The 127,500-nt window shown below is 43.3% G+C and overlaps 10 protein-coding genes across 12 annotated transcripts in view; 3 read left to right on the top strand and 7 right to left on the bottom strand.

Annotated features, from left to right (window-relative positions):
- acta2 (actin alpha 2, smooth muscle) overlaps positions 1 to 6,668 on the bottom strand; it is an 8,129-nt gene extending 1,461 nt beyond the window's left edge. The window contains exons 1-8 of the mRNA XM_070926550.1: positions 6,604 to 6,668; positions 2,928 to 3,107; positions 1,589 to 1,717; positions 1,367 to 1,477; positions 1,133 to 1,217; positions 767 to 928; positions 491 to 682; positions 211 to 392 (exon numbers count right to left, since the gene is read on the bottom strand). Of these exons, the coding sequence (XP_070782651.1) occupies positions 211 to 392; positions 491 to 682; positions 767 to 928; positions 1,133 to 1,217; positions 1,367 to 1,477; positions 1,589 to 1,717; positions 2,928 to 3,056 (990 nt within the window). The 5' untranslated portion in view covers positions 3,057 to 3,107; positions 6,604 to 6,668. The remainder of the gene's footprint in view (positions 1 to 210; positions 393 to 490; positions 683 to 766; positions 929 to 1,132; positions 1,218 to 1,366; positions 1,478 to 1,588; positions 1,718 to 2,927; positions 3,108 to 6,603) is intronic.
- Positions 6,669 to 20,815: 14,147 nt separating this feature from the next.
- On the bottom strand, positions 20,816 to 22,891 carry ch25h (cholesterol 25-hydroxylase). The gene is made up of 2 exons (XM_070926766.1): positions 22,443 to 22,891; positions 20,816 to 22,172 (listed from the first exon to the last, which is right to left on the bottom strand). Exons 1-2 carry the CDS (start codon positions 22,863 to 22,865, stop codon positions 21,837 to 21,839), a joined length of 759 nt encoding a protein of 252 aa, XP_070782867.1. The 5' UTR covers positions 22,866 to 22,891; the 3' UTR covers positions 20,816 to 21,836.
- Positions 22,892 to 23,742: 851 nt separating this feature from the next.
- Positions 23,743 to 30,617, top strand: LOC139303063 (interferon-induced protein with tetratricopeptide repeats 5-like). Its single transcript, XM_070926765.1, has 10 exons — positions 23,743 to 23,857; positions 24,259 to 24,453; positions 25,423 to 25,612; positions 25,764 to 25,955; positions 26,392 to 26,619; positions 28,150 to 28,276; positions 28,375 to 28,498; positions 28,599 to 28,740; positions 29,281 to 29,328; positions 30,094 to 30,617. The coding sequence occupies exons 1-10, from the start codon at positions 23,853 to 23,855 to the stop codon at positions 30,289 to 30,291; spliced, it is 1,449 nt and encodes a 482-aa protein (XP_070782866.1). The 5' UTR covers positions 23,743 to 23,852; the 3' UTR covers positions 30,292 to 30,617.
- Positions 30,618 to 31,176: 559 nt separating this feature from the next.
- On the bottom strand, positions 31,177 to 42,552 carry noc3l (NOC3-like DNA replication regulator). Its single transcript, XM_070926883.1, has 21 exons — positions 42,459 to 42,552; positions 41,447 to 41,651; positions 40,799 to 40,925; positions 40,446 to 40,600; positions 40,290 to 40,361; positions 36,497 to 36,627; positions 36,195 to 36,356; positions 35,000 to 35,093; positions 34,730 to 34,905; positions 34,381 to 34,509; positions 34,148 to 34,279; positions 33,826 to 33,906; positions 33,620 to 33,720; positions 33,457 to 33,529; positions 33,284 to 33,347; positions 33,085 to 33,156; positions 32,650 to 32,831; positions 32,329 to 32,457; positions 32,143 to 32,240; positions 31,539 to 31,623; positions 31,177 to 31,360 (listed from the first exon to the last, which is right to left on the bottom strand). Exons 1-21 carry the CDS (start codon positions 42,465 to 42,467, stop codon positions 31,205 to 31,207), a joined length of 2,433 nt encoding a protein of 810 aa, XP_070782984.1. The 5' UTR covers positions 42,468 to 42,552; the 3' UTR covers positions 31,177 to 31,204.
- Positions 42,553 to 42,851: 299 nt separating this feature from the next.
- Positions 42,852 to 51,674, bottom strand: LOC139303161 (TBC1 domain family member 12-like). Its single transcript, XM_070926884.1, has 16 exons — positions 51,514 to 51,674; positions 50,919 to 51,046; positions 50,296 to 50,762; positions 49,759 to 49,861; positions 48,158 to 48,285; positions 47,992 to 48,074; positions 47,768 to 47,885; positions 47,292 to 47,398; positions 47,121 to 47,189; positions 46,961 to 47,043; positions 46,780 to 46,851; positions 46,274 to 46,402; positions 44,970 to 45,079; positions 44,336 to 44,493; positions 43,472 to 43,575; positions 42,852 to 43,383 (listed from the first exon to the last, which is right to left on the bottom strand). The coding sequence occupies exons 2-16, from the start codon at positions 51,015 to 51,017 to the stop codon at positions 43,348 to 43,350; spliced, it is 1,866 nt and encodes a 621-aa protein (XP_070782985.1). The 5' UTR covers positions 51,018 to 51,046; positions 51,514 to 51,674; the 3' UTR covers positions 42,852 to 43,347.
- Positions 51,675 to 52,090: 416 nt separating this feature from the next.
- On the bottom strand, positions 52,091 to 55,212 carry LOC139303162 (zinc finger protein ZFP2). The gene is made up of 5 exons (XM_070926885.1): positions 55,030 to 55,212; positions 54,382 to 54,541; positions 54,228 to 54,286; positions 54,042 to 54,138; positions 52,091 to 53,856 (listed from the first exon to the last, which is right to left on the bottom strand). Exons 1-5 carry the CDS (start codon positions 55,210 to 55,212, stop codon positions 52,859 to 52,861), a joined length of 1,497 nt encoding a protein of 498 aa, XP_070782986.1. The 3' UTR covers positions 52,091 to 52,858.
- Positions 55,213 to 56,269: 1,057 nt separating this feature from the next.
- Positions 56,270 to 60,285, top strand: LOC139303163 (dnaJ homolog subfamily C member 9-like). The gene is made up of 7 exons (XM_070926887.1): positions 56,270 to 56,333; positions 56,981 to 57,161; positions 57,557 to 57,697; positions 58,101 to 58,271; positions 58,356 to 58,439; positions 58,589 to 58,672; positions 59,871 to 60,285. Exons 2-7 carry the CDS (start codon positions 56,988 to 56,990, stop codon positions 59,979 to 59,981), a joined length of 765 nt encoding a protein of 254 aa, XP_070782988.1. The 5' UTR covers positions 56,270 to 56,333; positions 56,981 to 56,987; the 3' UTR covers positions 59,982 to 60,285.
- Positions 60,286 to 60,662: 377 nt separating this feature from the next.
- Positions 60,663 to 63,845, bottom strand: nudt13 (nudix (nucleoside diphosphate linked moiety X)-type motif 13). Of its 3 annotated transcripts, none has more exons than XM_070927269.1 (5): positions 63,787 to 63,845; positions 63,144 to 63,315; positions 62,065 to 62,176; positions 61,790 to 61,944; positions 60,663 to 61,557 (listed from the first exon to the last, which is right to left on the bottom strand). In XM_070927269.1, exons 3-5 carry the CDS (start codon positions 62,174 to 62,176, stop codon positions 61,363 to 61,365), a joined length of 462 nt encoding a protein of 153 aa, XP_070783370.1. In that variant the 5' UTR covers positions 63,144 to 63,315; positions 63,787 to 63,845; the 3' UTR covers positions 60,663 to 61,362. The 3 variants fall into 3 exon arrangements, with proteins under 3 accessions (XP_070783370.1, XP_070783371.1, XP_070783372.1); XM_070927270.1 differs by lacking the exon at positions 63,787 to 63,845 and adding an exon at positions 63,635 to 63,685; XM_070927271.1 differs by lacking the exon at positions 63,787 to 63,845 and adding an exon at positions 63,635 to 63,661 and having other exon boundaries at positions 63,144 to 63,269.
- A 3,159-nt stretch (positions 63,846 to 67,004) lies between these two features.
- On the top strand, positions 67,005 to 72,451 carry rpp30 (ribonuclease P/MRP 30 subunit). The gene is made up of 12 exons (XM_070927148.1): positions 67,005 to 67,128; positions 67,673 to 67,731; positions 67,936 to 67,992; positions 68,066 to 68,131; positions 68,553 to 68,624; positions 68,932 to 69,021; positions 69,132 to 69,248; positions 70,073 to 70,102; positions 70,204 to 70,241; positions 71,212 to 71,291; positions 71,881 to 71,970; positions 72,121 to 72,451. Exons 1-12 carry the CDS (start codon positions 67,047 to 67,049, stop codon positions 72,165 to 72,167), a joined length of 828 nt encoding a protein of 275 aa, XP_070783249.1. The 5' UTR covers positions 67,005 to 67,046; the 3' UTR covers positions 72,168 to 72,451.
- On the bottom strand, positions 72,385 to 75,005 carry LOC139303363 (uncharacterized). The gene is made up of 4 exons (XM_070927150.1): positions 74,885 to 75,005; positions 73,877 to 73,972; positions 73,631 to 73,693; positions 72,385 to 73,542 (listed from the first exon to the last, which is right to left on the bottom strand). Exons 1-4 carry the CDS (start codon positions 74,951 to 74,953, stop codon positions 73,513 to 73,515), a joined length of 258 nt encoding a protein of 85 aa, XP_070783251.1. The 5' UTR covers positions 74,954 to 75,005; the 3' UTR covers positions 72,385 to 73,512.
- Between the last annotated feature and the right edge of the window lie 52,495 nt (positions 75,006 to 127,500).

Raw genomic sequence — 127,500 nt, 5'->3', positions numbered from 1 at the left:
GTCTTAATTTGTTCATGAATGGCTTTTCAAATTAAGATGCTTTAATTATGTCACTATGTTAGCATGTTATGTTAGCATTCGTGCTAAAGCACAGAAAGGAGATGTTGGACAAAGGAAGATTTGACCTGTTGGTGGCGCTAGAGGAGTCAAGAGGATCATAATCATTTCTGAACCAAAGCAGACATTTCATCATTGTTTGTGGGGTCTGACCTTGATCTTCATGGTGCTGGGGGCCAGAGCCGTGATCTCCTTCTGCATGCGGTCCGCGATGCCCGGGTACATGGTGGTTCCTCCAGACAGCACGTTGTTGGCGTAAAGGTCCTTACGGATGTCAATGTCACACTTCATGATGCTGTTGTAGGTCGTCTCGTGGATACCAGCTGACTCCATACCTGCAGGACAGAGGAGGAGGTAAGACAGACAAGCAGGTGGACAGACAGACAGGTGGACAGAAAGGGGTACAGACAGACAGACAGACGGGTGGACTGACCAATGAAGGAGGGCTGGAACAGCGTCTCAGGGCAGCGGAACCTCTCGTTGCCGATGGTGATGACCTGACCGTCGGGGAGCTCGTAGCTCTTCTCCAGGGAGGAGGAGGTGGCCGCCGTCCCCATCTCGTTCTCAAAGTCCAGAGCAACGTAACACAACTTCTCCTTGATGTCTCGGACGATCTCTCTCTCCGCTGCAGAGACACACAGACAAGTTCAGACGCACTTCATGTTACCTCATGACATAAACGCGTGACGATGGCGTGACGATGGCGTACCGGTGGTGACGAAGCTGTAGCCGCGCTCGGTCAGGATCTTCATGAGGTAGTCGGTGAGGTCGCGACCCGCCAGGTCCAACCTCATGATGGCGTGAGGCAGAGCGTAACCTTCGTAGATCGGCACGTTGTGGGTGACACCGTCACCAGAGTCCAGGACGATTCCTGGACAGACAGGCAGACAGGCAGACATGCAGGCAGAGAGACAGACAAGTCAGTGTTTTTCTAATAGGAGGACGAAGTTCACCACATCCACTGAGGGTCAGTGTTTACTGTGACGGGACACAATGACGATGACAAACTGAGTGTTGGATGATAACGAACTGAACAGAGTGAAGAAGAGGAGGTGGAGGAGGAGTGTGGTCCAACCTGTGGTGCGTCCGGAGGCGTACAGCGACAGGACGGCCTGGATGGCCACGTACATGGCAGGAACATTAAAGGTCTCAAACATGATCTGCACACAAACATTCAGATTAGTTTGATCATGAAAACGCTGAACACTCTGATCTTTATTTTAAATTGAAGTGGAGATCTTTCCAAAGACACCAAATGATGCAGCAGTCATGAGTGTAGTATTGCAGTATTGCTGTATTGCAGTAGTACCTGTGTCATCTTCTCCCTGTTGGCTTTGGGGTTGAGGGGAGCTTCAGTCAGCAGGGTGGGATGTTCCTCTGGAGCCACTCGCAGCTCGTTGTAGAACGAGTGATGCCAGATCTGACCAATCACAGAGCAGATGATAATCACAATCAATAATCAGAATGATTAATGATAATCATAATAATAATAACATGAGGGTGAACAGGTGTTTCTGTGTGCGCGCGAGACCTTCTCCATGTCGTCCCAGTTGGTGATGATTCCATGTTCGATGGGATATTTCAGGGTCAGGATTCCTCTTTTACTCTGAGCCTCATCCCCAACATAGCTGTCCTTCTGCCCCATACCCACCATCACTCCCTGAGACAGGCAGACAGACAGGCAGAGACAGACAGAGAGACAGACAGGTCAGTGTTTGTCATAACGACGAGTGATTCAAACACAAATCACTAACTTGATGGATCACCTCCTATAATACCTCCTGCACTGAACTACAGCTGATCTCAGCTGATCTCTGGTGATCTCAGGTGATCCCAGGTGATCTCAGCTGATCTCAGGTGATCCCAGCTGATCTCAGGTGATCCCAGGTGATCCCAGCTGATCTCAGGTGATCCCAGGTGATCACAGCTGATCTCAGGTGATCCCAGGTGATCTCAGCTGATCTCAGCTGATCTCAGGTGATCACTCTGCCAGTTCACAGCAGACAGACCTCCATTACTGACAATGTGAGTTTCCTTTCCGACCTTTATTGTTTGAATCATCATTATGTTTCTACCTCATTCATTAATAGCTTGATTTGCTGTATTGATTCTTGATTTATACATTATTTTCTTGATTTTACTGCAGAGAACAATGAGTGGAATGGAGGCAATAGATGGACGACTGAATTGTATTTCCCTGTCAAGAACGTTTGTTTAAGGCTCTTAATATTCCTACAGCTGCACGAGTCGTATGAAAGATGTTTATCAGACAGTCATTAATCTACAGTAATTCATTTACTCTTCAGTTAGGAGTTTCTCTGCCTCTCTGCTGTGTTGGTTCACACATCATTTAGTCTAATTGTGTGTTGTTCCCAAGATGTTAGAGACTTTGATAATCAGTTAATTGATCAATCAAAATCTCTGGTGTCTGAAACGTCTCAGATTTGTTGTTTTTCTGTTTTAATCAGTAAACTGAATATTGATGGTCAGACAAAACAAGACGTTAACTTGGACATTTTACAGGCTGAACGATCCATCGATGAAGGAAATACTAAATAATAATAATAAATAATCACCAGGTGCAGCTCTTAATTGATAGTTCAGCTCGTTAGTCTCTGTTCAGGTCTGATTATTGAAGCGCACTTTATTTGAGCTCTTGGACCCGTGAAGACCTGTACTCTGACCAGCGGCAGTCCTCAAACAGGTCCTCATCCAGCAAGGGGGGTGGCCTGTCCACATGTATAAAGACTTTCAAATGAACCAATCATGGCTTCTTCTCCAGGAGCTGTTTTTCTGTACAGATTGTATCATTAGCAGTTTTAGCATTAGCATTAGCCCGTCCCTGTGTGTGTGGACCAATCAGCTGTCACCTGGTGCCTGGGCCGGCCCACGATGGAGGGGAAGACGGCTCTGGGGGCATCGTCTCCGGCGAATCCGGCCTTACACAGACCAGATCCATTATCACAGACCAGAGCGGTGCTCTCCTCATCATCACACATGACTGCAGGGGGCGCTGTGGACGAGCAACAACACTACGACACCAAGTCACGCTGTGAGAGAGAGAGAGAGAGGAGGATGTGATTATTGGTTATTGATGAAGACAAACACACTAAGACATTCTCCAGCTGTTTTAGAGGTTTAACTGGTTGACTGACGAGCCTGCAGCCTGTGAGGAGGGCTCACACAACACGCTGCTTCAGTTTCATCCAAAAGGTTGTGGCGTCCACATACTTTTGGCCATGTAGTATGAACCACATGTAGCATGAACCACAGTAAACATGAAACTGACTGCATGATAAAAAGCACAGCTCAGAGGAGTCGTGAGGTTTTATCAGACGATGAAAAACAGAATAGAACAACATCTGAAACTACAACACCCACAATGCAACACGTGGAGATATGAGGTTTCTCCAGCCAGTCGACAAACAGAAAGATGAAAACACGTAACATTAAAGTGATCCTCCAAATCACCAAAGATGGAGTTGTGAGGTTTTCACGTGAGAGCAGTGACATCATCCCGTCCTCCCTGTCCTCCCACTCTTCCCACTCCTCCCCCTCCTCCCCCCACAATGCACCACTACTGTCCTTTACTGAATGAACAACAAAGCACTCTGGGAAAACTTCCTAATTAGGGCATAAAGCAGAGTCCTGACTGTGTTTGGTATGCTCTCTCTACCTCCCTCTCTCTCTCTCTGTTCACGCTACCTTGCTCGCTGTCTCCCTGCCTGTCTCCCTCCCTGCCTGTCTCCCTCCCTGTCTGTCTCCCTGCCTGTCTCCCTGCCTGCCTGTCTCCCTGCCTGTCTCCCTGTCTGTCTCTGCCTGCTCCCTCCCTCCCTCTCCCTGCCATTCTGTCTCCCTCTCTCTCCCTGGCTGCCTGTCTGTCTCCCTCTCCCTGCCTGTCTCCCTGCCTGTCTGTCTCCCTCCCTCTCTCTCCCTGCCTGTCTGTCTCCCTCTCTCTCCCTGACTGTCTCCCTGCCTATCTGTCTCCCTCTCTCTCCCTGCCTGTCTCCCTCCCTCCCTCTCCCTCCCTCTCCCTCCCTGTCTCCCTACCTGTCTGTCTCCCTCTCTCTCCCTGGCTGCCTGTCTGTCTCCCTCTCCCTGCCTGTCTCCCTGAATGTCTGTCTCCCTCCCTCTCTCTCCCTGCCTGTCTGTCTCCCTCTCTCTCCCTGACTGTCTCCCTGCCTATCTGTCTCCCTCTCTCTCCCTGCCTGTCTCCCTCCCTCCCTCTCCCTCCCTCTCCCTGCCTGTCTCCCTACCTGTCTGTCTCCCTCACAGTGAGACAGACAGGAGTCTCGACCATATTTAGTCATCGACTTTGGAATTCAAATATTTTTCAGATTTCTCTGCCAGCAGGAGCCTGACAGGAGACGCTGGGTTCACTTTGCCCTCAGTTCTGTCATCTTAGAATCAATAAATCCACTGGTTCCTCCTGAAGATGTAAATCTTTAAAAGCGACTCAGAATAGTTTCATGTTTAAACGGGACCTGTCAGCAGGTAGACCAGGTCCAGCCCGGCTCAGGAGCTGGAGCTACTGTGACTGTAACGGATTTTAAAGTGTAAGAGTATGTTTTTCTTCTTGTCATCAGATCTCATGTTCAGACTCAAACCATCAACCTGTCAGTCCGTCCCTCAGTCCCGTCTTTCTTCCTGTCTGTAGCTCTCAGCTCTCAGCCCATTGGTTCCTACTGAAGACGTCAGTCTTTAAAAACTCCTCACAAATATATAGTTTCATGTTTAAAAGGCTCAGTCATTCCCTCAAACAGCTGCTCGCTGTAGTTTTTATCAAACTAACTGGAGGAAATAGTGCATTTGTTGGGGACTATTTTCAGCGGCAGATGAATCCACATGTGGTGCTGTAGTGAGTGTTTGGGGCAGCAGGACGGTGTGTGTGTTCATGGTGATAATGATAATAATAATAATAGAAGAAGAAGAAGAAGAAGAAGAAGAAGATATATCAGGCTGTGAGTCTGTTTTTAGGAGTGATGAAGTCACAGCTCAGGTAGATTTAAAGATTTGATCTGTAAATGTTTAATGTGTCTTTAGTTTGAAAAATCAAACTGGTTGTTGACGATATTATTTAGGATAAAAAAAGATAAAAACGTAATTATCTTCACATTAAAATGTTGGTTTTATATGTTTTGATACCAGCAGCTATTGATCAGGTTGATCAGGAACACAGGCTTACAGACTGAGATCAATACGTCACAACAGTCCTAATGAGTTTGCTCCCTCTCAACCACTGATGAAGACCATGAGATGTGCTTGAGCGCCACGAAAACTGAGATTCTCTTCATCTCGAGATAATTGAAAGCAAACGGTTCAAACGGCTTCCGTAGTCTCGTTTGAAAGTACAACATTTAGCTTCTGTGTTTAATGTCAGCTGTACAGAGGAACGTTCCAGTGCTGAATGTCGTCTTAAAACATGATAAACGTGTTCAGGCAGCTCTGGTGTTGGTTCACCTGCCAGTCTCCACTCAGGGCAGAAAAGTAAAAAAAAATGGCAACGAAAGCTCCAACTCAGCACCAAGAGGTCAAACACACCTCAACACCTGCAAGATTCAACCAAAATTCACTCATCAGAACAAAAACAGAGCCTAAAACATCAGCAGCTCATGTGGAGACGAAGTTCCTCATTAAATGTCTGAAGCAGAAACAAACTGTAACTCTGCACAATGAGAGGAAAACTTCAACACTAAAAACACCAAAAAAAGTGTAGTCTGGTGTGATTCTGTTTGGTTCTAGCAGCAGGTGCAACATAAAGGAGCGAGAACAAAACACTCAACCAGAAGAAGAGGAGGCGAAGGAGCAGAGGAGATGATGGAGAAGGAGACGAAAGGAGAAACACACATGAAGAAGAGGTGAAGAGGAGGAGGTGAGACAGGCAATCTCCCCTAGTTGAACTGAGGGAGGAGCAGAGAGGAGGAGAAAACAACTGTGTTTTAGTGACACTGGGAGGAGAGGAGGTGAAACGGGAGCAGCAGAAAAGAAGGAAGGTGAGGAGGTGAGGGGGGAGGATGATGGAGGTGAAAAAAGTATGTTAGTTTTTCCACAGTTAAACTGAGAGAGAGGAGCAGAGAAGGGAAGGGGTTAGACTGTGAAAGATGTAAGAGAGCTGAGATGGAAAAAGAGGAGGTGAAGAGAAATAAAAGAGTGGATAAGACAACCAAAGAGGAGACAGAAGAAGAAGTGTTGCAGGAGTCATAGAGAGGAAGAAAAGGAGAACTTCTACCAAACGTTAAGAGGAGAAGGCGAGAGAGGGAAGGAGGTGCAAGAGGAGATCAGACAGTTTAGGAGCAGACAAGACATGGTGCACGTTTTACATGGAGCAGAAAAAAGGAGGTGAGGAGAAGAAAGGAGGAATAAAGAAGATGATGGAGGAGGAAAAAGGGAGATCTTTTGCAATGACAGGAAAGAGAAAAGGAGGTGAAAACTAAAAAGAGGAGGTGAAATGGTTTAGGAGCAGATAAGACAATGTTTTTAAGAGGACAGGAGCAGAGAGGAGAAATGGAGAAGCAGGAGGCGATGGAGGAGGTGAGGAGGTCTTACCGTGGCAGTGCAGGGCCTGCTGGGACGTGATGGGGGGCAGGACAGAAGTGAGAGTCTGAACTGCTGCGACTGAGTTTATCAACCCTCCACCTCCTCCATCCATCCCTCCATCCATCCCTCCATCCCAAACATGGCCCCGGCCTCCTCCCTCTCTCCTCCCTCCTTCCTCTCTCCCTCTCTCCTCCCTCCATCTCCATCAATCCCTCCTCCCTCTCTCCTTTGCTTGATTCCTTATAGGGCAGGCCCCAAGGGAAGCAGCCAATCAGACGACTCGCGGCGCCACCAGACTTTCTCCCATCATTCACTGCATTCCTCAGAGAGAGACAGAGACAGGCAGAGAGAGAGAGAGAGAGACAGGCAGACAGAGAGACAGACAGAAAGTGAGAGAGACAGACACAGAGAGAGACAGGCAGACAGAGAGACAGACAGAAAGTGAGAGACAGAGAGAGAGAGAGACAGAGAGAGAGAGACAGACAGAGAGAGAGAGTGAGAGAGAGAGACAGACAGAGAGAGACAGAGAGAGAGACAAGCAGACAGAGAGACAGAAATACAGAGAGACAGAGAGAGAGACAGGCAGACAGACAGAGAGACAGAGAGAGGGAGAGACAGAGAGAGAGAGAGACAGACAGACACAGAGAGAGAGAGACAGATAGAGAGACAGACAGGCAGTGTGTCTTGTTCTGATTAAAGGTCAGACAGTTTACTGACAGTCTCACACCTCATCCTGTCTTCATGTTGCTGTCTGACACTCAGCTAACCGTTAGCTAACGGCTAATCAGCTCGTCAGTGGTTAGCTGGTTTAGTTGACAGCAGAGTTGAAACCTGAATGAACTGGAACATATTCAGGAGGTTTGAAGAGTTTTGTTCAAAGAGTTTGTAAAACAGTTAAAAAACCCTTAAAATGTACAAATGAACACGAACAGCAACTCTGAATTAGCATCCGACTGATAAATGACTTTCATGTTTCAGTTAGCACTCCTTACAGGCAGAAAGGTTCACCTGTTACAATGCTGAAACATAACTATGTTGTTTTGCACATGAGACTTGTGTGGGAGTCAATAAACTGAAGCTACCACAACATTGACGTGCTATAAACACGTAATGTAACGCTACCTTTGCTAGCTGTTGGCTACACTGGCTAGCAGTGCTGACACGTGGGTTGTGATGGTGACTTCACCTACTGACCTACGTCAGTTTAACATCAGTATATTTGCGTTAGGGCTTTGACAGGAAGTAATTATCATATGTATTATTTTTTCTGTTGGATCATATTGTTTCTAAATCTTCCATATGGCCCAGTACTGATCCAGGTTTTGGGATCCACTGCTGTGAGTGAATGAGTGACTGATGAAGTCCAGTTGTGTTGACTGTCAGCAGCAGCCAGTCTGACTGTGTTGATACGAGCCTGTGAGACTGACCTCCACTTCAACCCTCTTCAACCAGGTGACACTTCACTGCATGTTTCAACTGCCAACTGAGTACAGCTAGCAGCTCTGCCAATGGTGAACTCACAGAAATGCTAGTCAGTCACAAAATCTCTGAGCTTCTTTCTGTTTTCTCTGTGCTGTTCTGTTTAGTTCTCAGGATCATTCACCACTTCATTCAACAGAGTAACTGAAGAGTCATGAATGTGAAACTAATCATACTATGTTAATACTAATATTACTTTAATATTACTACATCACTTTTGTCAATGGTAACGTCACTTTTTAAATTTTTTTAACATGGTTACTTTTTTCTTTCTTCTTTCCATAATGAAGCCATCATGACTGACATGTTGTGGCCACATCCTGGACTGTTTGTAAAGGGGGTCCCCGTCTGTAGTCCAGTTCTTCTGACCATGTTCAGGAGGCTTCAGGTGAACTTCACCTGTCACCACAGGAGTGTTTTATGTTCTGGTTGCTGGACGTTGAATCAGTGCAGCTGTCTCAGACACATGTTTGAATCCTCTGGTGTCGACTGGGTTTCCATTCTCAGCTGTGCCCCCCCATGTCCATCACACTGACTGATTTACACTTGAAGACATATCCTGTTACAAACATTTCTGAACTGTCTTCAGCTGGTTAAACGGATCCAGCTTCTGTCTACCCTCAGTGAAGCAGCCAATGAGAGGCCTGATACTGACTGAGGTTGGTAACATCTCTGCTGACTGAAGCTAATGCTAAACTAGCTGCGCTGTCCTTGGTGGGCTGACAGCTGTGATGTAGCGTGGCACTAGTACATCATGTAGCAGGATAGTTAGCCTTGGTGCAGTTACTCTTTAATGAGCAGTTTAACATCCTGTTTTATCGTGACCCCCCTTCACCACAAACACTCACCCCAGAATGAACTGTTAGCAGATAATTTACTAACTCAAAGAAAGTTGAGTTAGTGTAAAGTTACTGTGAAGTTTTCTTGTAAACAAAGTTATGCTTGATGTTTAGTGTTTCTCAATTGTGTGAATCCTTGAGGCCTAAAATGTTTAATATATTTTCTTCCTCATAAAAAATATTTTAAAACCTGCATTTTATACCTCCATGTTTGCTAGTTTGCAGTTTTTTTATTCACTGCTTTTGTTCACACATGGCAACCAACCAGAGTGAAGCCAGCGACAGGAAGTGCGTCGCTGCGTCCTCGTGTCATATTTTATAGGATCATCATACGGTTTTAAGTAACATGTATTTATGTATTGGAGTAAAAACTACAGTATTTCCCTCTGAAATGCAATGAAGTAAAAGTTTAAAATGGAAACACTAAAGTAGAGTAAAAGTACCTCCAAATTGTACTGAAGTTCTGTCTTAAAAAAAAAAACCCATTTGACTTTATGGGATGAAGATGAGTTTTGGTTCTTGATAATTAAAGCTGCAAAATTTCAGCCGAACAAGTGAAAACAACATCTGACATCTGATCAGATTATAAAGTCCACATAAATATGTCCATTTCTGTTATTATTTACGAGCTTTAACATCTGCCCTTCCTCACTGTCTCCCTCACCTCCTCATATGGCAGCGTAGCATGTTCATTCACACACACACACACACACACTAAAACACACATATACACTTAAGCAAAGTGTCCCTTAAACAGTGACATCATCGGTTTACATGATGTATACCACAATCCCCTTCTGAAGAGGGATCCCAGACCATCCTGAACACACACACACACACACACACACACGTTAGGACGGCAGGAGATGGTAAAGCTTTAACATCCAGCGCTGCTCTCGACCTGCTGGACCAGAGTCCAGACAAAGTGTAGGAAAAGTTTATCAGTCAATTCAACAATTTGACGGAATACATCAATAACTGACAGTCTGCAGCTGAGCTAGCATGCTAACATGCTAACATTTAGCAGGTATAATGTGAACCATCTTAGTTTAGCGTGTTAGCATGCTAACATTAGCTAGTTCGCAGTAAACACAGAGTCCAGCTGAGGCTGATGAACGTCCTCAGTTCTGCAGGTATTTGGTCACAAACCAAAGTATTGGACACATGAACATGTTGACCTGATGATGGCGCTGATGAAGAGTCAGGATCACCAGAGTTATTACAGTTCATCCTGAGGGGACCATGAAGGTCTGAACCACATGTACAACTGTCTTGTTTCCTTCCTTGTTTTACATTTCAATAGTTCTCTTCTAAAATCATTTTCAGTCTGGATGTAACTTTATTGTTGGCTGTGTGAGTTCAAACATTATTCACACCCTCATACTCCTCATATTATAAACCAATTCATTGATCAAATAACCCTTTAAATGAGATGATGAAGAGGAAACACGAGTGATTGAAAATAAAATAATTAAAACAAAGTATTTGATTTTAACCACCTGACAAGACAAAGAATGCAGATGGTTTTCAAAGTCAAACATTTGGGTGCTTTAGATTCACCACATGTTCAGTCGTGACTGAACTTCACTAACACATGATTACAGATGTTATTCGCTTCTTTACTTCTGAACGTGAATATCTGCAGTGAATTTGATCGAAATCTGCACTGCTGCAGCGGCTCACTGTTTTTCATTTGCTAGTTTCCTGTCACACACTCTGCAGTCAGTGTGTGTGTGTGTGTGTGTGCGTGTGTGTGTGTGTAACATTACAGAGCAGACTGAGGAGGGGGCAGCAGTCTATCTCCTTAAAAAGACAAACACAGCAGGGTGGAGGGACGAGGCCGCTCTAAATGAGGCTGTGAAGAAGAAGAAGAGGAGGAGGAAGAAGAAGAATGTTTGTTTCTGAATGTTTTGGATGTCAGGAGGCTGTTTGTCTCCTCGTGTGAAGGACGACTGGTTCTTTACTGAGTCAGGAGACCTGAGACTGAAGCAGGACCACAGAGGACTGAATCTAAATGTGACACATCACTGCATCCACACATCTGGATCACCAACCTGGCTCAGCAGGAAACTACCACTAAAGTACTTTGGCAGGTACCACAGTACTTCTGCTGGTACCACAGTAGTACCAGTAGTACCAGTGGTACCAGTAGTACATGTCATGTCCCATGGTACCTGTACTTTGATAAAATTTTCTTAACAATAACAATCTTCACTACTAATAACTTTTCATTTATGACCTGCTAGATATCCATCCAATCATCCCACAGCCAGGTCATCAGTTGATTGGTCAATTGATCAGGTGTTCTGACCCCTCAAACTGAGCGTCAGACAACAACCAATCAGATTGTAAAATGAGGGCGATTGATGTGTGACTGATGACATGTGATCAAACTCTGTTGAATCATCAGAGCAAACGATGATAGAAATATCTGGTTCTTTGACGAGAAGTCAAAGCAACAAGAAGCCTGTGGACATGAAGAGTGAAGACGACAACTGCGACTCCCAGGGTGCATTTCACCAACAAACAGCCAATCACAGAGCTTGAAATTAACAGTGAGCTGAAGCTAAAAATGACACTTTGTAGAAACCCGATAAAACGTTCAGTAGTTTTATTGAGCGGCTTCTTCTCCACAGGAACGTTTGCCGAGGCTCATGGGTATCGTAGTGTTTAGAGCTCACTGTATGAGGGAGGAATGTGTCAGGATGGAGATCTCTACATGATGACTGTTGTATGTTGCAGTTATCCAGCAGACTCCACTCAGGTTCTCCTTAAAAGGAAACTTTACTACGAGGAAAACAAAACTTCCTGCCGCTGAAACACGCCCACTTTACTGCTCGTCTGGGACAGAAACTTCCAGAGGAACTGGAAGAAGAGAGCGAACGAGATCCAGCAGCAAGAGTAGAGGAAGAACAGATTACATAGAACATAAAATACAAAGCAACAGGCAGCAGTGAGATCTGTCTGTGTCTGTATCACTAACTCCAAAAAAGGAAGCCGCTCAGTAAATAAGAGGAGACTCTGCCTCCTCCTCCTCCTCCTCCTCCTCTTCGTCTCATGTAAGGAGAGGAAACATGGTGGGTGTGGTCAGCTTGCGTTTCTGTAGAAAGTGTGTGACTCCTCATACAGACTGTGTACAGTAGTATTTCTCTGAGTGGTGTCCTTCACCATGTCCTTGTTTAGTTGTACAGAGTTCATGTCCTCCTCCGCTCCTCCTACACACTCCTAGCTTCATACCACACTTCAGCTTCGCCCATCAAGCATTCATCTGTGCATATTGACCTCCACTACAAACACACACCGGCTGTCTGTCAGCTCCAGCTGCATTGTTTCATTCATTTCATATCAAACTGTCAGTAAACCACATGTGTACGTCTCATATCTGTGTATCATCGGTTCTCCCTCCGGCTCTCCGTCCACTCAGAGCTCAGCTCCGTCAGGACGGCTTCTTATTGGTCAGCGGAGAGAATCCACAGGTCAACGTTCACCAAAGCTGAACTCGAAACAGTTACAGGTACACAGTACGCAGGTTTACTGATTGCAGTGTGCTGTTAACGTTAGTTAGCTAACGTTGGTTAGCCACATACAGCTGCCTCTGCTTCCCCCCGCATCCAGTCTTTGTGCTAAGCTAGGCTAAACACACGTCCTCACCAGCATTTCCTGTGTTTTGTTCATTTTATACACTTTAGTTTTATTATAAAATAATATTATTATAATTCATGGCATTTTATGTCTTACAGTCACAGCAGCAGGACCGACTCCACCTGCTTCACCTCCATTCATTCACACTCATACAACACACACACACACACACACACACACACACACACTCGGACTGGACTTTGACCGAAAATGGGAAAACAGCTGGACTCCTTACAGGGACGTCTGAAACTGTTTCTGATTGGTCAACTAACATCAACACACAGCGAGCTGCTCACAACCAGCTCAGGAATGTGTGTGTGTGTGTGTGTGTGTGTGTGTGTGTTCTGCCTTTTTTCTGTTTATGGCAACAGGAGACCAGCGGTGGAAGAAGTACTCAAATCTTTTTCTTCAGTCAAATAGTAATACTACAGTGTAGAAGTACAGTTGCAAGTAAAAGTACCTTAGTAGAAGAAAAGTATTAGCATCAAAATATACTTAAAGTACCAGAAGTAAAACTACTCACTCTGCAGAATAATATGTATTGTATTATTGTATTATAATTATTGATGCATTCATGTGTTCATCATTTTAATGTTGCAGCTGCTGAAGATGGAGCTACTTTAACTACTCTATATACTGTACAGTACAAGTACAGTACTTGAGTAAATGTACTTACTTTCCAGCATTGCCTGAAACTGAGAACCAATCACAGCCTGTCAGGTTGAAGCTGCAGCACTGGACCGGCCACACTGGGCGAGAGAGCATTGATCTGTGTGGGTGAGAGAGCTCGTAGCTTTTATGTGTTAGCTTGTTAGCTTGTTAGCTTACGATAGCTGTTAGCTCATAGACAGCTGTTAGCTAAAGCTAGCTAAACTTTTACTGTTGTAACTAAAGCTAAAGGTCAGACCTTCTCCTTCTGGTGTTTTTGTCAGTTAGCAAACATCTTCAGGTCCATCAGCACCTCCTTCTGGACTGGAGGAGGACCGACCCTGATTTACATGGAGCCCAGACTGTAATCACATTCATGACCTAACAGAGACGCAGGTATGTGACTGAGTGTAAATGAAAAAGTCTTTAATACGGATTCTGATATGAGACTCTTAGACGTCCGTCACTCGTCCGCCTCTTTTCCGTCAGATTCTCTTTCATTAAATCTATCACTAGTTTTATACGTTCTTCTTAATGAAGTATAATCTCCACGTGCAGCCGTTCAAACCAACTCTGCTGCTGTTTCACGAGTTGTGAACTTATTAACTATAAAGGAAGACGTCCAGTTTGACATTGAGCTGGTGTCACTGTGGACAGACAGAGCAGCCTGCAGCTGATGAATCAGTCCATAACAACAGTGTCCTGTTAGACTCTTTCTGTCCAGTAAATGTTCAAGACAGTTTGTCCTCTGAGCTGCTTCTGAGGACAGACTCAATGTGATGCTTCGAGACAGCAACACTGGACACGTCTTGTGTCTCTGGGCTGATAAACCATCAGATCACAAACTAACATACAGTTAATGTTGACATGTATGAACATACAGTATATTTTGATAATTTGAAAATGATGTACTTATATGTATTTGTTTTGTACATACTGTATATAATACTGTGCAGTACCAGTTCAAATGGACCGCAGATATTGCAGTTTTTAGCTATTGTTTTGGGTAAAATAATCAAATTTAAAAGACATAAACTGAAGTCATCACAACTTTTCTCTCTGTTGTACAGTTTGTTGTCCAGCCTGAAAACTAACTCTCAACTTCAGTGCTTCTGTAGTTACTGCTCTCTGCCTATAGAGGGCAGTATAAGACAATACAATATAAATGACATTAACGTATCACATGGGATGAAGAGGAAAAATGTTTGACAATGAAATGATTTTATTATCTAAGATATGTTTCTAGAAAGCTGCAGTTTTACATTAAAAAGTTAAAAGTTTTGTGATTTTGTGTTTTGTGTTTTTCTTCAGCAGCTTGATGGATGAATGTCATTAATGAATACATCTGAATATGTGACGTGTTTCTCTGTTTGTCTTCAGGTTCAAACTTCAGCTGAACACTTTCTCACCTGACAGATGAAACCTGCAGAATCACCTGAACTTCTGCTGCCACCTGTTGGTTGATTGTTGTATATCCACCAGTCATTCAACTTTGTTTCGTCTGACACGGATCTGACAGCTGTTTCCTGTCGCTGTCTTCTTCTCCTCCTTCAGCAGACTCTGATTTTATATCTGAACACGTTATGAATGAGAAATGATTCTGGACCTCCAGTCAGGAGTTTCCCAGAAAACGTCTTGACCAGCCGGTCGAACTCTGCAGGAAGTGGGACAACAAAAAGGTCTCACAGAGGGCATTACATCATCACTCTCCACACACACACACACATTTGTACTTCTGATCTTGAGAGGACCGTCAGTGACACAATCCATTCCCTAACTTCAACATTAACTTCTCATTTTAATCTTTTGAAATTAGGACTGGACATCGCTCTCGTAAGAATATTCCCACTTTTCAGGAATGTCCTCACTTTCTGAATCATTCTCACTTCTCGAGTCTAAAATTGAAGTTGGTCCTCACAAAGACGGACATACTTTAAGAGCACACACACACACTGGACACAAACACTGGAGTTTCCCGCTCTGATTTCCCAGAAGACATCACTTCACTGCTTTGTTTCAGACACGCAGAGACAGACAGCCTGTGTTGAAGATTAAGCGTATGAGGGAGAAGATCAGCATCATAAACATGATCGTGGCCCCCCAGTTTAACTACAATACTATGATGATCCCAGTCAAAATACTCCATGGATTAAATTGAGTAATTTATGAGCCCATAAGGACTGTTCCATTTATCTTTTGAAAAGCAACATATTGGGATGCAGCCTGGATATTAAACATAAACTTATCTCAAACTGCTTGTAATATTACAAACGGTGATGACTGGACCAGAATTCATACAATGTTCAAACGTAATGTTAAAAGATACTCAACCCTGCAGTCTGTATGAGAAGCATCCCTGTTGGTGATATCTTTGAGGATAATCAATAATAATAATAATAATTCAATAATCCATTTGAGTGATTTAACCTGGTATGAAAAGACATTTGTGGAGGTACTTACAGATAAGAAGTTATATTATGTCTCAGTCTTATAATGTGGCTGATACATAAAACTATCTGGAATCACCACAGGGACACCACAAATCTTTAGTTTTATAAAACCGCTATCTCCTTCTTGAGTCTGGAGAAGTGAAAATGTTCTGTGGAGGGACCTCGGAGAAACACCTACACTGTATGAGGGGATGTAGTTTGGTCAGACCACTTTGGATCCAGGTATTGGAGATGTTAAGTTGGATTGGTTCAGTTATTTTAAGACACTGGAAGAAAACAAAGGCTCCAGAAGTGAAAGAATGGATTAGTGCTGATGGTGGAAACAGCATCTTACCAATGTATGAGAAGAACAAGTGGCGATCAGGAGGACGGGGTGCCTCCCTGAGACCAGTACATTAAAATGGAGGACAGGTCTAAATAGATGTCTGTCTCCTCTGACTGTGATCCTGTAGGATCACTCAAGATATGTTAGTTTTCCTTCTCTTGTTTTGTTTTTTTCCTTCTGGATCTATTCATTTATTTTTTCTGGAATCATGTTCGGGAGAAACGTGCCATGTGTTCCAGTCAACAGTTATATAAGTATGTCATGTAGAAATCCTTTCACGCACTGGCGCTGCTCCAGCTGCTGATGCTGACGTTTTTTCTCGTCATCTGATGATATTCATCTACGTTTGACGAGGAATTCACTAAGAACATGTGCAACTCGGCGTGTCACAACAGGCCTGAGTGTGTGTGAGTGAACTCTTCATGACTGAGGTGGCTGTCTTGCTGCAGAGTGAATGTGGGTCAGATCAGACAGGTGGTGCTGCATGATGGATGTGTTTCTATTCATCCTTCTGAGCATCACTGACCAGACCGGAGCACCTGTAGATGGGTCCCGTTTCTTTGTGCGATGTGGAAACATCTGGAAACACCTGTCTGCCTCCAAATGTCAGCCTGTGAGAGACATTGCTGATGCTCACCAGATGAAACTTCAGTCTTCAGCCACTTCACCTTTTCAGTTTGGCTGTTCCTCAGTCAGGTTCACTCCCTCTACACAGCTGTTTCTGTGTCAGTTCATGATTTTGATTGTTGCCCATTAGCACCTGGTATAAGTGTTTAATCATGCACTGGGCTGTACACCGACATGATCATTGAGTTTTTTATCTGGAAATGTTACTTTCCTCCTTTAACAGAATATAAATATCTCACTGGAATATTTAACGATCTGCAAAAGGAATGTTTCGAAATCTGAAATATGACATTTCCTATTGACTCACTGATGCAGAAGATATAAAATAGTCAATGTCTAAGATAAATAAAAGAACATCTAAACTTTTGCACAGTTCTGTATACAGTGTATATATATGTATATACAGTATATATATAGGATGGTGGTTTAGGAGGTGGTTTGTGGTTTAATTACCACCTCAGGTGAAGGTTCTTTTTTTCCACTCTGACATAACAAGCAACGTCAAACCCTCATCATCATCATCATCGTGGTTCTGCCTCGACATGTGATCCACGTCACTGACTCACTCTGTGTGAGAGTTGAAATATTTGTGAAGGGAAATGCTCCAGATTTTAGAGCAGCTCCATGTTAAAACAGCACAGAGTCTGTGTAGGTGGAGGCGTGTTTCTACAGGTCCAGGAGCTTCTTCAACCACATGCAGTTAAAGTATGAGCAGTAAAAGTACACCAGCATTATCAGCTTCGTGCAGTAAAAGTACTGGTTCTGCAGTAAAATGTCTCCTGTTACAGACAGATTGTTAACCCTTTCACACATAGTGGTCACTACAGTGGACAGCTATTCAAAAGCTGTTTTCTTGTATATGCATGGGTTTTAATGGTGTAGTTTCACATCAACCACCACAGTGGACGCTAGTGCGTCATCCCATACACTGCCACCCACTGGCCAGCCGTTGTAAGCGCAACACAAATGTCTCAAAACCAAGATGGCCAACGGAAGGCCGAAACACTGAGCAGCTCAGGAATAACTTGCCAATCCTTCTATAGTAGGAGACCCTTGCAGGTAAATAAAATTTGGTAACATCAAGTAACAACTAAGGAGTAATACAATTGTTAAAATTTCCATTTTATTCATTGGTGTGTTAAATACATATTTCTTCAGTTGAAAACTCAAACGCATGCTGTCCATGCATGTGAAGAACTTTGTGTGAAATGAACATTTGAAAAAAATTAAGTTAAAATTTGTTTTTCATGCCTAAAGAGAAATAAAAACACTTCGTCAAAATCCTGACTGAGGCTGTCATAATTCATGCATGAAAGGGTTAATATTGATGCATCAATGTTAGAGCAGCATTTCACTGTTGTGGCTGCTCGAGGTGGAGCTAGTTTAAATACTTTATAAACAGTGAGCTAGTTTAAATACTTTATATACAGTTAGCTAGTTTAAATACTTTATATACAGTTAGCTAGTTTAAATACTTTATATAAAGTGAGCTAGTTTAAATACTTTATAAACAGTGAGCTAGTTTAAATACTTTATATACAGTTAGCTAGTTTAACTACTTTATATACAGTTAGCTAGTTTAAATACTTTATATACAGTGAGCTAGTTTAAATACTTTATAAACAGTGAGCTAGTTTAAATACTTTATAAACAGTGAGCTAGTTTAAATACTTTATATACAGTTAGCTAGTTTAACTACTTTATATACAGTGAGCTAGTTTAAATACTTTATATACAGTTAGCTAGTTTTAACTACTTTATATACAGTTAGCTATTTTAAATACTTTATATACAGTTATCTAGTTTTAACTACTTTATATACAGTTAGCTCGTTTAAATACTTTATATACAGTTAACATTGAAGAGACTCAGAAAGTTTTATTCTTGTTTGCTGCTCTGATACATGCAAATAAGTGGTGTAATATCCTATTAGATATTCTATTAATATATATATGCAAATTATGGGCTAAAACAATTTTTACACATTTAGCCTCATTTAACAGATTATTGATCCTGATCAATGATGTACTAGTGACTGTTAATATACCATCTCTAGACCTTCACACCTCTGCTGCTCTCTGATGTTATAAGAAATGTGATAGCTAACTTGGATTTAGTTTCACTTCTGATCAGAGGCCAGATTTAGCCTCAGGAATTCCATGTGATTGGAAACCAGTGAAAACAAAAACAGGACTCATGTCAATGAAAACGTCTGCCTGAGTGAAAAATGTATTAATTTGCAGGAAGAAAATGAGAGGAAGTAAACAACAAAAACAGAGTTCAGATAAAATATCTAATCAGCTGAGAGTGTTTTTCCAGCTTCACTGAGCCACTAAAGGTTCACCACTCATGACGAAAGTTAGGGTTTCTAGTGTTTTAATAGTTTGCAGTAAATACACTTTCAGTGATGTGTCCACACAGCAAACATCTACCCCTCAACTCTGTAATTAAGTTTTATTTGCTTAAAAGATAAAGAATCTGTTTCTAGAGCAAATCGATCAACTTGAACACAAATCAGATTTTTATTTCAGTTCATTAATATTTGTTCTCACAAACAAAACAGAAATCATCTGTCACATCCTAAATTACATTAAAGTGACATCTAAAAGCAACTACAATAATGTGATAATGTGAGTGATGATGCAGCCAATCACGAGAACCCGTCGACTCACTCGTGGACTCACCTGGACTCACCTGGACTCTCAGAAACTCAAAATAATTACAGAGCAACAACAGACTTTCAACTTTATATTCATTTATTTACATGAGCAGGAATAAAGCTAATTTGTTTGTAAGTAGTTTACTTGCCTGCAGGTCCAGTTTAAACATCAAATACGATTTAGGTCTTCAGTAAATCAGTTGGCCGTGAGCTGAGAGCCTCACACAGGAAGTCAGACAGGACTGAGAGGCGGACTGACATGGTTTGAGCCTGAACATGAGATCTGATTACATAAAAGAATATATAGAATAACAGCAGACTGTTCCTTCTTGTTTCTTATTATTTTAGGTTTTTAAAACAAATAAAAAAACATATTTGGGTTCGAGTTCATCTTTTTGCACTGATGTTAAAATAATCCAAATCACAGTTCATCATCAGACGCTGCTGCTGATGAACTTTATTACAGTGAAGTGACCTTGTCTGCAGCCTGATGCAATTCCTTCCTGAGGATGTCTCCTCTCAGGGAGCTCATTATTGTCTCGCCTTGTTCCAGTGTATTGTTTTCTTTTACAAAGGGACTTCTCCTTATCTAGTCCAAACAGACTAAACCTGTGGTTTTCCTTCACTCACTCTGAGGAGGCAGCCCCTGCAGGTCTCTCCATCCATGATGAGTCATTTAGACGAGTGTCTCTCTGGAATCAAAGTTTGTAAATGTCAAGATCCCAAAAATTCCCAAATGTGACTCAGAGTTCTTGTGAAGTAAACTTACACAACTATAACATCTGTCATCGTGCAGCTTCTCACTGACTCACCCGAAGCGGCGCACTGTGCTCAGGGCTCAGAGGCGTCTCCCTGCCCCTCGTGGGCTTTTTTTTCAAGCATCAAGTGACATGAATTGCTTTAAAAATCCCACTCATGTAAAAGAGTGTTTAGTGTCAGAAGCTTCATGAATAGGAGTGGTTTTAGTTTAAGTTTAACATTCAGGGCGGCAGGAGAGGTTAAAAACATTAAAGTGAGATTAAAGAACAATGACTGTGTGTTTGTGCAGCAGAATGAGTCATTCCTCCTTTAGAGTCCAGCTCTGTATCAGTGGGAGAGGCTGTTGATTATAGGCAACAAGGATGTTCTTTGGTTCAGCTGAAACTATTTATCTTTCTCCCTGAAGTTTAAATATTCACTGACCTTTTAAGTGTCACTGTGATGAAGACATCAGTCTGATTAAAGTCATTTCATCTCTGCAGCATGGACATGCACATGTCTGTCACAGACAAGTTCAGTCAGCTGCATCAAGGAATGAACTATTTAGAACGAATGGTTCAACTGTTAGATTTCACAGGAAAAGGCTACAACAAACACACATATCCGTCCATCATGGATGGATGGACAGATGGAGATTTATTTTTCTGCTGCTCTCTTGTCTTTCCTTGTCTGACTTGTTCTAAATACGTTTTAAGGTATTCAGGTGTTACCTGCCAGAACAGGTGGAGGAAAATCAGAAACAGCAGAACTGACATTTGTGTGAAACTGGAACTAAATGAGAAACAAGAAAACATTTTGCTTTTGTTCACAAGGTTTATTCTCAGTGATACGTTTCATACAAAAACTGTCACTTCACAAAAATACTGTCTCATTTCATCGTTCACATTTTCATTTACCTCCAAAAGCTTTCTGTGCACGTTTCATTCCAACAGAAACATTCAGCTTAATAATGTTCACTCTTTCTCTTCTTCATCAACTTCTTCAGTTCTAAACGTCCACACTTCAGTCTTGTCACTTTCTTTGATCCAGCTTAACTAAATCAGTTTCTCAACCTCAGAGTCAAATATCATCATCTTTTCAGACACAACAAAATTTACATAAATATTGAAACCTTTAATCGTAACTGAAGCTTATCCAGAGGTAATAAAAACCGTGACGGTTAACATTATGAATCATTCCATATGAATGAGATAATCTTTAATCCTTAATGCAACATAGCGGCACATGAACATCAAATTAATGTCCAAAATAACACTGCAAAGAAAATCTTTGTGTGTCTGTTGTTGAATCCTAAAATCCTATTTGAAGTGTTATTCTCTTGATCGTACTTCAGTGATCTGTCTCATTCTAAAAACCTACTTGTTAGAATAAAATGAGGAAAGACTTTTTGCAGTGACCAGATTGAAGTCATACAGGCCTCAGAAATCATTCGGTCCTGGTTAATAAATACATGAATAAATTAATAGTTTAAATACATATAGTGTCAGTCTTTTAATGTAAAAGAGCACAGCAGCTGATAATCCACAGAAGTCTGTTAATCTTCTGGACCAGTTCAGGGCCCTTTCTTTCAGTTCAGAAACCTTCAGGTGACTTCATGTACTTTAATTTCAGAAACCTCTTGATCGATTAAAGCCTTTACATGAGCTCATTAACTTCTTTGTCTGTTCAGGATCCTCTTGATTAGTTCAGAAACCAAATCTCTGAAGGAGTTTTTAATCTTGTCCACCAGTTTGGAAACCTCTCGTTCAGGTCAGAAACGTATTGATATGTTCTGAAACCAAACTTCTTATGTAAGTTCAGAAAGTCTCCACAGTTCAGTCTTGCTTTGTGCACAGCGTCCCAGCCAGCCGGTCCCAGTGGGTGAAGTAGGGGGCGAAGTTGTACTTGGACTTGAGATGGTGGAGGTCGTGGTGGCGGGCCCCGCCGTACAGCCCCAGCGGCACCAGGCGGTGGGTGGCCCAGGGCAGGTCGTATCCGCAGTGATCCTCCACCGACAGCCAGATGTTCACCACGAAGAAGGCCAGCTTGGTGAGCGGGTGGCAGCCCAGCAGGAGGGGGCTGGCGGCAGTGAAGAAGCCCAGGCTGAGAGTCTCCCAGGCTCCGGAGTACTCAGCGGTGAGGGCTGAGGTGGAGGTGTAGGTGTGGTGCACCTGGAGGAGAGGAAGAAGAAGAGAAATTTGTTTTAGGATTTTTCCTGAAAGAAATGTCAGAAAATCAGGACAGAAAAAACGTAGAAACAAGAATTAAAATGGTTGGAATTGTGGACGAATTGTTGATCTATTATATTTTAGTTTGTGTTCTTATTTTATTCTGATTTTTATCAATGATGAAGTGATGTTTATGGTCCAGAGATACAGTCTACAAACAGGGTTTCCATCTGTCACAGGTGATTTATAAAAAGTCAGAGTTCAGGTACAAACCTTGTGGAAGTTGCGATAGAGCCAGGGCACTTTGTGGTGCAGCAGGTGCCAGGTGAAGCTCTGGAAGTCGAAGAGCAGCAGGCAGACCAGCACCTGGGCCAGCAGGTAAGGCAGGGACGGGGCCTCCTTTGGCAGGTGGACGGGCCTCTGGTACCAGTGCATCACAGTCAGCGGGAAGATGAAGACCACGTGGTTGTAGAGCATCAGAGCCAGGCAGCTCCGCACTGTGGTCCAGCTGACGGAGCTCTGAGGCTGCAGCTTGTACCTGCGCACCAGGGCCCACCTGGAGGACAGCACGTCCAGCAGCAGGAAGGGAAGGCAGAAGGACAGGTAGACGGACAAGGAGAAGATAACGGGGAAGAAAGGTGAGTGCAGGAGGGAAGAGTGTCCAACGAGGAGGGTCCAGAGTGGCTGCAGCAACATTCTGCCATTGGATTTATAAAGTCCTGTATCTGTGTCTGAGATCAACTGTTTCAGGGCACAGGTGCTTTTGTATGAGCTCAGCCCCGCCCCCACACAGTGTTGACTCCTCCCTCATAAGGGCGTTTTCAGCTGTTTAAGGAGACATTTCCCATGTTATTTTACACAATGATCAGACACTCTTCTTCTGTGGTGAAGTGCTGCCCCCTACTGCATGCCACAACCGGACTTTCTGCACTACCTCACTGCACCCTCACACTTTGAATATATATCATATATATATTAAGCCTACACAGTCATCACATAACATACATACATACATATTGATATTATATATCATACTATTCTGCGTATGTATGCTTGTGTCTGTATTATCTGCCACCCCCCTCCCTACTACTTGTGCATCTATTTATTTATTTTTAGACTTTGCTGGTTAATGTACGTTTCTATTTCTTGTGTATTCTGTGTTTTGGCTGCTATGACACTTTGGGGATTAATAAAGTTATCTATCTATCTATCTTACAGACTGGCCTCTGTCTAAAGTTAGATATTTACATCTTATACAATGATATTGATTTATTATCCTATCTCATGTAATGAGTGTAAGTGTAAGTGGAAAAATCTCATGACTGTCTTTCATTTTCATTGTTAAAGCACTCTGAATACTCTGGAAAATATGAAAAAGTCTGTTTCACTTCCACCTGACAACTGTTCATCTGAGACTCTGAGAGTCATTATTTGCTCATAAACGACTGAAAAGGTGTTATTTTTCTTTATTTATATTTGTTCCTCTTTAATAAATCCCTCCTCTTTACATGCTTTCAGAAGGGACATTGAAGGCATCATCAGACTGTTTCAGTTTCGTTTCTCTGAGTTTCTGATCTGACGGAGCAGCCAGATCAATAACAGTTACTGAACTCTTTAACATCATCTTCATCATCTTCGGGACTTTTTCCTCTCAGATCAGTGACGAGGAGGGTGTATGTCACTATGACGTAAGTTTGCTTCACTTTAAAGAACTAAACAATCTGTCAGATGGTAACTTTTTATTGGATCTCCCTCTATGTTGTTAATAAGTAGTATATACTCTGCACACACACATATATATAAACGTAAACACAGTGTAATGTGGCTGTGAACAGACATGTTTATGTCTTAATAACTGTAACTCCTCCTATGAAGCACTTTTAATTAGTTGAATTAGTCTCAATACCCGCGCACACCAGACCAGGCGCGTGCAAGTGCTCAACACCAAGCACCAACATCCGGGTCTGATGGTGAAGCCCGACTATACTAGCAGCATGTAGCATGCAGTTTGTCAGAAACACCTCGCATACTGTGTCCCACAATGCAAAGCGCTGGCGGGGGCTTACCATTAACGTTACCTTGCATGTAGGTGTGTCGTCTCTGGTGAGTCCAGCAGCACTCTTCACTCCAGGCTGCTGCAGCTGCAGAGTCGCTTCACCTGGGATCTGAAGAAAGAAGACGTTGACCTGGAGAACCTCAGCACTCGACTACACGACCACATCGACCTTCAGCTGGGACAGCGGGGTGCAGTGGCTTACACCTACAGCTTCTTGGCTTATGTCAGGTACAGCGGTGTCCACACTCACCTGGCTGAGAGGCTCACAGTGAAAGATTATGCATATGTTGGTGCAGTATCTCTTTTAGTGTGTAGACATAAAAAATGTTGCCGGTCGCTGACTGATTGCCATCAACTAGTTTATTGCCTGTAAAACGAAACCCAGGGATTACGGTTTGTGTCACAACAGAAGCCCTGAAACGTTGCCTAAAAACCAGACCAAAGCCCCTTAACATTTTTACACTTTTTGAATCATGGTGTCTTGTTCGAGTGGTACTTTGTCAGGCTGTTATCACCAGTTCTGCAGTAACTCACAGCTGATTCATCCCCCGTCAGTCTGTACCTCTCTTTCTGATTGGTGGATTGATTTTAAGCTCTTTTTGGCAGCTGGGACTTCTCTCTCCTTTTTAACACATGCATAGACACAGACAAAGTGGTTTTCCGAGTTTTGTGGGGATTTTACTGCTTTTTTCCAACAATCTATTACAATTGAAGTGAAAACCAGAAGTTTCCAGCTTTGTATTTAACTTCTTTAGGTAATGCAGTTCGGTTTCTAATTCTGACTATGTATTATTTCACATTTCTGCATTATCAATATACAGTAGACACATTGAAAAGCTTGCAGTCTGTAGTAAAATGTCCTGTCACTTCAGATCAGATCTGTCATTATGGACTCAGGTCCCCAATCCTGAGTTCTGTGCCCCAAACTGATCTGAGTATTATAAACCTCTTGATGTCTGATAAAACTTCAAACTCATGCATCTGTTTCTCAAATTGGTCTTCATGGATTGTATTTCATTGTTTCAGCGTAGCACCTGAAGCAACACGCCCCCCCTTCAGTTGTTGTAACACAGGGCTGTGTTCGGTCTAAACACCTGCAGCTGCAAAATGTTCTGAAACACAATAAAATATACTTATATATGAAACAGAGCAAACAAAGTTTATTTAAACAGCTCACGACAATCAGTCTGTCCTCAGGTATCTTCAGGGTCGACCAGAGGAGGCGGTGGCACTTCTCAACCAATCAGAGGAGACGACCAAAGAGTGTTATGGTGAGGAGAGTGAGCGGCGGCTCATCGTGACGTACGGAGACCTGGCCTGGCTGAAATACCACACCGGAGACATCACACAGTCGCAGAGTTACTGCCAGAAGGTCGACAACATACTGGTATGAATACACACTGCTTCAGAACAGAGTTAAAATGTTGTTAAAGCTTTATGAGGAACTGTGTTACTCTCACATGATCAGTCACTAATCATGTTAAACAGATGTTTTTTTATTCATTTCTTTCTCCACCTGCTCTTGCTTCTCTTTACAGTTGAAGTATCCTACTGATTCATCCACAGTTCTCCACCCAGAGGTATATGGAGAAAAAGCTTGGACCTACCTTAAGTCTTTGAAATCTTACTACCCCAAAGCCATTGACTGTTTCCGTAAAGCGCTAGAGCTGCAGCCTGATGACAGCGAGTGGAACGCCGGCTGCGCTATTGCCCTCTACCGCACAGAACCGGTCAGTTTTCTAATAAACACGATGAAAGTAAATGAAAGTAAATGAAAGTAAATCCATGTGGCTCAACTGGCACATTTTGTTGTCAGTGATTTGATTTATTCAATGTCAATGGGTTTCAGGTTCTCTTTGACTGGGAAGGTGAGAGAGGTTTTCTAGCTAGGAACAGTATTGTTCAGATTTTAAAGGTACTACTACTCTTATTGATACTCTTATCGACCTGGTACTTTAACAGTACTTAAATATACAGTGGGGTCCAAAAGTCTGAGACCACATTGACAAACATTTTCACGTAAACCTGGATATAATTAAAGTTTGAGGATTCAGAAACATTTACAAACACAAGAAGTTATGACATGTAAAATGATGAAGAAATATCCCATCCCTATTTCTAGCCCAGGAATTTAAAACAGTAAACTAACTGGAGTCTCATTTGCAGTGGGATTTAGAAACATCCCAGAAAGATGAGGAGACACCGGCCATTAAACAGCTTCGCCGAGCCCTGGAGATCAACCCTGATGATGGCGTTCTGCTGTCGATGCTGGCTCTGAAGCTGGCCGATTACCGGAAGCACCAAGAGGCTGAAGGCCTAGTAGAGAGAGCACTGAAGATCGGTCCTGACAACCCTCATGTCACGCGGTACATAGCCAAATATCTTCGCATGCAGGTAGGTCTGAATTACTCTGTTTAGATGAAGAAAATCAGAATCAGAATCAGAATCATAAACTGTTTATTGCCAAGTAACATACATTACAAGGAATTTGCTGTGGTCTGAAGGTGCTATTGTTTTGATAACAAATAAGTAGAATATAAAAGGTAAAAATAAGATAAGATAAATAACAACAGTGCAGTGACCAGAATAAAGTAAAGTGTCCAGTAGGGGGTGGGTGCGTTAATGTAACGCAGGGGGGACAGGGGTGATGTACGTTAATATAACGTATAACTAGTGTTTGTGTCCAGGGGGGGGGGGGTCAATGTAAGTTTGTCAGGTTGACTGCAGAGGGGAAGAAACTGCTTTTGTGGCGGGAGGTTTTGGTCCTGATGGACCGCAGCCTCCTGCCAGAGGGGAGGGGGTCGAACAGAGGTCTTGGACGCAATGGTAACACGCTAAACAGAGTAGTCAAGAAGCTGAAGAGCTGGTTGAAAGCTCCACGACCAGGATGGATCGCTTCCCCTTAATTGACAGTTGGCCAAAGTTTCTTTTCCAGCGCCCAGGGACAAACAAGCCTGAAAGGCCTCCTTCCTCATGCTGATGGCTTCCCTGGCAATTGGTAGTCAGCAGCAACTCTTGCCACCACTAGAGGCATCAAGAGCTTTCTGGCTACAACTCAGGGCGGTTGCCTCAGCAATGTTGGCTGTCAACATGGCCCACTTTGATCCCATGTCCCCAACCTCTGCATCCCTGGATGAGTTGGGAGTTAAATGTCTTCTGGACAGGGGCCTTGGCAGACGTGCCAGACTTATGTTTAGGTTTTTTGGGTCTATCCTTCTATAAATGAAGTTGGATCAAATGGCCTCCCCATCCCAAGACCTGATGATAAGATTACAGCAAAATAGATCATTGAGCTTTGGCCTAAGGTACCAACTACACTTTTTTATGGACAGACCATAAATAGTGCAGATGTCCACAAGCAAAGCACCACTATGGTTCAATTCTGCAGGCCATTCCTCACACTTTTCACCTCCTGGTTTCTCTGTCTTCATCATTGTGAGCGTCTGCCAACTAAAATATGGAGTCTCAGTTGGAGCCACCCGCAGGACCGGACCAGGGACTCCAAGAAGGCTGCACACCTCATAACGTCTGTAACATCTCAAAGAAGGCGGCGAAGACATCCTGAAGTGACCCTGATGTTCTCAAGAACAAACTCCAACACAGCAGTGCTCAGCGGGTTTCTGGTGAATTTCCATCATCCACATAGTGACTCTTGTTATGGGCAGCTCTGTAAAGGATATAGTTCTGCCTCTAAGAGTTTGTTTCCAGAGCTGGTGCTGTGCATAAAGGTGAGCTCACCTACATCCAGTTGGTAATGCACAACCTCAAGCACTCTGCCTTTGCCCCCCTGTGCGACTATATAACATATTCATACTTTGGGTGACCCCACATGGAGGTTGCCTAATGTTGAGGTTGCCACCTAAGTATGCTTCTTCTTTTGTTTCTGACCTGTAAATAACTTGAATGTATGTGTCCATGTTCCAGGGGGAGGATGAGCAGTCTATTGGTCTGCTGAAGCGAGCACTGGAGAGGACCAAGCAGTCGGCTTTCATCCACCACCAGCTGGCTCTGTGCTATAAGAAAAAGATGACCGCTAAACTCAACTACCAAAGTACACACACACACACACACACGTAGGTCTAAAGGTGCTTTGATCTCCTGTAATATGTACAACTCTAAGCTAAACTATGTTCTCCTGCACTACACTAGAGGTGACGCACTGGAGGCGTCTGTGTATTCAACATCTGGAAGAAGCTGTCAAGATAAAGACTTCATTTTTCCTTGCAATTGCTGATCTGGCACTGCTGTATGGAGAGGAAAAGGATTTAAGCAGGTACTTTGTTTGTTTACACAGCTACAGTGACATCCTGTTCTTGGACTTATCTTCATAGTTTGAATGAATTCATCATCATCATTATCTCTTTGTCTCTCAGGGCTGAGGAGTTGTTCCAACAGGGATTGCAGAATTTATCAGAGATGGAGAAAGGTATTTGTCAGGTTTTCCATCTGCGCTATGCTCAGTTTCACCACTATCACACCAAAAAGGAGGCTGAAGCGATTGTTCACTACACCGAGGTGGGTTTATGTCTGCATGTGTGTGTCTAATGCACAAAATAATTGACATTATAAAGAATAAGTTGACCTACACAGATCTAAATTATCAGAACTACGAAACAAAATGATCGATACAATTTTATTCAAATAAAGACATTAAATAAAAGGGAAAAACAGACTTTACAAAGGATTAATAACACAAAGTTGCCTCTATGCGACTGCACCGAACAGCAGTTTTGAGTAGCTGGCCTTCTGGGTGGTGTCCTGGAAAAGGTGCTATCTAGGGACTGTATAGTTGTGCTGGGGGACGGGCATCTGATCAGGATGCCTCCTGAGGGCCTTCCTATGGATGTTTTCCAGGCACGTCCAACTGGTAGGAGATCCTGAGGTAGACCCAGAACATGCTAGAAGGATTACATGCCTCATCTGGCCTGGGAACGCCTCGGGATACCCCTGGGGGAGCTGGAAAGCGTTGCTGGGGAGAGGGATGTCTGGACTGCCCTGCTGCACTGGAATTATCCCTCTGCCGTACTGATCTGTCCTGTTTTATTCACTCCACAGGGCCTACATTTAACACCGAAGAAATGGGAGTGGAAACAATGTGCTAAGGTGAGCATCAGGTTATACAGAACTGCTGATGCTGTTGTACATAACAAAGATTATGTATTGAACCTTAGAGAGCACTCTTTGTGGCTGTTTTGGCTCTCCCATTCACCACTGAAGGGCAGCACAGTAAATCAAGACCAACATGTTCAGCCAATCAGAATGCAGAGTCGCTCAGCGACAAGCTGCCGCTTCATTAGAGCAACACTATGCAACTATTTTACTTTTTAAAATAACAGCTTCAAAGTAATTTAGATGGTACACTGCCTTATCATGGGGAGAATGACCTCTTTCATTCCCATTGATGTCCTGATTGGTTGATCAGCTGTCCTCCATTTTTATTGATTAGCTGAGTTTACTGATCGGTCAATAGGGTTGCAATAGGTCAAGCTGATAGTGAATGTTAGGAGCGCCCTCTGCTTCAAACCCTGTGTTGTGATTATAGACTGTGTAGTTTGGATTCAAACCGGTCATTAGAGTTTGAATATTAAATTTTTTACACACACATATATATACATATATATATATATATGTATACATGTATATATATATATATATACACGTGTATATATATATACATACATATATATGTATGTATATATATGTATATATACATGTGTATGTATGTATATATATATATACATGTGTATGTATATATATATATATATATACATACGTATATATACATATATGTATATATATATAACCCCAACACCAGGCAGGTGTCACCTAATGTCACCTCAGATGTTGTTCCTCCTTCTTTGACTGTAGAAATTGAAGCAGATTGCAGAGCGACGTCTCTCAGTCAACGAGAACGACGGCCAGGCTAATGGTCTGTTGGGTCTGGTGGCCGTGGCTGAGGGAGACGAGAAGAAAGCTGTGGAGTTTTATGAGAAAGCTCTGGACTGTGATGAAAACAACGGCGAGTACCTGTCTGCTCTCTGTGAGCTTCGCATGAAGCTGCACTGATGAAATACAGAGAATTCAGCTTTTCTAAATATAAATAGTTGATCAGGATGCTGAATGAAATCTTTTAATGTTTTAAAGATTTCAGTAGATTTTCAAAAGGTTTCCACTTCTTCTGGGCAGTTTCAGAGACTGTTTTTTTTTCTTCTATCTGTTCTTGTTGTGTAAACTACAGCCCTGAAGAAGTTACACTCCCTGAATATTGTAAATGGAGAGAATAATTCTACCTTGTACCTGTATGTGGGCGTGGTCTGCTGCACACCTGTGCATCTTGTGTGTAAGAGACTTGCTGTTAAAATGTATAAATAAAATGTAAAGCTCTACAGGCAGGTTGTTTTGGTGGTGTGCAACCTTTTCCTACTTCTGAACTGATTCATATTTTCACATGGTTAACATTACACATATTGGTATAACATAGTTATAACACAGCCCCTCACACGGACAGGTTAATGATTATTCTTTATTTAAATACTTAACTTTCCCCTTAACCTCATATTTGAAGCTGCTTTAGTGTTGAGAAATGAGATCGACACCACTCTCGAGAATGTTTATCTCCCAAAAACATTTAAAAAAAACGTCTATTCCTTTAGATAATCCAAAGAAGAACCAACACTGTGTACGAAAACTTTAAATACTTTAAAACTAACAGGATTCTGTTCCAAGACAAAAGCGTTTATTCAACAGGAAGAAGCTTTCATGAAGCTTCTGAAATATCAAAACATTTGTGATATTCACTTCGTACATAATGATCGCTGTTCTTCACACCTCCAGCCGACATTTTACGCTTTTATTTTGAAAGGCAAACTGGTCATTAAGTTATCAAAACTTCATCAGTGATTTTATTTATTTACATTTTTATATAATCAATAATTCAGATGGCAAGTCACATCAGAGGGATCCATGTTTTTAATATTTGTTAGAAAAGATTTTTATTTTCAGACCGCACGAACCTCTGTGTGTGTGTGTGTGTTGTATTGAAGTCCAGCTCCGTGTCCTCAGTGGCCGTCAGGACACTCTCGGCTCGTCTCTGCAGTTCGGCGTCCAGCAGCGTCGCTCCGACGACAAAACGATCCTGAGACACAACCACATCAAAAAGACAGGAAACTTTATTGACATCTTGTGGATGTAAAAAGATCAGGTTAATCAATATTCAATGAGTCACATTGATTAAGGTTAAAGATCCACTGCTCTCTTCTTCTTCAGGTGAATTCTCTGCTGAGAACGTATGAAGGAGTGCTTGATTTCTGTACCTTCTTCTTGGACCCGGGTGGAGCTACAGGGGGGTTAAAGGTCATGCCTTTGACACTGTAGACATTAAACAGCTCCCCCGGAGACCTGGACAGGAAGTCAACAAAGAAACACACAATTTTCATGTCAAATTAATTTCCTTAAAACTGGTTTTGGGGGAACAGAAGTCACAGATCAAATTAAACCACTTCACACTTCAGGGTGCTCATTTAAAGGACCCTTACACGGTTTTTGAATGTTTTCGCTCAGAACTTAATGTAGCACTGCACGATTAATTGAATTGCAATTAAAATCTGGATTCAGACAATTCTGCTATTAACAAGGAGATCAAAGCAAACGCTCATAATCATGTGTTTGTCACGTGTTTAACCCACGTGACAGGAAGAGAGGCAGGACGATGATTCCTGACAACTAAAAGAAAAGCTCAACATCCTGAATGTTTTCTGTTTACAACGCTTCTGTCCCAAAGCACCAGAGGCTCCGCTGAGCTGCAGTGTTTCCCCAGAAACAGATCCATCGTTACTGAGTGACACGAGCTCAGGATGTGGTCACACTTTCTGTTGCTCCTTTAAGGCGACGACACCTGCAGACGGTCAGAGTTCGTACCTGCGGCTCAGCTCCACACCCAGCGAGGCCGATCCTTCACTGGGAGCTCCCTGACTCAGGTGGACCGCTAACCGCCGCACGACCGGGTGGTAATGTCTCTGTGAACATACACCACTCTGAGTTTACTTGTGTGTGTATATGTACCTGCGGTGTGTGTATATGGACCTGCGGTGTGTGTATTTGTACCTGCAGTGTGTGTAGCTCCCACAGTGCTGTGTTTTGGGCGTTGCAGTGTTCAGGTTCGTCCAGCTCTGGCAGGTAGAAGCCGCTGCCCTGAACCTCGTTATCCAACAGGAGGTCACACTTAGGGAAGGCCTGACACACACACACACACACAGAATAAATAACATAGTATTTAGACAGGTACAGGTTTAGCTGTAGTACAGTACAGTCCATAGATGAACCACATGAGACTTGAACCAGCTGTGGTCTGACTCTGATTCCTGTACATGGACTCAGGAGAGGTAGGTGTTCCTGCTTCCCAGGAAGTTATCCACACACACTCACGTGCACAGCGGCTCTGTTGGCGGCGAGGATTCCCACGCTGGCGTTGGGCAGCACGTGCAGACTGAGCGTGCTCAGTCGTTTGACGAACGCCATTGCCCTCTGCAGGGTGACCTGTTTCTTGCGGCGGGTCAGCATGGCGTCCAGGCATCGCAGCACGATGTTGATGTCATCATTGGGCGCCCCTGAGACGGACAGCAGCAGTGGAGTGTATATAAGTATACAGTGGAGTGTGTATAAATATACAATGGAGTGTGTATGAGTATAAAGTGGAGTGTGTATGAGTATACAGTGGCGTGTGTATGAGTATACAGTGGAGTGTGTATAATATACAATGGAGTGTGTGTAAGTACACAGTGGAGTGTGTATAAATATACAGTGGAGTGTGTATAAGTATACAGTGGAGTGTGTGTAAGTACACAGTGGAGTGTCTCTCACCTGCGTGGAGCCTCAGCAGCATCTTGTAGAGCTGAGAGTAAAAGTTGAGTGGGTCGATATTCAGAACGTCACCTGATACAAAAACATGAAGAAACTTTATTGATTCTGGTCAGTTTGACAGAACCTGAATCCATCAATCACATGTACACACACACACACACACACACACACACACACACACACACACACACACACAAACCTTGTCCTGACAGGATGGTGAACACGGTCTGGATGCAGTGGAGACTCTCCCGATTGGTCAGATCCTGCAGAGTTCACATCACGGCAATTAATCATCAATACATCAATCGGTCAGTTTGTGACACTGGATGAGCAGTGGCTCGTTAAGGGGGCAGGGTCGAAGTCAATACTCACTCCTGATTGGATGAGGTTCTGCAGCACATTGAGCAGGTCGTCAAAGAACTCCAGGTTGATCAGGTGAGCAAAACTGGCAGGAAGTGACATCATAGTCAGTACTACAGTACTACGACAGTACTCTGTATGTGTATGTGTGTGTGTGTGTGTGTGTGTGTCGTACTTGGCCAGTCCCTCCAGTACAGCAGGTAGCAGACCAGACTTCTGAGCTTTCTTCAAGATCCTGAAGTAGATGAGGAAGACGATGTTCAGAGTCTCTGTGTGCTGAGGAGGACGAAGATGATGAAGAGGAGGAGGAAGAGAAGAAAGAGGAGTTTAGTTTCTTGTTCTCATTTTTCATATTTAAATGTCTCTCTGCTTCCAACTCACCAGTTTGATCTTCTTCTCTTTGCTCTCTGAGGCTTCGGCCTCCAGCAGCTCTTTCTCCAACTTCTCCTCCGCCTTCTTCCACTGCGCGCGCACACACACACACACACACACACACACACACACATTACTTCCAGGTGCACAGGTGGCCTCTCTTTCTCTCTCTGTTCCTTCATGTGTCTCTGGTGTCAGGTGGAACCTGGACTGAGTCTGAGGGGTCTGGTTGATCTGGATTGAACCTCATTTAAAATGTAAATGATTAAATGTTTCTGTAAAGACACTGAAATCTGCCAGACAGAGTTTGTGAAGCAGCAGAGCTTCTGACCTTCCTCTGCATCCTGGACAGGTTCTTCTTCTTCTCTTTGTTGTTCATGAACTTCTTCTTTGGTGCCGTGTCCTCTATGTCCTTTTTCATCTCCACCTCCTTTATCCTCAGACTCAGCAGGGTCCTGAGCACCTGAAGGGGGGGTTCAGAGAACATTACATCAGTCTGTGGGGGTTCAGGTCAGCTGTTTGGTGGGTGTTCAAGATGTGGTGTCTGTGCGTTTGATTTGTTACCTCTGGCCTGATGTTGTAGTTGAGGTTCTTGACGAGGCCGGAGATGACACGCACGGTGGCCAACGAAGTCTCGCCCTCTTTGTCCTGATGGAAGAGCTTCCTGAACGCATCACAACACATACCTGACACCTGTAACACACACAGACACCTGAACGCATCACAACACATACCTGACACCTGTAACACACACAGACACCTGGACACATCACAACACACAGACACCTGGACACATCACAACACACAGACACCTGAATGCATCACAACACGGACAGACACCTGAATGCATCACAACACGGACAGACACCTGAACGCATCACAGACAGACACAGACATACACACAGTGTCTCACCTTCTTGTCGGGGTCGTTCATCAGAGGGACGAGGATGACGATGATGTTGTTGTGGAAGTTGAAGTGAGCAAGAGCGAGCAGCAGCTCACACAGGCAGCGCACAGCGACTTCAGCCAGGCCCAGGTACGAGTGAAAACCCACCGCCTGGCTGCGCTTCTTCTTCTTCTGCTTCCAGTCTGCAGGTGGAGGGCAGACGCACTGAGGTGGTACCTGGATCTTCTGTGTTGACGTGTTGTATGTACGTATGTGTGTGTTGCTGTGGTTGTGTACCTTTGATGGTCTGCTCCAGGTCCTCCAAGTAGAACTTGTACTGACTGACCAAACCCTCTTCAAAGTCTCTGAGCTGCTGAGTGTCCTTCTTCACCTGCACAAGGAACCAACCAATCACACGTCACAGGTCAGCTTTACAAACACTTCCCGGGATTTTATATTTCACCCTCTGTCCTCAGACCCTCGAGTGTTCAAGACCCAAGTCAAGTCCCGGGTCCAACAAGTCTCAAGTCAAGTCCCAGGTCCAACAAGTCTCAAGTTAAGTCCCGAGTCCAACTAGTCCCAGGTCCAACAAGTCCCAAGTAAAGTCCCAGGCCCAACAAGTCTCAAGTCAAGTCCCGAGTCCAACCAATCCCAAGTCAAGTCCTGAGTCCAACCAATCGCAAGTCAAGTCCCGAGTCCAACTAGTCCCAAGTCAAGTCCCGAGTCCAACTAGTCCCAAGTCAAGTCCCGAGTCCAACTAGTCCCAAGTCAAGCCCCAGATACAACAAATCCCAAGTCAAGCCCCAGGTCCAACAAGTCTCAGGTCAAGTCCCGAGTCCAACCAAAAACAAGTCAAGCCCCAGGTCCAACAAGTCTCAAGTCAATTCCAGAGTCCAACCAGTCCTGAGTCCAGCTAGTCCAAAGTAAAGTCCTGAGTCCAACTAGTCCCAAGTAAAGTCCCAGGTCCAACTAGTCCCAAGTCAAGTCCCAGGTCAAACAAGTTCCAAGTAAAGTCCCGTGTCCAACCAATCCCATGTCAAGTCCCGAGTCCAACAATTCTCAAGTCAAGTCCCGAGTCCAACTAGTCCCAAGTCCCAGGTCCAACTAGTCCCAAGTCCAACAAGTCCCAAGTCCCAGGTCCAACAAGTCCCAAGTCAAGTCCCAGGTCCAACCAATCCCAAGTCAAGTCCCAGGTCCAACACATCCCAAGTCAAGTCCCAGGTCCAAAGATAATCGAATGATGAATGTAAAACATGTCGTCATATGAAAAACTCATGTATTTTGGACTTCAGCTAAAAACTTTGGGAGTTCATTTTTGATGTTGTCAGATCTAAATTGTAAATTCATCTTCACATCTTCCACTGAAGAGTCTGATCTGATCTCTTTATTTCTGTATTTATATGTATATATTGATATGTAGTTTTGCCATTGCTACATAAACACACACATACCAAGCATAAGGAGCCTGAACACACACACATATGCTGGTTACCTTGGTGGCCTTCTCTGCGGGGGTCAGAGGTCGTATCCTGTAGGTGGGGGTGACGTCTTTAAAGATCTCCATCAGAGAAACCATCACCAGCTTCCTGACCGTCACAGCCACACAGGGGTCAGACTCCATCAGCATGCCACGCAGCTCCTTGACCCGCTTCATCTGGTCTCACACACACACACACACACACACACACACACACACACACACACACACGTTGAACAACAGCTGAGAAAGTGCTCCTTTAGATAAAGGTTGTTTTGTTCTGTGTGTCTGATCCCAGATCAGCAGTCCAGTCTTACATTACTGTAGGGGTCTGACATGATGGCTGATCCCAGGCTGGCGATGCGCAGTTTCATCTCGTTTATCTTGTGAACTCTGAGCTGCTCTCTCTGCTCTGCTGTCAGCGCTGCAGAGCTCTCTGGCTCCCCCTCTGCACAGGAGGACACATGACAGGCTCAGGGTTACACACACAGTATTTAAACATAAGTTTACTACTCAATCTACATTGAGTAGATTCTTGATTATCGTCCTGTCTCCTGTAAAGTTATCCTTTTTGGTTCATTTTGAACAATTAAGATGGCTGCCTCGGTCTGTTGGAGCGCAGTGTTTTGCCTTGTTTTGTCTGTAAACAGTGTTTTCTGTTTTGGTTTACGGAGCTCTTTCACCAGAGAAGAGCTCATGAACATCAGGGGAACAACTCCAGTGGATTTGTTTCCCGAATTTCTTGCACCCTCAGCTGTTTATTGGGACATTCTGGTCAAAGGTGCTCTCACCTTTGTAGCTCTACGTCGACGTAGAGGGAAACGTGCCGGTGCGCTTGTGCGTCTTCGCCCACGAGGACAACGGACACCGCTACCCGGAATATTTCTCTCTAATGTGCGCTCACTGGGGAATAAGATGGACGCACTCCAGCTGCTGATGAGGAGAAACAAGGACTTTTATTCATCTGCTGTTTTGTGCTTCACGGAGACATGGCTGGGGGAAAGAACTCCCGACGCGACGCTGCAGCTGGACGGATTCCAGCTTCTCCGAGCGGACCGCGACGCGCACCTCTCCGGCAAAACAAAGGGTGGAGGTATTTGTTTCTACATCAACAGCAGCTGGTGTAACGACGTGACAGTGATCCGACTGCATTGCTCTCCTTCCCTGGAAACTTTTTTCAAAAACTGTAAACCTTACTACTCCCCCCGTGAGTTCGCTTCATTCATTCTGGTCGGTGTTTACATTCCACCGGAGGCCAACGTGCAGGACGCACAGCGCGCACTCGCCGACCAGATACTGGAAACGGAGCGGACCAACCCGGACTCCTTAGTTATTGTCCTCAGTGACTTTAACAAAGGTAATCTCAGTCATGAACTCCCCAAATACAAACAGTTTATTAAATGCCCCACCAGGGAGGGGAACACTCTGGATCACTGTTACACCACAGTCAGTAAAGCTTTTCACGCCGTCACCCGCGCTGCACTGGGACACTCTGACCACGACATGGTCCACCTGATTCCTGCATACAGGCAGAAATTAAAACTTTCTAAGCCTGTTGCGAGAACATCGAAGAAGTGGACCAGTGAAGCTGCAGAGGACCTGAAGGCGTGTTTGGACTGTACTGACTGGGATGTTTTCAGGACTGCTACCAACAGTCTGGATGAGTACACAGAGGCTGTGACTTCATATATCAGCTTCTGTGAGGACTGCTGTGTACCAACTCGGACCAGGGTGAGTTACAACAACGACAAACCCTGGTTCACAGCAAGACTGCGACAGCTGAGGTTGGAAAAGGAAGGGGTGTTTAAGAGTGGCAACAGAGCAGAGTTTAAGGAAGCCAAGTACAAGTTTAGCAAGGCGGTGAGGGAAGCTAAACGACTGTACTCAGAGAGACTACAAGACCAGTTCTCCTCCAACGACTCTGCTTCTGTGTGGAGGGGGCTCAGGCAGATCACCAACTACAAGCCAAGAGCCCCCAACTCTGCTAACGACCGACGCCTCGCCAACAGCCTCAACGACCAGCCTCTACTGTCACTTTGAAAGACAATGGGACAGTCCTGACACCATCCCCCACACCATCATCCACCAGCTCCAGCCCAACAGCCCCAACCCCCTCATCACACCTGACGCTGAACTCTCACACCTCTTACCACCACAGATGCCCCCCACAGTGCCCCCCCACTCCTCCAGCATCGACACCTCTGTCTGTCCTTGAAAGAGATGTGAACAGGCTCTTCAAGAGACAAAACCCCCGGAAAGCTGCTGGACCAGACTCCATCTCCCCATCCTGCCTGAAGCGCTGCGCCGATCAGCTGTCTCCGGTGTTCACGGACATCTTCAACACCTCACTGGAGACATGCCACGTGCCAGCCTGCTTCAAGGCCTCCACCATCATCCCCGTCCCCAAAAAAACAGGGCCCACAGGATTAAATGACTACAGACCCGTCGCCCTGACCTCTGTGGTCATGAAATCATTTGAACGCCTGGTCCTGTCCCACCTCAAATCCATCACCGACCCTCTGCTGGACCCCCTGCAGTTCGCCTACAGAGCCAACAGGTCTGTAGACGACGCCGTCAACCTGGCTCTACACTTCATCCTCCAGCACCTGGACTCCGCAGGATCCTATGCCAGGATCCTGTTTGTGGACTTCAGCTCTGCCTTCAACACGATCGTCCCGGCTCTTCTTCAGGACAAGCTCTCCCAGCTCAACGTGCCTGACCCCACCTGCAGGTGGATCACAGATTTCCTGTCTGACAGGAAGCAGCACGTGAAGCTGGGGAAACACGTCTCAGACTCGTGGACGATCAGCACCGGCTCCCCTCAAGGCTGCGTTCTTTCTCCTCTACTCTTCTCCCTGTACACAAACAGCTGCACCTCCAGTCACCAGTCTGTCAAGCTCCTGAAGTTCGCGGACGACACCACCCTCATCGGACTCATCTCTGGAGAGGATGAGTCTGCCTACAGGTGGGAGATTGACCATCTGGTGACCTGGTGCAACAACAACAACCTGGAGCTTAACGCTTCAAAGACAGTGGAGATGGTTGTAGACTTCAGGAAGAGCGCAGCCCCCCTCGCCCCCATCACCCTGTGTGACTCTCCAGTGGACACTGTGGAGTCCTTTCGTTTCCTGGGCTCCATCATCAGCCAGGACCTCCGGTGGGAGCTGAACATCAGCTCCCTCATCAAGAAAGCCCAACAGAGGATGTACTTCCTGAGGCAGCTGAGGAAGTTTAACCTGCCACAAACAATGCTGGTTCACTTCTACACCGCCATCATAGAGTCCATCCTCACCTCCTCCATCACCGTCTGGTACGCTGCTGCCTCCACCAAGGACAGACGCAGACTGCAGCGTATCATCCGCTCTGCAGAGAGGGTGATCGGCTGCAACCTTCCATCTCTTCAGGACCTGTACTCCTCCAGGACCCTGAGGAGAGCAGGGAAGATCGCTGCCGACCTCTCCCACCCCGGACACTATCTGTTTGACCCCCTTCCCCTCTGGCAGGAGGCTGCGGTCCATCAGGACCAAAACCTCCCGCCACAAAAGCAGTTTCTTCCCCTCAACCTGACGAACACGGCCAAAGACTTGCACTGACCCCCCCCCCCCAACACAAACACAAGCTATACGTTAACGTACACCGCCCCTGTCCCCCCTACGTTACATTAACGCACGCACCCCCTACTGGACACTTTATTTTGGTCACTGCACTGTTAGTTATTTATCTTATCTTATTCTTTTACCTTTATATTTTTACATGTTTGTTGTCAGCACCATCAGACCATGACAAATTCCTTGTAATGTATGTTACTTGGCAATAAACAGTTTCTGAGTCTGATTCTGAAGACTTTCTCTGCTTCCATGTTTGTTTAGCAGCTTTCAAACATTAAATCATTTTTAAAAGTAGAACTGATGAACAGAGAAGACATCTGGACTAAATTTAGATTCAAAGTTTTGCAGTTCATGATTTTGTTTCTGACATTTGATGACTTTATTTTCAACAGCTGTATATAATACAAAATGATTTCCTTCACAAACACCAGTGTTGTAAACAGTGATGGAGCCTTTATCTGTTCATCTGTAAAGTAGTTTCAGGGTCAAAGGTCATTCATACCGTATTCAAACTCCTCCGGCTTGTCAGCAGCATCCTCGTCCACATCTTCCTCCTCTGGCTGCTTTTTGAGGACTACAAACAAACAGCAGAAGTGACGTTAAATCTACCGACAGATACCCGATCAGATCGCTCAGGGATCAATAGTGCGGCTCGTACCTCTCTCGACGCTCTGAGGGATAACTCCTGTCTTGTCTTTGATTGGCAGCAGGTGGATGACCTCCTTCTCCTCCGTCCTCGCCATCTTCCTGGGAACCTTCTCGTAGCTTCGAACCACCTCTGAGCTCCGCTTCTTACCGCTGTGCACCGGCCCGCTGTGACACCCCGCCGCACGAAACAAACACACCTCCGTCAATGTGTGTGTGTGTGTGTGTGTGTGTGTGCTTCTTTTCTACATCTACACTGAATATATCAAAACTTTTCCACAATAACAACAGTGACGACAAACTTCCTGTGTGTGTGTGTGTGTGTGTGTGTGTGTGTGTGTGTGTGTGTGTGTGTGTTGGCGTTACCATGACGACAGGTCTCTGGTGATGAAGGACGCCTGTCGAGCCATCGCGGTCATCTGCTGCAAATCTTCATCCTCCATCATGTCTGTCGGTAGACTCTCCAGAAACTCCTCCTCATCCTCCTCTTCCTCTGTCAGAGACATTCATCCAACCATCAGGACAGAGCAGTGCATTATGGGAGACGAAGTCCGCTTAATTCATTCCTCATTCATTCAAGTCTGTGTTTCAGGACGTGATGTGACGGATGAATTCATTAATTATATTACATTTATATTACAATATTTGAAATCTTGGTGTGATGTGAAGCTGCAGCTGGCAATTATTTTCATTACTGGACAATCTGCACGTTATTCTTCATATTACGTTTCATCTAAAACTGAGCGATGCACTCAAACATCTCCAAATATTCAGTTTACTGAGATTTAAAATGAAAAAATCAAATAAAAATCAAAATAGCTGATTTATCAATCAATTAATCGCCTAATCAATGCAGCTCTACTTCGCAGTGTAATAAACCAGTGCAGTTGATGATGGTCTCAATATGTACATTTTTTTTAAATGTGTGCTTGATCATCAAAGATCATCTTCATGAATCAGTGCTCACTGTTTGACAGTCTGACAGACCCCCCGCCCCCCCCCACCCCCCCTCACCGGGTCTCTTCCTATACGTCTCCAGTGGGCGGGGTGTCCGGATGGCGGCGTCCTTTACCGCCTGTCTCAGCTTCTTCTGCTCTTTACGCTGCTTCTTGGCGACGTTCTGCTGCTTCTGCTGACGGTTCTTCAGTTTGTTTTCCAGCTTCACGCCACTCGTCTTCAACAGGCGGCGGAACGTCGGACGACGCTTCTTCGACCGTGGCTGGAGGAAAGGAAGGAAGGAAAGCAAGGGGGGAAGGGAGGAAAGGAAGGGAGGAAAGCAAGGGGGGAAGGGAGGAAAGGAAGGGGGGAAAGGAAGGGGGGAAGGGAGGAAAGGAAGGGGGGAAGGAAGAGAGGAAAGGAAGGGGGAAGGAAGGAAGGAAGGAAGGAAGGAAAGGAAAGGAAAGGAGGAAGGGAGGAAAGGAAGGGGGGAAGGAAGGAAGGAAAGGAAGGGGGGAAAGCAAGGGGGGAAGGGAGGAAAGGAAGGGGGGAAAGGAAGGGGGGAAAGGAAGAGAGGAAAGGAAGGGGGAAGGAAGGGAGGAAAGGAAGGGGGAAGGAAGGAAGGAAAGGAAGGGGGGGAGGGAGGAAGGAAGATAAAGAACATGAGAATAAAAGTCTTGACTACAAATTAATACTGAAGGAGGAGCAACGTTAACAAGGTTTCTTATAAAACAAAGATTTAAAGTTAAATCTGACATTGTGTGTGTTTTGTCTAACTTTTGCCCAGAAACACTTGATCTCTTATTTTGAAGTTTTAAGGACACAAACAACAATAAAATATGTTTTAACATCAACCTTCGTCACTTTAAATTCGCAGATTTCTCTATGGAGTCTGAGATAACAGAGAGAACTGTAAGATGTTCACTCCGCAGTGGTAATTTCTCTTTCTTTGAGAGTGCTCTGGTGTGAACTTATCGCAGCACAAAGTAAACAGGGAAACTTTAATTTCTCTATGGAGTCTGGTGCAGGACAGTAAGAAATAGCAGTCGCTGCTCGTGTTCAGAGCGGTTTCATTAAACAGTGAACTCACCGGACCCATGGCGGCAGAAACTCTTCGTCTCACTCCGCAGGTTCAACCCGAGCTTCTATCAACCCTCCTCGGTGTGTGAGTGTTAACGTGTTTCGGTATGTTTTGGTGGAAAAGCAGCAGTTTGTTGCCACACGCGTGTTGATCAGAGAACCGGGTTCAAATCGATAACCCGGAAACACTGAACCAAACTCCTCCTCTGCAGAACAGCGACACCAGTGGCGGGAGGTCAAGCTACACAAAATAGTCTGAACAACACCGTTTTTATTATGAAGTCATAATTTAATGAATATTATACGAGAAATTGATTAAAAAGAGGAGATACAGAGCAGAAACTAATTCAAAGACTCACATGTCAATATTAAAACAGTCAAAGAACGACAACTAAAATAAATAAAGATACCACTTTATTTAATCGTGTCCTAGAAAGATTTCAAGCTTTCAAACACTGAGTTTTAACCTTTTGAAGCTTTTTCTTCAGTCCGACATGATGTTCTTCTCATATAAATGATACAGTCGACACATAAATAAACGTATTCATCAGTCATGGACAAACTCAGAAACAGACACATCAAAATCATTTTGCTCTGCCTTCAATTTACACTTAAAACAGAACATCCTGATGATAACTGAATCTTATTTTACATTTATATCTATATTTAGTGTTCGTGTCTTGTTGTGTTTTGTCTCCCAGAGCTGAACTCAGTTCATCTTCAAATGTTTTATTACAGAAACTCAGACAGAAAATAAATAAATAAATAAAAACTGAAATCTGACATCTGATTTTTGTCCTTTAGTGTTTTGAGTGGTGAAGTACTGTGAAGCCCAGAATATAAAGCAGAGATCAGAAGCTTCAATAACACATTTTAAACAAATACAAACAGACTCTGGATCAGATGCTGCTCCTCTCTGACTCTGAAGACAAAACCTGAGACAGAAAAACACAAATTAACTGCAGTTGTTATTATTTTCATTTTTAGCAACAGAGTGATCAGTCTGTGTGTCAGGTGACTCACCTGACTCCACTTCTTGTTCCCACTCAGCATGGGTGTGGCCGAGATACAGGAGAACAGCCTATCAGAGAGCAGCTCTTCATCAGGGAGGCGGGACAGGAACTGAGCTGCAGGAGGACAAAACAAAGCAGAAGAGAATAATAATAAGTCACCTGACACGAGTCCAAGTCAATCTCAAAGTCACCTGAGAAGTTTGAGTCTTAAGTCAGCCACTACTTGAGATGAGTCCAGATCGAGTCTCAAGTTACTCCATGCAAGTCCTAATCAAAACTCAAGCTACTTGAGTCTGGTCTAAATTGAGTTTCAAGTCATTCCAGGTCCATACTGAGTCTCATATCACTCAAGGTGGGTCCAAGTCAAGTCACTTAAGCAAACTCCAAATCCTTGAGACAAGTCCAAATCAAACATCAAGTTGCTCCAGACGAGTCCAAGTCGAGTCTTAAGTCTTAAGTTTTTTCTCAGGGCACTTGAGGTGAGTTTAAGTCGAGTCTCAAATTACTTGACACAAGTCCAAATTCAAAACTCAAATCCCTCAAGAAAATTCCATGTTGAGTTTCAAGTCACCTGTCAAGTCTAATGTCACTCAAGACAAGAGCAAGTGAAGTCTCACATCTCTTGATTTGAGTCCAGGTCACTCAAAACAAGTCATAGTTGAATGTCCAAGTGCACATCATTCTAGACAAGTCAAAGTCAAGACCCAGGTCACTCAAGTCAAGTTTCAAGTCACCCGAGATGAGTCCAAGTCAAGTAACAAGTAAAAAGTATTTTTGAGTCGAGCCAGTTGCAGGTATTTCGTGTTTCTGAAAGCCGATTGGCCACTGTGTGAGTGAGGTCACTAAGGTATCAGCAGGTGAGGTGATCGCTCACCGATGCTGATGAGGTCCATGTGCATCAGAACGTCCTGGTAGAGCTTCAGGATCCCCAGAGCTGTCCTGAACAGGAACTCCTCTCCGTCCCGAAAGAAAACGTCCCAAACTCTACTAGCCACGTCCAGAGGGAGGGGCTTTGTGTAGAGAGACAGGATCCTGAAGGGGGGTGGGGGGTTAGAACATGTTGTATGTTGTTTATTGAACAGGTGTAGAAATAAAAATGTAAAAATGAGACACTGTGGGTTCAGCAGCAGTTAGCATTATGGATCTGTGATGATAACTTAAATGATCATTAATTAACACTTAATAAAATAAACATACCAAACACCTTATTTCATATTAAGATATGGTTAAAAAATTGGTAAAAATTAAGATGAAATTAAGATGCTTTAAAAGTATAAATTAATGGATGACTGTCATGCTTTTGGTACCTCTTAAAGAAAACCCATTAAAACACCTCAAATTACCATTAATACTACCTTAAATACATTATTATTAATATACGAATTACTGGGCAGCTTCAGTTCCCCACTGCTTCCAGTCTTTGTGCTAAACTAGGTTAGCAGGTTCCCCCTGGGCTCCACTGGACTCTGTTGGACTTTATATGTGGCTGATGTAATGTAGTGACTCACCAGTCCATGAGGTAGAGGTCAGGGGTCAGACCTGAAGACTGGAAGTGAAGGAAGAGAAGAGGAAGAGTCTCCTCAAAAAACACCTGGAAGGCCCCGAAATACCTGAGCATCTACAGACAGACAGACAGACAGGCAAACAGGCAGAGAGGCAGAGAGACAGGCAGAGAGACAGACAGACAGACAGGCAGAGAGACAGACAGGCAGACAGACAGACAGACAGACAGACAGACAGACAGACAGACAGACAGAGACACAGACAGACAGGCAGACAGGCAGACAGAGAGACAGACAGCGAGACTGCATTTTTACTGTGTGCAAAGTGAGGACATTTCTGCATTGTGAGGACATTTTGGCCGGTCCTCACTACTTCAAAGGACCGTTTGAAGGTTCAGACTTGGTTTTAAGACATTTAGTTGTGGTGGTTTAGGTTAGGGTTAGGGGCTAGGGAATGCATTATGTCAATGTGGGTCCTCACAAGTACAGAAGGACAAACATGTGTGTGTGTGTGAGTGTGGTGTGTGTGTGTGTGTGTGGTGTGTGTGTGGATGTGTGTGTGTGGGGTGTGTGTGGTGTGTGTGTGTGTGTGTGTGTGTGTGTGTGTGTGTGGGGTGTGTGTGGTGTGTGTGTGTGTGTGTGTGTGTGTGTGTGTGTGGTGTGTGTGTGGATGTGTGTGTGTGTGTGTGTGTGGTGTGTGTGTGGATGTGTGTGTGTGCGTGTGTGGTGTGCGTGTGGTGTGTGTGGTGTATGTGTGGATGTGTGTGTGCGTGTGTGTGTGTGTGTGTGTGTGTGGTGTGTGTGTGCGTGTGTGTGTGCGTGTGTGGTGGATGTGTGTGTGTGTGTGTGTGTGTGGTGTGTGTGTGTGTGCGTGTGTGGGTGGGTGTGTGTGTGTGTGTGTGTGTGTGGTGTGTGTGTGTGGATGTGTGTGTGTGTGTGCGTGTGTGGTGTGTGTGTGTGCGTGTGTGGGTGGGTGTGTGTGTGTGTGTGTGTGTGGTGTGTGTGTGCGTGTGTGGATGTGTGTGTGTGTGTGTGTGCGTGTGTGGATGTGTGTGTGTGCGTGTGTGTGTGGTGGATGTGTGTGTGTGTGTGTGTGTGTGTGTGTGTGTGTGTGTGGTGTGTGTGTGCGTGTGTGGTGGATGTGTGTGTGTGCGTGTGTGGTGGATGTGTGTGTGTGTGTGTGTGTGTGTGGTGTGTGTGTGTGTGTGTGTGTGTGTGTGTGTGTGTGTGTGTGTGTGTGTGTGTGTGTGGTGTGTGTGTGCGTGTGTGGTGGATGTGTGTGTGTGTGTGTGTGTGTGGTGTGTGTGTACCAGCTGGTGCTCCACTCTGTAAAAAGCCAGCTGACAGGGTCTGTTGATCAGGTTGGAGAAGCTGATGAAGGCTTCCACATCGTCCATATTCAGGATCAACATGGCTGCGATGGAGGACATACCCTGCACCTGAGCGAGAGACATCCAGAGAGAGTGAGACATCCAGAGAGAGTCCAAGTCGAGTCTCAAGTCGGACTTGGACTTGTCTTACGAGAGACAAAGACACATCCATGCCTATTCTCAAGTCACAAATACAGGGCCAAGTCTCAAGTTCAAATGACTACAAGTTGAGTCTCAAGTCACTTCAGAACATGTCTAAACAAGTTCTGGTCAAGTCAGTCTAGACAAGTCCAAGTGGAGTCTCAAGTAACATGAGATGAGTCCAAATCTCAAATCACACCAAAGGCATGTCCAGGTCATGTCTCAAGTCAATGTCAAGTCACAGTGAGATAAGCCAAGAGTTGAGTCTAAAGTTCCAAGTCTTTTTGTGTGAGTGTGAGACTCACATATCCCACATCAGGCCTGTAGCAGGTGTAAGCTCCCAGAATGCTTTGCAGCAGGTCGTGGTAGGGACCACCCTACAAAATAAAAGTCTGAATTCACTTACTGTCTCTGCAGGTTAAGAGACGTATTCTTTAATATGCAGGTCATGATTTTTCTATTTGATTCTATTGTCTTCTGTCCCACCTTCTGGAAGACGCAGAGTGAGGGGAAGGTTCTGGAGATGTCCCGTGTGATGATCTCCAGACTGTCAGCCAGCGACGCTCCGTCTGCAGGTAAACATCTCCAGGTGAGTCATCCAGATCTGTCAGAACTTTGAATTTTGAGTATGTCTGTTTGTTCTAACCATCAGTCTCTGTCCCACTGAGGTTCCTCCACTTCTCCCTCTCTCTGGACAAGAAGATCTCATAAAGCTCTGAGGAAGAGGAGGAAACATCACTTTTTTCTCAATAATACAAATCTCATTAGAGAATCACGTCAATAAAAACAGAGAACATGTTCTGCATGTTGTTCATACCGGCAGTGATGTTGAGCTCGTTGCCGACAGCGAGGCTCCAGACTCGTCCTCGGACGCTGGGGGGTAAACCCCCCCACCACAGGTCCCGAACACGACGGCTCGACCTCCTGAAACACCACAGACACGCTCTGACATCATCAGTGAAACACCGACATCATCACAGAAACAAAGACAGCGCCTACGGTGCGTGATTGAGCTCCACCAGCTACATGTTACCTACAGGCTGGCCAGTAAAACTTCTCTGTGGTGGCAAACTGCTACTTTACACCTAATGTCAAACCTCGTGCAGTCGTCACTGTAGCGACATACACGTGTATTAACTTTATCATCACATGCTGCTGTCACATTCTAACAGACGCAGTGTGCAAATGAAAAGTGACAAAACCAGAGTATAACATGCTGATTAATCTCTCACAGCTGTGGTATAACACACACACACACACACACACACACACACACACACACAGTGGTCGTACATGGTGTCCCAGTGAGGCAGGATGTGCTGGTTCCAGACCAGCGAGGCGTTGGAGATCACCTCCTCCTGCCGGAACCTTTCCTTCATCTGCTGCTGCCTCCTCTGAGCCTCCTTCAGCTCTGACAGACAAACAGGAGGCATCATGGAGGGTTTACTGTGTGTGTCTATATACGCTCCGTTAAACTCCCCCCGTGTGGGAGGTGCAGCAGGTTAAAACAAACTGACCTCTCCTCTTGGCTCCAGCCACCATCTGCTCATACTGCTGTCTGTGTCTCTGGGTCTCCTCTGCCGACTTGGCTGGAAGGTTCCTGCACGCAAACAAACTGTCAGGACACAAAATGGCCGCCAGAGGCAGGAAGTGATTAGACAGAGAAACAGGAAGTAGTCGTACGGCGGACGGTCCTCCAGGATCAGCGCTGTGGTTGACAGCGGCTCAAACTCCATCTTCCTCCTGCTCTGCTGCCCCACGGCATGATGGGTAGGAGAGCTGCGGGCTGCGACCTGCCGCGCCTCGAATTCCTGCAATGACATCACAAGACACGCCTCAGTCGCCAAGAGAACAAGAGACAGACGGAGAGATGGATGTGAGTGATGGAGGACAGACAGGATGAGTGTTGGTCCAAACATTCAGACTCCAAACTGGACAAAGACCTGAACATAAAACCAGAACCTGGTCTCCTCTTTAGTTCTGCCTCCAGTTAAAGGTCTTCACTGGTCCAGCAACAGACCCAAACCTGACGTACGGAAATTTAAAGGAAAGTTTTTAACAAAGAAGGACCCGATCGAAGATGGACACAGGGACAGTCCGACCAGACTCAGACTTTGGCTGTGGCTTAGATCAAACAGTCAGACCTCAGATAGAAATGAAATTCACCTGTTGCACAAATCTGTTTGGTTCTGGACTTTAAGTTAAATTAAGTTACAGGACATTTTACCGCTAAAAATCACTGAAGAAGGAAACAATACAGATCAACAGGAAGGGTTCTAAAATGTGTAGCTGAGCTGCTGTGGACTCTTAATGTGGCGGGGCTGAGTCAGCTGTTCTGCCTCTACAGTGTGTTTTACATTCAGTCTGATCACTGAACATAAACACAGACAGACGTGAAGCAAAGACACATCTGATCCCGAGGCTTTAACTCCAGTGTCTACTGATGAAGACTGCAGGTTCAGATGGATGATGATGATGAAGATGGGCAGTAAAGAGTTTGTACCGCAGAGTCCTGGAGGTCTGGAGAAGACAGAGAGCTCAGACTGATCTCAGCGCTCTGCTGGAGGGAAACAAGGCAGCGTTATGTCAGCGATCACTGATCTGAGATCAGACACACAACGCATCCCAGTATAACACTCGGACTGGCTGTTCATCAAACATCAGGAGAAACGTGATCAAAGCTCCTCATCAGGTCTCATGCAACCCTGATCTCTATCAGATTCTTTAGATCCTTGTAGAGCTCTGCTGGTTCAGGCATCTGCCCACATTAGATCTACTGCAGTGGCAGGTCTGAGGTCTGATCAGGTTCTGCTGGTGGATCATTGCTCCGGTCTGAGCCTTTGAGGTCATGGACTCTCCAGGACTTCAGATCTGTGAACACCTTTAAAACCACAGCTTGAGACCTCGTTCAGACCTTCAGCTCCTTTTTTGTCTCTTCTGAATGTTCCTGTTTGTGTTTCCACCGAATCTGGAATCTCTAGATCCGACCGATGAGACTGATGGAGGATTTAAAGATGTTGCAGCGTTTGAAACAGTAAAGAAAGAACAGAGTTTTGTTTCTGCATTAGAACGTAACCGACATCAAACAAAAAAAAATCCTCCGCTCAAGTTCACTTCCTGAGTTCCTCAAAAGGTTCCTGGTCTTCTGGGGAAGTTCCTGCGGCCCCATTTGTTTAATTTAATTTGTTATTTTTATATTCTGTGTACATTTTTGTCTTGAGACTGTTTTTGTCTTTTAATATGTTTTAATTTGACTTTCCATACACACAAAGCTCCTTCAGTACCTGCTGGATGATCCGAGCCTGTTTGGAGGGACTCTGTTTGGGAGGAACTTTACCAAACAGCTTCCAACCAGCAACACTGTGACTGACGGACCGCTGCTTCCTGCTGCACACACACACACACACACACACACACACACACACAGATATGTTCAGTTGATACGTCGGATGCTTGGACCTGGCTATACTTGCAGGTCCAGTTTCAATCTATTTTATTTCATTTATAAAACGGAAAACTTCTCAACAACCATTGAGAAGTTTACCGTCACAATTTGTGATAGAGTGTAATTGTTGAATCTAAACTGCGTGTCCTCACTTTTTATTCAAAGTATTCAAGCCGTAATGACTTTCAGTAGTCTTTCACATTTGGGCTTCAATAAACAAAATAATATTAAATGTGCTAATAATTGTTACGTTATCTGATTCTGTACAACAAAAACACTGACTGATATTTATTTTTCTCTTCATTGTCGTTATCAGTGCCGGCCTAGTATTGCTCTAGTATTGATTCAGTATTGATCAGCCTCGAGTCTGATTTACCTGTTGAAGTACTCTGCGATGCCCGGCCTCCTGGACTGCAGCTCAGGCTCTGAACCCCCGTCGTCCTGCACCAGCTGACCCGGAGCGCTCTGCCTGCGACCGCACTCGAATGTGTTCCTGGAGCGAGCGGCGGCGGCGGGGCTCGTTTCGCCCAGCGGCAGATCTGTGATGAAGGCGTCATCATCAGAGCCGAGCTCCGGTAGGTCAGAGGTCACATCCCCCTCCTGTGTGTCTGAGTCAGAGTCTGAGGGGGGGGTGACAGGGTTTATGACTTTCTGAGAGGCCTTCGAAGAGGTGGGCTCGTCCAGGAGGTGGTCGGTGCCTCCAGTAGCCCCACCCCCACTGCGACCATCACCATCCAGTCCATGACAGTGGTTAACCATTGACCCCTCAGTGCAGAATGCTATGCTGTCTGCTTGGGTGACATCATCTCTCAGACTGAGCCCCACCCCCTGAACATCGCCTGCCTCTCTGACGTCAGAGCAGCATCTGATTAGTCCTCGCGGGCCGTAATCTGACCTGGAGCCGAGAGTACATGTGGCGAGATCCACACGCTGCGCCGGAGCGCCAGCCGCCACCTCCTCGCCGTCTCCTGAACATGTGACGTGCTGAGGACCCTGGACAATGACATCAGCAGAGGAGGAGGGGCGATGACGATGACACGTCGAGGACTCGTTGTCTAAAGTCACCGGTGAAGAGGATGTGTCATCGCTTCTTTCCATTGCACTCCAACATCCACAACAGTGTGACGCTGCGCAGAATAATAACAAATGCACATATTTCAAGTTTTACTTTGCAGATCTCGTTGTCATTAAAATGTATTAATGTTTAATGGAAAGCTGATTAGGTTATAATTAATCTGTTGTACATATAGTTTTATCACCAGCTGGCGGTTTAAAGCATCGAGCGCAGAGAAAAGTAGACGATTAGTGACCTTATCGGCTTTCCATACTTATATAAGGTAAACCTGCTCTTTCTGTTCACTCAGCAGAGCTCAGGTGATTATTTTGAAGAGACAGTGGGCCTACTGGTTTCCACCTGTTAACGTCCAGTGGCGGTGACATTTCATTAGAAAGGTAATCTCGTGGTTTCAGGCCTTTGGTCATTTTATTTTGAAGGAAAACCCTGCTGGCTTCCGGTCTTGTTATATTACAGGTTTTATTTTGAAGGTAAACTCCGCTGATTTCCGGCCTTGTTGGTAACTTGTCTGTAACTCACCTCTCTGGATCTCCTAGCAGCGCTGCTCGGCAGAAACGAACCCGGCTGCGGCGTCTCCTCCTCGGTGAACGGACAGCGGAGTCCTCCGGGACATCATATCGGGACAGCGAGCCCTCAGGCCGGCAGAGTGACGATCGGTCCGGCCGATCTCATCCTCGGCGGCGACAGGTGAGGTCGGGGCGGAGAGGCGCCATGTTGAGTGGTCCGGTGACGTAGAGAGGGCTACGTCAGCCTGACGTCAGATGGATTAGACTTTAAAAGGGTCAATTAATTTTAACTCAAATACTGAATAATTGATTCAACTTTTAATTTAATCTTAATTTCTATTTAACTATTTTTTATTAATAAGCAAATGCTTTAATGGTATTTTTGTACATAAACCTTGTCATATATTGTAATGTAAATATATGTAAAATAACTGTCTTCTGTAAAATGAATTTTGCCTTGAAACACATTTATGATGTCATTATGTTAGACAAGTTTTGGAGGGTTAGAAGAGTCATGTGATCATATATTCAGTCTAACTGTTGAACTGTTCCTTTAAGGCTCAGTAACAGCAGCTGGATGGACGCTGACAGATGTGCTCCGAGATTTTATTTCCCAAACAAATGAAAAATATCATAACAAGACAGACAATTTAAGCAACATAACTAACATAATTTAAATGAATGGTTTCAACCAATCAGACCACAGTATGTCCGTGGGCGGGGCTTGTATCCAGTGGCATCACTTGTTCCACATTCAGTGGTTGAGACATTAGAAGAAACCAGTCAGGAGGTCACAGACTGAAACCTCAACAACTTCAGGAGAGAAGTCAGGTACGACTCCCAGAGAGCTTTGCTGTAAGAATCATCCAATCAGAGAGCTTCAGACTCTGTTGCCGGGTGGCTGAAGTTCCAGGTTTATCTTTGTGAAACTCACTGGAGAAATTCAGACATTTCAAATCAATTAAAATATGATGCAATTCTGATGTCACAGCTCTGGATGGAGTCATCTCCATGGCAACGGCCATTGAGGCTCATGGGGACTGTAGTGTTTTAACTGACAGAACAAAACCAGTGACTGTGGCTGTGAGTTCGGTATCAATCAGGAAACTGTTCAAAGGAAATTTTATCTCATGAGGAAATACGACCTGAACTAGAGGCTCCGCCCACATGTCTTAGCTTTGATTGGTGAAACAGGACAACTTCCTGTCGAACACCCACCACCTTTAACAATTCAAAAAATAAAATAAATTCTATCATGAAAACATTCATCTCTCCAAGTGTTCCACACTCCATTGAAGAGACCGTACATTTTATTCCGTTTGTCAAATCAAACATGATTCCCGTCCGCGTGCATACATTCATGCGTAGCCGCACTTGTGCAGCTTCAGGTTGCGTTGGTCCGAGTATCTCTTCCCACACTTGTCACAGATGTACTGCTTCCCGCCAGCGTGGACATGCCTCTTGTGCGTCCTCAGGTGGCTGCCCTGGCTGAAGGTCTTGCCACAGATGTCACAGGTGTACGGTTTCTCTCCGGTGTGGACACGCAGGTGCAGCTTCAGGCTGTTGGCGTTGTTGAATTTCTTGTCGCAGGAGCTGCAGGCGAATGGCCGCTCTTTAGAGTGCGTGCGGCCGTGTGAGATCAGGCTGCTCTGCTGGCTGAACGTCTTGCCGCACTCCTGGCAGCTGAACGGACGCTCGCCGGTGTGGATTCTCCGGTGGATCTTCAGGTTCACCGACTGGCGGAAGCTTTTCCCGCAGAGGTCGCAACTAAACGGCCGCACGCCGCTGTGGATCCTCTGGTGGTTCTTGAGGTTGACGGCGTGGCGGAAGGTTTTGGGGCACTGCTCACATTTGAGGGGTTTCTGTCCGGTGTGGATGAGCTCGTGTGTTTTGAGCGTGACGGCGCGGGTGAAGCCTTTCCCACACACGCCACAGATGAAGATCTTCTTGCCGGTGTGGGTGTGCGCATGGCGCTGCAGGTTCTGCAGCAGGTTGAAGCGGCGACCACAAACCTCGCAGCCGTACGGCTTCTCTCCGGTGTGGATGATGGAGTGCGTCTTGAGCTGCGTCTGCGTGGAGAAACACTTGCCGCACTGCGGACACTCGTATGGCCGCTCGCCGGTGTGCGTTCTCATGTGGCTTTGCAGACTCCGCCTCTGACGGAAAGCTCGGCCGCAGACGCTGCAGGAGAATGGCTTCTCGCCCGTGTGGATGCGGTAATGAGACTTCAGGTTGCTCTGAGACGTGAAGGATTTACCGCACGCCGTACACATGAAGTATTTCCATGTGACGACACAAACTTTCTGCTGCTGCTGGAGGTCAGAGGTCACCGGCTGAACAGCTTCAACTCGAGCTCCTGGAAGAAAAAAAACATGAAATCTGTCTTGGATTCACACCAGAGAGAGGGGAAGGAAACCAGTTTATAGCCCAATGTTAATGTGAAAGAGATGTAGGAAGTGGTCGATTAACAGCAAACAGAGGCTGTGATCTGAGCGGGGGCAAATATTGATCTGATGGGACAGGTATTGATCAGATACTCACTCTCAGCGATGGCTCCCAGGTCAATGTTGCCATGTTCATCTTTAACTGTCACCGCCAAGACAAACGGATTTTCATTTCCCTCCTCCTCTGATTTGGTCTGCAGCGACACAACATACAGACATCGCAGTCAGGTCAGTGAACGCATCACTGATGAACAGGTGAGGCGGCAGGTGGGGAGGGTCTTACCTGAGTGGGTCTGTGTGTGTCGGAGCTCTCAAGTGGGACTCCGTACGAGTGTTCGACCTCTGTGACGGACAAATCACGTTAGTATGACATCATCACACGGTAGTTTTCCTGATTGGTGCATTTGATTGGCGGGGGGTGGAGCCTGCATACGTACCAACGCGTGAGTTGTTGAGGACGTTGAGGATGCTGGTCTGCGGTCTCTTGCCACCCCTCCAGGACTCCAGCTCCACCAGCAGTTTGGCTTCATCCACAATGTTCAGGATCTTCCCCAGAGCCTCGTTCCCCAGAGTCTCCATTATGGAGGCAAACAGCACCTGAGGGGTCAAAGGTCAGACAACACAAGGAGGACCTCAACAGACAAGAAGTTATATTATATAGGACCCCCCCCCCCACACACACACACACTGTGCTGAGTCATCTCTCGGGCTGTTGATCTTTAATCTGAACAGATTAGAAACCTGAGACCTGCTGATGGGTTGTTATTAATATTGTTATTAATGTTTCTCTCTCATTATGACAATTATGTTTTGATATTGCTTCTTCTATTATATGACACTCAGATAAATATTTTCATTCCAACTGTGATCACCTTGGTTTTTATTTTTTTTGAATGTTGTATAATTTGCCTTGCTGTGTATTTAAATTTGCTGACTTCAGAGGAAAAACGAAATTATACATTTTAAACTAACTTTATTTAAACTTAATTAGTTAAATGTAATCATAATTGACAAGAACCATAAAAAATAAATACTTTTCTAATATTATCTCCCAGGGACCCAGGTCCAGCTGCCCCCCTCCTCACCATCTTCTCCCGGCTGTTGGCCTGCGGTTTGGCCGCAGGAGGCGGCTCCTCTCCGCCGCTCCCGGTCCGGACCATGAAGGCCGAGCTGTCTTCCACCAGCTTCTTCAGCTCCGCCACCGCAGCGTGGACCAGAGACTCCATGACGGTGGCCAGCTGAGTGTGCAGGGCCACGGAGGAGCTCATCCTGCCCGCTTACAGCCGCCGCTACTCCCGCTGGAACGGGGATAACTGCGGTCGACGGCTAGTGCTAACTAGCTAGGCTTCCCGCGCAGTGGGAAGCATTAGCTGGGCTCTTTGTTCTAGTTTGTTTTTAGGAGATAACATGAATAAAACCAACTCTTTAGAGGAAAAGAACTGTGCCTTCAACTAGCTAACTACAAACTAGTGGCAACAGAAGCTGGAGGAAGTGTTTCCTATTTCTGTTCCGGGTCCAACAGGATACAGTTTCCGCTTTAAGGGCTCTTGAATGCATCTCAGTACGTTTCACAGATGTAAAGAAAAACTACTCTTTCTTATAAATGTGTTTGTATTATTGGCCTCACATAATATTCAGATTCTCTGGTATCACACTTTAAAAGTAAAAAAAAAAAACGTTACAGTACCGGCCTTTAAAACCTATAATCATAATTATATACATGTGTACATGCATCAACACAGTGTAGTGTAAAAATAATTTTACATCCATTCAAAGTGTCAAATTCATAGATGAAAGATGAACAATACACTAAAAACATGTTAAATGTTTTTATGAAAATAGTTGTAAATATTGTACATAGTTTTCTCCTACAGTATATGCTCATAGCCTGTGCCTGATTTCTTTATTGTTATTAACTTTCTATTTATATCAATTATTTTGTACTGTTGTGTTGCTTAAAAAGTAGCGCTTATATTCCAGACAGAAATCAAAATATATATAAGACGATTGATAACTGTAAACCTAAATAAAGCACAGACACAATATGTGATGAGAAAAACATTTGACGAATAATTTAGGAACGAAACTCAAAAACGGTGGATGGAGGTGCGTTCAAGATCAAAACTAATGCAGTGACATAATTTGGTTACTCGGTTATAAAATATTACAAATGTATATACTTCACACTTACACCCAGTGACTTGTTGTTTCACTGTGTCCATATACAAGAAAGATTATAACACGATTATATAAATATATTTTCGCAGAATGATGTCGCGATAATATGACGCACCTACAGCGCCAAATTTAGGAGAGTGACTGCGACTGATCAGAAAACAGCGGCAGCGACATCTTTGAGACACAGAAACGTAATAAATACTGATCTCAGGTGAGAAACAGCTGTTATTTTACCAGAGAGAAGGAATCGGCAGGTTTCAGACAAATAGCGGAGCGGTCAGCCCGGCGAGGTGGCGACAGCAGCCTGGAGGAGCCGATAACTTACGAGCTGCGGTTTGTCTGCGAGAAAAACTCCGCTTAGAAATCAGTCAATTCACTATTTCCGCGTTTAAAAATGGAAATAGAAAAGTGTTACAGCATGATTTAATAACTGAGAGTAATCTTGAAGGTCCTACAGCTAATTCGGCATGCAGACATCATGCCAATAAAGCCTATTGAATTGACTCTTTTACAAGCTCACCAAAATTTCTGGAATTATTTCACCTTTTATTCTTCAATAAAATACGTCTTAACGGACGATAGCAAAGAACATGAAGCACCTTTTGTTATCTTCTTTATAGTATTAATGTTTTATCAGCATTTTGTTTAATCATCATTTAGAAAAAACACATAAACCGAGTGAGCAGAGAAACAGAAACACCTTGCAATGCAAACAGTCCTGTGATGAAGCTGACAGTTCAGTGTCAGTGAACGCAGCGTTAGCCAGTAGGTCAGCTGACATGCTGGACTGTTGTGGTTGGTGACCTGGTTGATTGCTAGGTCTTTGCCTGTCTTTGACAGTGTTGTGTGTTGTTTCAGAGTGACTATGGGTCTGTTGGAGGACTGTCAGAAGCTGTTTGGATCCTCAGATCTGTATGAAGTTCTGGGTGTAGGGCGTTCGTCCTCGGAGGCCGAGGTCCGGAGAGGTTACTACAAAAACTCTCTGAAGGTTCATCCGGACAGAGCGCCCGACGACCAGCAGGCCACGACCCGGTTCCAGGTCAGACCCAGTCCGTGTTTATCTGTTTATTAAAGTACTCTGGTCTTTGTTTTAAAACATTTCTACGTTAAAAGACAGCAGCACTATATAAATGAGATTTTGTGTTTTTTAGAAAAATGATGCAAATGTGTTTGTGTTGATTTGATATATTTTGAAGGTTAAAGTCTTATTTTTAATATCTCTGACAAACTAAGGCTGCTGCGTTATAAATGAGATAAGGAGCTCATATTGTGGCTCACGCCAAACAGGAAGCATTATATATATATATATATATATATATATATATATATGTGTGTGTGTATATAAATAAGTGTAGTGTTTCCCATCTCTCCCACACCACCTGAATGCAGCATGGTGGCAGGTGTGTGTACTTCAAGGTCTTGTGTTCTTTTCAGACTCTGGGGAAAGTGTATGCTGTGCTGAGTGACGCAGAGCAGCGAGCCGCATACGATGAGCAGGGTGTCGTCGACGAAGAGTCGGAGTCTCTGAAACAAGAACGGGACTGGGACGAATACTGGAGGCTGCTGTTTCCTAAAGTAACAAACACAGCTATTTTGTCTCTTTTCTGTTTCCTTTAGTCATCCTTCCTTTCTATTTTTTCCCCTCCATCATTCTTCGATGCTTCTTTCTTTCTAGTACAAATACACCAGAACAATACTACACAAAACACAAAGATTCAGTCCAACACGACACATGAACATGCAGAGATACAAAATAAAACAAACTTTAAACAGCAGCTTTATTTAGCAGGATTGTTTTATTGTTAAACACAACTTTACTTTCTCTTTCAGTGTATTGATCCAGATGGTGTTCTCACACAAGTTGTTCGATCATGTGACTCTTCCACAAATAAAACACAGTAAAGTCTCAGATGTATAGACAGTCAGTCTGAATGAGACTTGTTTTACAGCGTGTCAGTGAACGCCTCTCTGTGCTCAGATCAGCCTGCAGGACATCCTGGACTTTGAGAAGACTTATAAAGGTTCAGAGGAGGAGCGCCTCGACCTGCTGCGTCTCTACGGCGACTGCAGCGGAGACATGAACCGCATCATGGACGCCGCCATGTGTGCCGGGCCGGACGACGAGCCGCGAATCAGACTCATTCTGCAGGTGACGACTGACAGGAAGCAGGTCAGGAGCTTAGTTTTTCAAAGTAAAAACTCTGTCTGATCTTTGACGTGGACCTTCCTGCAGGCGGCCATCGACGGCGGTAACCTGCCGGCTCTGCAAGCGTTTACCCACGAGAGCGACCGGAAGAAGGCGGCACGCAAACGCAAAGTGAGCAGATCAATCATATCAGAAATCAATCAATCATGTGTTTATTCATTGAGTCACGTCTTCATTAAAGGACTCTGAGAATGACATGATGTCACGCTGTTTAAAGTACCGTTGTGACAACATCATCAGCTGTGTGTGTGTGTGTTCAGGCTGATACTGAGCGTGCACAGTCTGAGCAGCTGAAGAAGGAGCTCGGCATGGACAACGACAGCAGTCTGTCGGCCATCATCAAGGTCAGAAACTACAAAAACAAGTTTACTTTAAATTATTAGTAAAAACAAAAGTATAATGCTTTAAACATACTTAAAACTACTTACATATGCAATTTAAAATGAAAACTTACTTTATGTAATTTTTCAATACATTTGCATAACATTTAGACATTTAAAAAAAAAAACCTACATAAAATCACTTACTTAAAATTTTAAAAAATTAAAGATTTAGAAATATTTAGTATTTATTAAATAAAATTTCCTGGAAGGAACTTTAAATGTATTCATTTTATTTAAAGTCAGTGATGCAAAGTGTGCTACTACTTTAAAATGTTCCTCACTTCCTGTTTTCGTGTTGCTGCGTGTTGTGTTACTGTTGTTGCTGCGCGTTGTCTTTGTTGCTGCGTGTTGTTGTTGCTGCGTTTTGTGTGTTATTGTTGTTGCTGTGTGTTGCTGTGTGTTGTTGCTGTGTGATGTGTTACTGTTGCTGCTGCGTGTTGTGTTACTGTTGCTGCTTGTTGTTGCTGCGTGTTGTGTTGCTGTGTGTTGTGTTACTGTTGTTGTTGCGTGTTGTTGCTGCGTGTTGTGTTACTGTTGTTACGTATTGTTGTGTGTTGTTGTTGCGTGTTGTTGCTGCGTGTTGTCTTTGTTGCTGCTTGTTGTTGCTGCGTGTTGTGTTGCTGTGTGTTGTGTTACTGTTGTTGTTGCGTGTTGTTGCTGCGTGTTGTGTTACTGTTGTTACGTATTGTTGTGTGTTGTTGTTGCGTGTTGTTGCTGCGTGTTGTCTTTGTTGCTGCGTGTTGTTGCTGTGTGTTGTTGCTGCGTGTTGTGTTACTGTTGTTGCGTATTGTTGCGTGTTGTTACTGTTGCTGCGTGTCGTTGCTGTTGTTGCTGTGTGTTGTCGTTGCTGCGTGTTGTGTCACTGTTGTTGCTGCGTGTTGTCGTTGCGTATTGTTGTGTTGTTGCTGGGTGTTGTTGTTGCGTATTGTTGTGTGTTGTGTTGTTGCTGCATGTTGTGTGCTGTTGCGTGTTGTGGGTGCTGCGTGTTGTTGCGTATTGTATGTTGTGTTGTTGCTGCGTGTTGTCGTTGTTGCGTATTGTTGTGTTGTTGTTGCTGCGTGTTGTTTTACTGTTGTTGCTGCATGTTGTGGTTGTTGTGTGTTGTTGTTGCGTTGTTGCTGCCTGTTGTGTGTTGTTATTGTTTTTGTCGTTATCTCAGAGGAGGACGGCGACTCGTGAAGCCGACTTCAGCTCTCTGATCAGCAGAATGGAGGAAAAATACTGCAACAACAAACCTGCAGCTGTGAAGAAAACAAAGACAAAGAAGTGAAGAAAAGTCGTCCTGATGATTTCCAGCAGGCTGATCTTTAAAACACAGATTTTAATTCCTTCTTCTTCTTCTGTGGTGGCTGGAAACAAACCAAACAAGTTTTTTGTACTTCCTGTTTGTTGTTGGAGTCTGAAGCTGCTCTGATGTTTATCAGGTTGACAGATCTCAGTTCAGAAGACTCAACCATAAATTAGTGTTGTAATTATTTAATAACTTCATGTTGTTGTTGTGTTCTGGTCTCTGTGAAAGTGTTTGGATGTCATGTTTAATATTTCTGTAACTTGTCAATAAATGTTAAAATGTCTCAGCTGATTTTGTTTTTCTGGGAAAGTTTTAAAACTGCGTGGAAGTTAATGACTGGCTTCATCTCCATGGCAACGCCAGCCGAGGCTCATGGGTATTGTAGGAAATAATAAAACTGGTGTTCAGAACATGAACCTGTCGGCTGGTCTCATCATCCAGGAGAGTTGCTGCGTTCAGTAACGAACTCTTCCTGAACCAGCAGCTCCTCATGCTTCAAGACTATGAAACTACAGACTAAGACTTAAACCTGGTGACTACAGTAAAATCTCTTCAGAGAATCAGTGGAATTAAAACATCTTCCAGTTTTCAGTTTTATACAAGTTTAATAGAAACACCATCAGCTGACACGACAGTCAATAAAACGTAAAATAACAGCAGTCAGTCGGAGGTAGTTCTGGTGTACAAATGTTAACATGCTAATTACAGTTGGAGTATGAATAGTAAAGTTGCTGTTGAGGTTTAAAGGTCATTCTTGATGATGGAAACGTGTTGATGAAACAATCTCAAGATCCATGTAGTCGCTGTTCAAATTTAAAGAAAGCAGAATCAGCAGTTAGCAGCTCCTGTCTGCAGTGTCCTCATGGATGGACAGACAACCATCACTGATCACTGTGAGACTGGAGGAAACTTAAAAACAGGAGGATTCTCAGGCAGGTTCTGCAGCGTCGGACATCATGATATCCTCTGGAAGTCACACTGAATGATTCAACATGTGTTCTCTGAGAAGGAGAAAGAAACTGCAGCCATCTGTCTAAGTGTTTTAAAAGACCTTAATCAGCTCCATCATCTGAGAGTCCCTGCTGCAGCTCCACCTGCTGACCGTGCTGGTCCTCACATCGGCAGCCAAACTACAGTAACTAACTCCACCTGCAGGCACCTGTCACTGTCACCTCACATGATTTACAGTGATTCTTTGTGTCTGTATGAGTATTTCCTCCAGAGACTCACAGCTGGTTATAATGAAGTCCTTCTAGGTCTCAGGACGTCACATGACCTTCAGTCCTGCCTCGGTCCCTCTGGATGATTTGTGGATGTTAAGAACGTGTTAATGTCCTCAAGTGTGTTCGGAGTTTGGACGTTACTCTCCCTCCTCGCTGCATCGCTGGCGGTCCGTCCACTCAGTGATAAGGCGGTTGGCGATGGCGTGTTTTGGAGGAAGCCAGAGGACGGGGGGATCACCTCTCCTGGGGGGAGTCTTCACCTGCAGGGCAGAGGTGATTTCCTCCAGACTGAACCAGCGAGCGTCCTCCAGCTCTGTGTGGTCAACGTTTAACTGGACAACAAACAGCACAGCAGGTCACATGACACACCACTGAATACAGGTAGTTGTACCTGTTAGGAGTACCTCTGGGCTCAATGCGAGGTCCTCCACAGTTTGTCTGGTGGATCACAGGATTTCTATTAAAATATTTGGTTGGCTTGCAAGGAAACCCTTGTCCATTAATTTCAAAAGGTCAAAACTAAAACCTGTAAAACACCTTACTTTGAAAAGTGTCAGAGCTCACCTGAGTGTGGGCGGGGCTAACAGAGGCATGGCAGCCCAGCATGAAGGAGCTGTGAGGAAAAGGCCAGTGCTGTGAGGAGCTGTAGGAGATACTGAGGACCTCCAAACCGACCTCCTCCGCCACCTCTCTGCTCAGAGTCTCCTCCAGAGTCTCACCTGCAACAAGAGACAGACAGGACAGAGAGCGAGACAGACAGACAGACAGACAGACTGTAAACAGACTGCTTAAATAGGAATATAGACATGAAACCAAGATTGTAGACAGGTTGGACTGACCCATGTCACAGAAACCGGCCAGGGCGCTGTACATCCCCCATGGGAAGGATGACTGTCGTCCTAACAAACATCGTTTCCCATCAGATACCAGGACTATCACCACCGGAGACATCTGGAGAAAGACCAGGAGACACCAGTCAGTTTGGGACTGGTTAGGTTCTGGTATAGATCTGGTTTGGAGCTAGTTTTGAACTGATACGGGTTCCTAAGGATAAGGATGTGTTTTGGAACTAGTTTGGAGCTGAAATGGATTTTATTTGGATCTGGTTTGAGGCTGGTTTAGAACAGAGTTTGATCTGGTTTGATGTTGTTTGAATCTGGCTTGAAACTGGTTTGGAACTAGTTTGGAGCTGATTTAGATTTTGTTTTGATCTGATTTGGAACTCATTTGATCTGGTTTTGATGTAGTTTTGATCCAGTTTGGAACTGGAACCAAGATGGTGCAGTGGATGGCAGTCTCCAGATTGCGCTCTCTGGTACTTTTTGTTTTCTGTGCCAGCTCAGGAAGTTCAACCTGCCTCAGCTGCTGATCCAGTTCTACTCTGCAATCATTCACTTCCATCCTGGTTTGGATCTGCCACCAAACAGGACAGGAACAGACTACAACAGACAGTCAGGACTAGTCACACAATCACTGGTGCCAACTTGCCCTCCATTCAGGACTTATACATCTCCAGTCAGTAAACGGACAGGAAACATCACTGCAGATCCATGACACAAGTGTTCTGTGTCACACTGCGAGCAACGAAACACTGGAGTCAAATTCCTTTTTTTGTTCACATACTTGGCCAATAAAGCTGATTCTGATTCGAGGTGGTTTTAAATCAGGTTTGAAGCTAGTTTAGAGCTGGATCTGGTTCATCTGGTAGTTTGGAGTGAGTTTGGGTCTGGTTTGGATTTGGCTTAGATATAGCTTGGGGCTGATTTAGAGCTGGTTCAGATGTAGTTTGGAGCTAATTTGGAGCTGGAGTCTGGAGTTTAGATCTGGTTTAGCTCTGGGTTCGAGATGGATAAGATGGTTTGGATCTGGTTTAGGTCTGGCTTATATCTGGCTCAGATCTGGTTTAGACCTGTGTTACCTTGGGGTAGTAGATGGTGCCGCTGCTGCTGCAGACTCTCTGACTTCCTGCCTGGTTGCGGTGTGTCGGCTGGCCCGTGGCGCTGCAGAAGCCGCTGGTTTGATGCCAGCGCAGCAGAGCCTGACCCTGCAGGACACAACGGGGCTCAGGATCTTAAGTGTCATGAAGTGACCTTTAGGGGTAAAATATCTTTGTTGGTTAGTGTAGTACACACAGTACAGTTGTAGTTACACACCCTGGCCACTAGAGGGGCCTCTGATGCCGTCAGAAGAAAGAAAGCTTTCCTCAGATCGATAAAATTTCCTTCACACACTTCCTCTACTTCTGCCTGATCCAGCTCTCCTACAGCACCAGAACACAAACCAGAACATCAGAACATCTAGAACCCACAGTCAGTGTAGACTGGTGCATTCAGGGACTTACTCCACAGTATGAAGTTCACAGCGTTTTTCAATGTAACAATCAGTATTCTGGATTTAATGTGTTCTTACCAATGTCCAGACAGAACTGAGCCTGGTTCTGTTCAGAGCACCCAATCAGAACCGACTCCTTCAGAAGGGTTCTGTCTGCACTGAGTCTCTCTAGGATCGACTGCACGTCTGAAACATACAATGCACAAAACAAAAGATGTGGAGTTTTCTACCTGTGGCTTTTGGTTCTCTACTTGTGGCTCTGTAGCTGTGATTCTCCACGAGATTTTCATTCTGTGGGTGTCAGATGTTCTTCACCTGTGGTTCTTCACCTGAGGTTCTTCACCTGAGGTTCTCTGATCTGTACCTGTGGTTCTGAGGTTCTGTACCTGAGCAGATCAGTGCTGCTGGTCTGAAAGTTCTCTGCTCGGTGCGTTGCAGCAGAGGAGACAGGCGGTGGAACAGAAAAATGCGACCGCTTTGCAGCGCTGCAGCACACGCTTCATCATCCTCCTTCAGCCTGTTCACGTACCTGAGAGGATGGATCAATCAATCAATCAATCAATCAATCAATCAATCAATCAATCAATCAATCCTCTTGGAGTTACTGAACCTCATCCTGGAGACAAAGCCTGAGCAGCAGCGGATGGGCGGACATTTTGCGGCAGAGAGGAGGATCTTCAGAGGTCTCAACATGGCCGTCACTCTGAACCAGTTTGAGTCAGTCTGAACTGGACTGGACTGGCTCTGGTTAACAAATATCAGGAAACAGAAAAATTGACTTCTTATTTGGATTTTGCATGAACACATCTCGCAGTCAGAGAAAACTTCAAAAACTGCTGGGGGAACGGGGGATAATGGTAGAGTTTTTGAAAGGGACCTCTTCTTGGCTAAGTGAGGGGTTATAGATGACCGTGAAGACTGGGGCCCGTTGGTCTGAGCAGTGGCTTAGTAAGACTGGGGTTAGATGGTTTGGGCCTGCTGCTTTGTCTTAAGCAGTCTTATTATCTCAACAAATCCTGGTCAGACTGACAAGAATATTTCTGTGGATATTCCTGCTCTCCAGAGGCTGAACCCTCTACATTTTAAAGACTCCATGATCTTTCCTGTAGCGCCACCATCAGGACAAACTGTACATTTAGATCCACTACTGGTCAGACTCTAAGAAAAGATAAATAGTCAGGATGTTGTTTGTTCCAACGTCTTCAGATTGTAGGAATTTGTTTTCTTCTTAGTGACTACATGAGGAAATTAATTCCAGTTTTTACAGATTTCTTTCTTGAATAATCACACAACCAGGCCCTAAACAGGACTGCCATAAACAGACAGATTTCATCAGAAAGATAACGTAAACAGCAAAGAAAGTAGCTGTTTTGAGCCTCAGGACATCAGTTCAACACCTCCAGAACATTTTCATAATACAGAATCCCCTTTAAAAATTACACACTTCAGATTCTTTTTGTTTTCCATTGTAATATGCACCAATAACAATATATTTTAGATAAACAGCTGAATCTCCAGGTTTCACTGATAATTTCGGCGCACAGTAAATCAAACAAGCTGCTTTTATTTCAACATAAATACAATATATATGCTCTTGCAGTTCATTGAATCTTCCTCCACCAGAGTTACTGGCGAAATAAACGTTTGACATTCGCTTCGTTTGAACCCGAGCTTTCTGCTGGATCCGATGTACTCTGACATTTCAGCAAACAGTCCGGATTCCCAATACCGTTCAATTACTGCTCTAGGTCTTACCGAAAAGAATGGGTTCATAAAGTTGACAGAATTTGAATGGAGTTTGGTTTGAAATGATCCGCCAAACAAGACCGAAAGAAGGGTACAGAGGGCAGAGCTACCGGTTCCCATAGGACGCGTTTTAATAAATAACTGTTACTTTATGTACTGCGTGTTTGTGTTTGTCAGATACCTGCAGCTGCTTTTCTACTTCACACGGAGCCTCTGTGACCTTTCCTTCTTCTTCTTCTTCTTCTTCTTCTTCTTCTTCTTCTTCTACTTCTTCTTCTTCGCTGTTATTTTGCAGCGGATGTATTTCTGCCCCCTGCAGGAGACAACAGAAACAAGTGAATCAGAATCAGAATCAGAATCAGAAACTGTTTATTGCCAAGTAACATACATTACAAGGAATTTGCTGTGGTCTGAAGGTGCTATTGTTTTGATAACAAATAAGTAGAACATAAAAGCTAAAATAAGAATAAGAATAAAAATAAAAATAAAAAAAATAAGATAAGATAAATAACAACAGTGCAGTGACCAGAATAAAGTAAAGTGTCCAGATAAAGTGTCCAGTAGGGGGTGGGTGCGTTAATGTAACGCAGTGGGGACAGGGGTGATGTACGTTAATATAACGTATAGCTTGTGTTTGTGTTCTGGGGGGGGGGGTCAGTGAGAGTTTGTCAGGTTGACTGCAGAGGGGAAGAAACTGTTTTTGTGGCGGGAGGTTTTGGTCCTGATGGACCGCAGCCTCCTGCCAGAGGGGAGGGGGTCGAACAGATGGTGTCCGGGGTGGGAGGGGTCGGCAGCGATCTTCCCTGCTCTCCTCAGGGTCCTGGAGGAGTACAGGTCCTGAAGAGATGGAAGGTTGCAGCCGATCACCCTCTCTGCAGAGCGGATGATACGCTGCAGTCTGCGTCTGTCCTTGGTGGAGGCAGCAGCGTACCAGACGGTGATGGAGGAGGTGAGGATGGACTCTATGATGGCAGTGTAGAAGTGAACCAGCATTTTTTGTGGCAGGTTAAACTTCCTCAGCTGCCTCAGGAAGTACATCCTCTGTTGGGCTTTCTTGATGAGGGAGCTGATGTTCAGCTCCCACCGGAGGTCCTGGCTGATGATGGAGCCCAGGAAACGGAAGGACTCCACAGTGTCCACTGCAGAGTCACACAGGGTGATGGGGGCGGGTGGGGCTGCGCTCTTCCTGAAGTCAACAACCATCTCCACTGTCTTTGAAGCGTTAAGCTCCAGGTTGTTGCTGTTGCACCAGGTCACCAGATGGTCAATCTCCCACCTGTAGGCAGAAGAGGCTGAAGAAGAGAAACATAAAATGTAAAGAATGAAAGACTTGCCAGTTTTATTGTCTTGTCATTCAGATATTTTCATAATAATCTGCTTTATAATCAGTGAAATGTTTGTTGGTATTAATTAATGGAGAAACAAATATTTGAACGGCTCTTAATCTCTAAAAATAATTTCCATTCAGAAATGGGTTGTTTTATATATCTAAGGATAGAAAGAAATCTCGAGTTGTCACACTGGAGCTTCAGAAACAAGAAGAGGATTTCAAATGTAACAAGTTGTTTGTTATTCAAACAGTTACAGCGGAGTCAGAAAAGAATCGTTTTCTTTAAAAGACAGATTATGCAGGTGTACACTTCCAAACTGCCATCAGTTGTTTACAAGGAAGGACTACAGTTCCCAGCAGGCCGTTCGGATCCACACATGTGGCAGAGAGCTGTGGGCAGCAGGCAGCAGCATCATGTCTGTCTTTATGGATTTAAACCTGAGCTATACGACAGATAAGAGCCGACTGCAGAGTCTGATAGAGACAGCAGCTCACCGTGAGTCTCTCAGTCCTGGTTTCACTTTAAAAACACGAGTTTAACGGCGGAAGTTCAGTGAGGCTACTGCTGAACGGGATGCTAACTCAGCTAGCATCGGGGCTAAGCTGTTTTATGGATGTGGTGGTGTGTTTGTGTTCAGTTAATTCTTTAACCAGCTGATCAAACATCAGGTAGATCAGTGTGTCACTTATTCCATCATTGAATACAGTTCAAGGGCTCAGAAAACTAGCAATAAACATTGTACCAGACTCCGTTTAAAAATGTGTTGTTTTATAGTTTTCCTGCTTATTGGTGACAGGACAGACTGTCTAAAAGACATCTTAACACGTTTTATGTGAATAAAACTTGATTGATTAACACATAGATCATTTAATAATTTATATTTCAGTTATAAAGGTCCATGTATATGTTTTTCATAAAAGAGACAACAAACAGCAGTTTGATTAAATAAACAACCAGACCAGCAATAATCTTAAACTGAGTAAAAGCAGTATAGTGATCAGTGATTGAATTGAAAGATGATTTTCTTTTTCTCCTGCAGTCGGTTTCTCCACAGTCGCCATCAACTACGTGTTTGAACCAACGTCCAAAAAGAAACAGGTGAGTGTCCTCACCTGCTGCGCTGCGTTCAGGAGCACCGTCACATGCAGGAAAACACAAACACCAGCACGGCTTGTTTAATGAAATGAAACAAATGTAAATGGATGTTTGATCCGACAGCAGAGCTGCAACTCTTTGATAATCGATTAGTTTGCCATCAGCAGCGCTTTTATTTTGCAACTCTCTTTTATTTCGTGTTTGCAGGAGATTCCCACCCCGACGCCGATCAATGAGCTGATCGATCAGCTTCCTGTCGTACAGGTATGATGAAGACAAAGCTGATGATGACTATTGGTCTTGTCGTCGTGTTAACACGTGTCGCTGTCTCTGTCAGGGTCGGTCCCGTCCAATCAGAGTGCTGAACAGACTGACCGTCGTGATGTCAGACTCCAGTCACTTCGTGAGTGTTGATGCATGTTAATGTTGTTCAGCTGCTTTCAGTGTGTCGGACTCAAAGACCGAACGCACACTGACCGGAAATCCACTTCACTGTAACCTGCTGAGAGAATGTATTGATCCCATCAATAGATCAATAAACCGTCAGGTGATGTCAGTCAGTAAAGTTGACCTTCAGAATAAAAGCACTGTGGGGTTAGGTAGATCTAACGATTATTTTCATTATCCATGAATCTGCAGATTATTCTTCACATTAATACACACACACACACACACACACAGACACACACACAGGTGTGTACAAGTATGAAATATATAGGAATATTGTTATGTCATACAAAGTACATGATGTAAAAGAGATTCATTTTCTGTTGATTGTGTGTGTGTGTGTGTGTGTGTGTGTGTGTGTGTGTGTGTGTGTTCAGAGGCCGAACACTCCAGAGTTTCATAGTTTCGACCTGCTGGCCGTCCAGCCGTCGTCAGAGAAGCTCTTCCATGTGAGATTCACTGACACTCTGTTCACAACAAACACACATTAAACTGTAAACAGTAAAGAGAGTCCACTGTAATCGTTTTATTCCAATATAAAACCACTATGTAATGAGTACTTTTACTGCTTATACTTTAAGCACATAATACTTCTGTACTTTTACTCACTGTACTTTGACTTGTAATATTATTTGATAAATACTACTTAAAGTAAATAATACTTCTTACACAAGAGTACACGTTAATACATTGTGTGTGTGTGTGTGTGTGTGTGTGTGTGTGTGTGTGTGTGTGTGTGTGTGTGTGTGCGCGCAGTCAGCCTGTATGGTGTATGATGTTGACATCATCTGTGTCTCAGTGACGGAGAAGCTTCCCTTCTTCTTCAAGAGAGCGCCGGTCAACGGGGTGAGGGTTATTATTATTATTATTATTATTATTAGTAGTAGTAGTAGTAGTAGTAATATTTCTCTCTTTGGGCATCATGCAAGAACGTGTGTGTGTGTGTGTGTGTGCAGGCTATAGACAGAGGTCTGGTTTTCGAGGTCTCGTACTCTGCAGCCATCAGAGACGCCACCATGAGGCGCTACACCATCGCTAATGCTGTGTCCCTGATGGAGAGCTGCAAAGGAAAGGTCCAGTTGTAGGCTGTTTGAATTGACTCGTAGCTGCTTACTCGCTAGCTTTACTCTAGCTAGCTTTACTCTAGCTAGCACAACACAAGTCTGCTGTGAAGAGGACAAGAAGACGCCGTAGTGACGTCACATAAACAGTAACTATCATGCTGTGACCGGATCTTATTTACACACTATTATAGCATTATTATGTTTTCATTATATTATTGTATTATAGCAGAATTTACTTGGAGGTCCATATTGTAGAAAGTGAGATCTCATGTCCTCTTTGATTTAGGCTGCAGGGAGCAGGCCAATCAGAAGACAGTGGGCTTTTAGGGAGGCGGGCCTTGAGACAGGAGCTCAGATGGCTTGTGTCAGACAGAGGGTGAACTGAGGGGCTGCATGAAGGGCCACAATAAGATGAAGAAGGACAATCTAGAGCTGAACGGAACACAATATGGGACCTTTTAAAGTCCTCATGTTGCAGTAAAATGTTCCTGTCAGTGTTTCCATTCTTTCTGATGTTTCTGGATTCATATTTCTGCTGCATTAATGTGTGTCTGTGTCATTTTCCTGCTGTAGATGTTTCAGGTTGAGCTCATTTGAAGTACTTTATATACTGTTGGGTACTTTCATCAACAGCGATGCATCATATTCATTAAGATCATCATATGTTTGCACTATTTGAGAATGTACGGTTTGTTCTTTTAGAGAAAATCGATTATTTATATCGTCAAGATATCACGATGTCATTTAGATGCCATATCACACAGCCCTATGTCAGAGGAGGCGGAGCCTGAAACACCTGCAGTGTGCCTCACCTGTGACTGTTCTTCTTTCAGAACGTGATCCTATCCAGTGCAGCTGAGCAGGTCTGTGATCAGTTTCCTCCATCAGTCGATCGATCAGTTATCAGTAGTGATGTGCAGCACTGTCGGATCTATAATGATCAATAATGTCCGTGTGTCCTCAGCCTCTGGAGCTCAGAGGTCCGTACGACATCACCAACCTGTATCCTTCCTGCTCTAACGAGACCCCGACCCCGGCCCTGCTACACAGAAGCCAGACCCCCAGACTGAGAGAGACCTCGTTTGTAGTCGTTTGATTGACCTTTTAAAGAAAAGCTGTCTGTTAAGCTGTAGTCCGGGGCACCCGTCGGGCCCCTGGACCCGTGTCTGGTCGGGTATATATAAGTGTGTGTGTGTGTGTGTATATATATATATATGTGTGTGTGTATGTATGTATGTATGTATATATATATATACACAGTGCTTAACAAATTTATTAGACCACCACCCAGTGTAAGGTGTTTGCCACCGCTGCCCTAAATTAACAGTATTGCTGATTACCAAAATATTTGATGTTTCTGTAATGTTTAATCCACTAGTATGTGCAAGCCAAGCTCTTTAATCAAAATTATATCTTTAAAGCTAAAGTATAATTATTGTTGTTATCCATGAATTCTCAAATTTACTGTTTTACAAAAAAGCAGAACAAAATAGTAAAGCACATTATTATTTTTTGATTGAGATGCCAAATTACAGTTATTTACTTGCATTCCTGAACAGAAACATTTGTTTTGTGGTTTTGTGGTTATCAGGGTCAAAGGAGGTCATACAAAGATTTTTGGTTAATATATGTGAATAAGGACTATTTAGTTGTTCCAGTTTGTTATTTGCCTAATAAATGACAATACAATTTTTAGTTTGAAACAAGTTTTCGACAGATTTCTAAAATATTTGTGTTTTCTCATTTTTATGACAGCTGGTCTAATAAATTTGTTAAGCACTGTATATTATACATGTATATTGTATCAATTCTGAGCCTTTTTGAATGTAGTTTATCACAAAGGTAGATTCACAAACTGTTTGTAGTACTACAGTACTGCATGTGTGTAGATGTAGTACTACAGTACTGCATGTGTGTAGATGCAGTACTGTGTGTGTCGGGGTCATGTTGTTCTCCTGATCTGGTTCCTCAGTGGTTTGTTGTTCGGGTTGTCAGACGGAGATGCAAAAGAAGCCGTTTCCTCCACCTGTCGCTCAGTTGTTCTACATGCAGGTAAATACTACAACTGTACTACTACTGTAAATACTGAATACTGTTACCACTGTAAATACTGCAGCTGTACTATATTAGCTGCAGTGATTAATCTGAGTCGATCTACAGAAAATTAATTATCTGCCGTCGACCAGAAAACATGTTGCTGACAGTCACCTGAACACACACCTGCATGTCCACACACTTGTCTGAATACACACATGCATGTCCACACACATGTCTGAATACACACCTGCATGTCCACACACCTGTCTGAACACACCTGTGAACATGCAGGTGTTCCTGCCTGTGGCCATCAAACTGTTCAACTCCTCCCTCTGAGGGTCAGACAGTCAGAAGAAACAGACTGAAAATCTGGACCTGCTCCTACACATACTACCTCATTATTATTTATTCTTTAAATTTTCAGTGCAATACATATACAGTCATACACAACAGTGCAACACATGCATATATGTATATATATATGCGTGGGTATCAAAGTATTTCTGATTCTGATTCTGAACACACACCTGCATGTCCACACACCTGTCTGAACACACACCTGCATGTCCACACACCTGTCTGAACACACATTGTTTGTTGTCAGAAACCAGGAAGACGGCCAGTGGAATCATCTACACCATGAAGAGCTGCAGTGAGTCGTCGTGCCAGCAGGAGGCTCCACCTGCTGAACTCTGTAGGTGACAAACAGCTGAACTGGGAGCTCATTAATCCACACAAGATAATCGATCTGTTGTAACTTTGTAACTTTTAAAATTGATCCATTAGGCTGCCTCATCAATAATGAGAATAACTGAAGTTCAGCTGTTTTGTTTTACCTGAGCAGGTGAAGCTCCGGCAGCCAAGAGAGTCAGACCTCACCTGACTGAGTGATTGACAGCTGACGAGGGCGGGGCTTCAGGAGAGATGTGGCGGAGTCGGACTGATTTCTTCTTTTCGATAATAGTTGATCATCTTTATTTTCTCTTTTCTCTGATTTGTTGTTTGATTTCTGTGTTTTCGGACTTTTGTTCCGACTGAAGAAACTAAATAAAGTTTTTAAAGTTTATCAGTCAACAGTAAACAGACCTCAGACCAGTTGTCAGTCAAATGTTTTATTTTTAAATCAGTCTGTGGTACAAATGCTGCACTCTGATTGGTCAGCCCCAAAGCAGGAAATTATGTCATCAAAAATAGAAATTGTTCTTTACATTCAGTCAGATTAATAAAAAACTGCTTCAAAATATAAAAATCTGCCTCATAAAAATATAAAATACAAATAGACCTGATGAACTTATTAACAGTTGAATTTATTTCCCCTTTAATTAATGCCAAAACTCTTTTAAAGGGACTTCTTAAAGGATAAAACATTCAGACCAGACCACCTTAAATTTTACACACTCATTAAAACATTTAATCTCATTTATCAGCTGACGACTTCATTAAAGTTCAGTCCCTTTTAAAGCCGGCTTACTCTGATATCTATGAGATATCAATAAAATATCAGATATCAGCTGATGGAAATAAAACTATGACATGGATCCCTTTGATTGGTTTAAAGACCTGTGACTTCAACATGTCTTCTTTGTTTCTGGAAGTTACGTCCTTATCTTTTATGTGACAGATAGTGTGAACCAATCAGACGTCAGGTAGGAGGAAGAGGCCTTGTGAGGGACGGGGCTGACTCTTTGTTGTATTTTAAACACATTCCTGCTGAGTCTCCAATTGCCACATGATGGTGCGTTCATGACACCTGGACATCTGAGAATTGAGGGTGGGCTGCTGAAAAGGAATGTTCTCCATTTATTTCCATGTTTATTTAATGGTTTGAAAGGAGGGTCCTTAAACACACCATGTCTGAATTCCATGTTTAGGTCACTGATAACAACTAAACTATCTCCATGACAATGGAGTAAACTCTGCTGGCCATGAGATGTTGTAAGCATCGGAAACAAGTTTTCTGTTTGAACGAAAGAGAAAATGATCAGCAGGAATGTAAAAATAATCACGTGTAGTCAAAGGGCCTTAAGCACCTGATTGGTCCTTTCAGTGAGTGAGGTCATAATGACATCGTCCAGCAGGATTGAAGTGGAGAAGCAGAAATCTGATTGGACCACAGTGAGACGCTGTCGAGAGTCTGGACGGTTTCTGATGTTTTAAAGGTTTTACTGGACGACTCAGAGGTTCTGCTGCTGCTGCTCCTCCTCCTCCTTCTGTGGCGACGTTGTGGATCAGCTCCTCAGTGGCCCGTGATGTGGTTGATGTGACCCTGAAATCAGAGAGGATGAAGCTGAGGACTCACAGCCAGCCGACCCTGAGGGCTTTAAACTATTTACAGTGGGGGGGGGGGGTGTTACCGGTTCTCCTCCGAGACACCTGGGGCAGCCGAGCAGAGGTGGTCTGGGCCGGACCGCAACAACCTGAATCACCACACATTAACGTGTTACCATAGCAACAGCTTTCCTTCACATGATCAATGAGGGGTTAAAGTAGTCATGAAACATAACATTTAATAACACTACATGAATGATTAGTAATGACTGATTATGTCAGCAAGTGACTGGACGGTCACACTGCCTGTTGTCATGACGACCTGCACTCACCTGCTGTTCTTGTTGCTGATTGGACACAGTAAAACTGCGGGACGTTTCCATTGGAGTCTCAGCCGACTGGAGCTCCGCCTCCAAACACAGTCGCTTCTGAAAACAAACATCATCATCATCATCATCAATACCATCATCGTCTTTAACTGAGATGGTGGCGACAAGCCGACTGATGATGTTTAAATGTGTTGATTTGATCTTTAATCTTTAATAAACATATTTGATGGATTATTGGTGAAACAAGTAATTGATTCATTGATTAGTCAATCAACAGATAAATGATCAGCAACAACTGTGGTGTGTTTAATAATGAGCTGATAACACGTTACGTTTACTGTTTTTCATCATCATCATCATCACACACACAGCTCTAGTCAAAGGTCAGATTATAAATCAGCCACATCAGCAAATTGGATCATGTGACCTGCAGGTAAAATTAACCTTTGTCACCTGTTTACAGCCTCACAGAGGAACTGATCTCAGGTCTGTCTGTAATCATCAAATCCTTCACAGTTCTTTAAGCTGCTGTTAAACATCAGAGAGCGGCACAGATCGTTCATCAGGATTTCAATTCAATTCAATTCAATTCAATTTTATTTATATAGCGCCAAATCACAACAAAGTCATCTCATGACACTTTACAAAATAGAGCAGGTCTAGACCGACTCTTTATAATGTTATTACAGAGACCCAACAGTTCCCACCATGAGCAAGCATGATCAATACTCATAATCATTAATCTGTCAACTGGTGACAGCACATGTCTCATGTATATCACATGTATGAGGTGTGTAAACAACAAGAGTGAAGCTCATGACTCTTCATCACTTCGTCCATATTTACAGACGGTCTGTGTTCACACATGGGATCAGAGACAGTTTACAGACGGAGCTTTGATGTAGGTTACAACAGGAAGTGGTTATCAATATCAATATCAATATTCATATATGAACACAGCTCATAATAACAGCACTGTCTCGGAGATGCAGCTGATGATGAAGCTCTCACCGGTCTGCAGCTCCACGGCTCCACTTCCGTTTCCAAACTTCTCTTCTTCAGAAGGTTAGCACACTGCATGCTAACAGAGCTGACAGCTAACAGAGCTAACGGCTAACGCAGCCTCCGTTCCTCTGACAGACCGGGAAGACTTCAGTTCAATTAGCCTTGAAGCTAACCGCCGGCAGACCTAGCCTGTTAGCTTGCTAGCATTAGCGGATAATCCAGAGAGGAGTTAATTTGTTCAAACTGCGACCGGAAGTTGTCAGTTTCCCGCTCACAGAGAATACACCCACGCGTTTACCTTTCCGTTAACTACTAACTTCTAACTGTTGTTGTTGTTGTTGTTGTTGACCGACCTTCTGTTGACCGGCAACATCAAATTTACAGCAACTACATCGACACTTCCGGTACCACACGAGCCTGGCCAAATTAAAAGCCCCATCGTTTCTGCTTTGATTCATGTTATCATTACAGCACATTTATTTTATTTTATCAGTTTAATTATTATTAATACTGTCGACTATTAGCTAGTATGATATAGTTCACTTATAGTTCCGTACATTATACTACTGTGGGGACATTAAAACAAACACAAATCCAATTTAAATAATTCCTTGTGTTGATCAGCAGTTGTTGATTTCCAGATGAATTTGTCCAAAATACCTGCTTCATTTAAAGCTAAATAAATATGAATTCATTATTTGTTGATTAATGACATTTCTGAAACTTAATTATATAATAATAATAATAATAATAATAATTAATAATAACCAGTGCTTCACACGAACTAGAACATTAAAATATACAACTTGCAAATTATTTTATTTTATAATAACGGTTCAAGACGATATGATTAAAGTAAGATTAAAAAAGAAATAAAAAGCAAATAGAGACCATTTACTTTATTTTGAAGTCCCGCTCCCTTACCTGGAAAGCTTATTTATGCTTTTTTGACACCTCACGTTGGACACTTTTTTCACGCTTGCCCCCATTTCAAATAATGGGACGTCAGAACGGATCAAGCCAATCAGAGAGAGAGCACATACTCTCACGAGTTTTGGAGACTTCTCTTTGAGATTTGGAGACTTTGGTGTCTCAGATCCAAATGATTTGATTTTCCAGTTTTCAAACAGCCAGAAGAAGAAACAAAAGCAGTCCAATAATTATAATAATAAAGATGAGCGAATAAAAGCATTAACATAACTAACTGTTACTGGAACAGAGTTGGCCGTTCATCACATTTGCTGCTGATACTACGCACTTTTACCTAAGTTAGATTTGGAATGCAGGACTTTTACTTGTATTCTTTCATTGTGGTATTGGTAGAAAAAAATAAAAAAAAACAGAGTACTTCTTCCACCACTGAGAAGTATAAAGCAGCAGAAAATGGAAACATGTACAAGTACAGTAGTGGAGTAAATGTACTTACTTTCCACTTACATTACTTTCCATTACTGTCAAACTCAAACCAAACAAAGTAACTCGTGCAGAGGACACCGAGAGGGTCGAGGTTTCAACACCAAACACTGTCTGATGCTGCAGTTACTGCAGCTGAGCAGCAGGTGGCAGCAGACTGAAGGTGATGATGATAAAACAATATATCACAATATACAACAATATACCACGATACACAACAAAATACCACAATACACAACAATATACCACAATATACAACAAAATACCACAATACACAACAATATACCACAATACACAACAGTATACCACAATATACAACAAAATACCACAATACACAACAAAATACCACAATATACAACAAAATACCACAATACACAACAATATACCACAATTCACAACAAAATACCACAATACACAACAATATACCACAGTATACCACAATACTCAACAGAATACCACAATACACAACAATATACCACAATACACAACAATATACCACAATACACAACAAAATACCACAATACACCACAATACACAACAATATACCACAATATACAACAATATACCACAATACACAACAAAATACCACAATACACAACAGTATACCACAATATACAACAAAATACCACAATACACAACAATATACCACAATATACTACAAAATACCACAATATCCAACAATATACCACAATACACAACAAAATACCACAATACACAACAATATACCACAGTATACCACAATACACAACAGAATACCACAATACACAACAATATACCACAATACACAACAATATACCACAATACACAACAAAATACCACAATACACCACAATACACAACAATATACCACAATATACAACAATATACCACAATACACAACAAAATACGACAATACACAACAGTATACCACAATATACAACAAAATACCACAATACACAACAATATACCACAATATACTACAAAATACCACAATATCCAACAATATACCACAATACACAACAAAATACCACAATACACAACAATATACCACAGTATACCACAATACACAACAGAATACCACAATACACAACAATATACCACAATACACAACAATATACCACAATACACAACAAAATACCACAATACACCACAATACACAACAATATACCACAATATACAACAAAATACCACAATATACAACAAAATACCACAATACACAACAAAATACCACAATACACAACAGTATACCACAATACACAACAAAATACCACAATACACAACAGTATACCACAGTATACCACAATACACAACAGAATACCACAATACACAACAATATACCACAATACACAACAGTATACCACAATATACAACAAAATACCACAATACACAACAATATACCACAATATACTACAAAATACCACAATATCCAACAATATACCACAATACACAACAAAATACCACAATACACAACAATATACCACAGTATACCACAATACACAACAGAATACCACAATACACAACAATATACCACAATACACAACAATATACCACAATACACAACAAAATACCACAATACACCACAATACACAACAATATACCACAATATACAACAATATACCACAATACACAACAAAATACCACAATACACAACAATATACCACAATACACAACAAAATACCACAATACACATAAATATACCACTATACACAACAAAATACCACAATACACCACAATACACAACAATATACCACAATACAGATAGAGAGAGACAGACGGAGAGCGACAGACAGACAGATGGAGAGAGACAGACAGACAGATAGAGAGAGAGAGAGAGACAGATAGAGAGAGGCAGACAGACAGATGGAGAGAGAGCGACAGACAGACAGATGGAGAGAGACAGACAGACAGATAGATGGAGAGACACAGACAGATAGATAGAGAGAGAGACAGACAGATGGAGAGAGAGAGGCAGACAGACAGATGGAGAGAGAGCGACAGACAGATAGAGAGAGACAGACAGACAGATGGAGAGAGACTGATGGAGAGAGACAGACAGATAGATAGAGAGAGAGACAGACAGATGGAGAGAGATTGACAGACAGACAGACAGATAGATGGAGAGAGAGAGACAGACAGATAGAGAGAGAGAGACCGACAGATAGAGAGAGACAGACAGACAGATGGAGAGAGAGCGACAGACAGACAGATGGAGAGAGACAGACAGACAGACAGACAGATAGAGAGAGACAGATGGAGATACAGACAGACAGATGGAGAGAGACAGACAGAGCAGGTTGGGGCTTCGAACGCTTTGGGAACGTGAAGGTAAGCGCTATATAAGTGAGATCATACATTCATTGACAGACAGACAGGCTGGCAGACAGACAGGCTGGCAGACAGACAGAGGATGGACTGATGCTGGATCTCTCCTGAGATTCTTTTAAACGAGTGGAAACTGTTTGAACAAACGAAGCGAAAGAACAAGAAAAAAAGAACGAAGCGAACGACAGAGTGAAGGTCAGAGAGTGATAAACGATGTTTGAGAGGGAGTCTGGTCCCTCGGGGCCTCCACACCTCCATCCTCCCTCCATCCTCCCTCCATCATCGTCCCTCTTCTTGTTTCATATTTTCTTCATGTAAAATCATTCTGAGCGTAAAATCTTCATCCCAGAGGCCCCAAAACACAAACCTTCTTCATCTCCTCCTCCCCTCCTCTTGTTTCCTTTAAAAACAGGATCCAGCTGACTTGTGGTCAGTACCTCTGAGCGGACACACAGAGACAACAACACAAGGTCAAAGGTCAAAGGGTGACTGATAGCAGTGTTTTGGACCAGACGGACTTTAAACACTGAACCATTTCAACTAACAACTGTTTCTGGGTCAGGGGTTTAGGTGGACAGACAGACTGTTGGGCAGACAGGCAGGCAGACAGGCAGACAGACAGACTGCTAGACAGACAGACAGGCAGACAGTCAGACAGACAGGCAGACTGTTAAACAGACAGACAGACAGACAGACTGTTAGACAGTCAGACAGGCAGACAGGCAGACTGTTAGAAGACAGACAGACTGGCACACAGGCAGGTTGATAGACAGACAGACTGTTAGACAGACAGACAGACAGACTGATAGACAGACAGGTTGACAGACAGACAGACAGACAGACAGACAGGTTGATAGACAGACAGACTGTTAGACAGACAGACAGACTGGCAGACAGGCAGGTTGATAGACAGACAGACAGACAGAATGTTTGAAAAAACAACATTAACCTCCACTGAAGGTGCCCCCACCTGCCTGACAGCAACCCTCACCTACACCCACCTAAACCCTGTCTGTCTGTCAGTCTGTCTGTCTAACAGTCTGTCTGTCTATCAACCTGTCTGTCTGTCTGTCTGTCTGTCTGTCTAACAGTCTGTCTGTCTGCCTGTCTGTCTGTCTGTCTGTCTGAGTTTTCTTCTTTTCTTTTCTTGTCCTCGTCCTTCTGCGCCAGAAATAAAAGAATCATTAAACATGAAAAAGGAAGTGAACTGTCAGATTAAGGGCGTCTTTTTACCTCCTGAGTGACATTTTAAGGGCTTTTATTTTGCTGAGCAGAGGCGTTCTTCCTGTCCGATGATTTTTTTTTATGAGGGACAACAAATAGACAAAGTCATGAATTTATAAGAAACACGATGACAAACTTAAGTTATATATTTTATGTTTGTTCTTTTTCCTTCGTGAAACCACAGACTGAAAACAAAAACTGTTTTCTTCTTCTTCATCTTCATCATCATGCTTTTCACTTTACAAATGTTGTTTTCCCGTCTCTGTTTTACATCAGGATGATTACTGAATACTAACAGAAAATATTCAGCAAATATTATGTAAAAAATACATTGAACATCATTTCCCAGCGTGCTGTGCCTTAGCATGCTGAGACTGAGCGGCCCCCACGGCCTCTGCCGCCCTCAGCGTTCATCCTGTTCTGACCCCGATGCCAGCCTGGGAGACTTTCGGGTTGCTGCACCACCTTACGGCACCTCCGTCGTGTGGAGAGGAGTCAGAGAATCCTTGGGAGGATGCCGTGCTGGTAAATCCAGGCCTGAAACTTACCTGGTGGGCCGGACTTGTCCATCACCATTAACCAGGCTTCCAGTTCTTGATTGGTCGCTCTGATGGATGCTGTGTGCCTCACTGCAGTCCAAACTGAACTCGTCATGTTTTCTTTGCCATATGTCGTTGCCCTTGTGTCCGTCTGGACGGGATTCTCAACCCCCCAGATCTACCATATACATATACTACCTCATTAACATATACTACCTCATTATTATTTATTCTTTAAATGTCAGTGCAATACATATATATACATACATACATATACATTGCTATTGTATATATTTTTTACTTTTATTTTTCACTTATATATTGTAAATGTGTATATTTTTATTTTCTATTTCTTATTTTTATATTTTGTACATACTTTTACTCTAAATTTATGCTGCTTTCTACTCTTGAATGGGAGCACCGGTACTGTAAAATTTCCCCCCCGGGGATCAATAAAGTATTTCTGATTCTGATTCTGATTCTGATCTAACTTTCAGACTCCCCTCTTACTCCCTCAGTTGGCCTCCTCCACTCCCTGCTGGTCCCAGTATAAGACACCATCTGAACTGGTGCTGGGACGAGTCACTGTAGATCCATGAGAGAGGAGAAACTTGCAACATGAATGAATTAAAGCAAATAAAAAGAGTTAATGAAGAATGACAAACCCAAAATGAGTGGACCTCAATTAGCGTTTATGAAAACAAAGACTAATAACAAGTAAATCAGGTGTTAATAATGATTTTAAGTGTCCAGATGTTTTTTTTTTGTTTTTTTGTGGTAGTTTTGGAAAAAGTTGAAATATGTAAAATATATTTAATATTTTTGAAAACTTTAAGTTGCTATTTAATAAACCTTCAGTATCCTGAAACACACACACACACACACACACACACACACACACACACACACACACACACACACACACAGCCTGTCAGCTGTCAGTCAGACAGAAATCAATAAAAGTGTAAAGGCTGTTAAAGTATATTTCATCTGAGCGGTTGCGGAGGGAACCAATTAATGGAGGGAGTGAACCTGAGAGAGAGAGAGAGAGAGAGAGAGAGTGTGTGTGTGTGTGTGTGTGTGTGTGTGTGTGTGTGTGAGAGTGGGTATTACTCATGTTGTGGGGACATAAATCTATTTACACAGTTACATTGTGGGGACTCGCCTTCCTTTTGGGGATAAAATGCAAGTCCTTATTAATACACAGTTTAAGGTTAGAGTCAGACTCCATGACATGAATGTAAGTCAATGTGATGTCCTCTGAAGTGATGGAAACACGACTACGTGTGTGTGTGTGTGTGTGTCGTGCTCTGAGTCAGTACAGTTTGAATCATTACTCTTATCGTTGATCATCAAAGTGATCAGGAGTTTAAAAACATCGAGTCCAGTTTCCCCAAAAACATCACGGACCCCAAGAAAGGTCTGAGCTGGCATCACTTGGCCAATCAACTGGCCAATAGGAGGCCACCTTTCTTTGTGATATGATAGGTGTGTGTTCACCTAATGGATCCAGATCGGAGACTGAAAAACTCAAAAACATGAGACCAAGTTTAGTTTAACATTACTGTGTGTGTGTGTGTGTGTGTGACACTTTGATTGACAGGTCTGGCAGCCTCATGATTGATTACCCTCCAACCAACCGGAGCCTGACGTGTAGACCCACACACTGTGTGTGTGTGTGTGTGTGTGTCAGCAGACTCTGTGAACTGTGAAGTCTCTATTACAGTGTGAGGTCATCAGCTGGGGGCGAGGTCAGAGGTCAGATGGCCCGCCCACACAGAGCTGCAGAAACAAGACTCACAGTCTGATGACCAGAGAAAGTACTCTGGTCCTGTACTGCAGTAAAAGTACTAATACCAAACCATGAAATACTCTGTTCCAGTAAACATCTATGAGTATAATCAGTAAACTGTCCTTAAAGTATTCCAGCAGTCAGATGTCCCCTGAGACTGTCCTCCTGTGACTGTCCTCCTGTTATAGATTCTGTCATTAGATGATTATTCCTCATCATTAATGTGAAGCAGGATGTAACTGTTGGAGTTGGTTGAGGTGGAGCTCATTCTGAACTATCAACAATGATTATTAGTTCATTGTGGATGAATCAGCTTATTATTTTCTCCATTATCATGATTCATATCATTATTACTGATATTATCCATATCCATATTATTATTATTATTCATATTATTATTATTATTAAAATGTGCATTATGATTGCAAATTTACCCGCTGACAACACACACTGTAACACACACACACACACACACACACTCACACTGTAACACACACACACACACACACACACTCACACACACACACACACACACACACACACACACACAACACACTGTAACACACACACACACACACACACACACACACACACACACACAACACACTGTAACACACACACACACACACACACACACACACACACTGTAACACACACACACACACACACACACACACACACACACACACACACACTCACACACACACTGTAACACACACACACACACACACACACACACACACACACTCTGAGACGTTATTTGAATGTTTTGGCCAAACAGTATTTCTTTATTCTCTCTGCTGCAGACTGACAGGAAATCAATGAAAACCTTCATCTCCTGTCCTGTCCTCCTCCTCTTCCTCCTCTCCTCCTCCTCCTCTTCCTCCTCCTGCTCCTAACGAGCATCACGTGGTTACCATGACAACCACAGTCTGAGGCTGATTGGTTCAGTGCTCGAGGGAACAACTTCTCTCTTTATTTCTTCTTTTCTTGTTTTTCTTCTTCTCTCGTTGACTTTGAGGTGAACTTGTTGCTCTGCATTGATTTTGGCCTTGTGTGTTTGTGTGTGTGTGTGTGTGTTATGTGACTCACTGTTAAAGTTAATTAAAGCTGATCCATGATCAGTTAAAAACAAAGTTAAGAGAGTTGAGGGCTGGACAGAATAACTGAAACACCTTAATGACCTCATGATGTCTAATAAAACAACAGCGTGACATCATCTCACAGTTGAACTGGAGACAAGAAACAAAAGAAGAAGAAATATGAGTTCAACTACAAATAAACCTGAAGTGAGAATCCTCCTATATATTATAACATATAATATCATGTTTTATAATTGCTTAGACACATTTTCCCAGCAGAGTTCTTCTCCTCATGTTGACCTCTACATCTCAATCTTAAGTTGTATTATAAAATAATATATATGTACACCATTATTATATTATATATAATAATATAATAATATTAAATGATTCTGTCAGACAGAAAATAATCATCATTTAAACTCCAGAAAAAGTTTCAGTTATTCAGAATTCAGTCTTGACTTTTCTTTATTGAACATTTTGTATATTTACTGTAAATCTGTGATGTGTGTAGTTCTTCTTCTTCTTCTTCTTATTGTTATTATTATTAGTTAAAAACCTCACATTTGATTCATTTAATGCTTTCATATTCTTATTGTGACTCAGTATTTAAAAGGTCTTTGTTCTGCTCGTCTTCTGTCAATTGCAGTACTTTTGTTGTCCCACAGGTGGCGCTGTTGTTCCACAAATAAACACAGTAGTACTGCAGTAATACTACAGGAACACACTGATGTGTTACCTGAGCAGAGAAGTAGAAATATTCAGATCTTTTACTTCAGTAACAACATCTCAGTGTAGAAATACTATAAGTCCTGCATTCAAAGTACAAAAGTATTATCATCAAAATATACTTAAAGCACTAAAAGTAAAAAATATGTTGCTGATTTTATTTCCTTTACATTCTGCTGGTAGTTTGTGAATTTCCCCCGAGGATCAATAAAGTTTTATTTTTGTTTATAATAATACGTCCTATTTATTTGTTTGTATTAATAATCTGAATCCCTCTGAGAAGTACTGCAGTAGAAGTATAAAGTAGCAGAAAATGGAAATACTCAAAATTGTACATAAGTGCGTGAGTAAATGTACTTAGTTACTTTCCACCACTGCACCTGAGAAGATGTTTTGTTAATGTGACCAATCAGCTTCATGAACTGTTGGAAGGTCAAAGGTCAAATAAAAGCTGGTTTGCCCTGAACTCGTCTTCTCAGGCGAAGCCTCCTCAGAGTCTGAACCAGAACCAGAACTCAATGAAATCCCAACCAGCTGACATCATAAATATAATATGTTAAATATAAATATCATTATATAATATTATGTTATATTTAAAACAGATGAAACAGTCAAACATGTGAACATTTTACTGGTTGATAGAAATACAGAATGAATATGTTGATATGAAGTATGTAAACTGATTCGTTTCATTTTAACTTTAATACTGTTTCCCCCAGGAAATGAATTATAATGACATATAACAATAAACTTAATTTCTACACTCTAACAAAATCAGCTTCACATGGATCAAATCAGACAATTCAAAATAAAATGGAATAAAACACACAAGCTCAGTTTTGAGTTCATGTTGTGTTTGTATTTAAATTCATGGAGTCAGACTGTTCATGTGTGTGTGGAAGAGAAAAAGAGGTTTTTATTGTGAAAGACTGGAGAGTTGTTCCTCATATAGAATTAATTTTCAACCTGTCGAGAGAGACTTTGGTTTGATTCAAAGACTCATAAGAAGAACAGTGAACAACATGAAACCCAAACAGGACAGCAGCTTGTTCTGATCCTAAAACTACTTCACTGAGAAAAAGATGAAGAAAAACTTTCTACCATGACCTAAACACACACACACACACACACACACACACGATGAAGAAGAAGAAGAAGAAGAAGAAGAAGGTTTATCATTTTGACTTTTAGACGGAAAAATAAACAGATGCAGTGACACAAAGAGACACCGAGCGAGTCCCATAGGAAACATTTCTCTCTCTCTCTCTCTCTGGGTCATGTGATGTCGTCCTCAGACGTCCCACTGAGGGACTCTATATGTAAATCTGTCGGTTCCACACTCAGTCAGACACTGACATAGTGTGTGTGTGTGTGTGTCAGATACAAACACAAAGGCTGAAAAAGCTACAAAATGTTACAAAAACTACAAAAACAGCAGAGACCTACATAAAACTACAAAATAAACATCACACAAAAAAGTACAATAACTTAAAAAAAGAAACTAAAAATTATAACATGGTTAACCGTCAACAGTCTGACTCACCTCATGGAGGCTGTTGGTCGACTTTTTCAGTCTGAACTCTCCTCCCCTTTCTGTCTGTCACGTCGCTGCATCCTGGGCTTAGCTCCGCCGAAGACGGTTGTGATTGGTTTAATGAAAAACAAACAACCAAAACGTTTTTGTCTTCCATCCCAGAATGATGACGGTTCAGGCTGTTGAGACTAATCCTACAATAAAGCTGTAAAATGCTACAAAAGTGTTAAATATTACAAAAAACTACAGAACACAATAATTAGCTAATGTTAGCTAGCTAGAGATAATGTTACACATGTTATACATTACGTTAGCGTTAACTAACTTAACTACGTTAGATTAACGTTAATAAACAACAATAACTTCTGCAGTAACGTTATCTGTTTGCTGTTGTACATCAGTAATGACAACTTGTGTTTGGACTAGTGGATACTGTTAGCGTTGCCTGTAATGGTAATGGGAAACACTGAACTAGCACACTGGGATACAATGACTTACAGGGAATGTGGGCCAGGGACATAAAGTGGGGGGGGGGTATTGGCCCCTTCCCTACGTCCTACCCCCCTACTTCCAGCACCCTTGCTCGGGCCACAACCATCTTGGAACTGGTCCTTCATTTTTATTTTTCTACACACCTGTGAAGTTTCGTGACAGTTTTGTTTGGTTGTGATGCAATTGCATTGATAAAGTCTGAATTTGAAATGTGTGAATTTATCCATGACGTTCTGCAGAGATGGACCTCTAACTTCAGCTTAAAATTATCTGCAGGGCAACAGAGTGTGGAGCTGCCTGATTGGATGATTGTTATTTTTGGTGGTTTCTGGCTGCGTCTCTTGTAGCCACTTCACATTGAAAAGACATCAGAGAGGTCCTGGAATAATCTGCAGGATCCTGGAGAATCCTGGAAGTGTGTTGAGCTGAGGGACTCGGATCAGTTTGAGTCCAGACCGTCAGAACAAAGAACAAAGAGCTTCATGAGGCTGGAGCTGATCCAGAGTCTGTTTATCAGAGAGGACAAAGTGGAGCTGTGGGACTCTGCTGCAGAACACACACACACACACACACACCATGAAACAAACACACACACAGACACACACAGACACACACACACACACACATACACGCACACAGACACAGACACACACACACACACACACACACACACACGTGGACACACCATGAAACACAGACACACACACACACACACACATACACACACACACACACACACACGTGGACACACCATGAAACACACACACACACACACACACACACACACACACACACACAAACACACACGTGGACACACACACACACACACACACACACACACACACACACACGTGGACACACCATGAAACACAGACACACACACACACGTGGACACACACACGTGGACACACCATGAAACACACACACACACACACACACACACACGTGGACACACCATGAAACGCACACACACACACACACATGGACACACACACATGGACACACCATGAAACACACACACACACACACACACACACAGACACAAACACACATGGACACACACAGGTAGACACGCCATGAAACACACACACACACACACACACACACACACACACACAGACACACACACACACACACACACGTGGACACACCATGAAACGCACACACACACACACACACACACACACACATGGACACACACACATGGACACACCATGAAACACACACACACACACACACACACACACACACACAGACACAAACACACATGGACACACACAGGTAGACACGCCATGAAACACACACACACACACACACACACACACACACACACACACACACACACGTGGACACACCATGAAACACACACAGACACACCATGAAACACACACAGACACACACACACACTTCATGCGTATTTGTTGAAAGTGTTTAAAACATTTTTTTTTTCTCACAAACTGCTGACTTCACTCGTTTCAATGCTTCTCAAAGCTCTTTACATTCACACACTGATGGAGACAGAGCTGGCCTCAAACCTCTGATCTGATCTCAGATCTGCTGCTTCACTAGTTCATGTTCAGGCGTTGATGTAAATGAACCTCTGATTGGATCTCATGATGAGGAGGTAAACAGCTGAGCTCACTGTGGAGGTCAGAGGTCGACTGTTAATGAGGAGATGTTTTATTGAACTCTGAGTTTGGGTTCACTTCAGTGTGTGAGGATTCATACCTGCATGTAGACGCACTATACAACAGCTGGCTGTGAGGTCACAAGATCAGCTAATAATGAACAACTCTACATTCATAAATTAACTGAAAGTTTCCACCTGCCTGATGAAGCCACGCCGACTCTTTATTAGTTTAATCAAACTGCACAGAGGCAGCGTTTGACTCGACTGAACTCTGTGGTTCGATAAGTAATTCACTCAATACGACACCCCCCCCCCCCCCACCCCCCGACCCCCCACCTCGCTGTGTAACACTGCTGTACTTCAGATCAATAAAACATGTTAAATATTAGAGGGGGTTTGGTGTGTGTTCACTGCTCAGGTCACATTCAGATTCACTGAGGTCAGAAAGCTCCGGTTTAATGAGAGAAGAAGAAGAAGAAGAAGAAGAAGAAAAAGAAGAAGAAAAAGAGGTAATTAATGACACAGTGAGGAGGAAGGCTGAGAGCAGTGAGCCACCTCTGGTCAGACCTGGTCTCATATAGAACTCATCTTCACATTTCAGGACTCACGTCAGCCCGTCAACATTGAAGAGAACAAAAAAGATCCAAAATCACAAAAAACGTATTTCATTTTCACAACTTTTAATGAAAGCAGAGTTTGATTTATGAATCTGAACAACATCTGGAAACATCAGCGTTTGTTTCCAGCTGTGAGAGCCAGTGGCATCATGGCAGAATGTGGTCCCGGAGAGACCTGCTGGACTACCACAGAAGAGGTTTCCAGTACTTTGCCAGGTGTTTACATGTCTGTCTGTGGACAGATTATTAGACTTATTAATATTATTGCTGTTACTTTACATCTCTGTGTGCTGCTGTATGTTACAGTGGTGGTATTACAGAATACATCCTCTCTAATCATGAAAGTCCAGATCAATTTGAGACTTCAGAATATCAGAATACTTATTCCACCACTGAAGAAGCATAAGAAGAAGAAGAAGAAGAAGAAGAAGAAGAAGAAGGTTTCATTCTGTGTTGTCATGAAGTCCAAACTGTTTCCTGTAATGTGTTTATGTGTCCAGGTGATAAATGAGGAGCAGATTCCTGGTCTCTACGGAGCATGCCCAGATGGTCAGTCTGACACACACACACACACACACACCCTCTGTCCTACTGACCTTATTAACTCCAGCAGTGTGTTTCCTCCTGAACACTGACCGACTTTCATAAACTTTATTTTCAGATGTAACATTTGGTTTAGTTTTAGGTGTTAAAGAAGAAGAGAGGACGTCCAATCAAAGTTCAGTTCAGCTGCAGGACAGAAACAGTGGACAGAGGAAGAGGAGAGGTATAGTCCCCACACTGACCTAGAGGTGAAAATCCTAATAATTCTGTCATCTCCAACTGTTTACTATGTACATAACAAACACGTCAGCTCTGCGGCCCAAACAGGATGATACAACTCTCTGCTTTTTAACATTTTGTCAAACTCCATTAGTTTGTGAGTAAACATGAGAGAAGAACACAGACCATCAAACCAGGTGAAGAAAAGCTGAAGTGAGCGAGACTTTGTTCAACGTTTCATTTGTAAAAGAATAAAATGTTACAGTGTCGTCCATTCAATAAAACTTTGAGTTCAGTGACTTAACTTCAATTCTTAAGTTCAAGCTTTAGTTTATCTGCGAGCTGCGCACTGGAGAAATTCCCAGTTTACCGATGTGCTTGAATTGCCTTTTTATTTCTTTACTTTGTCATTATTGTGTCACGTTTCATCGCTCATGACAGTTTCTACTTTACTGTTAGCATCACAATCAGAACAATGTTCAACAACAGCAGAGAGAAAACACATCATGTACAAATAAGACACATAACAAACCTTCATCATATATCTTCCTTTAAATGTCAGAGAAAAGAAGGATTCTGGAGAATTTTAACCTTCATGCAATGCATGCTGGGAAATATATGCTAATAAGCTTACAATGTTTCCAACTTAATTTGATTAGTGAAACAAACAATCCTTAGGTCACCAAAGTTAGCTGCTGTCTGCTGGTGTGACTGGGCTGACCTTTGACCCCTGACCTCAGAGGATGAAATCGTTCAGGCAGCAAAAGTAGACTCTCCTCAGAGAAAAAGGTCAGTGTGTTTATCGCGCTGTCTGATAACTTCACTCTGTAGATAACATGTATCTGTCCATCCATCCGTCCGTCTACTGTTTACATCTCAAATCACTTAGCTGCTAAACAAAACACACATCTGTCCGTCCGTCCGTCCAGTAAGAGCTGGTTCACTTCATTAGCTCAGAGCTGTGACGGTGTGTTTGTCTGAAACATGAAAAGTCCATTAGAATGACAGCAGCAGGATGCTAGCATTAGCCGCAAACAACTCCTGTCTCTATCCTCTCTGATCCTCTGGAGACCAAGGAGGAACCATCAGTTGTTCTCCTCCTCCTTCCCCATCCTCCTCCTCCGGCTTTAACTTCACAGAGGGTTAACCTCCCTCCCTCTCAGGTGGGTGATTAAATCAATTAAATCAGTCGTTCTGTCAGGAGAGAGACTTAAAGAGAGCGAGGGATGAAGGTGAAGTCTCTTCAGATCTCAGTCGGGAGGATTTCTGTGTGTGAAGGTTTAATCAGGAGGTCGTTAACAACACTTGACGTCTTTAACGAGGTTTTCCAGCAGCTCAGCAGCTTCATGTTCCTCCCACACACAAATTAAGAGCTTGTTAAAGGCTGAGAGTCACAGGATCCATGATAACATGATCACTACACCTGAACTGGGTCAGGACTGGGCCAGAACCAGGCCTGACTCAAGACTATCCAAGGCCAGAGCCAAATCAAACCTGAACCAAGACTAACCCAGGCCTGAACCAAGCTGAAATGGGCCTGTAGCAAGTCTAAACAGTTCGTAAGCCAGGGTTTATCTGGGCCTGAACCAGCCATAAACCAAGCCTGACCCAAGTTTAAACAGTTTGTTAACTGGGACTTAACTGGGCCTGTGAAATGTGAAATGATCTGTTACGAAACGTCAGATTGAAGACGTTTGATCATGTTCTGGGCTGGAGAAACACAGGAGTCCACAACAGTCCTCCTGGTCCAGCGGTCTACTCTGTGAAGATCTATCACTGAGGCTCCTGTTCAAGGTTTTTCTCGAGTCGAGGCTTTCAGGACTGATTCTGGTCTGTAGAAATAAAAACGTTGAACTTTATTATTCAACCTTCGTTATAAGCGGAGCTGCTTCGTTACATCTCTTCTTCTTTATAGTGGAATCATTTTCTCTCCCATTAGTTTGAATGGAGACAGTGTCAATGGTTACCATGGTAACAGTGGTTAATGAAGAGCAGCTCTCAGTATCTGGTGTCGGATTATATTTCTGATCACATTATGTCCACGAATAATAATAATAATGATGGTAAATGTTTAATTTTTAACGCTGACGTCGTCATTAACACACCTTCACTTTAATCTTTTATTCATCTCTTCTTCTTTGGTTTTAATGATGAGGCGGTTTCCTCTGTTCTGTCTAATAATGGAGATAAAACAGGAAATGTCCTCACATCTTAATATATATATTACATTTCTCAGAGTTTTATTAACTTTATTTAGTTTGTACACTTTGATGATTTTATAGATGTTTTAATTTATAAACATTTAGATTAGCTTTTATTTTACATTTGATTTCATTTCACTTCAGAGATTTAACTTATCCAATTTAACTTAAGTTTTAATTATAAGATTTATTTCTTTTTATATTTATTTCATAAAATGAATTCAACTCAAGGACCCATGGAACATCCTCAAAGACCATTTGAACCTTGAGGTTCAAATGCCCCTCAAGCCCCCCTGTAACTTTTCAAAGCACCTCTGGAGCCCCCTCAAGAACTATTTGAAGGACCCCTGGGACCTCTTTAAAGACTTCTGGAAACTCCTCAAGATTCTCTAGTACCTAGTCAAGGACCCTGTGGACCTCCTCAAGGATCACAAAAGCCTCCTCAGAGATGCCTGGAACTTTCTCAAGGACCTCTGGTATGTCCAAATTACCACAGGTACAACCTCAAGGACCTCTCTGACCTCCTCAAGGACTCCAAACTAAGATAAACTGAGATTCCTGCTCTCTGATTGGCCGCCGGGTGTAAACACAGGTCAACAGTTTAACCTCTGTTCTAAATCTGAGCTCAAGGTGTATTAACCTGCAGGTTACCATGGCAACGGTACTGATGCTGCAGTTAACTGACCAACAGTTAAACTGACTGAAGGCTCAGACGTCTTCTACTTTTTAATCAGCACTAATATAAACCTGAAATATGATTGACAGCTGCCCCCCCACCTGGTTGCCATGGTTACAGCAGGTGTGATCGTTACACACAGAGAGACTAACTGTATTTTATTGGCTGAGCTCCGTCTGTCTGTCTGTCTTAACGAGCTCTCATTATTAGCTCGTTAACTTGTTAAGGTGGAAGGGGTCATTAACGAGACAAACTGACCAGCCTCCGGACACACCCCGCGCACACACACACACACACACACACACGCACACAGCAGCTGTGTGATGACCACCTCACATTAAAACTTTAATTTTTTCCTTTTATGGGTCCCGTTAATGTCTTTAGGGCACCGCTTATGCCCTGCCATGCACACACACACACACACACACACATGCGCGCGCGCGCACGCATGCACAGGTATAATGTGGTTTTTTATTCCCGTCTGTAGCTTTTGCTCAGTAGCTGCTGCGACCTTTAGGACAAACTGACAGATTTGAAGGTCTGACATACAGTATATATATATACAGTGCATCCGGAAAGTATTCACAGCGTTTCACTTTTTCCACATTTTGTTATGTTGCAGCCTTATACCAAAATGGATTAAATTCATTTTCTTCCTCAAAATTCTACACTCAACACCCCATAATGACAACGTGAAAAAAGTTTTTTTGAGATTTTTGCAAATTTATTAAAAATAAAAAACCTGAGAAATCACATGTACATAAGTATTCACAGCCTTTGCTCAATACTTTGTTGATGCACCTTTGGCAGCAATTACAGCCTCAAGTCTTTTTGAATATGATGCCACAAGCTTGGCACACCTATCTTTGGGCAGTTTCACCCATTCCTCTTTGCAGCACCTCTCAAGCTCCATCAGGTTGGATGGGAAGCGTCGGTGCACAGCCATTTTCAGATCTCTCCAGAGATGTTCAATCGGATTCAAGTCTGGGCTCTGGCTGGGCCACTCAAGGACATTCACAGAGTTGTCCTGAAGCCACTCCTTTGATATCTTGGCTGTGTGCTTAGGGTCGTTGTCCTGCTGAAAGATAAACCGTCGCCCCAGTCTGAGGTCAAGAGCGCTCTGGAGCAGGTTTTCATCCAGGATGTCTCTGTACTTTGCTGCATTCATCTTTCCCTCTATCCTGACTAGTCTCCCAGTTCCTGCCGCTGAAAAACATCCCCACAGCATGATGCTGCCACCACCATGCTTCACTGTAGGGATGGTATTGGCCTGGTGATGAGCGGTGCCTGGTTTCCTCCAAACGTGACGCCTGGCATTCACACCAAAGAGTTCAATCTTTGTCTCATCAGACCAGAGAATTTTGTTTCTCATGGTCTGAGAGTCCTTCAGGTGCCTTTTGGCAAACTCCAGGCGGGCTGCTATGTGCCTTTTACTAAGGAGTGGCTTCCGTCTGGCCACTCTACCATACAGGCCTGATTGGTGGATTGCTGCAGAGATGGTTGTCCTTCTGGAAGGTTCTCCTCTCTCCACAGAGGAACTCTGGAGCTCTGACAGAGTGACCATCGGGTTCTTGGTCACCTCCCTGACTAAGGCCCTTCTCCCCCGATTACTCAGTTTAGATGGCCGGCCAGCTCTAGGAAGAGTCCTGGTGGTTCCGAACTTCTTCCACTTACGGATGATGGAGGCCACTGTGCTCATTGGGACCTTCAAAGCAGCAGAAATTTTTCTGTAACCTTCCCCAGATTTGTGCCTCGAGACAATCCTGTCTCGGAGGTCTACAGACAATTCCTTTGACTTCATGCTTGGTTTGTGCTCTGACATGCACTGTCAACTGTGGGACCTTATATAGACAGGTGTGTGCCTTTCCAAATCATGTCCAATCAACTGAATTTACCACAGGTGGACTCCAATTAAGCTGCAGAAACATCTCAAGGATGATCAGTGGAAACAGGATGCACCTGAGCTCAATTTTGAGCTTCATGGCAAAGGCTGTGAATACTTATGTACATGTGATTTCTTAGTTTTTTATTTTTAATAAATTTGCAAAAATTTCAAAAAGACTTTTTTCACATTGTCATTATGGGGTGTTGTGTGTAGAATTTTGAGGAAAAAAATTAATTTAATCCATTTTGGAATAAGGGTGTAACATAACAAAATGTGGAAAAAGTGAAGCGCCGTGAATACTTTCCGGATGCACTGTATATATATATATAGTAAAAAGACAAAAAAACACAAAGTCTCTGGAACATCGACGACAAGAACCTGAATGAACAGTGGAAACATCAGTACACAAGGTCGTGGACCAGGACTGTAGAAACACAGACCATCATAGAACAGAACGTGCTGAAGAAGACTGCAGTTCACTTCCTGTTTCCTGCCAATGACCCCCATTGTTCACTAATGCTTCCTCTCTCTGCTCCTCTCTCTGTTCCTCCTCCTGCTCTCTCTGCTCCTCTCTCTGCTCCTCTCTCTGTTCCTCCTCCTGCTCTCTCTGCTCCTCTCTCTGCTCCTCTCTCTGCTCCTCTCTCTGTTCCTCCTCCTGCTCCTCTCTCTGTTCCTCCTCCTGCTCCTCTCTGCTCCTATTACTGCTCCTCTCTCTTCTCCTCTTCCTGCTCCTCTCTCTGTTCCTCCTCCTGCTCCTCTCTCTGCTCCTCTCTCTGTTCCTCTCTCTGCTCCTCTCTCTGCTCCTCTTCCTGCTCCTCTCTCTGTTCCTCCTCCTGCTCTCTCTGCTCCTCTCTCTGTTCCTCTCTCTGTTCCTCCTCCTGCTCCTCTCTCTGTTCCTCCTCCTGCTCTCTCTGCTCCTCTTCCTGCTCCTCTCTCTGCTCCTCTTCCTGCTCCTCTCTCTGTTCCTCTCTCTGCTCCTCTCTCTGTTCCTCCTCCTGCTCTCTCTGCTCCTCTTCCTGCTCCTCTCTCTGCTCCTCCTCCTGCTCCTCTCTCTGCTCCTCTCTCTGCTCCTCTCTCTGTTCCTCTCTCTGTTCCTCCTCCTGCTCCTCTCTCTGTTCCTCCTCCTGCTCTCTCTGCTCCTCTTCCTGCTCCTCTCTCTGCTCCTCTTCCTGCTCCTCTCTCTGTTCCTCCTCCTGCTCTCTCTGCTCCTCTTCCTGCTCCTCTCTCTGCTCCTCTCTCTGCTCCTCTCTCTGTTCCTCCTCATGCTCTCTCTGCTCCTCTCTCTGTTCCTCCTCCTGCTCTCTCTGCTCCTCTTCCTGCTCCTCTCTCTGTTCCTCTCTCTGCTCCTCTCTCTGCTCCTCTTCCTGCTCCTCTCTCTGTTCCTCCTCCTGCTCTCTCTGCTCCTCTCTCTGTTCCTCCTCCTGCTCCTCTCTCTGCTCCTCCTCCTGCTCTCTCTCTGCTCCTCTTCCTGCTCCTCTCTCTGTTCCCCTCTCTGCTCCTCCTCCTGCTCTCTCTGCTCCTCTTCCTGCTCCTCTCTTTGCTCCTCTTCCTGCTCTCTCTGCTCCTCTTCCTGCTCCTCTCTTTGCTCCTCTTCCTGCTCCTCTCTCTGTTCCTCTCTCTGTTCCTCCTCCTGCTCTCTCTGCTCCTCTTCCTGCTCCTCTCTCTGTTCCTCTCTCTGCTCCTCTCTTTGCTCCTCTTCCTGCTCCTCTCTCTGTTCCCCTCTCTGCTCCTCCTCCTGCTCTCTCTGCTCCTCTTCCTGCTCCTCTCTTTGCTCCTCTTCCTGCTCTCTCTGCTCCTCTTCCTGCTCCTCTCTTTGCTCCTCTTCCTGCTCCTCTCTCTGTTCCTCTCTCTGTTCCTCCTCCTGCTCTCTCTGCTCCTCTTCCTGCTCCTCTCTTTGCTCCTCTTCCTGCTCTCTCTGCTCCTCTTCCTGCTCCTCTCTTTGCTCCTCTTCCTGCTCCTCTCTCTGTTCCTCTCTCTGCTCCTCTCTCTGTTCCTCCTCCTGCTCTCTCTGCTCCTCTTCCTGCTCCTCTCTCTGTTCCTCCTCCTGCTCTCTCTGCTCCTCTCTCTGCCACTCGCCCTGTTCCTCCTCCTGCTCCTCTCTCTGTCCCTCTCTCTGCTCCTCTCTCTGCTCCTCCTCCTGCTCTCTCTCTGCTCCTCTTCCTGCTCCTCTCTCTGTTCCTCCTCCTGCGCTCTCTGCTCCTCTTCCTGCTCCTCTCTCTGCTCCTCCTCCTGCTCTCTCTCTGCTCCTCTTCCTGCTCCTCTCTCTGTTCCTCTCTCTGCTCCTCTCTCTGCTCCTCTCTCTGCTCCTCTTCCTGCTCCTCTCTCTGTTCCTCCTCCTGCTCTCTCTGCTCCTTTCTCTGTTCCTCCTCATGCTCTCTCTGCTCCTCTCTCTGTTCCTCCTCCTGCTCTCTCTGCTCCTCTTCCTGCTCCTCTCTCTGTTCCTCTCTCTGCTCCTCTCTCTGCTCCTCTTCCTGCTCCTCTCTCTGTTCCTCTCTCTGCTCCTCTCTCTGCTCCTCTTCCTGCTCCTCTCTCTGTTCCTCCTCCTGCTCTCTCTGCTCCTCTCTCTGCTCCTCTCTCTGTTCCTCCTCCTGCTCCTCTCTCTGCTCCTCTTCCTGCTCCTCTCTCTGTTCCTCCTCCTGCTTCTCCCTTGCATTTTGTCTCATCCTTGTTGGTTTCCCTTCTGTTTAATGAACACTGAGCCCAAAGGGGGAAGGATTTAAAGATGTGATTGGTCCAGCCCAGTGTCGATTAAGAGGAAAACCAATGGGGCGATCCACCTGTTTTATGGGTCGGTCACACAAATAAAGGACAGTTGTGTCGGCCCACCGGGACAGTGACCAGTCGAGCCCTGAGAACCACAAACACACACAGCTTCAGACATCTGATGAGAAGAACACATCTTTCTGTCTTCAAGGTGGAGGTTTAATCATGTGACTCGTCTCATGCTTTGTTTCTTGTCCAAACTGCGTCTCATGTTACTTTCTGTTCTACATTAAAGACGCTTTCTGACTTTTTCTTAAACAAATCAGAGTTTTATTGTTTTATTGGATGTGAAGATGAGTCGCTCCACAGAGGAAGATTTCCACCTTTTTATTCCATCTTAATTTACATCATTAAACACACTGATGGTGTAAATCTGCAGTTTGGATATCAAACAGGTCACACACACACACACACACACACACACACACACACACACACACACACACACACACACACACTCTGATCAGAGTCAACATTAGAGGGAATATGTGATATTTCCCCGAATGCTTCAGGGCGCTTCCTCCTCTAAACTCTGAGCTCTCTGATAGATCTGAACTGCTTCCAATCATCAATCACTTCACACACACACACACACACACACACACAGATGACCATGTGATTGAAGCTCTTCTCTGGTCTCCAGAGAAACGTCTTAAATGGGAATTCAACTTTTTTCATCATTAAAATATGAAGACAAAACTAAAAATTTGTTTCTGAACTCGTTCAGACGTGAAGTCAGAGATCTGATCTCTGTTCTGGTTTCTTCTCCGTCTGCAGCTCTTGCAGCTGGTCATTTGAATCTGAGACTCTGATCAAGTCTTCATCACATCTAGAGTCCTGCAGAGTTCTTTATGGTCCTGAATGACCTGCAGAACATCCAGAACCCTGATACGCATAAGATGGGACCTGAAGAACCTGGTTCTAACTTCACCCTCTGACCCGTCTCTCCCTGTTGAACTGATTGTCTATACTTTGTTATACATGTTGATATATTTTACTGCTCTATATTATATTTATTACTATTATGTTTTACAATATTACTATATAATGTATATTCACTGTATACTGTATGTCATATCTCAAACAGTATTATAATATATGTACCACATTATACTGCATGATGTTAATGTGTCACATTGACTATACTCTTATTATATCTCTATTTAAACACTAAATATCATGACTTCATCATAGACATCACTCTGCTGACTCATCACTTCTCTGATATAGCTTCTATGTTTTATTCTATTCCTATTTTAGTTTTATTTACATCTTATTATTCATGTCTTTTACTTTCTCTATTCATCTGTCTCATCAGTGTTGAACCTCCTGGACTTCAGGACAGAGACCATCTTGCTCTTTGTCTTCTCTATGAAGAAGAAAAACACATGTTCACGGCTCTCGTCACACATGTTAAAAACATGTCTCTGATCTTCACCTTTTCATCAAATACAGTTTTTAGGACTTGAATGAACACAGTGAACCTCTGTGACCTTTGACCTTTACAAGAGCTAAGACAAGATAAGATAATCTCTCAGCGGGGAAATTTGCATTGTTACAGCAGCATACAGGATATCGCAATAGAGACATAAGTAGAAAATCAAGACATAAAAACAATAAAGAAAAGCAATAAAAAAGCTACTAAAACTAAAAAACAACTGTAATTTACAAATTTACAAATTTACAGGACAAAAGAAATAAAGGTAAAGGAATTATACTGTATTGCACATAGAGAGATGTAGATATTGCACCATTCATTATACATTCAGAAACATGTCTATTTTGGTGTATGTGGTCCCAGTAGACCACGTACACCGAAATGGACAATCCACATACACCAGTCACACCAGCTGCTCTCCACCTTTCTGTCCTGTGACCAGAAAACAAAACAAGTATTTAAAGTTACAGGAAAGTCTTAATAATAATAATAATAATAATAAATGCAGCATCAGACACCTGGACCAGCTGTGACCCTGCTGTGACCTCACTGTGACCTCTGACCTAATTACCCGATGCTCCAGATAATTAATGTTACACACACCACACAGCTGCTGTTTCTATTATTTTGTCCACCCCTGAAGATACGAGAAGAAGTGTCAGAAACACTTAAAAAACACGATGTTTGTGTGTGTGTGTGTGTGTGTGTGTGTGTGTGTTTCCGCCGTTGATAACAGCTAATCTTCTCTGATGACCGCTGGGAACGACATGATCGTCACATCATCTAACAACAGAACACACACACACACACACACACACACACACACACACACACTCACACACACACACACACACACACGCACACACACACACACACACACACTCACACACACACACACGCACTCAGTAATTAGTAGTCTTGTGTTCTTGCTGCCAAGCTGTTACTGTGCGCTCTCAGCTGCCAATCACAGTGATTCCCTCTGTAATTCAGCAGCCAATCAGCCGCAGAGAGAAACAACGCCGAGAGAGCCCTGCAGCTAAAAACAGACAGGGAGAGAGACAGACAGACAGAGAGATGAAGAGACAGGAGGAAGGGAGGAGAGAGGAGAGGGAGTCAATTAAAGAGATGAAGAGAGAGAGATGCTCTGCTCAAGCGGAAAGACACAAAAACATGTGAGATTCAGGAAGTGTGGAGACTTTTCATCTGCAGTCTGTGAAATATAAGAATCCTCTGGTCCGACTGTAAATAGCAAATTAACATGAAGCTCCAGCGTCACTGACAGACATGATGGAGGTCCAGAAGCCTTTTTATTGGATCCTTTCTGTACTGGGGGACGGACAGGGGACACACAGTCACAAACACTCAAAGAAACAATTGAATAAATAGATAAAACAAATAACTGCTAAACTATCAGACATGAACATCTTTATGTACCAGTATGGCTTACCGGTCTCAAAAGGTGAATGTTAATGCTTTCTAGTCCTAAGTCCATAACTTGTAGAGTCCCTCAGGGGAGCATCCTGGGGCCGCTTTACTTTTGATTTAACACGATTTAAATCTCTTTCTTGATTATTACTCATGCATTCATGTAGAAGCAGTTTTATTATATTACAATTACTGATTATTTTATATAATCTATAGTATTAATCTGCTGATCAATAGATTTTTTGGTTTGTCAAAATAATTAAAAGGAAAAGTAACAAATCTTCACAGTTATGAAACTGGAACCATGAAATGTTTTAAACAACAGAAACAACTGTTAATTATTCCAGATGTATTTTAGATCATCAGCTCTCAGGGGAAGCAGATGTAAAACTACATTTGAAACGTTTCATACGTTCAAACAAGGTTTGGTTTAACGTCACTTTGCTGCAACCTTCCTATAATGTCATAGTGATGTCACCATGTCTTGAAGTACACCTGTACATCACCGCAGCAAGATTTCTCATCTTCAAACCACTGGTTAGCAAAAACAAGATTTATTCTTTCAATTTAGTCTTTAAGGAAACTTAAAGGGGTCAAACCTGCAGTTAATGGACGGCTCCACCTCCTGATCCACAGCCGCTCATTTATCATTTGTCTTTTGGTCATAAACTGATCATAAACTGGTCACACTGGTCACATACTGGCCAGCCTCCACAGAGTTTCTGTTTGTATTAATTAAACAGGCGGGGAGGTTTGTTAAAACCCTAACTAGCGACTAACAGCCCAGAGATCATTTACACACTAAAAACATACAATTAAACAATTAGAGTTAAAACTGTTCCTGTAAACACACTCAGCAGCTCGTTAAGACACTTTGATGCTAACGAGCTGATATTGGTGCTGCCTGTATTGCTAAGTAATTAAATCATTAGTGTGACATTCAGCCTGTTAGTTTCAAGGCCAGGTCCTCGTTAAGGCCCTCAAAGCTAACAAGCTCATACAGTAAACTAATTAAATGTGAATCCACAACGCTAACGAGCTAGCATACACAAACACAGTGTGCTGTTAAACAGCATGTTGTTGGTTTAACTGAGAGTTTGTGTGAATGGAGGAGCATCGCTGCCTGCTACCCGAATATAGATCAAAGAAGAAGAACAAGCTGCAAAAACACACACAGAACAAGAGTCCCCACAAGGTGTGTGTGGAAACAGGTGAGAGTCCCCAAAACATGATGGATACCAACTACGCACACACGCACACACACACACTCAGTCCTTTCCATCATTTGACTGATCTGAATGCAGCTTGTTTATTCAGATTAGAGACTTTAAACCTCTTCTCTCTTCTCTCTGACCTTTGACCTCTGACCTGTTAAATGTCAGGGAGGCTGAGGCTGATCTGGATCCAGCTGTGTGGGAACAAAAGAGAAGCTCAGCTGCAGCCTACAAAGACGTTGTGTTGGAGAGATGGTCGACTCGCTGCAGCTTTGAACACAGTCAGAGTCCTGATGCTCACAAATGTCAGTGCACATGTAGCTCCGGCTGCTCAGTGAGGTTTCCACCAGCAGTCACTGAAAATATGAATAAAATAATAACAGTTAGAAACCAGGTCCAGGCTTCAGTAACATCAGTAAAACACGAAACAAGTCATCATCATGTGAAGGTGTCAGGTGGTCCAGAAACAAATATCTCAACAACCACTGGACACATTTAAAACCCTGAAGGGAAATCCTAAAGAGTTCTGTCCGTCCTCCACAGTCTGCAGCAGAGTTACTGGCAGCTTCACACTCATACACATGATGCTGTAACCATGGAAACATCAGAGAGCACCAAGCTGAAAGACAGGCAGGCAGACAGGCAGACAGGCAGACAGGCTGACAGACAGGAAGACAGACAGGCAGGCAGGCAGGCAGGCAGACAGGCAGGCAGACAGACAGACAGGCAGAAAGACAGGCAGACAGGCTGACAGACAGACAGGCAGGCAGACAGGCAGGCAGACAGGCAGGCAGGCAGACAGGCTGACAGAAAGACAGGCAGACAGACAGACAGACAGGTCTCTGGTAACGAGCCGTCCATCAGCCGTCACCACAGGTAATTAAACCTAAATTAATCGTCCATGTTGGTGTCTGCGGCCGTCATCTCACTGCGCTCTGGTCGCCGCGGAAACACCATCAATCATCATCAACGTCAGACTTGACATCATCATCGTCATCACAACTGTTATTACAGGTCGGTGAGATGCTGAGTCTGCGGTCAGGTTATATAAATGTGTGTGTGTGTGTGTGTGTGTGTGTGTGAGTGAGTGTGAGTGGATTTCTGACTTAGGCTACCTTCAGGGACACATTTCAGACTAAAGACCACTTAAATGGGATGGATAGTCCAATTAGGGACAAAAGCCATGTCCCCAATTGGGAAAAAGCAGATTTTTTGGCCAGTGGTTAACGGGAGGGAAAGTCTTCAGGAAATGAATGTAAGTGTATGTAATGTCCCCAAAAGTGACCTAAGTAAACGTGTGTGTGAGAGTGTGTGTGTGTGTTGGACAGGGAATCAGCTTCTGAGGGCTGATCTGCATACACTGCTGTTAATTAGCTCTGTCAATCACAATGTGTGTGTGTGTGTGTGTGTGTGTGTGAACATATTGTCGTTTAACGTCTGTCACATTCACAGTTGATCCTCCTTCTTTTCCTCAGGTCAGGCTGTGATTGGTTTCCAGCAGTCAATCAAACTGCTTCAGAACTTTAATTTTCTTCATCTGTTCATTTTAATATTTTGAATTTCTATTTTTAACAGCAAAACCTTGACAGACAGAGTCCAGGGAGACCCATTCCCATTAGTGATCCAGGTGGAGGAGGTGCAGGATGGAGGGGGCGGTCCAGTTCTTCACTAAAGTATCGTAGCCAGAAGTCAAACTGAGAAAATCAGCTGAAACTAAACATCCTTGTTAGATCAACATGAAGAGACATGACAGAAACAGACCTTTAAAAAATCCACCTCAACCCAACACAAATAAATGAATTTTCATAAACAATGACCTGGTCAGAGCCGAGGATCTTTAGACCTGATCCACCAAACACAGAGAGAACAGCAGCGCGGTGATCTGATCTGTCAGTTAATAAGCTGCCATATAATAATAATAAAGTGAAGTGATAGAAACTCATCCACAAAAGACCTCCTGCGTGGTCAGAGCTGATACTGAGCATGCTCAGATCCACACAATATGATGTTTAATACACAATAAATAAGTTCGAGACATGTTTAATGTCATTCCAACGTAAATTATTTGCAATGTTCAATGTGTTGTCAAGTCCTCACAGTTTAAAGCTTCATATGATAATCTGTTTGCTGGAGTTGAAACTGAGCATGCTCAGTGTCATCATGGATATGTAAAGGAAGTAGTCTTTCATGGATGATGTGTTCCTGGTGTAAAAGCTCTGATATTAATTTCCCATAACTGTAATTATTGACAACAGACAAAAGTATAGTGTAACTCCAACATCATCAAATTAAACCACATTTAAACTGACACACAGCTGCTGAAACACACTGCTGACCTTCAACCTGACCCAGCACCTCAACCTGAGCCACCACCTCAACCAGAACCTGCACCTCCACCTGAACCAGCACTTCATCCAGAACAAGCACCTCAACCTGAACAAACACCTCAACCTGAGCCACCACCTCAACCAGAACCTGCACCTCAACCTGAACCAGCACCTCAACCTGAACCAACACCTCAACCTGAACCAGCACCTCAACCAGAACCAGGACCAGAACCTGCACCTCAACCTGAACCAGCACCTCAACCTGAGCCACCACCTCAACCAGAACAAGGACCAGAACCTGCACCTCAACCTGAACCAGCACCTCAACCTGAACCAGCACCTCAACCTGAGCCACCACCTCAACCAGAACCAGAACCTGAACCAGCACCTCAACCTGACCCTGATCAGCAAACCGTCAGACAGGTTTTTTTTAGAATGAGATGACACAGATCATCTTTAGTGTTTAGTTTGAGGAGTTTTTACAACTAGCTGCTGCAGCTGAAGGTCACAGGTTTGATCCCTGAAACAGCAGCAGTACCCTGGAGCAAGGCAGCAGCAGAGAGTCCAGATGTCTGCTGACACACAGGGAGACTCTCCTCCTCACTAATTAAGATTAATTACCTGCTCATTAATTTACTTCCAGCTTCCCGAGGAGAGACGTGACAGGTCAAGGACGACAGAGATGTTGTGAAGTCATTGTTTATGTCACAGTTTGAAAAGCTGAGTAACAAAGAGCTCCACAATAATCTATTTCTTGAGATCTACAGGACATATTTATTAGTACTGCGTTACTACCTCCAAAAGTACACACTGCAGTGTATTGAGAGGGGACCCTGGTCAACTGTTACTCCGCTGAACAGCATGCTGGGTAAATTCAACATGTCTTGTGATCTGTTGTCATGGTTACCAGCTCTAAACTCTAATCTCTCATTTCAGCAGTTTTATAACCGAAGACACAGGTCAGCTTCTATGTCAGTGACATCATCAGTTTGACTCTGAGCAGGAAGTGTTTCTGTAACTTTACTCCTGTTGGATTGTGGGAAATCATTCAGTAATGTCTGTTATGGCGACGTATTAGGGACGTCTGGAAACAACCAGAAGTTAAATCTAAAGGAGACAAACTTCAGAGACAGTGTTTCTTTCATCGTCTCCGCTTTGTGTCTCTGGTCCAGTCGGAGCTCTCAGGTGAAGCTCTTTCACTGGTGATTGGCAGATTGGCTGCAGGTGATGACTCATGCTCTGTTTTCTTCTTTTCTTTCATGTGCTGTTCTGTTCTGCAGCCATATTTAATTCAGCCGTCCATAATGGAGCCAGCAGGCAGCGTTAGTTATTAAAACACCTTTAAAAACAGCTGCTGCTGCTCAGTCAGTCCGCCTTAAAAACCACTTAGTGGGTTAAATATTGAGCAGGGGTTATCCTGGAACACTTCCTCCTTAAGTGGCCTCACTAAGTCGAATCATTTAAAGCTGTAGAGTTTCACACTGACTTCAGTCCATTAGCGTTTCAGCTGCTTCATGATATTAAGCAGAGAAATGGATCAAATAATCCTCTGAATAACTGAGCAGCGACGCTCACAGAGAGAAATCAAGCGCACCTAAAGTATTAACCAGCTTAAACAGCTGCTGGTTACTGCATACAATACATTATTACTGAGTACTATCTGTACTCTGTACTGTACTGAGTGTGAAAAGTATTTACTTTAGTAAATATACAAGTATCATCAGCAAATATTAACAGTAAAATACTGGAAAATATCCCTGACAGTGTTTCATTATTACATGTTATATTATGTAAAAACTTTAAATTCTGTTGTGTCATTGATGTGTATTATTTGATACTAAACATAAAAGGAATCTTTTCATAAAATGATATACAGTACAAAGTTGTCACGTATGCAGTGTTCCAGGTGGATAACTAGCAGATGTTGGGGCTCCATACTGATAAGACTCATTATAGTTTGGGAGTCTCCCTTGGAATGTGGGAGTTATACGATAGAGGTCTCTTGTCCTTGACCCCTAGACTGCTGTCCAAATAACTCGTATATCATAGGTTTTGGGGTACTGAGGGACACTAGGGAAAGATAAGTTTATAGATTTATGAGTTATAATAGGACCCTATGTATGCCTAAATGTATAAAGGACGAGGTTGAACAGTGTTCGAGGCAGCAGTACTGATTCGGCTACGGGTGCTGTCCAGGTTAAGATGCGCATGCCTGTTGATCCTGATCTTTGATGCAAATAAAGAATATTATGTGAAAAGTCAGTATCAGCGGAGTCTCCTTCCATCATCAAGTCATCGCCTACATCTGGGGAATGAAGAAGAAATTAACGACATCATTTAACTAACTAACAATGCATCATGGGTAACATGCTTATTATAGGTTTTTATAACCTGCAAAGAAAACAAACGTAGAATATTTTTATTTCATACTATATCACATTTTTAAAGATTTCACATTAACACTGATAAGTATATATGTATATATATATAAAATATATACATCTATTTTACATTTATTTTACATATATTTTATATTCTATCATATTTTATAATGTATCTTTAATACCATGCAATGGAAAGTGCAAGTACCTGAGAATTACAAGGAAGTACAGAAAAGGAAGGTACTTGAGTAATTGTATTCATTTATGTTTTTATACACTATCGCTGTATATAATTATACTTTAGTTTGTGTACTGTTATACACATCTGAAAATACTAATAAAACTCATACTACAGTTATGCTACAGATTTATACAACTGTTACATTCTGCACTGCTGACGCTCAGCAGAATCTTATTGAGCAGTTTTGTAATTTTTAATTTCATTAATAATTATTTATTTTTAGCCCAGCGATTTTCTGCTTTTTATTTTATCATTCATGTTACGATGTTATTGTTGCTAATGATAAGATAAGTGTCGATGCAAAACATGATCAAAGGTCTGCAGCTCAACACTGTCACAGGTTCAGTCCTGAAACATGCCCCCCCCCCCCAGACACACACCTAAGCATACAAACACACACACACACAGAGCAAAGGGTTTATGGGTCGAACAGCATTCAGCCTGCAGCGAAACAGAGATGAGAGGTTTCCTGTTTCAAACCACTCTGACACACATAAATAAACCATCACACACACACACACACACACACACACTTAACAAAACAAAAACACACTCAGCATGTTTATGTGATTGGACAGATGAGTGTGTGATGCAGAAAATAGACAACACATGTTCTGTAACACACTGCACACACAAAACAACTTTAAGCTGTGTGTGTGCGTGCGTGTGAGTGCATGTAATGTGTGTGTGTTATGCTAATTGCCCGGCCTTGTTGGTTATTTAAATGTGAACAAATGGACTCAGATTCATTAAGACAGAGAGAGAAAATCCTCGTTAAACTTTGATGCTAACGGTGAATTTTTCATCAGCAGGGAGCCAACAGAGCTCGTTAGATGTGCACGTGAGAATGCACCAGCGTGTGTGTGTGTGCACATGCATTTGTGTGTGTGTGTGTGCATGAATTATCCAGCCGTGACATGAAATATTAAATCAGACTTCAGCTCTGATCTGCATCACTGGTTCATCTGCTGGAACAGAGGAGTCAAATACAGACAGTTACACAGCACACTGTCAGGAACTATGTAATAAATATCATATGTTATTACTTATGACCCTGATACTCATGATCCCGATACTCATGACCCTGATACTCATGATCCCGATACTCATGATCCCGATACTCATGACCCCGATACTCATGACCCTGATACTCATGATCCCGATACTCATGACCCTGATACTCATGATCCCGATACTCATGATCCCGATACTCATGATCCCGATACTCATGACCCCGATACTCATGATCCCGATACTCATGACCCCGATACTCATGATCCCGATACTCATGATCCCGATACTCATGACCCCGATACTCATGATCATGATTCTCATGATCCCGATACTCATGACCCTGATACTCATGATCCCGATACTCTTGATCCCGATACTCATGACCCTGATACTCTTGATCCCGATACTCTTGATCCTGATACTCATGATCCTGATACTCTTGATACTCTTGGTCCTGATACTCATGATCCTGATACTCTTGATACTCTTGATCCCAATACTTATGATCCTGATACTACTGATACATCTGATCTGGATACTCATGATCCTGATACTCTTGATTATCAGGATCATGAGTATCGAGAGTATCAGGATCCTGATACAGCTACATAGTCATCAACAACTGGATCTTGTGTGTGTCATTTTATCAGCATCAAAAAAGCTGCTGGTTTTCTTGCCTGGTTACTTGTGTTCTCATCATCATATTGATATTATTGTCTGAATATAAATATAAATACACATAAAATCTGTGACCTGCAGATTTCACTGTGTTTGAAAACAGGATGGAAGGTTTTCAGACGCATGCATCACACACCGACTCCGACCAAAAAGAGTCCATCACATCACACTAATAGACTGCCAACTGGTCAACACACACACACACATGCACACTCAGAGGGCGGTGACCTGCTATTACTGAGCTTTTCTGCTTCACTGCAGCCTGGTAATGATGGTCAGCTGTGTGTGTGTGTGTGTGTGTCGGGAAACTAGTAATGTCTTGGTTGAGTAACTGAGTGATTGACGGAGAGAGAGAGGGAGAGAGGGAGGGAGGGAGAGAGAGAGGGAGAAGGAGAGGGAGAGAGAAGTAGAGAGGGAGAGAGAGGGGAGAGGGAGTGAGGGAGAGAGAGGGGAGAGGGAGTGAGGGAGAGAGAAGGAGAGAGAGAGGGAGAGAGAGAGGGGGGAGGGAGTGAGTGAGGGAGAGAGAGAGAGGGGTAGGAAGGGAGGGAGGGAGAGAGACGGGGGGGGGGGGGGGGGGGGGGGTGACAGACAGCGTGACAGTAGAGGAGGAATAGAAATGGAGAAATGGAAAATAAAGGAAAGTGAGTGTGTTGACCCGTCGCTTTTCCTGCCCAGAGTTCAAAATCAGACACCCATAAAATGGCTGCCACACACACACACACACACAGACACAGCAGGGTTTTAATTAGTGATGTAGTTTTAGTTGAGTGATCAGCTTGTAAAGCTAACAATGTTTGCTGCCCTTCGCAAAAACATAACAGCTAATTTAATTCACATACACACACACACACACACACACACACACACACACACACACACACACACACAGACAGACACACACACACACACACAAACACACACAGGTGGGAAATTAACCCAGGTTAAATCAATTTCATTTTGTGCTTATGGGATGAAATGTTGAGTCTGTGTGTCAACAAACACGTGTTCATTAAAACTCCATTTGGAGCAGCAGCTTCTGTTATTGAGCGACTGATATGAATTCAGCCTGATTAGCTTTAATATGTGAGTTCAGTCTCTCTGTTTCACAAGCAGACACACAGCCTGAAGTCCCGCCCGCTCAACATGACAGCCCACATGAGAAGACTGAGAACCAGACCATCATTCCTCTTCTTCTTGCAATAACTGAAAGAGTTTCAGGCTGAGTGTTTCTGTCAGAAATCAACTTGTTTCAAGATTTTTCTGAAACTCTTGATGAACTACGTCGCTGGGGAGGCTCTCGGGGTCAGTGAGGACGTTCTAGGGGTCAGTGAGGATGTTCTAGGAGTCATTGAGAAGGTTCTAGTAGTCAGTGAGCAGCTTTTAGGAGTCAGTGAAAAGGTTTTAGGAGTCATTGAGGAGGTTCTAGGGGTCATTGGGGAGGCTCTAGGGGTCAGTGAGGACGTTCTAGGGGTCAGTGAGGATGTTCTAGGAATCATTTAGAAGGTTCTAGTAGTCAGTGAGCAGGTTTTAGGAGTCAGTGAAAAGGTTTTAGGCATCATTGAGGAGGTTCTAGGGGTCATTGGGGAGGTTCTAGGAGTCAGTGAGTAGATTTTAGGAGTCATTGGAGAGGTTCTAGGAGTCAGTGAGAGTTTTTGAGGAATTCTTTAGTTGTTCTTTAGTTGTTCCTTGGTTCTTCTTTAGAACTCATGGAGCAGATTAAAGCAGTTCCATCCTCTCTGAACAGAACAACAAGCCTGAAGGTTTGACTTAATTTGTTAATAAACACACAAAATATTTCAGATTCAACTTTGTGCTCTGAAATAAATGTCATCACACCTTCATCATCATCATCATCATCATCATCATCATCATCATCTTCTTCTGTCTCTTAATTTGTCCTCCACTTCCTCGCTCTCTCTCTTTTGTTCTCTTTTTCTTCAGTTTGTCTCTAACTTTTCTTTTTCTTCTTTCCCTCATCTGTCTTCATCTCTCTCTCTCTCTCTCTCTCTCTCTCTCCTGCTCTCCTGCTGTGTCTCTCGTCCATCTCCATCACTCCATATTAGCTCTCTCTCTCTCCTCTATTACCTCCCTCTCTCGTCCATTAGTAACACCTGAATCCTTCTATTAGATTGAGGAAGTTGGCCTCATAAATTCGCCCGGCGCTCCTCCGCCGCCGAGCGACGGCTCACTGTTTTTGATAATGAAAGGATCTGGGCTTAAATTCACATTACCTTTGTGATGTACTTCATGCTTGATCATATCAGGCTCTTTGATTTTATTAACATCTCTGAATGGATTTCTGCCTCTCTCCCCCGTCCATCTCCGTCTGTCTGCCCCCAAACGTCTCCTCCAACGAGGGCTTTGTCCTCTGAGGTGCCGCTGAAGGTCGAGGTCGAGAGGCGACGGCCGTCTGCTTAACCCGACCACTGCTGACAGGCTGCAAAAAGGCATGATGGGAAACTTTTATATATATTTAAGGAGTGAAAAGGTTTTAGTGTTGAACATCTCTGTTTCCTCAGAAGGTCGGATCCAAACAGTTTGACTGCAGGAGACTCTCCTCTTTGCACCTGATGTTTGTCTCCTGATCAGAACTGAACCTGACCAGTGATGTCCCGACCATCTGCACACCGGGACAAACTCTGGTGCCCAGTTTCAGTCAGTAAGAATATAGAGTTGTGCTGTTTTATTTTGTATGACAGACAATAAAAGCTATTTCTGGAGAGTTATTTACCTTAAAACATGACACAAAAATGTGGTGTAGGTTGTGTAGGTTAGTGTTGTTCACTGTTTTTAAAGGCATTTTGCCTTTGATGGATAGTGACAGAGAGAGAGGAAGGGTGGGAGATAGAGAGGAGATATATAAGTATATGGGTTAACAGTTAATATTCCTAAAACCTGTAAATACAGGAACTGAAGACAGAGCAACAGACTCCAACATTCAAAGGCTCTGAATATCACATGTGATGATAGAAACTTTTCCATGAGTCAAAGAGAAGGAAGCTGAGATATCCCAGATGTCTTTGAACTCACTTCTCAGCAGTAAAACAATGAGATGTTTGAAAACGTGGCAACAAAACATGAAATCACCTTTGTTTTCCAGGAAACCTTCACAGGAAATGTTGGCAGTGGTTTTATTTTGAAAAGGTGAGCTCTGAGCTCTGAGTGTTCAGGTGTTTGGATAGAAAACAGAACTGAAAGTGATTCAAAACATCTGCATGAAGAAAACAAAATGAATCAATGCAGACAAACATGTTTTATGTTTTTATGAAGTATCGTCACTGGACACGTTTCACTTTGTGACTGAAAACTGAAGTGTTGATTTTGTATCAACACAAAGACATTTAGAATGAATAAAGAGCTGCAATACTGAACAGATATCAAACCCCCTTATCCGCAGCACACACACACACACACACACACACACACACACACACACAGCATTTAACCCAGCTCGACCTCTCTGCTGCTCTGCTGGTTTCCAACACACAACCTGTCAAACTGTCACTGTGTGTGTGAGTGCGTGTGTGTGTGTGTAGTATATTTTATTAGTTTCTGTGGTTAGCAGACCAATCACTGTGTGTGTGTATGTGTGTGTGTGTATGTGTGTTTGTATCAAAGCTGTAAAGTAATAAAAGCACTTAAACGTCCAATCAGAGATCTAAACTGTAATGTTAGTCCCACCCCCAGCCTGTCAGTCAGGTGATTTGATTGACCTTAACTTATTTTTTTCTTTGTTTACATCAGTAATGTTTGTAAACAAGACATAGTTTCATAAACAAAACAAATATGTCAGCTGACAGCTCCAGAAGTGGAAAGACTTTTCAGGAGGTTCTAGGAGTCATTGATGAGAAGAGAAGTTTCAGGAATCCTTAAGGAGATTTGAGGGGTTGTTTAGTATTGCTGATGGTCATTGAGGAGGTTCTAGGAGTCAGTGAGAAGGTTCTAGGTGTCATTTGGGGAGGTTCTAGGAATCAGTGAAAAGGTTCTAGGTGTCATTGAGGAGATTCTAGGAGTCAGTGAGGAGGTTTTAGGAGTCAGTGAAGAGGTTTTAGGAGTCATTGGAGAGGTTCTAGGCATCATTGAGGAGGTGTTAGGGGTCATTGGGGAGGTTTTAGGGGTCAGTGAGGACGTTCTAGGGGTCAGTGAGGATGTTCTAGGAGTCATTTAGAAGGTTCTAGTAGTCAGTGAGCAGGTTTTAGGAGTCAGTGAAAAGGTTTTAGGCATCATTGAGGAGGTTCTAGGGGTCATTGGGGAGGTTCTAGGAGTCAGTGAGTAGATTTTAGGAGTCATTGGAGAGGTTCTAGGAGTCAGTGAGAGTTTTTGAGGAATTCTTTAGTTGTTCTTTAGTTGTTCTTTGGTTCTTCTTTAGAACTCATGGAGCAGATTAAAGCAGTTCCATCCTCTCTGAACAGAACAACAAGCCTGAAGGTTTGACTGTTGCTTTAAATAAAAATATAACAGCAGCTCTTTTACTTTTACTGGAGGACGGTTCCTCTTGACTCACCTGAGTAAAGGATCGGAGTTCTCCGTCCACCTTTGCTCTTTACAGACATATCTCTACATGTGTGTGTGTGTGTGTGTGTGAGTGTGATATTAACTGCACTTTATGGAGCTCGTATCATGAAAATTGATTAGTCGTACAGAAAAGAAGGTTAATCGAGACCTTAAATAAGAACTATAACTCTCTCGCTCTCTCTCTCTCTCCGGCAGGGTGGAAGGTGTCACCCTCGGGTGCTTTATGGCGCCGCCGGTCTTAACGACGTCTAACAAAATGTCAGCAGCCGACCAATGACGAGCCAGCAGTGAAGAGAGAGAGATTTAGTCGAGTGGGAAGTCTTTAAGAGTCATTTGAGAGAGAGAGATAAAAGAGAGGGGAGAAAGGGGGGAGATGGACAGATAGACGGAGAGATAAAGGAGGGAGGGGGAGGAGGATGAGGGGGGGGGGTGAGGTTTAAATCAGCAGAGGTGTTAAAGAGCAGTAATTTTCTGCTGAGATGGCAGTTTCTCCATCATTCAGACGAATGGAAGATAAAGACAGAGTGTGGGTGTGTGCGTGTGTGTGTGTGTTTTAAAAGAAAAGGTTACTGAACGATTCAATGAACTCAGAGTTTGTGTGTTTATGTCCACACTTGATTTTCACATTTATATTAAATTCTTCTGTTCTCACAGAGAACAAAACATAAGTTGAAGTGTCCTCGAGCAAGGCCCTGACCCATCCAGGATCCAGCCCTCCCACCTCTGACCATTGGCATTGTGGGATAGCAAGGATTGATGAAGCACTGAACCAAACATGGATACCAACCAGCAGCTTGTTTATATGCAGCAACGTTTGTGCTGAAAAGGACAAAAAAGGAGTAAAACAGCAGAGAGTTTGGTGAGATCCTGGAAGGAGGCATGGAGGACAGTAGAGACCCAGAGGGTCCCCTGGGAAGATCTGATCACAACTGCACCTCTGGCCTGTGTACAAACCCCTGATACTCAGGCAGCCAGCTGTCTCTCGCACAGTGAAAAGATGGTCCGATGAAGCTGACGAGGCTTTGAGGAATTGTTTTGACACAACGGTGTGGGAAGTACTTTGTGGTCCTCATGGGGAGGACATGGACAGTCTCACACACTGCATAACGGACTATATTAACTTCTGTGTGGAAAATACCATACCCACCAGGACTGTACAGTGTTTTTCCAACAACAAACCCTGGATTACCCCGGACATAAAGGCTCTCCTCAAGGAAAAGAAGAGGGCCTTTAAGTCAGGAAACAAGGAGGAGCTGAAGTGGTGGATCAGGAATGGTAATAACAGATAGAGGAGGAAGATGGAGGATCAACTGCAGCAGAACAACATCAGTGGAGTCTGGAAGGGCCTTAAAACCATCTCTGGCTATAGGGAACCCAACTCCCTGCCTGTGGGGGACCGCAAGTAGGTGAATGATCTGAACGTCTTCTTCAATAGATTTGATCAGGCATCTGCCCACCCCCCGGCCCAGTCCAATCTGCTGCAACCCCCATTGTCTGCACCCCCTGCATACTGCCCCACCCCCACCTTCTCCCCCCTTCCCACAACAGTCAGCTCACAGCCATCCTCCACATCTACTGCACTTCCTGCCCAGTGCCCCACCCCCAACCCCCAGCATACAGCCCCCCCTGCTCCAATCTGTCCCTCACAACAATCCAGGTGAAAAATTAACTCAAGAGGATCAAGACGAGGAAGGCTGTGCTTCCGGAAGGCTCCTCAAGTCCTGTGCAGACCAGCTGTGCGGGATAGTTGAGCACATTTTCAACCTGAGCCTGAGGCTGGAGAGAGTACCACAGCTGTGGAAAACATCAGCTGAGCAGCTTCAGGTGTTGACTTACTGGGTCACTTGGAGAGAATCTGTGGCTGAACCCTGTAGCCTTAACACTGGGGTCCGTCAGGGTTCTGTTCTGGGTCCCCTCCTCTTTTTTTCTTTACACTCTGTTATTCACTCACATGGCTATCCTACCTCAGCTATGCAGATGACACTCTACTGATTCTGCCTTTGGTCAGTCTGAAACCCTGTTGGCAACCTGAATCTCTGCGTGTCTGACATCTCTCAGCACCTGAAGCTGAACCTCAACATGAGCTGCTCTTGAGAAGGCATCCCACATCCATGACCTCTCTATTACCATTGAGGACTCTGTGGTGTCCCCGGCTTGGACTGCACTGCCAAAATCACTGCGACAATCAGCTCCTGCAGATTCATGCTCCACAACATCAGGAGGACTTGTTTGTTTTTCCCCCAGGAGGCAGCACAGGTTCTGGTTCAGGCTCTTGTCATCTTGCACCTAGACTACTGGAACTCGCGCCTGGCTGGTGTGGTCTTCCACTCCCCATGTTCTCCCACACTACAGCGCTCCTCTGCACCCTGCACTGTCTAGTCCAATTCAAGACACTCTCTTTCTTATTGTTTCTTATTGTTGAAGCAGTTCATTTGATGAAATTGATGTATTTGCTTGATTCTTGTCATTTCTGGACTGTATCCACACGGTTGAATGCACTTATTGTAAGTCACTTTGGATTAAAGCATCAGCTAAATAATAATAATATAACGTAAAAAAAAAGATGATTTAATTACAAATTTTGAGATTTTCGACATAACGAGGAGTCGGAGGAGACTCTTACTGTAAGGAGGACAAACTTTACTGTGAGCTGTTGGTGTTTAGATGTTATGTATGAATTAAAGCTGGTGTAGGCAGTTTTCAGGAAAAGGCAAAAAGAACGCCAGAAAAAGAAAAATACTGCTCTCCCCTCTCTGTTCTTTGACCCGCCCATCAGACGAGCACGGACACATCCACAAGCTTCATACACCTACAGGCAACCGCCAGCGAGCCGACCCAGGAGTCCGTCGGGTCAAATGGCTGCTTTTTACATGGCTATAAAGTTACCTTCAATTGCCGTGCCAACTTTTCCTGCTGTATTTTCCTTCATTGTATCAGACGTTCTCCTTCTGAATGGCTGTGCATGCTCATCTGCATTCGTAGAGGTCGGGTGAACAGCCAATAGGAAAGCCCTCTCTTTGAAACGACCTCCCATTGGCCAAAATCTTCTGTCACAGGCGAGATTTTCTTAGGCCTGAAAACAGCCATGAGGAGGTGCAGAAGTCTAGTTTCCTCTCAGACCACTTGAATTACAATATACTGAAAGCTTATTATAGATTTTCTGCCCAATGAAGCCAAAATAAAACTGCCTCCCCCAGCTTTAAGAATGGTTTCAACACACACACATCCACCATCAGTGTGTGTTCACATCAGCAGCAGCAGTGTGTCAGCCATCAGCTTTAATTGTTCATTGATCAGTTTGGTTATTAAATGTTGAAACTCTTTAAATGCTAATGTTCATCTCCCTCTCTCTGTCTCTCTCTGTCTCTCTCTCTCTCTCTCTCTGTCTCTCTCTCTCTCTGTCTCTCTCTGTCTGTCTGTCTCTCTGTCACTCTCTGTCTCTCTCTCTCTCTGTCTCTCTCTCTCTCTGTCTCTCTCTGTACAATTATTTTCGAGGCAGCGAGTAAATCAATCAATAATTCCCTCGTCGCTACAGCAGCAGAAAAGCCAATCAGGAGAAAACAGGGAATCATATTTATGAAGCAACAAACTGCTCACACAGCAAAACACTGTGTGTATTTTATGAATGTGTGTGTGTGTGTATTTTATGAATGTGTTTGTGTGACAGATGTCAATAACTTAAATGTTTTTACATAGAAAGCAAACAGAGACTTAATTATCGCTGCGAGCAGCAGAACCGACTGCAGCTTCACACAAACTGATAAGTGAAATTTAAACCATTACTTTGAGCAGAAAAACACTGAATTCATTTATTAAGGAAACAAAGACGCGTTGGACGTGTATCCTTTATATTATTATTATATTATATAATCAGACTTCCACACAGAAGCGTCGGCCGTCTTTATATGCAGTCTATGGTGGAGACTTGTCATCCATCTTTATATAGACGCGTCATCCATCTTTATATACAGTCTGTGGTGGAGACGTGTCAGCCATCTTTGTATACAGTCAGTGGTGGAGACTCGTCATCCATCTTTATATACAGTCTATGGTGGAGACTCGTCATCCATCTTTATATACAGTCTATGGTGGAGACGTGTCAGCCATCTTTATATACAGTCTGCGGTGGAGACGTGTCAGCCATCTTTATATACTGTCTGTGGTGGAGACTAGTCGGCCATCTTTATATATAGTCTGTGGTGGAGATGCGTCATTCATCTTTATATACAGTCTGTGGTGGAGATGCGTCATTCATCTTTATATACAGTCTGTGGTGGAGACACGTCGGCCATCGTTATATACACTCTGTGGTGGAGATGCGTCATTCATCTTTATATACAGTCTGTGGTGGAGACACGTCGGCCATCTTTATGTACACTCTATGGTGGAGACGCGTCGTCCATCTTTATATACAGTCTGTGGTGGAGACGCGTCGGCCATGTTTATATACAGTCTGTGGTGGAGACCCGTCGGCCATCTTTATATACAGTCTGTGGTGCCATCTGAGCAGGTGCCGCTGAAGTGACGCTGTGTAACAGTTTGGACCTACAAAGACCAGACAAACAAGACTTAACTACATCTGAAGTTTCTAATTTGACAAAGTTTCTGAACATTTCAAAGCAGCAGTGTGTTTGAAAACAGGAAGTTGTAACCTCATTGTTACTGTTTCTGTCTCACATATTCAGACGAAATCAGCAGCATTCAGTTTTAATTAAAGCATTGAACAGTTTCTGTTGCTGCAGGCAGCAGAGAGAAAAACTGTCATGTAATTTCACCTTTTTCTGATTCCTCCCACGCAGTGAAATCTATTGTCAGGTGAAGGCAGAAGCCCCTTTTATACAGCCTGTTCAAGGTGGGAATGTCGCGCTGTTATTCCTCCTTGCCGTCTGTATAAAGTGTATGAACACAGAATGGGGGGGCAGTGTTGTTCCGCCGTTAAGCCGGCAGCTGAGGTAGTAATACAGCCGAACCAATGTCTGTTTAGAATGGGGAAGCCGGCAGGAGCAAGAGCTTCTTAAACCGGTGTCCTGAATCGGCCTCTGAGCTCTTGATCCCTGTTACTGTTATTTTGTCCATCCTGGGTTGAGCGCAGCCTCCTGTTTTGCAGGCTGGCTGTGTTTCTGCAGCTGATTGTTGCAGCAGCAGTGTGAGTGGTGGAGGTATGTGATAAGACTCTGCTTGTTAATTAGCAGCTGGAAGCTTTCTGGTCGAGACAAAAGACACTAATAACTGCTTTGTTCCTCTGCAGATTGCTTTGGTCTCCATTAAAGAATGTTTGAAGTGAAAAGTGGATGACTTCTCCTGTTTAACCTACTTAACAGGAGGAGAGCTAATGAGGAGAAAGTGGCAATCTGCACACCGGATTATTATTATTATGTTTTCAATGGATTTAAAACAAAAAGCTGAAGTGACCTCCAGTCGCTGATACAACACACAGAAGAGTCAGACAGAACTGAACCTTCCGGGCTCCTGTAGTCAGACCACAGAGACAGCTTTCAGCCAGTGACAGGAAGGAAAAGTTTAAAGACATGCAAAGGCAAGAAAATACATGTTCCTACTCTTCATTTTCTCTTTAAACACAAAAATGAACAACTAAATGTCAAATCTGTCAACCACTACAACTCATGAAGGGACGAAGCCACAAGAACAACGAAGGAAAATAATGAAATAATTCTGGCAAATTCCAGGGAGAAGCTGAGGGAAAACAAAATGCTGATTTTGGAGTTTTTTTTCCCAAAGGAACCATCTTGTTTCTCTTTGATATCCACATAGCAAAGATGAGACAAAAGAATATCCCTACAAAACACGGTAAGTCATTCAATCACATCTTCATCCTTTAAAGGCCTATTTTATTCAAACCTGAAATATTCTGTCATTGTAAAATCTGAATTCTGCTTAGTGGGAGTTAAATCATACCGCATGCATTGAACATGTCTATGAAATGTGCAGAAATCAAAAGAAAAACATGAGAAAAAAACATTATTTCATTCTTTGACAATGGTAAGGATATCAGAAAACTAAACTGAAAGAGAAATGGAATCTGTGGTAGAAGGCAGGGTAAATTTAATTACAAAAAGTGGTAGTAAAACAGGTTCTGAGAAACCTGCAAAGTACTGAGTTGGCCCCTCTGGGCTGTTAGCAGTGTTAGCCGACATCTGGCCAATCAGTTCACTACTGACAGCTTAACATCATCCACGTCCACAGTCCTGTCATTTCCTATTAACACACACACACACACACACACACACACACACACACACACACACACACTCACTCACTCACTCACTCCTGTTTTTGTCCTTTACAGCAGTAAAACACACTGAGGTTAAACTGTCTCTGAAGTGTGTGTATCAGTGTCATGGGTGCAAGACAGGATCCCCATCAAAACCAATCATGAGGGACTTTAATCTAAAAAAGACCAGTTAAAATCATTAAAATGCTGTTAGATGTAAAATGATCTTTGAATAGAGAACAATGAAAAAGGATCATGATCGCTGTCCAGGATACTGAATCTGGGGCTGTTCTGCATGTTCCCTTGTATTTACATCAAATCAGGAGGTAGTCTCTATGTGACATCAGGAGGAAGTCTCTATAACACATCAGGAGGAAGTCTACGTGACATCAGGAGGTAGTCTCTATGTGACATCAGGAGGAAGTCTCTATAACACATCAGGAGGTAGTCTCTATGTGACATCAGGAGGGACGTCTCTATAACACATCAGGAGGTAGTCTCTATGTGACATCAGGAGGGAGTATCTATAACACATCAGGAGGAAGTCTACGTGACATCAGGAGGTAGTCTCTGTAACACATCAGGAGGTAGTCTCTATGTGACATCAGTAGGTAGTCTCTATAACACATCAGGAGGAAGTCTACGTGACATCAGGAGGTAGTCTCTGTAACACATCAGGAGGTAGTCTCTACGTGACATCAGGAGGTAGTCTCTATGTGACATCAGGAGGAAGTCCCTATAACACATCAGGAGGAAGTCTCTATAACACATCAGGAGGAAGTCTCTATAACACATCAGGAGGTAGTCTCTATGTGACATCAGGAGGAAGTCTCTATAACACATCAGGAGGAAGTCTATGTGACATCAGGAGGAAGTCTCTATAACACATCAGGAGGTATCCTCTACGTGACATCAGTAGGTAGTCTCTATGTGACATCAGGAGGAAGTCTCTATAACACATCAGGAGGTAGCCTCTACATGACATCAGGAGGTAGTCTCTATGTGACATCAGGAGGAAGTCTCTATAACACATCAGGAGGTAGTCTACATGACATCAGGAGGTAGTCTCTATCACACATCAGGAGGAAGTCTCTATAACACATCAGGAGGTAGTCTCTCCGTGACATCCAGAGGTAGTCTCTATAGCATATCAGGAGGTAGTCTCTACATCAGGAGGTAGTCTCTAAGTGACATCAGAAGGTAGTCTCTATAACACATCAGGAGGAAGTCTCTATAACACATCAGGAGGTAGTCTATAAGTGACATCAGGAGGTAGTCTCTATAACACATCAGGAGGTAGTCTCTATAATACATCAGGGGGTAGTCTCTACGTGACATCCTGAGGTAGTCTCTATAACACATCAGGAGGTAGTCTCTCCGTGACATCAGAAAGTTGTCTCTATAACACATCAGGAGGTAGTCTCTATAATACATCAGGGGGTAGTCTCTACGTGACATCCTGAGGTAGTCTCTATAACACATCAGGAGGTAGTCTCTCCGTGACATCAGAAGGTTGTCTCTATAACACATCGGGAGGTAGTCTGTACGTGACATCCTGAGGTAGTCTCTATAACACATCAGGAGGTAGTCTCTTCGTGACATCAGAAGGTTGTCTCTATAACACATCGGGAGGTAGTCTGTACGTGACATCCTGAGGTAGTCTCTATAATACATCAGGAGGTAGTCTGTACGTGACATCCTGAGGTAGTCTCTATAACACATCAGGAGGTAGTCTCTTCGTGACATCAGAAGGTTGTCTCTATAACACATCGGGAGGTAGTCTCTTCGTGACATCAGAAGGTTGTCTCTATAACACATCGGGAGGTAGTCTGTACGTGACATCCTGAGGTAGTCTCTATAACACATCAGGAGGTAGTCTGTACGTGACATCCTGAGGTAGTCTCTATAACACATCAGGAGGTAGTCTCTTCGTGACATCAGAAGGTTGTCTCTATAACACATCGGGAGGTAGTCTGTACGTGACATCCTGAGGTAGTCTCTATAACACATCAGGAGGTAGTCTCTTCGTGACATCAGAAGGTTGTCTCTATAACACATCGGGAGGTAGTCTGTACGTGACATCCTGAGGTAGTCTCTATAATACATCAGGAGGTTGTCTGTACGTGACATCAGGAGGTAGTCTCTACATGAGGAGGTGGTCTCAACATCCCATCAGTCGTTCCTTCTTTGTCATGCTCCTGATTGATGTTAAGCTACCGTCAACAAAACTCAATACTTCCTGACATGTTTTTTGTAGATCTGCAATGATTAGTCGATTCATCGTTTAGTTGAGTGAAAGAATGTTTATTTCCAAGTATTTAAAAACTCTAACAATAATTTATTATTTCTATTTATTTATTAACCAAAAGTGCCAAAAATTTGCTGGTTCCAAATAAATTTTCAATTCAATTTCATTTATATAGCGCCAAATCACAACAAAAGTTATCTCAATCACTTTACACATAGAGCAGGTCTCCACCAGATTCTTTATAATATTAATTGCAAAGACACAACACTTCCAACTTCAAATGTAAAGTAAGAGTAAATCTTTGGGCTTTGGACTGTTTTCCGGACAAAGCAAGACGTTTGAGGACACTATCTTGGTGAATTATACTGGGCATTCACATGACATTTTATGGACAAAACGATTAACTGAGAAAACAATCACACATTCACACCTAATTTAGAGTTGACATTAAACACTGAAGGGGTTAAAACCCAAATCTGTCCGATGTGTTTAAATTAGACGCCATGTTGTGTTTTTGTCCGTGTGTTTCAGTGGACGGGCATATGGGGAGGGACTTTAACTCTCAATGCTACAGCTAACACACACACAGACACACAGATCCATTAGGGCGAGCAAGGACAGAGGATCAGAGTGTTTCTGGAGGGAAAGAAAGACCTCTCTCTCTTTTCACCTCTTCCACTCTGGATCTCACCCCCCCACCCTCTCAGAATCACTCCCTCCTTCTCTCTCTTCTTTTATTCCACTCATTTTTACATTTACATCTCCTCTCTCTCTCTCTCTCTCTCTCTCTCTCTCTCTCTCTCCAGGGAGGGACGGCAGATTGCTTTTCTCACCCTGCTGCTCTAAATGTCATTTTACTGAGAGCAGGAAGACGGACGAGAGACACTGAAGAAGGAGAGAGGGAGTGGTAGAGAGACACAGACACAGTGATGGAAAGAGAGAGTCTGCAGTAACTGTAAATCAGAAATAAGAAACATCTACAGATTTTTATTTCAATGTTTTTCAGGTCTCCTACAAAGAGTTTTTCTTTAACTGCAGTTTGTGTCTTTAGGTTCACTTGAAATATAAACGTCTTCAGCCACAGAAAGTAAAAACAAACTGTAAACTGCTTTTTAAAGATTCACCAAATCATCTGAAAACTGTCAGATATGAAAATGTCATATTGCAACAATAATAAGTTAAAATACATTAAATTTAGACAACACACATTATATACATTAGTCTTGTATGCGTGCTCTACATATATACTGTATTTATTATATTGATTGTTTTGTGTTGTTTGATCATTTAATTTTAAAATATCGTTACTATTCCATGTTCTCATATGAAACCTGAGATGTTGCATCTCAAGTTAAAATTTTGTCTTAATTTAAAATTGTCTTCTTTGTTTGTTTGTGTTTTTTTAATTCTGCAAAACATGACATTATAACAATGTATTTGTTATCAGAACAAAGCTCAAATCAATAATGTTGCTCATTGCGTTTTTTTATTTTTACTCTTTGGATTTTGATTCTTTTGGATGTGATTTGGCTCTGACGTTGTACCTCACGAGGTCGTACATGGACTAAGATACCCAGAATTCAGAGACAAGTGACACTGACTCTGTAGCCAATCACAGGGCTCATTAACAAAGTTACTGAGACTCGAAAGACTCAAAAACAACAGAAAATCATACGTTTAAAACCTGCAACATGTTTGAAAACGTTTTTTCTCTTTTGTTAAATTGATTTATAAATGATGTCCTTTTGGATTTCTGTATTTTATCTATTTTCAACTGATCTATGTATGAATTGTTCTGTGTTGTGAATCACTTTTTAATGTAACCTATTTATGATGGATAATTAGTTTTTATTCATTTGTGAAGTTGATCCTGTTCTTATTGTCCAATAATATAAATGAGTCAGCAGCCTTATAACCTTTGAAAGGATTCCTGAAGTCCTCCATGTGTCGTGCCGTCAGGCTGGAAATGACAAAAGATTAATAATAAACTAAAAAAGCTGTGATGAGTTTTATTAAAATGCTGGAAATACAAACTAAAAACTGTCACAACAAAACAGTTTTAAAGAAAAACAGAAAACATGAGTAAACTGTTTCACTGCTTCAGTTTGTGTTACATGTTATTTTTCCTACCATTAAAATTTACATTCAGTTACTTTAAAAGTCAGTTTATAAACAATTGTAAGTTGTTTATATTATTATTATTATTATTATTATTGTTATTATTCATGTAGTTTCTGTAATGTGTGGGTGTGTGTGCTGCAGTGTTGTTCTGTTCCTGAACACCAGGGGGAGCTCTGGGCCTTTTCTGCCTCACACACACACACTCACACAGACACACACACACACACACGCTTACGGCTCTCACACTTTACAGGAAAAAAAAGACTCTCTTCCTCCATTTCTTCTTCTCTCACATCTCCACTCTGTTACCGTCAACCCCCCCCCCCCCCCCCTGCCCCCCCCCCCCCCCCCCCCCCCTCCTCAGAGACTCGGTACATTCAGACAGCAGCAGTCTCTTTGTTTGCAGTTTGCTGTGGTTTGTAACAGGAACATACCTCCACACTGCTGCACAGACCATCACTATTATTATTAGTGTTATTATTATTATTATTATTATTATCACGTTGGTATTTGTTAACCTTTAATTTTCATTGTTTTCATCAATAGTCGACTCAGAAACCTGCACATGTAACATACAGCACATATTGTCTTCTACGGTTGAATTTTAGTTTTATATTTATATATTTATATTTTTCTTTTTTACACATTAAGATACAAGTTTATAAACATATTCATAATTTATATTTGACTGTATTTAATGTATTGTATTTTACCACAAATGAAGTGTTGTGTTAGAATACTACGTACATGATGAGCATCTACAAAATACAAAATAAAACAAAAAAGATTGAAAGTGTTTGAGACACAAATGACCAACTCAATACAGAAAAGGTTAATCACAGTTTCATTTTCCTTCTTTTACTTTGACAGAGTTTCCTGCTGAGTTCAGGTGAAGATTCAAAATGGTAAAATAGATGTTTAAAATTGTACGTGGTTCCTTACGAATAAGATCAATAAATCAAACACAGGATCAAGGACTTATCCTGAACATTCATTCATTGTGTGAATATTTACATTAATACTACTTAATACTCTACTCTACTAGTTTTTTCTATTTAAATATCAGAATAAATACAAAAATAAATATTACTGTCAACACTTAACAGGCCAGATCCTGTTTCCTCAAAAGGAACTGATAACTATGAGTTCATTGGAAGTTTCCTGTAATTTGGTACTAATTATAGGGGATATAGTGTTTACACTCCTAATTCATTAATTACAATTAGCTGCTCAGGTAACTTCTTTTAGTCCCATCAGGTCAGTTTGTAAAATCTGCCAATAGGCGAGAATACAGAATTCATTTTCTAACAATAAATGAACAACTGACTTTGAATGTAAATATTTCAAACATGTGGCCGTCTCTCATGAGACTCTTTCATTTATATTTACTTAATTTTACATGTTTAATATAGTCATTGTGTTGGTCCAGCTGTCTAATCTGTGTCTATTAAGAAGGTGATTAGAAACCTGGTTTCTCTAATCCCCTACCCGGGTTTGTGGTCTACACGTTGTTTAGAAATGACTGCAGATTGTAAACAGTTTAAAGTCTTTAAACTAAAGTTTTATTTTTCTCTTCAGCTCATGATTCCTGTGAAAGGGCGAGAGACCTTCTCTGTTAGTGATTAGAGAGAGAGAGAGATGACACAACCTTTAATCTGTTTTTACTCCTGATGTCAGTTTACATTATTAACATGAGTCTATGTGTGTGAGCTTTTCATTTTATACAATGTGTGTGTGTGTGTGTGTGTGTGTGTGTCTGTATGTGTGGTTGTCACTGCTGGGTGATAATTGGTTAAAACACACACACACACCCTCCAGCTGGTTAAATTAGCACGTCTCTGCGACTGTTTCCTGTTGCCGGGCGGCGATGATGATGATGATGATGTGTTGTTACCATGGTAATTACTGAAGCAGAACAGTCAAAAGACAGGCGGGGTCACAAAGGTCAACCATCACTGACACCCCCACCTCCTCCAAACTCTAGCCTTTCATCGTATTTCTTAGTTTTCTTGAACTTCTTTGTTCCGTTGGTTCATTAGAGAACACAGCAGTAGAGCTCTGATTGGATGGTGACCCTATGTCCTAATTGGGCCTGTCCAATCAGATTCCAGATTGGACAGGATATATCAAAAAAACTTTTCTTTGTCTCCAATATCTGAGAGTCGACAGCTTGAAACCTTATCAGTCTGTATGTGTGATCACATGATGTCAACAGGTGAATCTACTGGCACAGGTGAGCCGACAGGAAGCAGGTTGCTGCCCATAGACAGTCAGGTGGTCTACAGGTGAGCCGACAGGAAGCAGATACCTGCTCACGGACAGTCAGGTGGTCTACAGGTGAGTTCATCTCACGCAGCTTCGAATCTTTGAAAAAAGAATCTTTGTTTTTCATCCTCGTCTTCATGGTCTTCTGTCCTGTCTTCTCGTTGTCGTCCATTTTCATCTTAATCTTCGTCGATGTCTTCTTCGTCTTTTGGACTCCTCCATGTTTGTTGTCTTTGTCCTTTGTCTTGTTGTGAAGAGGAGTGTGTTAAAGAAGTTGAAGAGTCGAGAGTCTGTGACAGAAAACTGATCAGCGATCAGATGAGGTTCAAACATAAACCTCCATCAGAGAAGCTAATTGCTAACCTAACGGGTGCTGCAAGGACTCTGTGATGGTCTGTGGTTCACTTATTGAACTATTCCTTTGGACCACATGACCTTCTTCACCAAACAAATGTCTGTATCGAGTCCTCTTTGTTCCCAGCTGGTTAACGGATCTGTGATCCTGATTAACATCACATTCACTCTTCATGTAAACATGGTCTGAATCCGAAGAATTCTGATTCAGACTGAATGAAAGAACCAAAAACGCAACAAGGGTCAACTCCATATTTTACATTTAGTTGTCAAAATGACTCTGTGTGTTCCTTTTAGACAGAAACCAGCTGGACCCAGTGTGTGTGTGTTACACTGTGTGTGTGTGTGTTACAGTGTGTGTGTTACTGTGTATGTGTGTGTATGTGTGTGTGCGCGCAGCCATATATCTGAGCTAATGGGAGCTCGCTGACATAAATTCACCTCTAACAGACGTTTTAATGCAGTGAAGGAGCAGCTGCAATATGAAGCTGTAATAGACTGAACACACACACAGAGACTGGATGAAGGTAATGTGATGATGATGGTCAGACTGATGGTTCTCTCTACTCAGCAGCTTTCTGTTTATTGATCATCATATTTATTGATGGTCAGTGAAGGTTTGACTCTGTGTCTCCACACAGATCCACAGTCAGTCTCCTGACAGCAGCTGAACCATCTGAGAAGTCATCCTTGGAAACTGTTTGGAGGCAAAAAAAGACCTGGCAGCTACTTTTTAAAGGTGTCCGACCCTGATCAGAGGACCTGAGAGACCTGTTGGTGATGCAGGCCTGCAGTAGACCTCTAGCTGTCTGTGTACTTTATTTACTTCTAATTATTTGTTTTTTACTTTCTTTATTTATCAGAACCTATTTCTGACTGAACACCTGAACCTCTCCTCAGAAGATCAACAAAGGATCAACAAAGGATCAATAAAGGATCAACAAAGGATCAATAAAGGATCAACAAAGGATCAATAAAAGATCAAGAAAGAATCAACAAAGGATCAATAAAGGATCAACAAAGGATCAAGAAAGAATCAAGAAAGGATCAACAGGGGATCAACAAAGGATCAAGAAAGGATCAACAAGGGATCAACAAAGGATCAAGAAAGAATCAAGAAAGGATCAACAAGGGATCAACAAAGGATCAATAAAGGATCAACAAAGGATCAACAAAGGATCAATAAAGGATCAATAAAGGATCAACAAAGGATCAACAAGGGATCAAGAAAGGATCAAGAAAGGATCAACTGACAAACTCTCACTGACCCCCCCCCCCCCCCCCCCCCCCCAGAACACAAACACAAGCTATACGTTATATTAACGTACATCACCCCTGTCCCCACTGCGTTACATTAACGCACCCACCCCCTACTGGACACTTTATCTGGACACTTTACTTTATTCTGGTCACTGCACTGTTGTTATTTATCTTATCTTATTTTTTTTTTTAATTTTTTTTTTTATTTTTATTTTTATTCTTATTCTTATTTTAGCTTTTATATTCTACTTATTTGTTATCAAAACAATAGCACCTTCAGACCACAGCAAATTCCTTGTAATGTATGTTACTTGGCAATAAACAGTTTCTGATTCTGATTCTGATTCTGATTCTGAACTGATCTGAAGTGAGACACCATCAGACACCTGAAGCATCCAAACAAACAACTAAAGGTGTGTTCAGTGCTGCGGGACGAGAGTTTAGTTTCTGTCAGTCAGTGTCTCACACACACACACTCACCAAGACTCACACACACGCACACACACACACACACACACACACACACACACACACTCAAACACAGACTCACACACACACACACACACACACACACACTCTCTCTCACACACACACACACACACACACACACACACACACACACACACACACTCAAACACAGACTCACACACACACACACACACACACACACACTCTCTCTCACACACACACACACACACACACTCAAACACAGACTCACACACACACGCACACACACACACACACACACACTCAAACACAGACTCACACACACACACACACACACACACTCTCTCTCACACACACACTCAAACACACACACACACACTCACACACACACACACACACTCACATATACAGACGTGTGTGTGTGTGTGTGCGTGTGTGTGTGTGTGTGTGTGTGTTGGCATGAAGCCAAACATGAACACACTCACTAAATCCTCCGGTTGGAAAGAAACACAGCTGCTAATCCACAACAGAGAAGCTGTATCCTGTTAACACACACGCACACGCACACACGCACACACACACACACACACGCACACACACACAGGATAAATAGTGCTGAAAGGATCAACTCTCTCCTCTCTAATCCTCAGGTGCAGGATTACAGGATGTTATTGGCTGAGCCGGCGGCTGTAAAATGATCTGGTTGGTCAGTTTGTTTACTGAGTCGCTGCCGAGGAGCCTCTGAGCAAAGCAGTCAGAGATGTTCTGCTCGCATCTCTCTGTATCTCTGTCTCTCTTTGTTCCCTCTGAGTGTCTCTCGCCC

Source organism: Enoplosus armatus, chromosome 20 (assembly GCF_043641665.1).
Source record: "Enoplosus armatus isolate fEnoArm2 chromosome 20, fEnoArm2.hap1, whole genome shotgun sequence".
In the NCBI taxonomy this organism is placed as follows: Eukaryota; Metazoa; Chordata; class Actinopteri; order Centrarchiformes; family Enoplosidae; genus Enoplosus; species Enoplosus armatus.
The sequence above is the reverse complement of the archived record's forward strand: the minus strand, read 5'-3'. Positions and strand labels throughout refer to the sequence as shown.

Coding starts and splice junctions, on each gene's coding strand:
- ch25h (XM_070926766.1), bottom strand. CDS start 22,865: ATGTTGCTGCAGCCACTCTGGACCCTCCTCGTTGGACACTCTTCCCTC. Junction 22,173..22,442: donor TCTATCGCAACTTCCACAAG/GTTTGTACCTGA, acceptor CCTCTCCTCCAG/GTGCACCACACCTACACCTC.
- LOC139303063 (XM_070926765.1), top strand. Junction 28,499..28,598: donor GAGGAAAAGGATTTAAGCAG/GTACTTTGTTTG, acceptor TTTGTCTCTCAG/GGCTGAGGAGTTGTTCCAAC. Junction 29,329..30,093: donor AGTGGAAACAATGTGCTAAG/GTGAGCATCAGG, acceptor CTTTGACTGTAG/AAATTGAAGCAGATTGCAGA.
- noc3l (XM_070926883.1), bottom strand. Junction 35,094..36,194: donor CCGCAGAGAAGGCCACCAAG/GTAACCAGCATA, acceptor TTCCTTGTGCAG/GTGAAGAAGGACACTCAGCA. Junction 34,280..34,380: donor ACTACAACATCAGGCCAGAG/GTAACAAATCAA, acceptor CCCCCCCTTCAG/GTGCTCAGGACCCTGCTGAG.
- LOC139303161 (XM_070926884.1), bottom strand. CDS start 51,017: ATGGAAAGAAGCGATGACACATCCTCTTCACCGGTGACTTTAGACAAC. Junction 47,886..47,991: donor GGCTGGAGCCAAGAGGAGAG/GTCAGTTTGTTT, acceptor TTTGTCTGTCAG/AGCTGAAGGAGGCTCAGAGG. Junction 45,080..46,273: donor ACAGAGTGGAGCACCAGCTG/GTACACACACAC, acceptor GTCTGTCTGTAG/ATGCTCAGGTATTTCGGGGC.
- LOC139303162 (XM_070926885.1), bottom strand. CDS start 55,212: ATGAGCTCCTCCGTGGCCCTGCACACTCAGCTGGCCACCGTCATGGAG. Junction 54,542..55,029: donor CCAACAGCCGGGAGAAGATG/GTGAGGAGGGGG, acceptor TTGACCCCTCAG/GTGCTGTTTGCCTCCATAAT. Junction 54,287..54,381: donor CCTCAACAACTCACGCGTTG/GTACGTATGCAG, acceptor TGTCCGTCACAG/AGGTCGAACACTCGTACGGA.
- LOC139303163 (XM_070926887.1), top strand. CDS start 56,988: ATGGGTCTGTTGGAGGACTGTCAGAAGCTGTTTGGATCCTCAGATCTG. Junction 57,162..57,556: donor AGGCCACGACCCGGTTCCAG/GTCAGACCCAGT, acceptor TGTTCTTTTCAG/ACTCTGGGGAAAGTGTATGC. Junction 58,440..58,588: donor AGGCGGCACGCAAACGCAAA/GTGAGCAGATCA, acceptor GTGTGTGTTCAG/GCTGATACTGAGCGTGCACA.
- nudt13 (XM_070927269.1), bottom strand. CDS start 62,176: ATGTCTCCGGTGGTGATAGTCCTGGTATCTGATGGGAAACGATGTTTG. Junction 61,945..62,064: donor GGCCGGTTTCTGTGACATGG/GTCAGTCCAACC, acceptor CTCTTGTTGCAG/GTGAGACTCTGGAGGAGACT. Junction 61,558..61,789: donor TTAGCCCCGCCCACACTCAG/GTGAGCTCTGAC, acceptor TTTGTTGTCCAG/TTAAACGTTGACCACACAGA.
- rpp30 (XM_070927148.1), top strand. CDS start 67,047: ATGTCTGTCTTTATGGATTTAAACCTGAGCTATACGACAGATAAGAGC. Junction 67,732..67,935: donor CAACGTCCAAAAAGAAACAG/GTGAGTGTCCTC, acceptor TCGTGTTTGCAG/GAGATTCCCACCCCGACGCC. Junction 68,132..68,552: donor TGTCAGACTCCAGTCACTTC/GTGAGTGTTGAT, acceptor GTGTGTGTTCAG/AGGCCGAACACTCCAGAGTT.
- LOC139303363 (XM_070927150.1), bottom strand. CDS start 74,953: ATGCAGTGTGCTAACCTTCTGAAGAAGAGAAGTTTGGAAACGGAAGTG. Junction 73,694..73,876: donor ATCAGCAACAAGAACAGCAG/GTGAGTGCAGGT, acceptor GTGGTGATTCAG/GTTGTTGCGGTCCGGCCCAG. Junction 73,543..73,630: donor GGTGTCTCGGAGGAGAACCG/GTAACACCCCCC, acceptor CTCTGATTTCAG/GGTCACATCAACCACATCAC.